At 38.2% G+C, this 144,179-nt stretch overlaps 4 long non-coding RNA genes across 4 annotated transcripts; 1 reads left to right on the forward strand and 3 right to left on the reverse strand.

Moving 5' to 3' along the window:
* Positions 1–18,296: 18,296 nt before the first annotated feature.
* LOC311608504 lies at positions 18,297–40,801 on the reverse strand. Its single transcript, XR_014782996.1, has 5 exons — positions 40,689–40,801; positions 39,822–39,929; positions 39,086–39,149; positions 37,418–37,547; positions 18,297–18,435 (listed from the first exon to the last, which is right to left on the reverse strand). It is a non-coding gene; the product is annotated as an uncharacterized lncRNA (long non-coding RNA).
* Positions 40,802–42,280: 1,479 nt separating this feature from the next.
* On the reverse strand, positions 42,281–68,724 carry LOC311608503. Its single transcript, XR_014782995.1, has 4 exons — positions 68,647–68,724; positions 47,346–47,462; positions 46,351–46,447; positions 42,281–42,314 (listed from the first exon to the last, which is right to left on the reverse strand). It is a non-coding gene; the product is annotated as an uncharacterized lncRNA (long non-coding RNA).
* Positions 68,725–68,778: 54 nt separating this feature from the next.
* Positions 68,779–111,195, reverse strand: LOC311608366. The gene is made up of 3 exons (XR_014782933.1): positions 111,062–111,195; positions 110,306–110,422; positions 68,779–68,824 (listed from the first exon to the last, which is right to left on the reverse strand). It is a non-coding gene; the product is annotated as an uncharacterized lncRNA (long non-coding RNA).
* LOC311608367 lies at positions 80,589–91,759 on the forward strand. Its single transcript, XR_014782934.1, has 4 exons — positions 80,589–80,728; positions 80,881–81,055; positions 91,271–91,342; positions 91,549–91,759. It is a non-coding gene; the product is annotated as an uncharacterized lncRNA (long non-coding RNA).
* Positions 111,196–144,179: the final 32,984 nt, after the last annotated feature.

Genomic DNA, 144,179 nt, shown 5'->3' on the forward strand with positions numbered 1-144,179 from the left:
AATATAAACACTTCTTTAGAAGGAGAGGGAAAACTGTCAGAGCCAGAGGGCTCAAGGACACAAGAAGAGCACGGCTCACAGGCTCAACTAAGCAAGACTTGTAGAGACTCACAGAGAATGAAGTGGCAACGAGAGAACCTGCATGCATGTGCACTGGGTCCTCTGCATATACGTTGTTAGCTTGGTGATTTTGTGGGACTCCTAAAAGTGGGAGTAGGGGTGTCTCTGGCTCTTTTGCCTACTCTTGGGACCCTTTCCCTCCTACTGGGTTGGCTCACCCAGCCCTTATATGAGGGCGTGTGCCTAGGCTTTTTGTATTTTGTTAAGCTATAGTCAGTTGATATCCCTGGGAAACTGGCTTTTTTTCTGGAGGAAAACGGAGAAGGAGTAGATCTGAGAGCGAAGAGAAGTTCAGGAGGGAGCAGGTGGAGAGAGGAGGGTAAACTGCAGTCAAGATGTATTGTATGAGAGAAGAATAAATATTTTTTTAAAAAATATTTCTTTGGGGTATATAATTAAAACCTTACCAGAGTTCAGGCAAAGTCAGAAAATGATGACGTATTTTAAAAACAACATAAAGGAGACCTGTAAAACCATGTAGGTTAAGTAAAACTGAATGTCCTATACTTGAAAGTAGATGTAAAGGAAAGGATCTCCTGGTCTCTCCACCTATCAAAATATAGTTGGCATTCTATTACTTTCTCGTGGGTGGACATCTCTCAGAGATGTCATAGGAAATCTCAGGAGCTATTTTGAGGTGTGCGGGGATTTGTTTCAGGAGAATGAGAAGTCCTTTGAAATTTCATATTACCACAGTCAGAATGGAAAGACCCAAAAAATCAAATGACAACCTTACGCTGGCAAGGACATAGTATAAGAGAAACATTCTTTCATGGTTGATGGGAGTGAAAACTTTTACAGGCACTGTAGAAATCAGCATGGCTGTTCCTCAGGCACATATCTCCCTCAAGACCCAGCAGTAACACTTTTGGACATATACCCAAAGTATTCTATATCCTACTACAGAAACCCTTGCTCAGGCATGTTCATTGCTCCTGTATTCATAGTAGCCAGAACTTGAAAACAGCCTAGATTCCCCATCCATGGATGAATGGATAAAGAAAATGTCATACTCTTACATCATAAAATACTACTTATCTTTAAAAAAAATAAAACTATGAAATCCATAGGTAAATGGACAGAGCGAGAAGAAAAGAAAAGCATTCTGAGAGAGGTTTTCCAGACCCAGAAAGGCAAGTATGATATATGTTCTCTTACATGGGGATGTTAGCAGGTAAGTCTTCGATAAACAGGCTACAATGCATATAACAACAAAGCAGAGGATAGCTATAGAGGAAAGGACTGACGGTGAAGGATTGCCCTAGTGAGGGGTAATAGAACCAATCGATATGGATGGACAGAATAGTGGACTGGAGTGAGAGAATTATTTCTGCTAAGTTTGTTTCTTATGTGGCAAGTAACTGTGTCTAAGTCAAAAGTTACTTAGCAATGATTTCTCATTATCCTAAGAGCTGGTCCATAGCCTCTTAAGATTTCTTTGCAGATAAATGAGAGCTTCTCCATCATCCAATCATTAGAAAAAGAATAGTTATTTTTCTATGTAATCAATTTTCTTAGCCATTATGATGGGCAGCATCTCAGCAATTCATTCAGCATTAATCAGATTCATTGGTATCACAAACCAAAATTCTGGGAAGTTTCTTTCCATCATGCATCAAACTTTGTTCATCTATGAGTGACATTCAATTCAAAATTATACCAAAGGAAAGAAAATAACCTGCTGCTCCATACCAAACATGCTACAATTTATTTTTTTGCTTCTTATTCTTTAAAAATAAAATAGTTTTAATAGATTATAATACAATAATCTACAAATAATCTTAAATAAGCTAACATGTGTGGTGCAACAGTTAAAAAGTCAACTATCAATAATGAATCATTAATAAACATATTACCTGTTTTGAAGTGTCTGGCTTTGGGACAGAAAATTAAACAAAATATACTCTTATACAAAGTGATTTTATCTCTTAGTTATTGCTTTCCTTTTTCAAAAGGTATATATGAAAAGAAATGAATTGAAATCCAATATGAATAATTCACTTTATAATTTGGGGTAAATAATGCTGACTGATCAATCATGACAACTCACAGAATAGAAAGATAAAGAAAAGAGGATTTTTTTCTAGTCTAAGGTGTAGTCAAAGGGAGAAAAAAAATCCCACATAGAATCTTACTGAAAGTTTGAGTCAATTTAATATAATCAGTGGAAGTACAAAAAGACTTCATGTTGTGCCATATATTAACGATAAAATGACAGATGGTAATGTTTAAGATGCTCATTTAGACAGACTGTGGCTGGTGCATTTCTTAAGGAGAAACTACTGTGACACCATTCAAATTGCAACTAATTTTCTTGCTCTTAAAATTTCATTTACTTTATAAATGTCAAATTTTTTCCTGGTTGTTTAACACTAGTTTTAGACTTCTACCTTAGTCTTACTCTTAAAACTTTTATGCTGTGGAACACCTGTGGGTTGAGTTTGTGCCTACATAGCACCTTCATCTCTATGTCCTAGTGCCTTGGGTACCAGAAGGTACTCTGCAGGCTTCCAAAAGGGAAATGTTTACACCAACAAACACGCAAAACTTTTCATGTAATGCTGTCCTTTCTGCAAGATATGCTAAGGAATTGCTGTCATAAGCATTGAGGGAGTAACCAACTGATTTAAGGCCAACTTATAAGATAGAACTCATACCTGGCACTGTGTGAGTGAGCAAGAACCAGAGACACAGCATATAGACATAGGCACAAAGACATAGGGTAATATTATGCTCTTCAAAAATAGTTATAAAATGATTCCCAATGATCTTATGCTATACTCCTATGAGTGCCTTGTCTAGACATCATCAGAGAAGCTTCCTTCTGCATCATATAGGAACAAGTACAGAAACCCACAGCTAGACATTTTGCACACACACACCCACACACACACACACCCCACACACACACCAAAGAGATAGAGAGAGGGGGGAAGAGGAGAGGGCAATAAGACAGTAGGAGGGCAATAGATGGGAGCACTCAGCTCTAAATGGGATGTCTGCATCAATTCCCTCCCATAAGAGTTAAGTAAATCCCCAGGAAAAGGAGGCCAAAAGAATGTAAGAAAAGATGGAAGATACCAGAAGAACCAGGCCCTCTAAATGAACTGAGCAAAGCTTACATGAACTCACAGAGACTGAAGCAGCAAACATAGGGCCTGCCTAGGTGGGTCTGCACCAGGTCAGATGCACATATATTATAGCCTTCAGTTTAGTATTTTTATAGGACTTCTGAGTGTGTGAACAAGTAGTTCTCTGACTCTTGTGCCTTCTCTTGTCCTTGTTTTCTTCTGTTGGCTAACCTTGTCCAATTCAATGTCATTTATTTTACCTTATTATATTTTCTTGTGTTATGTTTTGATGCAAAAAACAACTTTCTAGTAAAATAAAATTTAAAACATTCAATCATAAGAAATACAACTATTATGCTAGTTGTCACTTCCCGTTCCATATTGAGATAGTCTTAATAGTTCCTACCCACAAAGTTTGGTTGGTTGGTTGGTTGGTTGGTTGGTTGGTTGGTTTTCAGAGACAGGGTTTCTCTGTGTAACAGCCCTGGCTGTCCTGGAACTCTCTCTGTAGTCCAGACTGGTCTCAAACTCATAGATATCTGCCTGCCTCCTCCTCTACAAAGTATTTCTTATATAACCATTATTGTTACTAAAGAGGCTATGCACTGATGAACTTTGTGATAGATTAGTCATTATATATCAAAATAAAAGCTTTAATAATAAAGGAAACAACAAAAATGCTTGGAGATAATAACATTTACCAAAAGCCATTATGTAATCAACTCCAACAAAACCTTTTTTTAATTTAAAAAATAGATACAATAAAAATCTTTTAATAAGCTTATCGAGAATCTCTACCCTAAAGGTAGGTGACAAGCTATGCAACAGGTGTTAAGGCTGTGATCATACAGCAAGGTTATGTCTGGATGGTCAGTAAGTATTGTTTTATCTTAGGCATGGATTTTCATTTCTCCATTATTTATGCCTCAATAACAATTTATTTGACCCTAAAGTAAATGCCTGGTAGAACTAGAGGTTTAACAAAGGTTTCCAGACTTTACAGGAATTCTGAAAGACAATCTAATGTCTACATGTCTTAACTTGTTCCATAAAATAAATAAAATACTACCAAATTCATTTAGCAAATCCCCTGTTTCTTGATACTGAAGCCAAATAAAGACATAATAAAAAAGAAAATTGTACAATAAACCTTAAATAAAAGTCATAAATTTTTTAGGGGAAAGGGGGCAGGAGAGTAGTAAACAGACAGGAGGACAGGTGTAAGTAATATATAGAAAATTCTCACAAAATAATTTAAATTATTAAAAGAATAAATTTTAGTAATTTGCTTTAAAAAGAAACTTAAATTGGTACAATAAAACCAAAAGAAAACTGCAGCCCAATATCCAGACAAGCATAGCCACAAAAATTCTTAACAAAATATTCAAAGCTAAACTCAGAAACAAATTAAAAAGTTCATACATCATATGCAAATCAATAAATGTAGTACATAATATAAAGGAGCTTAGAAAAAAACACATAACCATTTGGATAAATATAGAAAGAGTATTTGACAAAGAATAACTTGCTTCACAACCAAAGTCCTAGAGACTTTAGAAACAAATGAATCAAACCTTGAAATAATAAAGAATATTTACCTTGAAAACTTTTCTTCTGAAATTAGATGTGACATAAGGATACCCACTTTTTTCACTGTATTTATTCACTATAGTGTTTGTAGTCTTAGCCAAAACAGAAAGCAAGAGAAAGACAAAAAATGAATAAAATAGGAAAGAGAAAACTCAAACTTTCCCTATTTGCAAATGATATGATTCTATAATTAAAAGCCCCATAGAATATATTAGAAAGGTCTTATGCAAGAAACATTTTGAGTTACCTTTCAAGATAAAAAAAAATCAACAGCCTTCATATATAACAACAATGAATGCATGTAGAAAAACATAAGGAAAAACATCTTATTCCTATAACTCAAAGAAAATAATCTATCTAGAAACAAATGTTGCCAAGGAAGTTAAAGACCTCTACAAGAGAAATTTAATGATATTTTGAGAAATCAGAGAATATTAGACCTTAGAAAAACCATTCAATACTCCTGACATAACAAAACTAATATAGTGAAAGTAAATGAAATGTACAGATTCAGTACAATTCCCACCAAAATTTATATGTCATTATTCACAGAACTAAAAAAAAATCTAAGAACTAAAATGGAACCACAAAGACCACAAAATATGCAAAGCAATCCTTAGGAGAAAATCTAGAAATATTTGGTATCAAATGCTGTTACAGAGATAGTGACAAAGGCAACCTATTTCTGTTGTAAAAAACAGACAGGGAGACCAATTAAACACAGCGGAGGACCTGGAGATAAAACAGAAAATCAGTGACCAACTTTCAAGAAAACACAGTGATATCCATGTATTTCACCCAGTATAAAAAGTAATACAAAGTTGATCTATCAACTCAAAGTGGATCTAAGCCCTTAACCTGAAACGCTGAAACTGCTAGAAGAAAACATAGGCACTGCACATCACCACAGGGGCATAGGGAATTACTTCCTGCACAGAATTTCAACAGCCCAGGAACTATCACCAAGAGTCAAGAGATGGGACTTCATGAAATTAAGAAGTCTATGCACAGGGAGAGAAACTGTCAGAAGGTCAGGGCAAACAGTCAGCCCAAAAGATAGGAGAAAAGTCTATACTAGCTTTATTCTTTAGACAGGAAGATAATATACGTAATTTATTTTTTAACCTCAAAATTTTAAAATAACTGCCATTCAATAAATGGGCTAATGAACTACACAGACAATTCTGAAAAGAAGAAATACAAGTGGCCAATACCAAATTTCAAAAATGTTCATCATCTGCTACAGAAAGGCACATTGGTTATAAGTATATACTGTCCTTTCAAAGGATGCCAATTTGATTTCCAACTCCCATGTCAGGATTTTCACAATGCCATATAACTTCTGCTTCACAGAGATCCAATACCAAAGGCACACGTTTATGCATGTGCAGACGCGCACACACACACACAAAAGAAATATGACCCAATGATGGAAACAATAGGGAATCCTTAGTCACTGCTGCTGAGAGTGTGAAGTAGTATAGATATTTTGGAAGTCAGTAAAACGGTTTCTCAAAAAATTAAAAATAGAACTACCATCTAACCTAGATCCACGTCCCCTCACAGAGGTGCTTGTGTGTCTATGTTCTATTCACAGTAAGTAAGAAATAGAACCAGCCTAACTATCCATAAAGAAATGAATGGGTTATGATAATGTGGCTCATAAACAAAATAGAATTGCCTCTAGCTGTAAAGAAAAATGAAGTTTTTAGAAAAATAATTGGATATAGAAAGTATGGTATTTTAGTGGAGGAGGGGAGCAGCAACACACCTACAAAAACTTTGACCCAAAATTTACTCTGCCTATAAGATTGGTTGGAATAAAGATAGAACAGAGATTGAGGGAATGCTTAACAATGCCTGGCACAAGCTGAGACCCACCCGAAAGGAGAGAGCAAACCCCCGACACTACTAAAGATAGTTTGCTGTGCTTGCAGATTTGAACCTAGAATAGCTGTCCTCTGAAAGGCTCCACCCAGGAGTGGACGGAAACAGATATTGAGAGTCACAGTCAAACACTGCGCAGAGCACAGGGAGTCTTGTGGAAAAGTGGGGAAGAGGATGAAAGGACCTAAAGACAGAAGCATCATTCATGAACTCAGCTAGGCTCCTACACATACACAGACAATGGGTAGCTTGGCCATTATGTGGGTACGCTAGAAGGGGGAGAGGGAGATGTCTCTGACATATACTCTGTTGCCTGCTAGTCAATCACTTCCCCCTGGTGGGGCTGCCCCACCAGGCCACTGAGGAAGAAGATGCACTCAGTGCTGATGGTACTTGATGTGTTGGTTCCCTCATCTGTGGAGTAACAGAGGGGGAATAGCGGGAAGAGGGAGGGAGGTTGAAACCAAGAGGAGAGGAAGAAGGGATGTAAAGGGAATAAATAAATAATAAATAAGAAAAGAAAGTATAATATTATGCAAGGTGACCCAAAATCAGTAAGAGAGACCCACATGTTTTCCCATATACGCAGATCCTAGCCTAGGCATGCTACATATGTAAATGGGTGTAAATGCTAGTAAAGCCTACAGGAGATAGAAAAGAGACCAAGAGAAAGTAAACATAACTAAATAAGAAGGAATAGAATGGACAAAAGAAAACATGGAATATGAAAAAGAAAAGTCTGGAGGGAGGTTACAGAGGAGATAAAGGGTCTTAGGTTGCTTTGGGGATAAAAGAGAAGGAAAAATCTACATCATGGTATCTAATAAAACATGTGTGTGTGTGTGTGTGTGTGTGTGTGTGTGTGTGTGTGTGTATGCATGCTGTGGGATTCATGTTCTACATTTATCTATTTGTGCATGTGATAGGGAGTACACTTACACAATGGCACATGTGTGGGATTTAGCAGAGAAGTTGCAGGAGTGGGTTCTTCTCTTCCACTACATGGTTCTATTTATTAAGCTCATACTGTCAATATTGGTGGGGAGTACCGTTACATGCTTAGCCCTTTTCCCTGATTAATTTTTTTCTTTTCTTTTCTTCCTGTTGATTAAATTTTTCATTGCCAATTTCAGAGAAATCAAAAGAAAAGAAATTGATTGCACAATCATCAGTAGGTATGCATGATTATATAAACTACTGAATGTAATTTATAGTTAATTTTACACTAATTGATATTAATTATAAGTATCAAATTTTTGTTACTGAAATGTCCTAATAGTCAGCATAACTTTTAATATATTTTCAATCACTCTGTTGGATCCCTTTTTTCCCCCACAGTTCTTTTATATATTTTTATTAATTTATTCATATTACATCTAAATTGTTATCCCATCCCTTGTATCCTCCCATTCCTCCCTCCCTGCTACTTTCCCCCTACTCCCCTCCCCTATGACTGTGACTGAGGGGGACTTCCTCACCCTGTATATGCTCATAGGGTATCAAGTCTCTTCTTGGTAGCCTGCTATCCTTCCTCTGAGTGCCACCAGGCCTCCCCATCCAGGGGACATGGTCAAATATGGGGCACCAGAGTTTGTATGAAAGTCAGTCCCCCCATCCACTCAGCTGTGGAGAATTCCCTGTCCGTTAGCTATATCTGAGTAAGGGTTTGAGTTTACTGTCTGTATTGTCCTTGGCTGGTGCCATAGTTTGAGCAGGATCCCTTGGCCCAGATCTGCCCATCATAATATTCTTCTTGTAGGTTTCTAGGACCCTCTGGATCCTTCTATTTCCCCATTCTCCCATGCATTCCTTTTTATTATGCCTTGAGTTGATAAGCCTATGCACTTGACAATGTCAATTCCTTTAATAAAAGGGGCTGTATCCATGTAAGTGGTAATGCTGCCCAAACCCTGGTTCTCACTATAATTTCAAATGACAAACTATAAGTGGTTCTTCTAATGTTGGTCACTAAAAGCAATGTGACAGAAATCACTTTCACATCAAAAGCAATACTTCTAACTAATCAGCAGTCTTCAAAATTGCTTTTCAATCAGACTTACATTTTTACAAAATTGTATTTAACACTTTGAGAATATTTTAAAGACTAAATACTTTAAAGCCAGCTATCAGCCGACCATTCAGCTATATAGTACTGCAGCCTGGTTCAACTGATTCAAAATTACATTTCTTTATTAAGCCAAAGAAAGTTCTTATCAAATTCAGATCAGCAAAGTATAAACAACTATTAAGGCAAAAATAATCTTGTTTTTTAAAGAGAATGGTGGAATATTTGGCATGCAATGCTAAAGGCAAAACTTAATTTGGGCATTAAATAGTACATAACATATTAGCACATACGTTTATTATCAGATGAACTAGAAATGTAGATCCCAAAGGTTAAGCCTCTACCCATCTCAAAAGACACAGACTATCTCTTCCTACAGACATGATGAATACTGTATTGACCAGACTGATAGTTTCTCCCTGTGAGACAAAACATTCACAAGAGGACTGTCCTACACTACACTAAGTCACTGCAGCATGGAGTGACTCTGGTGCTAGGGAGATGGTTCCATGGGTAAAGAACTTGACTCACAAGCACAAAGAACTGAGTTTCTGTCCCTAGAATCCACATCGATCATGTATCTGTAAGCCTACCTACCCTACTGTGAGTTGGGACATGGATACAAGAAGCTCTCCAAAAGCTCATGAGCCTTCTAGATGAATGCATGCACGCACAGTTGGACAATAAATAGACCTAATCTTAGGCAAAATGGAAAGCTAACACAGACACTCCAGGTTTTCCTCTTACCTCAACATATTCAACATGGCACATGTGCAATCTGCATTCACACACAAGAACATGCACACATATATCAATATACATTCCTTTCTCTCATATGCACACCTACAGCTTCCCACAAGAAACAAATTACACGTAAATAAATAATTAAATATAAATTAGATGAAGAGTTGTTCCTATACTGCAATTTATGAATTCAATACAAAATTATGTATGTGATTAAGAGATATAAAATTGTTTGAGTCTTTTTAAGATTGAGTAATTTCCAGCCTGAAAACATCAGTTTACAGGAAAATAAACCTTGAATATTTATGAAATAAGATTGGAAATGAACTGCATAATTTTCCAGCTTTTTAATAGTACAAGTAAAATGTATAACCTAATATCTCACAGAAAATATAAGTGAATAGCATGAGTTATAATTTGAGAGCCCGAAAAAAGAAATTGTAAGTTTCCAAATAAATTTATCTCTGGCCCAATCTTAGAAACAGCAATTACTATGAAAACCCTTCATAAATTCTCTATCAAAATTTGCTCTAACTCTGTAGACGAGGTGGGCATTGAAACTTAATGAATATTTGTCTTCTAGATTTGCTGATGAAGCAGCTAATTTGGATTGGTTGCTTATGCTAAGCAGCAATGCATTATCACCACCCCTGGGCTTCCAGCTCTTCTGATGTGCCATCACAGCACTCTTGCGAAAAGTTTTTTAATGCAATTTTTAATACCCTCAAACAATTAGGAAGAACTTCTTTTGAATTTTTCCTGCCAAGAAAACCAAAAAAATGCCAGGGTATCTCTAATCTATCAAATTTGTCTTGAATCTTACATATCCTAAGTGCCTCTGGATGATAAGTGGCCAGGTGCCAAAACATGTTTGTTCTTCTAAGTGTCTTAAAAGTCTTCACAGGTCTACCGGGCTTCAATAACATCTTGATCACAGCCTCCAGGACTTCAATGCTTTTGTTAGAATTCATCACTTATTGAATAGCATTGTGTTCATTATCTTATTATGAAACAACTTATACTACTGGCATAAAATATCAAGTATCAAAATACATGTATTTCTATACTCTTATATGGATTTAACTGAATTTCGTGCATTATAATTGAGAAAAACCGGCTATCTGTCTAGCCATTTATTTATTAAACTCCCTCTTTTGCCTTACAATATTTTAAGATTTGTTGTGGAATAAGCAGAATATTTAGATTAAGAGAATCAAAGAGTAATGATATGATCCATATTCACAGGAGACTTACAGTGCTTGCTATTGTCTATCATGATGAGGACTATTGATTCTAGCTTGAATTAAAAATTGGGTACGATTTACTGCATAAAGAAAGAGACTGTGCATTGGTGAATGCATGATTCTTTTGTGATCATAAAGCAAACATTGATGAGATACCCATTATGTCATTCAGATACACATACACACAGACACAGACACACACAGACACACACAGACACACACACACACACACACAGCCTGAACATCACAAAATCCACAACTTACTAGCTGAAAATTCAAAAATATTAACAGTGTAGTTTCAGGCCAAGTACAAGTGACTGGGAAACAGAAGAAATGTAGGTTGGGGTCTTACTGTGACAGCCGGCAACTGCAAAATCCAGGAAGAGTAGGTGTGTCTGTTCATATACAAAGACTTTGCAAAATCCTATTTAGAAAAAAAATGTCATGATCATAATGAGTGAGTTAACCCAGAAGCAGAAAGAGTCAAATGGTATATACTCACTTATATCTGCACACTAGCCCAAGGGGCATGTCCCATGGAAGTCTTCACTTACCAGGAACCTGGGACAGAGGGAAAAACATCCTATTGGGACTCTAGATGAGAGACGCATGGGAGAATGGCAAAGTTGAAGGATCCAGAGGGTCTTAGAAACTTTCACGAAGAATATTATGATGGGCAGATATGGGCCCAGGGGTCCCGCTCAAACTATGGCACCAGCCGAGGACAATACAGGCAGTAAACTTCAAACCCTTACCCAGATCTAGCCAATGGACAGGACATTCTCTACAGTTGAATGGAGAGTGGGGACTGACTTTCACACAAACTCTGGTGTCCCATATTTGACCATGTCCCCTGGAGGGGGAGACCTGGTGGCACTCAGAGGAAGGACAGCAGGCTACCAAGAAGAGACTTGATACCCTATGAGCATATACAGGGGGAGGAAGTCCCCCTCAGTCACAGTCATAGGAGAGGGGAATAGGGGGAAAATGGGAGGGAGGGAGGAATGGGAGGATACAAGAAATGGGATAACCATTGAGATGTAATATGAATAAATTAATTAAAAAAAGAAAAAATGTTTTGGTAATGGCATTAAAGGGCAAGTTTCTGCTCAGCCATTAGCCATGACTTGTAACTATAAAACAAATAAGACAATCATAACTAATGTTTAACCTTTAATTATTTTACCCAAAATTATCTAATGTAGTTTGTGTTGACAATTGCATCAGGCACTGAACACAAAGTGATAAGTAATATAGTTGGACGTAAATTGGAAACTTGTAAGTTTGAAGACTTTATTAGAAAAAAGGAGGGATTTTTAAAAACACAACACTAAAATAAATTATTATTGAGCTTAGAGAGTGAGTTCGTTGGAAAGCATGCCGGCTGTACATGCATGAGGGCTTGAGTTTGTATCTACAGCACCCTTTAAAAACCCAAAAGGTCTAACCTGGGTGCATTTTTTCACACATATTTTTTTACTCCAAAAACACATGATTGATATCCTCCTAAATCAATTTTCCCCAGAAAGAAAAAAAGTGCATGAGCAGGGATAGCCACTGTAAATTAACTAATGTCATGCTATTCATCTTCAATATATCTTCACTAATAAATTAAAAGAAGCCAGAAAAGTTTGGCAGTCAGCTTGCTGAATCTTAATGAGAAGTCCGTTCTCCTACTGACAAGCCCTTCCATCCTTTCCTCTCCTCTTCCCTGGATTCCCCTTTATAAGCCCAGAGACTTAAGAATTCTGTTCTTCTGTATTTTTTTTTTCATTTTCTCCTCAAGGGTCTAGGAATCATAAGAACAACTGAGGAATGTAAAAAGAAAATTAAAATCATTTCTGCTGTTTTTCTTTTAGACATTTTGGGATCCATGGTAATTTTTAATATTTTTAACTACATTTGAGTCAAACAAAACATTTGGAATGCTTATCAATAGGTAATATTCTTTTCTCCTTTTTTATGTAGGGTTAATAAGAATTTCCTATATTTCTATATTGAAGAAATATGGCTCTCTCTATGAAGGCTCCATTTTTCTTTGGCTATTTTTCTAAATTGTGGACATAAATTTTCCTATTAAAATATATTTTGCCTGTGAAATCAATATGCCCACCTGGATGTTCAGTGATGCTCTGAGCAGAGGACCTGCCACCTCTCACACTCAAAAGCTCAACCATGTCCACCTGATAACTCTTTTCCCCACTGACTTCCACTGTTTATAGTTTTGCTGTCTGCTAATTTTTCATTTTTATTTACTTCCACTCTTCCATCCTCCTGTTACTCAATTGTTTCCTTCTCCTTATCTTGCATTATCCCTCATTTCAGGGATAATTTCAATCATAAGCAATGTACTTTTGTGTAACATATTGTCCCAAGAATCCATATTCCACTTTTAAAAAATGTTTTTATTTATTATTTGAAACCATTATTTCTTTTAATCACTGTGACCTACAAAATATTGCACTATCATTCTTTTTATTATTTCAAATATCTGATTTAAGAGTACTAGTAAAAACAAATAAAACAGAATTACCTTTATAGTTGTGTCTTCATTAGACCCACAGAGTGCTGCTATCCATCCTTAATCTGTGTCTGTCAGGGCTTTATACCTTCAGTAATATCTACACCTGCATTCACGCTCATCTTGCTAAACAATGCCAATGCTTCCAAGATGTTAATCCAGTAACATGGCTGCTCTGGCAAGATTCACATCCAAAGACCTAGATCTGTTTAATCTGGATGGAAAACAATAAACACCTTAGTATACACCTTTAATCCCTCTGGCTGAAATATAGTAGACACATTTAATCCCGGACCATGGTATCTAACTGAGAGGCAGAAAAAGTGATAAATCAGAGAAAGATTTGAGGGAGTGAGTCAGAAATTAGATACACCCAACTGTTAAATCTTAACTTAAGAGCAGTACAGAAGGAATAGGAGGATACAAGGGATGGGATAACAATTGAAATGTAATATGAATAAATTAATAAACTATATTTTTAAAAAAGAGCAGTGCAGAGAGAAAGTTGGATAGACAATACAGAACAGGGGAGTATAGTACAGGAATACAGTGGAATTGAGTTCAGTTTGTGCTAGAGTTGGGGAGTACAATGCAGTTTAGTGCAGTTCAGTTGAGCACAGTTGAGTTCACACAGTTCAGTTCTCGGAGTTCAGAGACGGTTTTTCCATGCAGAGCTATTCAGTAAGAAGCAGAGGGAGACCAGTTTGAATCAGTCAGCCTTTAGAGGAATTCTAAGCCAAAAGAGCTGAGTTAAACCAGACAGACAGAGTTCAGAAAAAGAAAAAAAAACAGAAAGGGTGAGCTTATTCAGCAGTAAGTCTTAAGGCTGAAAACATTCTAGGCCTCGGTTAGCAGACAAAGGCTGAAAGCTGAAGCCTTCAAGGTTTGAGCTTGCAAAAAAATTAGATTGTAGAGAAGCCAGAAACTTCCAGACCTAAGCCTGGGAATAGTTGGAAATATTCTGGGCTCAGCACAAGCCATGTACTATAAAGTATTAAAGTATGGTTCTGATCTTATCCCTACTTTTGAGGAAACAAAAATATTTCCAGAAAGTCTTTAATATAACCTTGCTATTTTCATTTTACTTGTCTTTGGGGACCCGATTTTAAAGTCCGAATAAAGAATTTGAGAGTGCTGCTCCATCTAGGAAATATTTCCACTGATTTATGTGACATAACATCTCCATCCAAAGTCAACATTGGGTTAATTACATGTAAAGCAAAATTGCAAAATAATTCTTCCTTTCATTAAGACTCAGTTTTTGTGATTCTGGGTTTTCTCTGAATTTTGTCAAAGAGTAGTGACTCTCTTATTGCGGCAAGTCACACTAGGTCTCCAGTTTGTTTATTCACTGTGTACACCCTGGGTTTTCAAATATTTAAGCAATTGAAATCCTTCTGAAACTTGATTTTTTTCCCCTTTGTGTCATCATATTAGCATCTGCCCTCTGTGTTTGTTCCTCTAATTTCCTCTTCAAACTCCATCCGTAGCTACAATTCCCCAAACCAAAGTAATGGAGGAACATGGTGAGATAGTAATAGAATACTCTCCTCTGCATCTCTGACAAATAGAAAGACAACGAAATTAGGAAATGAGAGGTAGAGTTAATGTGTGGGTGAAGATGGTGTCATCAAGAATGACTCCTAGGGTTCTGACTCAGAGCACAGATGGAAAAGTCCTTTTGTACATAGAAAAGCCTGGCTTTTGAAAGTTTGGGATGAACAGGAAAATACAAAATTATAAATTTGAATCTGGAGTATTCAGAAGAAGCTTCAAAAACAGAAATGAAAATTTTGAGATCAGAATGAAGGCTGTTTGGCTCATTTGAGGTGACCAGGTATACCAGTGTTACTCATGATGCCATGACCAAATAAACCAGACGAAATGGTTTAAACAACAGAAATGTATTTTTCACTGGTCTGAGGGTGAGATGTCAATCATCAACGTGCCCCTAAAAATGAGTGTCTGATAAGGGCTGTAGTTTTACCTTCTCAGTGTGTGTTCAGGGAGAATTTGCTCAGTTTCCACACAGAGATCAAGCTTTCTAGGTCTTTCCTTGAGAGGACACTAATGTCATCTAATCAGACCCTCCCAACTTTATCTAACTTTATTTTTTAGACACCCATTTGAAAATACAGATACTTTAGAATTAAGAATTAAGGGTAATTCTCAGGAAATTGGTAATAACTCTACCTCAGGACCCAGCCTAACCACTCCTGGGAATATACTCAAATGATGCTCCACCACACAATGAGGACATTTGCTCAACAATGTTCATAGCAGCTTTATTTGTAATAGCCAGAATCTGGAAACAACCTAGATGTCCCTCAACCAAAGAATAGATAAAGAAACTGTGGTACATCTACACAACGGAATACTATTCAGCTATTAAAAACAAGGAGATCTTGAAATTTGCAGGCAAATGGATGGAACTGGAAAAGATCATCTTGAGTGAGGTAACCCAGACCCAGAAAGACATGCATAGTATATACTCTCTCATAATTGGACATTAGCCACATAATACAGGACAAGTACACTATAAAACAGAGTCAGAAACATCAACCAATGTCCATGTATGATGTGAACCTAGACCCACTGCTTGGATGTAGTAGTAGCACAGTCTCCTTGTGGATCCCATGTGTGGAGAGTAGGGCCTACTTCAGACATGCACTCTGGCCATAGAACTTAGATCACTTCCCCTGGCAAGATGGCCTTGCCAGGCTACAGAGGAAGAGGTTACAGCTAATACAAATGAGACTTGATAGGCTAAGGTCAGATATTAGGGGAAAAGGGCTCCCCTGTCTAAGTACTAAGGGAGGGAGTAAGAGGAGAGGGGGAGGGAGGGGGATCGGCAGGAAATGAGGGAGGGGGCTACAGTCAGGATATGAAAAATTTAAACTGCAGAGCAAGAAGGTAACTTATATTGCTAATCCCGCCATATGGGATGAGCTCTGAGACTGGCTGAAATGTGAATGTCTGGGCTTAGACAATGCTTCTTGTTGACTACAGAACCCCTATGAATTACCATTAGATGCCATTCTTCATATAGCATGAATGAAGATTTACAGATGTCTTCTTTTCCTGATCATACAAAGAGCATAAATCCAACCTTAATTATTCTGTGCATCATACACACCTTATACACTTATAATTGTAGGACTATATAATGCTTGTGAGAAATGATATGCTCTCAGAACAAAAGAATAAGACACTGACAGTGGATCAGACCTGACAGGATGCATTCCTCGCAGCATACTGGACAATGACTTTCTGTTTGGAGAAAGGGGTTGAAAAGAAAGAAGGGGGAATATAGAAATATATAGGGAAGATAGAACAAAAAGTAGATTAGTGGATCTACTCCTCAACTTCATGCTTCAATTGTCACTCACAAGGTATTTTTAATTCACTGGTATAGAATTTTGTATCTAGATGCAAAATAATTTTAATTCTAGATACAATGGTATAGAATTTAAATGTAAGATTATTCTTCACACACATTATATATACATATATGTATGTATGTTCTTACTCTAATATGAGGTATTGTACCCATATAACTCAATTATAATACAAGGTTTACTTCCAATGCTTTGAAAGTGCTACAGCAAGATGTTTAGGAAAAACAAGTTATACAAATTAAATGTTAATATATTAAATCATAGTCATGTCAACTGCTAGTCTACTCTTATCACAAGAATATTCATCTTAGGTACAGAAGATAGATATCACTCCATAGAAAGAGAAAGAAGGATAGGTAGACACGGTCTTCAAAAACCCCAGAGAAATGCAGAATATGGCATTTAAAATGTTTTTATTACTTTAAAGATACATTGACAATGAGACAGGTTAACTCCTGGCAACATCCAGCCTACCTCAAAGAGAATGATGAGCATCAAAGAACCTCCTTATGGAGATGGCCTTATGGAGTAGCAAACTAGCCACTAGGGGGAAGGTCCTCATTTCTGCCACAGACAGAATTCTGCCGAAAAAAGGGGGTAAGCTTTGGATGCAGGCAGAGTCGACGGCCAAACTCTGCCAAGACAGGGTAAACAAGTCCTCAATAGTTCCTACCTCACAAATATGTCTGTCAGATATATTGGGCCAGAAGGCTGAAGGAGATGCTCCAACATTACAGAGAGTTTTGAGTGACTATTCAGGTAGCAAATTGTCTCTGTCGTTTTTTCATTTGGAAAGCTACTGACCTGTACTCCTGGCATGCTCAGGCAATCAAGCTTGTTCCTTCTCAAGCCTCTGATGAAGTCGAAAACTAGGTAGCTTAGTCTTACAAGGAAGCTTAGTTGTTTTGGGGGTTAAGATGTTTTTAGGTCTAGATAGGTGTTCTAAGTTGATAGTGGCAATATGTGATGGAGACTGACTTACATTCAGAAATTTAGATACACCAAGATAGGAAAGATGTCTTCTTCAAGGTTGTAAAATACAAATAACCAAAACTAAGAATGTAACATTTATATAATTCCTGATTGTGCCATGGTACTTCTTGCTTTAGGTAATCTATTGTATATATGTGTAATAATATAAATTTATATATATAAGCATTTTTTAAAAAGATAAAAAAGAATTAAGGGTAAGACTGTGGGAGGAGAAGATATAATATATATGATTATATATTACATGATTAAATCCCAGAGACTCTGAGTCAGGGAAGTAATTGCCTGAATAATCCTCATATTACGGATTTATTAGAAGCACATAAAGCAGATGATAAAAGACAACCAGAAAATGCAGAGGCATTATTCATTTGTGAATGGTTATGAGAGGATTAGGATGAAAAAAGGTAAGAATTATGAATAATAAAAATCATAAGCTTGGAACAAGTAGAGGGCAGTATAGATTATAGATACACAAAATAAAGTTATAACCCCATTTAAAATTATTTTGTATTAATTTGAGATATTCTTAGCAATAGATATTTAAGAGAATGGCTAAGAATGGAGGACAGGAGAGATTGAGTTGAAAAGAAAGTAGAAAACCTGGATAAGCTTGCCTGCTGTGATGGTTAATCTTAGCTGTAAACATACCTGAGAAGGAGGAGCCTCGACGAAAGAACTGCCTCCATCAGATTGGCCTGTGGACTGGTCTATGGGCATTCTCTTGATTGCTAAGTGATATAGGAGGCCCCAGTACACTGTGCTCCAATGTGGGCCTCACACACCAAAGAAAGGATGAGCAAACCTAGGGGAGCAAGTCAGTAAATAGCATTCTTCCATCGTCTCAGCATCAGTCTCCATCCTGCTTAGTTTCTTGGTTTTGTTTCCTTAAATTATAAAAGTAGAAGCTGAATAAACCCTTTCCTCCCTGAGTTAATTTTGATTGTGGCATTTATCACAGCAGTTAGAAACAAACTAGAACAGAAATCAGTACCAGGAGTAAGGTACTGCTGCAAAACGCCTGGCCATTTTATTTAAAGGGCAGTGGAAGTGGTTGAAACAATGGGCTGGGTAAACCAGTCAGTGCCCAGAGTTTAATGAGCATCTGCTGAAGGAGTTTAGAAGCTCATGCTGAGAACAGGAAGATTTACAGAAGCCATATTTGTGACACTTCAGAAGGTAGTAAATATTCAAATGGGGTCATTTGTGTTTTAAGAATCTGTAGTTGTGGTCTTCTGGAGATGAGGAACTACTTTGACTTCACCAGTGTCACAGAAGTGAAGCTTGTTTTATTGGGACAATTGGGACAATTGATCCTTGTTGTCTGGGGCTGAAACCCCACCTGTTATTAACAAAAAGCCTGCGTCATTGAGTTGATACCTTCTGGTATTACCTCAGTGTCAACCTACTTAAGCTGGGGTTCAAAGGATACCAAGGCTGCATCTCATGTAAGACAGCTTTGAGTTTCTTATAGTCAGTAACCAAACAGAACTTGAGTTTTAAATTTATTGTAATTTACAATGAAGTCACTGTGAAATATGTATCTCTATGCGCCACAAATTCAACAATGTCAGATCAGGTAAGTAACTTAATAAGTACCAAAATAAAAGATGTTCTGGCTGCCCTGGCATCAGCAAGTCTGAGCAACAGAATGTCTTCTGAGGTCAGTGGGGAGCTGCTTCCCCAGCATTTCAATAAATAGTGCCATGTGTCTGTGAGGGTAGAGTCGATGATGTAAAGATTATGTGGTTCTTTGGCAAAAGAAAAAATATTCACACTTCTTTGCCAAGTTTTACTTTACATGATTACATCTTTCTCCTCCTATGGGTCTAGTTGCCCATGGTAGTCTTCACTCCCTGCCCTCATCTTTTGGACAGAATTGTTCTAATGCAGTTGCCAAATATAACCTCATCAGAGTGGGCCACTTCTGATCTAAGTTAGGATTAATCTGTAATATCCAGAAACATCAAGGGTTTTGTTGAACCACACAGGGATGAATGTCCCTTGGCAAACTTTATTTTATCCTTAAGAACAATTTAAGTGCTGAAAATAGTCCTCTCCTATGGGAAAACATCTTCAGTTAAAGCTGATAATGGCATCATAGCTAAATTCCTCTTCCTCTTACTTGAAAGTCAGGATTGTGACCCTGTCCCAAAAGAAAATGATTTTTAACATTACAAGACACTTAGAAGTAATAGAAAGGCATTTCTTAGTATGAATACACAAGGTTCTTTTTTAAACTCCAGTAATTTGGGGTTAAACACTGTGATTTACTTTCCGCAGACACAGCAAACATTTTATCAAGCTATCATTCTGCCTAAGCATTAAATATTTAAGAACCTGTTAACACAGACTACTAAATTACTAAATCACCAGAGCCAGAGGAGCCAAACACTCCTGAAATCCCTGCCAGATTTACAATTTGCAAAGTCACACTAAGAGCATCTTCCTTGTCTCTTTCATGGAGGTTCTATACTGCTCTTCCATCACACATCAGAACTGAGCCTGACGTCCATCAACTTGAACTGACATTGTCCCTCCAGCAGATCCTTGATCAATGCATCTTCAGAGCTGATAGAACACAAATGGGGAACCATTTCAGTCACCCTAGAATCTACGCCTCCTATCAATGCCTTCCATATACTACGTCACAAAAAGAAAGGGGCTCTCATTTAGTCAAAACAATTTAAAGGTGCATTACTTAACCTTACAGATGTTAAGTCATGTTTTGGGTCACTGGTGATCATTAGAAAATGGGTATATTTCACAACTTCAAAAGGCATTTTCTTTTGGTTTTCATAATAACTTCTGTCTTGAAAATCTCTACAGTTGTTCTAGAATAACCTAGCGGGCACCCCAAAATCAATACAGCAAACTTAACTTGTACCTTAACACTCCTACATCTGCTCCCTGTGCAAATTATCACCCCACTTATTTTTTCCTTCACCACAAATTTTGCTGATATAAACTGTACAAACTGTTTAGACTCGGGAGTCGTCCCTGATTCTGACTCTGCAATCCAACTTGTCTTCCTGTCATGTGTTCTCCACCCTTAAAACATTGCAGCACTGCATTTCCTACCTCTGTGGTGCTGGTAGTTTGGACTATAATCACTGCCATAAACTACTGCAACATTTTTAAATGGATTCCCTCAGACTGCGTGTCTTCTCATCTCATCTGCAGCATAGGAGCCAGTGTCAACTTTTAAAACCAGTAACCAAATTTTTGCTTAAACACACTCACAGGCTTCCCCTTGAAATTCAAACTTCCTCCCGCAGCCTACAAAGACATATCTGATCACCTCCAGTGGGTATAATTTCCCCTTTTCTTATCTGTTTGACTTCATCCTCCTTTACCTTTTGGTTGTTCACTTCTTACACTTAACAGAAAATCTTCTATGGCTTACTTCCCAAGGATGCTATTAAGGTTATATGAGGTAACTTCCTCCTCCACTCACACTGCTCTGATTCATCCCTTCATTAGCAACTGGCAATATTTGGAATCACATAGTTGTTTGCTCACTTACCGCTAAATTGGTTTTCTCCATTCAGCTATTAAAATCCAAGAAAGCAAAAATCCCACCTCCACTATGTCATTTGAACCCTGACCAGTGAAACCTGTACTAGAGATACAAATATAGGTAGATATCTACACTGAAGTTAAAGACTGACTTGTGTTCCCTCTAAAACTCAGATTGAAGGCCTCGCTGCTTATATTAGGAAATGTAACTATATATCAAGATCAAAGGATTGAGTAATCAAAAAACAAAACAAAACAAAAAAATTCTTAAGCCGGGCGTGGTGGCGCATGCCTTTAATCCCAGCACTCGGGAGGCAGAGGCAGGCGGATCGCTGTGAGTTCGAGGCCAGCCTGGTCTAAAAAGTGAGTCCAGGATGGCCAAGGCTACACAGAGAAACCCTGTCTCGAAAAACCAAAAAAAAAAAAAAAAAAAAAAAAAAAAAAAAAAGGATTGAGTAATTTATTTTATGTTTATTATTATTGCTCTCTTGTGTCTGTCTGTCTGTCTGTCTGTCTGTCTGTCTCTCATGTGTGTGTGTGTGTGTGTGTTTGTGTGTGTGTGTGTGTGTATAAGCTATCACCACATCCCTCAGGTATATAGATGTCAAAAGACATCCCTTGATAGTTTGTCTCTTCATTCCACCTTTACACAATTTTGGCGATGTGCCCCAGGTCACCAAGCTTATGCAGCAAGTTATTACCCACTGAGCCATTTCACTAGATTGAGAAATTATCAATTTAAAATAGGATTGGTCCTTAGTGTCTTTTTTTTTTTTTTTTTTTTTTTTTGGTTTTTCAATCCAGAGTTTCTCTGTGTAGCCCCAGCTGTCCTGGACTAGCTTTATAGACCAAGCTGGCCTCAAACTCACAGTGATCCACCTGCCTCTGCCTCCAAAGTGCTGGGATTAAAGGGGTGTGCCACCATACCTGGCCTGACTAGTGCCTTCCTAGAAAGGGGAAACATAGGCATACAAAGATATATCAAGGATATTTACAAGTATACCGAAATGAACATGAGAAGATGGAACAAGAAAGCAGACATAAAGAGAGGATTCAGAAAAAGCCAGTTCAACACACACCTTGATCTTGGATTTCAAGTCATCAGAATTGCAAAAATATAAGTTTCCATAGTTTAAGCCACACAATTGACAAATCTAATAAACTCATCTTGTAAACACAATTAGACTTGTGCATAATTAGAAATGTGCACTGAATAAGATGTCTTTTTTCCCAAGTCATATCATTGTATATTTGAGCCAAATGTGGTCTTGAATTCACAGTTCCAGATTAGTAAAACTCGTCTGTCTATTGCACAATTTATTTGGTTGATAGAGAGAAATTGTAAAGAATTTCACATAGATTTGTCACTTTCCCAAGATGTACTCATTCTGATTCACTGGATGACAATATTGAACTACAGCATGCCTCAGCAAGATGTTGTAAAACCCTCATCCGTGCACTAATGATGAGGCTGCTCAAATGTATCTCTGGCAGCTATTAGCAATGCTAGAACTTGCAGACAATGCTCGGTCTATGTTACACAGGAAGCATAAAAATGACGTACATCACCAACTCCTCTAAGGCAGAATGTAGACATTTTATATGGTTTTATAATAATCACACTTGTCTCAACTTCCAAACTTAAAACTATTTAGAAGCTGAAGTATTCTTTATTGTCATCTAAAAATCATTATTAAACCAAAATTCTATCTTTCTCAAAAACATAAAGTTCTGAAACCTGAACAACTGTTAACCAGTAGTCTAAAGTTAGACTGAGGTATATTTCTCATCTTTGACCTTTACCATCGCAGGACACATATACAACAGAAATTTGTATGTTGTGCTGTTGCAGTACCCATATATATTCAGTTATTTTCATTTGACTTAAAATTTTTTTTAGTTTTACAGTGATGTGTAAGGGATATGCCTTCAGGAGAAATTATATACTATTAGTCTGAATTTTGATTTTAAGAGATGAGTAGATTTGCAACATGGTCCTCTCATGATTTTTGGCACTGCAGTAAGTCACAACACTCAGTTGCCCATGCAATCCCAGGGGCAAAAGCTGACAATCTACAGCATGCTGTATTGTCATGTTATGATGCATTAGGTGGCCTCGTGAATTTTCAGTTTACAGTGATGGTTTAAAGTTAGGGTGTGTTTAATAGGGCACAGCCCCATCAAAATTAGAGAATCATATCTCTTTCCTATGAATCCAGCATGGACCTAGGAAAATATTCTTAGCCTTCCATCATCAATGCACTTGTAAAATTCCAATACTCATAATTATTCACCAATTTAAAACATTATTCAGCCACTTGGCATGATACTTGTCTTGAAGTTCAAATGTAGCAAATAGATATTGTCATATATTTTAAATGCATATGCAGATGTATTGCCAATTATGTTTTGCCAGTAAGTGCTAATGGGTATCAAACTTCTCAGTTTTTAAATAAGTGTAATGGATTCCTAAATTCATGGGTATTTAGACACAGCAACAGCAATAATTTACAAGCTTAGGGAAAAGACAATTGGCTATCCAGTGCCAAATGGTTAGCCTTGGAAAACAAATATAAAGTAACATTTAAAAGACTGGACAGATTAACTTTAGGAATATATATATACATATACATATACGCATGCAAAAACAAGTTGTCAAAAAAGAAGACATGCCCCTGAAGAAGGGCAGAGAAGGTTATATGTCAGGGATCGAGGGGAGGAAGGGAAATATGTTATAATTATTAAAAATTCAACACTAATTTTTAAAAAGAACATGAAATGTTGCTAGTGGTCAGAGTTTGAACAACATGTTTGCAGTTGCTTGCGTCTTATTCAAAAATGAAATAAAAGCTACTGCAGATTGCAAAGTGTAGAGTAACTGTCTTCAAAGCAAAAGGAGAAGACTGATCAGAGTGCATCACTAAGATGGAAAACTGATGACACTCAAGCACTGGGATTGCTTTCTATGGGGTCTAATACAAGGAGGGCTTGGGAAATAGTCTGGCAGTTATCTATTTTTATCAACTCAGTAGGTCATTTTTTATTTTCTCTACTGCATGTGTCCCTTTCCATCATATATCTAATTTTAATTATATGTATGCTCACTTATGCATGGACATCGAGATAAAACATAGGGTCTTCTCTATAAAAGTGCACTTGAAATAAAGATTAAGGTTCTAAAAATAAGAGACTAAACACCGAGAACTAAAAGGAACATCAGTATTGGCTCCTCGCACATACGCACGCACTGCCAGAGTGCGGGGTTCACCACAGAAAAGGATGTTTACAGAATTTAAATGTCAGGAATGGGGAGGATTGCTGCAAAATATCGTCTTCTGGATATGACCTGGCTATCACAATCATGAATGTACAGCATCTGCTGTTACCACAGAAGAATCCCACATGATCAAACAGGCCAAAATTTCAGCATTGATGGGGTGGATGATCTCGTAGCCCCACCCATTACTGAGGAGCTATTAGCAGAGGATAGTTGCTGGTCTGGGGGAATGTCCATCCTCCCTTCCTCCCTCTTCCCCTCTGTCCCTCCCTCATCTCACTCTGTCTCTGTCTCTCTCTCTCTGTCTCTCTGTCTCTCTGTGTCTCCGTCTCTGTCTCTGTGTCTCTATCTCTGTCGCTGTGTCTCTGTCTCTCTGTCTCTCTGTCTCTCTGTCTCTCTGTCTCTCTCTCTCTGTCTCTGTCTGTCTGTCTGTCTGTCTGTCTGTCTCTCTCTCTCTCTCTCTCTCTCTCTCTCTCTCTCTCTCTCTCTCTCTCTCTCTCCTCTCTCCTCTCTCTTTTCTTTCCACTGGTAAGTTTCTGATGCTCCAGTAGAAATTGCCATATACATGCAGATAGGGAAAACACTTGCTAGACTTAGTGGATTAAAAGAATAGAAACAATACATGAAGTTCAGATGGGTGTTGTATTTAGGAGTAGCCCTGAAATACGGGAGGGGAAGGTGGAAGGAGAAAGTGTAGGGCATATATGATCATATTTCAGTACATACATGCATAAAAGTCTCAAAATTAAAGAAAAATTAACATTCACCTGATGTTTCGCCTTACTGTACATGCATTACCCATAGACTGTGCTGCGGGATGTGCTTGAGTAGAAGCAGTGTTATCAAATCATCACTAAGGCAGCAGGTAATTTATCACCATTTTCTTAAAGCACATGTGCAACTCAGTACAGATAGGAATAAGTGTGGTATAACCTTCCCAATGTTAATCAGAAGGAATATATATATTGTTTCGACCAGAAATAATTCTAGGAAGCTAAAGAAATTTAATATAAAGTAGATAAGGGTAGGAGCCATAGAAAGTTGAACATGTTTTGATAGTTCACAAGATAGTTCCATTTTTAAAAATAAAAATGTAGACAGGGGGACTATGTTCAGAACTATGGCCTCTGAGCCCAGTATCCTTCATTCTACATTAACTAATTTCTTATACAATTATCATTGCCAGGCCTCCTATATTTCACCAGTCTCTATGGTGTCAAAGTACTGCCATTAGTTTAATTAGACAATATTCAATTATCTATCTTAGGGGAAAAGATATACTTTCTCTTTCTGCCAGAGTCATTATTGATTTAATATGGAAGGGTTAGAAAGAGCATCTTTAAGTCCAGATTTTCAGGCTTTTTGTGCCAGAACTAGTGTTTAGACAAAAAGTTGACTCTTATATTTCTTCCAGTTTGTGGACTGAGCACTCAAGACAATCTCAACTCCTCTCCTTTCCCTCTCCCTCTTTGTCTCGCCTCCCTCTTCTACCTCATAGAATTGTTTCCTTTAAATAGAATCAGTACTAACTTGTCATTTGCATTACCCCCAGGTATACACTTAAGTTCTATGGATTTATGTAACAATATCAAATAAAAGAACATGAAAATAAGCATGGATCTTGGAACCTGGCTCTCAGAGAACATTAGTCTTCTTTAATCCTGAAGACGAGAATGAATTGCTGTGATAGCAGCTCAGTTTATGAACACCGAACTTATAAAAGAAAATCAAGTCATCATTAAATGTCAAAGGTCACAGTCATTTTTAGAGCACTATATTCATGCAATTAACCATGCCTTTAGAACACATTGTCTCAACTAATTCTATTTGTGGTATTTGCACTCAGATTTCTTCTTTATTATTTCAATTTCTGAGAATTTTATATGAGTACTGTATGTACACCCTTTCCATTCTTTCTTCTCCCCTTCAATTCTTCCTTGTGTCCCCTCTCCTACTGTTTCTCAAATTCATGACCTTTTCCTTTAAATATTATTGTTACATATTCCCTCTCCCCGCCGCCCCCCCACACAAAAACCTTCAGAGTCTACTAGTGTCATCTGTACATGTGCATAACGTGTTTAGGGCTAACCATTGAGGATTTAATAACCTACTAGGGGACACATTCTTGAAGAAGTCTGATTCTCTGTCTCTGGGCAGGCAAAAATTGCTTGTACATTCAGATTTGTAATCTTATTTGTTTAATGACAAAACTCCTGATTCTCACTCTCAGCAGTGGTTATCTTCCCTCTCATATCTGTTGTTATTTTAATAAATGATGTTGTCATTGACATTTGCTCTAAACTTCAAAACTCATCAAGTCTTCTCATAGCCAATATTTTATCAAGTCCTAACAATTCAACCTCAAAACATCCCTCAATATGTTCTCCCTCCCTCTGCCTCTGAGACCAGCAGCCTGTCTGTGGAATCTCATCCCATCACTAGTCACCCACTCTAGTTTCAGGCTTACTATCTTCCAGGTCATGCAGTCTCTGCATGGCAGCTCAATGCAGCCTGAATGATAGACTCAAACCTGGCCAGGGCTTGCATCTGCTATCTCCCTAATCCCCTTTCTGTCTGCTTCACGTGGTCACATTCAACAAACTGAATGGCTTTAAAGGAAAAATTTGATTGTGATGTACTGTGAGAGGAAAAATTTCAAAATTAGCATGTTAGCAGGACCCTGCTTCCTCTTAACGTGCTGGAGAGCATGCTTTTCTTCCTCTTCCTGGATTATGGTGGCTCCAGATGTCCTTTAGCTTGTAACAATTTAACTCCAGTCTGTGCCCGTAACCTCACATGTCCATCTCTTATATATTTGTCATAAAAACATCTTCTAGTAGGCTAAATGCTTACCTCACTAACAAATAACAACCTCAACCTTAGAACAGTAGTTACAGCTGCAAATGTTGTTCATTCCAGGAGCAGGGGGAAAGATTGTAAAGGTATTGGGGGTTGTTTTGTTTTGCTTTGCTTTACTTTTTTGGAAATCTCCTTTCAACTCACTAAATCACTCTGTGCTGTCTTAAGGCTTCTGTTGTTCTTTTTTGTAAGACATTTTGAATTGAAGCAGATCCCATCATTTCCCCCATCCCCTCTTCTTTCCACGCCTGCCTAGCAACCTTCCCTTGAGCCCCATTTCATGTCCTTTCCACTTGCCCTCAAAATTGATAGCCTCTTTAAATGTATTATAGTTACATACATGTGTAGCATGTGTTACATGTGCGTTACATCTGTCTGTGCACAGCTATATATAAATACAACCTAATAAGTTTGATTTTCTCGGCTGTATGGTTGTGTGTTGATAATATAGCAATTTTCATGGCTGACCATTCCTCACTGTCCGAACAATGAAATGAAAGATGGAGTACCCAGCATCCCTTTTCAAAAAAAGCCTCTCTTTGCATCAAAAGGAGGCCATCACCAAAAACTACAACTGCATACAGTGCCGAGATCAACTGATCATGAAAGAAGAGCCCCCAACAGATGCATTTACATCACGGTTCCTTCATTTATGGCTCAGCAACCATCTGGGAAGATGTGTTGGAAAGAATGTAAGAGCCAGAATACTAGGAACTCTGTGAAATAGTCCCTGCTAGAAATGGCTGCATAAACAAGACCAGAACAATGCCAATATTGATGGACATTTTTAGTTGGAGGAGAATATCACAGCATCCATCCCCTCCCTAGGCAAAGAGCTACAGGCAACTAAGGACTGCTTGGAGAAGAATTAGCCTCTCATAACAATGAGCCCCATTTTGTTTTGTTTTGTTTTGTTTTGTTTTTCATTTTAATTTGAAGATCTTTTATTTGCTATCTGCATGTGCTTTTGTAAACATGTAAATGCAAGTGCTGGTGGAGGCCAGAAGAGGGTATCTTTAGATCCCTGGCCACCCACTGTGAGACATCTCTCCAGTCCCTGCTTTTTTTCTATGCTTTATCCAACAGAAAATCTTTCCTTGAAAAAAACATAGGTGATTTTTAAAAATTCTTTACATTAAAAATAATGCCAGATTTTATACCCAAAGTCTTGTGACATGACCATAGTTATTCTTTTTTATTGCTTTTCTTTTTTATATATACATTTACATTCTCTCTCTCTCTCTCTCTCTCTCTCTCTCTCTCTCTCTCTCTCTCTCTCTCTCTCACACACACACACACACACACACATATATATATATATATATATATATATATATATATATATATATGACTACATACAGCAAGAAGAGCCACAAAACAGTCAGGAATTATATAAATGTTACATTCTTAGTGTTTTGGTTATTTGTATTTGGCAACCTTGAAGAAAACACTTTTCCTATCTTGTTAAGTCTAAAATTCTGAATATAAATCAGTATCTATCATATCCCATCTCTATGCACTTAAAACATCTATCTAGGCCTAAAAACATCTTAACCTGTAAACAACTAAGCTTAATAGTAAAACTAAACCCTCATTATTCTGTCATATTTAAGGAAACTAGTGTTTAAAATGGCAAAAACAACTAAGCCAAGCCCATAGACATGGAGACAGAGTTGAGATTCTGTCACAATTCCTCCATCTCCACTGACCATCCTTTTAATAGAATCTAGGCAGTGGTTCTCAACCTGTAAGCCATGACCCCGTTTGGGGGTCAAACTGCTCTTGCATAGGTCTCATACCAGATATCCTGCATATCAGGTATTTACCAAACAATTCATAACAGTAGCAAAATTACAGTTATGAAGTAGCAACAAAAGTAAGTTTATGGTTGAGGTCAACACAAGATGAGTCGCAGTGTTAGGGAGGTTAGGAAGTGCTGGTTAGTCTGTAGTGGCAGTCGCAGCACAACCACTGAGCAAGATGACTTTCCAGTCACAGGTTAGAAAACAATGTTAAAATTGAGATACTCAGCCTGTTGGAAAATGTTATATGATTTCCAGAGCCTTTGGAAATTTGTGTTTCCTTTTTTAAAGCAGTGAATCCCAAGTGAAGAAGACTGAGGCGATCAAATCATACAAGATGGGGTTATAATGCTTCACTTTCTTATTTCCTCCTTCAAGTGTATCTAAAACTTGTAGGCAGGCACAGAAGCCAACTTATCATCAACAATACCAAGAACAAAGAAAAACGGGGGAGTAAATGGAAATAATTTACTAAATGTCCTCCAATTAAAGCATCCTAAGCACCCTTTCCCACGGGTAACTAGACAAAAGAACACTGCATTTGAAATAAAAGGTTCTTTGGCTACCATTCAAGATACATTAAAATAAAATGGCCTTAATTTATAAAATGGTATGAAATTTCATTGCCTATAACAGTCTTTTATGGAAAAAATAATAATACTGCCATAGCCTAGGAGCAAGTGTGTGAAACATACCTGTAAAATGTTAAGAAGGCCTTTGTTGTAAAATTCTAAAATGCCGATGCAGCCCCTGTATCAGCAAGTATACCATTTTACTGCAGACACTCAAAGCTCACAGTATTGCAACAGAAAATTAATTAGTATCCGCTCACCATAAATCTCAACAGTATTAGCTAAATGCCAATTTTGTAATCACTTTTCATTAAAGCCAAAAATACTAATTAAAATTGATTTTTTCTCCTGTGCTTTGGTAAACGGCTGCCAGTTAATGGCTTTCAGTTGTAATGCAGACCTTTACTTAAATTAATTTGTATGTTGTCTCCTTCTGTTTGTAAAGATAATAAAGTGTGAAAGGATGTGAGATTAGTACAGGAGAGCACAGTTCCCCTGCAAGAAGAATCAGGAGTATCAAGTATTTTGGGTCTTTTGCTGAAGCTAGCACAACCATATTTTTCTTTAAGCATTTGTTTTGTCAAATATTTTCCTTCATGAGAAAAATAAGCCAAGCTTCTTAACAAAAAAATTATTTAGTATTTTAAGTGGTCAGAATGATTAAATAGCCTATTTATTTCTTTTAAAAAATGTTGACTGAGCTCCTATTCCTATTTATGTGATATGACATGTCTGAAATAATACTAATCCATGAACTTAGTTCATGTTTGGAGGCTCGTTGAGAACCAATAAAGAGCATTTAAAATCTCAGCATATGTTAAATGGAAGCCGATAGGCATATAAATGTCAAATTCCTTTCATGGGAAGAAGAATAACAAACCATAAATCTCTTAAAGAGTAGCCAATAATGTCTTTAATTGTTCTGTCAATTTTTTAATTATTTTTTTAATGAGTTGGGACCAGAATTGAGTTTCTTGCAGATGGGGTAAATGAGGATTAGAGTTTGAGTTTTTGCTGTATGTAATAGGATGGTGAATTATTTATTAGAACTAGAAACCACACTGGCTGAACAAAGTTAACAGGCGTAGAGGCCCATGGGTAGAGAATAAAAAGTTGGCTACTATTTCTAGATTCAAATTCGGCATGATAATTTAATTTCATTTAACTTAAGCATAAGAATAAAGGAGACACTCTATGTTATAGAGTGTATGATAAACTCAGGATTAATATTCTTAGTCCCAATATAGAAAGTTTGGAATGGGCTGACAGGAGAGTTTATATGTAGTGTTTGGATTCACCACTTCCTGGAATGCCATCATTTTTATAACAATTTGTAACACTAATTTTAGGTAGTGTCTTTTATATTCCAGATAGTATCTTTAGCCCTAACTACTAAAAATATCAAAATAGCTTTCTCTTGAAAAAAAAAAAACAAAATAAATCTCTTTTTAAAACAGTAGGATAGCAATCTTATTAAATAGCCAAGAGCTAATAAATAATGGCTGTAAATCTCTCAGAATTACCTGTAGCCTATTCACACAAGTATTTATTTATTATGACCTTAACACTGAGGTAGCATGAATCCTAGCCATCAGGAAACTGTGCCCTCCCCCATCAGAAGTATCACTATGCTAAGTACTCTCCATCCCAAAATGAGATAAAATGTAACTGAAAATCCCAGTTTGGACCTTGGTTTTATAAAGCAAAAGTATCTATGGCTCTAGGACCTTACAGTCTAGGTGAATTGATCTAGGTAGTACCTTATGATGTTTTTTATTTGCTTACATATTTCAAAGAATATTTCATTCCAAACTTCTAAGTGCCATTGAGAAAGGTTTCAAACATTTTACACGAAGGTAATATTAAGACATTGTTTTTCATTGTATTGGTTCTTAGATCATGTTTAGGCTCTCCAAATATATTGGCTTGAGTCATTTTTTTATTTTTTATTTTTCAGATTATAATATAGTTATATTTCCCCATTTATTTTCCTTTCAATCCTACTCATATACTTCTCCTTGCTATATTGCAAAATATGGCCTACACTCATTATAGATATATATTTACATATATATGCTATTATATATTTTGTAATATATATATCCCTAAGTATAACATATACTTTTTCCTGAGGAAAGTTCACTTTGGCATGTCTATTGATCCCATCATTGTTTTATTCATGTTCGGGAAGTCAGGTTGGTGAGACTTTGTAGGCGTACCTTCTGATAGTCCCAGGAGACTCAATCTAACAGAAGACTGCCTGACCATCAGACTTTTACAATCTTTTTACTTCCTGTTCTGAAATGTTCCCTGAGTCATAGGTGAGGGACTGTTTTGTAGATGTATCCATTTAATTTGGTTTTACAACTCTGTATTATTATTGATTGTGGTTTTTTGACATGGTCTCCATCTGTCATACAGAGAAGTTATTTTGATGAGTGTTGAAAACTACCCTTAGCTGTGGGTAGAAGGGAAATGTTTATATACTGTCATTAGGGGATATGCTGGCTTAATAAAGTGGTGTTCGTAGGTTATTCTCCAATATCCATGGCTTCACTATAATTGAATAATTAATTGGCTAGACTTGCTGTGCTAGCTATGTTTTCTCTCTTATTGAGTAGATTTTGAGTCCAATTAGAAAGCTCTTGGTCACTACACTTAACTTCTCAACAAAGACTCTAAAATCCAGAAGGGCCTGGGCATATACCCTTCTTCTGTCACAAAGCAGGCCTCAACAGATACAAGAAAATTGAAATAACCCCTTGTATCTTATCAGATCACCACCATAGATTAACGCTTGACTTCAACAACAGAAACAACAGAAAGCCTACAAACTCATGGAAACTGAAAAACTATCTACTCAATGACCTCTGGATCATGGAAGAAATAAAGAAATTAAAGACTACCAATAATTAAGTGAAAATGAAGGAACAACACACCCAAATTTATTGGACATGATGAAAGCAGCGCTAAGAAGAAAGTTCAAGCACTCTAAGTGCCTTCATAAAGAAATTAGAGAGATGTCATACCAGCAATTTAACAATACATCTGAAATCTCTAGAACAAAAAGAAACAAACACACTCAAGAAGAGTAAACTGCAGGAAATAACCAAACTCAGGGATGATTTCAATAAATTAGAAACAAAGAGAACAATATAAAGAATCAACAAAACTAAAAGCTGCTTCTTTGAAAATGCCTCATATTTGACCACGTCCCCTGAATGGGGAGACCTGGTGGCACTCAGATGAAGGATAGCAGGCTACCAAGAAGAGACTTGATACCCTATGAGCATATACAGGGGGAGGAGGTCCCCCTCAGGAACAGTCATAGGGGAGGGGAATAAGGGGAAAACGGGGGGGAGGGAGGAATGGGAGGATACAAGGGAAGGGATAATCATTGAGATGTAATATGAATAAATTAATAAAATAAAATTTAAAAAAAAATCAACAAGATAGTCAAACTCTTAGCCAAACTAAATAAAACACAGAATTTTAAAAAATCAGAAATGAGAATGAGGACATAACAACAGACACTAAAGAAATAACTAGGTCTTACTTTAAACACCTATACTCCAAGAAATTTGAAAATATAAATGAAGTGGATGATGTTCTTCATAGATTCCACTTACCAAAGCTAAATTAAGATAAGGTAAACAATTTAAATAGTCTTATAACATCTAAAAAAAAAAAAAACCAGAAGCAGTCATTAAAAATCTCCCAACAACAACAAAGGCTTTCAGCAAAGAAATCTACCAGACATTCAAACTCTACCAGACATTCTATTCCACAAAATAGAAACAGAAGGATCATTGTCAAACTCATTCTATGAGGCTACAGTCACCCTGATACCTAAACTACACAAAAATTCAACCAAGGAAGAGAATTTCAGACCAATACACTTTATAAACATTGATGCAAAACTACTCACAAACCTAATCCAAGAATACATCAAAGATATCCTCCACCATGATGAAGATGATTATAGATTCCCACCAGAAAGACTGGAAAGCTCAAAAATACACAAAGTAAAAGTATTTGCAAAAGTACCACTTTTATAATAAGGAAAAAATGGTCATCTACTCCAGGCATCTCTGACCCCATCCAACAAAGCCTAAAAGCACGCCCTAAAACACCAGTTGTCAAGCAATGAGGCTATCTCAGAAGAAAGTTCAAAAATACTTACTGTAATATGAAAATAATCAATAGGATAAAATATATGAAGCCTGTCTACTAGTCAGTAATAATTTCCAGAGAAGTAAAAAGAGAAAATATGAATTATGAAAAGTGTATCAATGAATAAATAGAAATATATCAGAAATACCAGAGACCATGCCTCAGACAAGCAGAAACAGCATGAAAGCTGCATCTTAGAAGACCAGAATCAAATTACATAAAAACAAGTTATAAAGCAGAAACTGCAAAATCATATTTAAAATCCATATTATGCTCCACGAACTAAAGATAAGACCAAGAGTAGATGTCTCATCAAGATAAAACAAGAAGAACATCCTCAAAATATTGAAAGGAATAAATGGTTTATACACAGCTAAAAATATTTTTGCTAAGAATGTCTTTCTGGCAAAAGGTGAAGGGACAGTCAGTGGGAAAATGGATCTACACAAGAAAGGAAGGAAGGAAGGAACAGAAGACACACAGGGTATGTGGAAGCAGATGATGTGTGGTAAGATATCTCTCCTCGAAATATAAAAAGATACAAATGAAAACTAAAGGCTTCCTCTGTACATGTTACTAGGAGTGGAGGATTCAGTTGTCTATCTAACATTGTGTGTGCAGCTTTCTGTCAGCTGAGGAGATCAACAGTGGCACAGCTGTTAGTTCTTTCCTTTGGGAGACAACAGAGGCTCTTTTTGTTATTGTTGTTGTTGTTGTTGTTGTTTGTTTGTTTGTTTGTTTTTGAGACAAGGTTTCACTCTGTGGCCTTGGCTGTCTTGGACTTGGTTTGTAGACCAGGCTAACCTTGAATTCACAGTGATATGCCTGCCTCAGCCTCCCTAGTACTGGCATTACAGACATGCACCACCATGCCCAGCTGCAACAGAGGCTCTTGCTTTCTTTGTCAGACCAAGGACTCCTTCTCCCTGGATCTGAATCTCCTACAGATCCTCTAAAATACCTGCTTTCTGATAAACTTGCCACTTTGTTCCAGATGCAAATAGCTATTTTCTAAATCCAGACTGCCCTGGGACTATTGAATGCTCAGACAGCATTGTTCTCATGTTTCCCCACAAAGGACAAAGTGTCAGGAGAATAAAGACACAAATATAAATCTATTTTGCTTCTATTTGTTCTATCAAGCCAAGACATCATCCCCATGGGATGATAAGAATGCAGACACCACATGTGTGGTACCTCCTTTTTTGGCCCTTGGTTTACAAACCTACAGGCTTCCTCCAGGGAACCACATTCCTTGGTTGGTGCTCTATGGTATTATGGGAGCTTTGCTGAGCCTGACTTTTTGACAGTAGTAGTGACTACAAAGGACTCATTTGGCCCTACATGTCCTGTGTCATTTACACTCAAGGGCATTGACAGTGATGACATCAGTCAACATTCATTGTCAGTTGCTTAATGCAAGGAGAAAAGAAAGTCCCACATTGTTTTACAAAGACAGTTTTAAACACCAAGGATATAAAAGTCTGTACAACATAATGCAAGACATAAAATTTAAAAGGCATTGTAGACTTTTGTAATGCTTTCCTAACATTTCCCATCATCAAAACTTCCAGGAACCAGAAGAAGAGGATGTACTTAGTCTGACTGTACTTTGCTTTCCTGGTGACAGTTTAAGACTATGTGCATTCCCAGAAGGAAGCCTGTCCTCACTGTAATGACAGCACACCCAGGACAGGCCGCCCAAGTCACTGGATGGGTCAGCGACAATTCTCAATTCCATTTCACAGATGGACATTAAAGTCAGTGGACAATCAAGAATGATGAAATTAGGCTCAAGTTCAAAGTTACTTTAAGGTAGTAGTAGTTTTCTTCTTTGTATCTGTGAAAATACTCAAGCTACTAAATCACTAGACCCTAAGCAATGGATACTTAGATGACATGTCCCTTGCATCTGTACATTCTAACATCCCCCTTCTCCTAACATTCCTCCCCCCTTCCCTCTATTCTATCTCAAGGGTCTCACTACGTACCCTAGGCTGAACTTGCACTTACAATATTCCTAGCTCCACCTCCTAATGAATAAGTCACAGGCAGGTGTCACTACACTTGGCCTATCAAGGTCCATTATAAGATATATCCTAAATGGCTCTCTTTCATCTATTCCTCAGGAAAAAAAATGTTTTAAAATTCAAAGTGTGCACCTTGCACTACATTTGAAAGAATTTAGCCACTGGAAATATAAATAATTTTTTTTCCTCGCACAGCCCACTGCTTCCATTTTGAACCACACTGTGTTCTAGTCACTCCTCCAAGTTACAACACGGGGATATCTTTCCACACACACTGAAAAGTAAACCAATACACTGATATAAATGAGAAATAGATGTTATTAGATGCTACTTGAAGAAAACAAGAAAGTCCCTCATGGCCAAGAGGCAGTGGATAGGTTAGATAAGGGGTGTCTTCAAAAAGGGTTTTTTTTTTGTTTTTCTTTTTTTTTACATATGCATATATATACATGTATGTGTATATATATATATATATATATATATATATATATATATATATATAAACTACATGCAGCAAGAAGAACCACAAAACAATCAGAAAGTATATAAATGTTACATTCATAATGTTTTGGCTGTTTGCACTTGGCAACCTTGAAGAGAACATCTTTCCTATATCCATGCGTCTAAAATTCTGAATGTAAATCAGTATCTATCATCTCTATCAACATAAAATATCCATCTAGACCTAAAAACATCTTAACCCCTAAAAAACTAAGCTTGAATGTAAAACTAAACTATCTGGTCTTTAACCCTATCAGAGATTGAAAAGGAATAAAACTTAATTACCTGAGTACATAGGGAGGGCAGGATAGCAGCTTCCAAAATGAGAAAATGACAGATACAGTTTGCTGCCTGAACAGTCACCCAAAATTGTTTTAAATCATAAACACTGATCACCCTGTAGATTGTGATGTAAGCATAGTTGGTATTGATCAGCATTTTTAAAAAAAAAATAAGCAATCCAGAAAGAATAACAGGGGGAAAAATCAAAGGAAAAGCAGGGGAGAGGAAGGAAAGAAGGGAAGGGATCCATTTGCAGGACACATAGTAAAAGCAAGCAAGGCTGTATTGGGGGCAGGGTGCACTGCTTCAGCCTAATAGTTATATATTGCAATGAACTTCGGGGAAAAGTTAACTTTCCAAACTGTGGCTCCAAGGCCAGTTTTTTGTTCTTTTGCAAAAAAGTGTATCTCATATACATAATATATAAAATATGTTCTATTAAAAATGTATGTATCTTGTACAGTGAAACATTTGCAAAACTGAGCTATTAATATACACTTTTCAAATCCCTGTGAATATATTTCATGGAACTCCTTAAAAAGTAAAGAGTTAAATTCTCATCTCTCAATGGCTGCAGACTGTTTCTCCATGTGGGTTGTTATCGTGTGTTTCTCATGTGCTTTCTCTTCTGGTTTTATGAACAATGTAGTTGAAGACGTTGTGAAATACACACACTCTTACTGCGATTTTATTTTAGAGGTCTACTTTCCCATAAGCAGAATGCTTTAACAAGACTTACCGAAATAAAAAAAAAAAAAAAAAAAAGACTTACCGACTGGTATCTGAACTCATTCCAAAGCACCCTTACTCTAGGAGAGATTAGTTCTGGCATTCAGTTTATAAATCCTTGGTAATATGATTTATTGCCTTTTCTTCAGAGTATGGGAAAGCCGGTGCAGGATCTTATTTGGAAACAAAACAAATCAGCTTGTTAATAAGACAACAAGATCCAACGGAGAAGAATGTCAGTCACTGACATGATTAAGAGAAAGCTGGAACATGAGATTCAGAAGAAGTGAAATGTGGACCATAAATGGCCTCATTAGGAAAGTGGATGCCACACAACTGTCAGAGTCAGACAGTGGGGGACACTTGAAGACTTTGGGGGTCTGAGTTCTGTCAGTTCGTCATTCTCTAAATGATGACTGTTACTTTTCAAAGCTCTGGGGTTTTTGATGGGGGGTTAGGGACAGAGGGGATCTGGAAGGACATGCAAGAGGGAAAGAATATATGATCAAAATATGTTTAAATTAAAATTTGTCTTAAGTAATTCAAACATAATTAAAAACCCAGTTCTTAACTTAAATGTCCAACTCTACATATTAAGGCCAATGCTTTCTTCTGAGAGTCAGACACTTGTCACTGAATGCCTCTTCATCATCTTGTTCTCTCTTCAGTTCCTTCCCTCCTCCTCTCCTCCTTCCTTCTGGCTTCTACATCATTTCATCCAGTATGTCTGCTTGTATTCAGAGTGGAGGGCAGGGACAGGGGAAAGCTGCTCTTTCTCATGAGCATCAACAGCAATGAGTCTCCTCTTGTTTCAGCTACGGCTGGAATGCCTCTGCGCATCCATGAAGAGGCCTCTGTTTGGACAACTCCACATTTTTTACTCTAAAAACCCACCTCCTTTTATAATTCCCCTGCCCAAAGAGTGGCACCCATCTTCTTCTGCATCTAATCTAAAGTCAGAGCATTTATTTTCCTCTCCATCTTATACAATAAATCCTTATCATCAATTTTTCTGGCTTTACTTTAAAAAAGATATGCAGAGTGACTGGTGCTTACTACCACCTGTTACCACCAACCTGCTCCATCACATCCTCATCCCTCATCTTAGTCACTGCAATTTCAGGCTCCCAACACCACCTGCTTATTTACATGGTGTATTCATAATCTGCCACCAGTGGTGATCCTTTTAAAACATAAATCAGGGCCAGCCACACTCCTGCACAAAATCATGCACCTGCTTCCCGACTCTCTGTGAGAGTGAAGCCCTGTACTACCTGATGACGATGACGATGATGATGATGATGATGCCTTTATACCACCACCCTTCACTCACTGCTAAATGTTGGTCAATACTTCATAGTTTGTACTTTCTATTTCCTGTATGTGAGACTTTCTTCCCCCAGATTCTATCACTTTGTTCTCCTTCTCTTTTATAATCCCTAACATGAGATAAGAGTGCATCTCTTTTTGGACCCCCTTCCTCTTAAACTCATTTAGTTTTCTGCATAGCAATCATCAGAGTTTGACATGCGATGTATTGACAGGCTTATTTGTCTCACTTCTACAATGTTAGTTCATTGGGAATTTAGTATGCTTTGCTAACTGCTATGTTTTCAACATGGGAATGGTTACTGACACAAAATAGGTACTCAATAGCTATTGTCAAACGAACAAGCAAATAAATAGCATGCAATTTTAGGACATGCATTACCTTTAAGATAATTAATTGTTTTCCAGATCTCCTCAGTATAACATGATCAATATAGTGAAATTACCTGTTGATGGATACATCCTTTAAATTTTGGTGCATTTGGGGCTATTGAACCTTCTGTTCTCTTCTGATCCACAGAATTTTAATTTTAAAATACACTTTCCATATAAATAATTGCACACCACATGTCAAGAAGCAGCAGTTGTCATTGAAGTAACCACCTGCCGCTTTCTAAAACTCATCCATCTTAAACAGTAGCAACATTGAAGATCAAAAGAGGATGTGGAAGGTACCAGTTCCTTTGCATCTTTAAAAACTTGCTTATGGCTCTAGCCTGCTGTCTGCCAGTTACTTAGTTTACAATTCTATTCCTCAGCTGACATATCACAACCCCCCACTTTGACAGCAATCTGCAGGAGCACTGTTATTCCTAGGAAGGTGTGCCCACCCACATGCAGCTACAAGAAATAATGAAATTGTTGTGTTGTAATAACAAGTAAAACCACAATAATTTGAATAATTCTAGAATATTTAAGGATTTATAGGGCCCACTTTTCCTTTAAGGGCCTCCGAAATCTTATCACTTGTAGACTATCAGATTAAGTCATTTGATTATCGGGGGAAAGACTACAGAATCTGTAATGATGTAATGATGGGTTTTAGTTTCAATTAGTATGAATCCTGGGCTGAAGAGATAAATCAACAGTTAAGAGCATTTACTGTGTTTGCAGAGTACCTGGGTTCAACTCCTAGAATTGACAAGGCAGTTTACAACTTTCTCAGATTCCAGTCCCAGTGAATTCCAGTGCCTTCTTCTGGCTTCTGTGTGTACCAGGCACACATGCTGTAAACATACATACATTCAGGCAAGTACACACACACACACACACACACACACACGGACACACAAAATAAAAATAAGCAAATATCTTTTAAAAGTGGAATCCAGTAGACCAACCAGCTCCTTTACTACCAATACGTACCTAAAATGAGCTGCACATAGGCCTCCTAGGTACTGGGCTAACTCTGTTGCCCCCTTTGTTAATAACAATGAAGGAAGTGTCCCTGGCCTTACTCTAGGATCAGTTGTCATTATAAATGACCCAGTTTTACTTATTTTGTCATATGCCCAAATGGACTAAAGTAACTGAACACAATGTGTGAGACACTGGTTGATCACTGACATGAAAGTTGACAATCCTCAGGGCTTCTTTTTTTTAAAGTTCATAAAGCAATACATTTTTAATACATCCCTAGAGTATTCACCATGAATAAGAAATTAATAAGTAACAACAACAGAGAATAGCGGTGGGCAATGCAAAGTAAAACTTAGGAATGCCAAGAAGGACAAGAAGATGAAGTTAGGCAAAATGCCAGCAAAGTGGGAAAGTCAGGAGACTTTTACCACAATCGTAGTAGAAAGATAATGGTGGGTGGACCTTGGACCTAGAACCACCCTATAGCTGGCACGATCATGACTGATGTCATATTTCTTTTTTTACATATACAGTTATATTATTACACATATATACAATAGATTATTTATAACAAGAAAAACCATGACACAATTAGACTGGTTAACTCCTGGCAACATCCAGCTTACTTCAAAGAGGATGATGAACATCAAAGAACCTCCATATGGAGATGGCTTCAAATGTGGCTAACTAGCCACTGAAGGAAAGGTCTTCATTTCTACCACAGACAGAATTCTACCTAAAAAAAAAAAAAAAAAGGAGGGGGGCAAGCTTGGATGCAGGCAGAGTCCACAACCACACTCTGCCAAGACAGGGTAAGCAAGTCCTCAATAGTTCCTGCTTCATAAATATGTCTATCAGATATATTGGGCCAGATGGCTGAAGAAGATGTTATAGAGAGTTTTGGGTGACTATTCAGGTAGAAAAGATAACTACCTGTTATCTTTTCATTTGGAAAGTTACTAATCTGCACTCCCAGTATACTCAGATAATCAAGTTTATCCCTTCTCAAGTCTCTGAGGAAGTTGAAGACCAGATAGCTTAGTTTTATAGTGAGACTTAATTGTTTAGGGGTTAAGATGTTTTTAGGTCTAGATAGGTGTTCTAACTTGATAATGACAATATGTGATGGAGACTGATTTACATTCAGAAATTTAGACGCGCCAACATAGAAAAGACGTCTTCTTCAAGTCTGTCAAAAACAAACAGCCAAACCACTAAGAATATAGCATTTATATATAAAATTCCTGATTGTGTCATGGTTCCTCAGGGCTTCTTTGCATTTGAAGTTACAGGACTTTGTGATGAATAGTGGCAGGAGCTGACACAGATGGTCATACTGCATCTGCCTTCAGGAAGCAGAGAACAGTGGGGCCTGGGCTGTACTTGATACCTCCTTTTTATTTAGTGCAGGACCACAGCAAATGGGTAGTGTCACCTGCGCTCATCGGGCACTCACTTCAGCCAAACCTCACTGAAAACATCATCACATTAATACCCAAACGTTTTTCTCCTCAGTAAGCCAAAAATCTCATCAATTTTACAATATTAACCACCCCAACTTTCTGTTTCCACTTTATACTTTTATTAGTTTGCCTGTTTGGATAAAGTCATGGGTTACATGACACTTTCATTCAAATATATCATGTATTTTGACTATTCTGCTATCCATACACCATGTCCCTACTCATGCATTCCATTAGTTCTCTTACTCTTCCCAAACTATCTGCTGAAGTTAGTATTTGCAAAGTTCATAAAACATTCGTCTTTGATGTGAGATTAATTATTCACAATTCGCCATTCTTCCATTATCCGTCTTCTGTTAGAAGAAATCAATCCCCCATAAATTCTAAATACCTCCATTATTTTCCAAACACATTAGAAGGGATTTCCCAAAGCTTTATTTTTAATGGTGTGTGTATGTGTGTTTGTGTGAGATTTATGTTTATGTATATGACTGTGTATGTGTTTCTGAACTTGACTGTATGTGTGCAGATGTGTGTGGTGGCCAGAGCCTGACATTGTCTTCCTCAATTGTTCCTTACCCTGTATTTTATTTTTGTTTGTTTATTTATTTATTTATTCACTTCACATCCTGGTCATAGACTCCATCATGCCTCTCCTCCAAGTCCCACCCTCCCTCCCACTCCCCTCACCCCTCATCCCCTATTCCTCTGAAGGGTGAGCCCCCCACCCACTCACCCATCCCAGCTCATCAAGTCACATCAACTGAGTTTATCCTCTTCTCTAGTCGCCTGGCAAAGCAGACGCACCAAGAGGAAGTGATCAAAAATCTGGCAAGAAAGTCCATGTCAGAGACAGTCCCCACTCCCCTTACTAGAGAACCACAGGACACCTGAACTGCCCATGGACTACATCTGTGTAAGGAGCCTAGGTCCAGTCCATATATGGTCTTTGGTTAGTGCTTCATTCTCAGCTAGGCCTTCTGGGTCCTGATGCATTGGTTCTGTTGGTCTTCTGATGGAGCTCCTGTCACCTCCAGGTCCTTTTCTCTCACACACACACAACTTTTCCACAAGATTCCCTATATATATCACCCAATGTTTGGCTGTGAGTCTCAGCATCTGTTTCAAACTGCTTCTAGGTGGCACCTCTCAGAAGACAAATCTGCTAGGCTCCTGTCTGCAAGCATAGGAGTGTATGGTTAATAGTATCAGGGGTTTGCTCTCTCCCATGGGGTGGGTCTTGGAGCTGGGATAGGCACTGGTTGGACCTTCTCTCAATATCTATTCTATCTGTTGTCCATTTATCCCTGCATGTTTTGTAGGCAGGGTAAGTTTTGAATCAAAGTTTTTGTAGGTGTGTTGGTGTTCCTCTCCCTCTACTAGGAGTCTTGTCTAGTTAGAGGGTGTTCTTTCTCTTCAGTCTCCATGGCCCTGACTAATAGGAGTCTCTGCTAGAGTCTCCCTCATATCCTCCCAGAAGCCCACCCTGACTTAGGTCTCCAGCTTGTCAGAGAGCTGCCCCACCTGCAGTTTCTCTTTTCTCTACAAGCCTTCTGTCATCCCACCCGCACTCTCCCCAGGTCTGATCATCCTCATATCTCTCTGTGCTCCCTTCCTACTTTGTTCCTTCTCTTCAACCCTATCTCTGTCTATTCTATTTCCTCTTCTGAGTGTAATTTAAACATCCTCCCTTGGATCCTCCTTGTTACTTATCCTCTTTAAGTCGGTGCATTGTAGCATGTTTATCCTGTACTACATCGCTAAAATCCACTTATAAGTGAGTACATACCATGTGTGTCTTTCCATGTCTGGGTTATCTCACTCAGGATGATCTTTTGGTTGTATACATTTACCTGCAAATTTCATGATTTCCTTGCTTTTTTGTTTTTTTTTTTTATTTATTTTAGGTTTTTAATTCATTTGCTTTATATCCCAATTGTAGCCCCCTCCTTTGTTGTCTTCTTATCCCACCATTCCTCCCTCATACCCTCTCTCTCCCTCCCCTAACATCTGACCTCAGCCTATCAAGGGACTACTTCTGGTATGGACTCTGGGCCCCATAGGTCAATCACATCCCCTTGGCAAAGTGCCCTTGCCTTACTCTTAATAGGTGAGTAGTGTCCCATTGTGTAGGTGTAGCACAGTTTCTTTATCCATTCTTTTGTTGAGGGACATCTAGATTGTTTCCTGATTCTGGCTATTATGAATAAGGCTTTAATGAAGACAGCTCAGCAAGTGTCATTGTTGCATGGTGGAGCATCTTTTGGGTATATGCCCAGGAGTGGTATAGCTGAGTCTTGAGTAGAGCTATTCCCAATTTCCTGAAAAATCAAAAGTTTTATTTCCAAAGTGGTTGTACAAATTTGCACTCCCGTCAGCAATGGAAGAGTATTCACCTTTCTCCACATTCTCTCCAACATGTGCTCTTACTTGAAATTTTGATCTTAGCCATTCTAATGGTGTCTCAGAGTTATTTGGATTTGCCTTTCTCTGATGACTAAAGATGTTGAGAATTTCCTTAAGTGATTCTCAGTAATTTGTGATTCATCTGTTGAAAATTCTGTTTAGCTCTGAGCCCCATTTTTATAATTGGGTTATTTTGTTGGTTGGTATTTCATGTTTTGAGTTCTTTATATATGTTGGATATTAGCCCTTTGTAAGATGTAAAATTGGTGAAGATCTTTTCCCAATCTATAGGCTGCCATCCCATTCTATTGACAGTGTCCTTTGCCTTACAGAAGATTTTCAGCTTTATGAGGTCTCATTTATTAATTGTTGGTCTTAGAGCCTGAGATGTTAGAGTTCTGTTCAGGAAGTTGTCTCCTACGACCACTTTCTCTTCTAATAGACTTCGTGTATCTGGTTTTATGTTAAGATCTTTGATCCAGTTGGACTTGAGTTTTGTGCAGGGTGATAGATATGGATCTATTGGCATTTTTCTACATGTAGACATCCAGTTCGACCAGCACTATCTGTTGAAGATACTTTTTTTTTCATTGTAAGGTTTTGAGTTCTTTGTCAAAAATCAACTGTATGGGGGGTGTGTGGTTTTGTTTCTGGGTTTTCAATATGAATCCACTGATCAACCAGTCTATTTATGTCAACACAATGCAGTTTTTATTACTACTGCTCTGTAGTATAGCTTGAAGTCAGACATGAATATACTATCAGAAGTTCTTTTATTGTATATGATTGTCTTAGCTATTCTGGGATTTTTGTTATTCCATATGAAGTTTACAATTTGTCCTTTCAGATTCTGTAACGAATTGTGTTTGTAGTTTGAAGGGGATTGCACTGAATCTATAGATTACTTTTGGTAAGGTGGCCACTTTTACTATATTAATGCTATTAATCCATGAGCACAGGAGATCTTTCCATATTCTAAGATCTTCTTCAATTATTTCTTCAGAGACTTGAAGCTCATGCCACACAGGTCTTTGACTAGCTAAGTCTGATTTACAAGATACTTAATATTACTTGTGGCTATTGTTTAGGGTAGTTTCCCTAATTCCAGTCTCAGCACACTTATTATCTGTATACAGGAAGGCTACTGGTTTTTTAAAAAGCCACTTTGCTGAAGCTGTTTATTTGCTGTAGTTCTCTGGTGGAATTCTGGAGGTCACTTATGTATAGCATCATATCATCTGTAAATAGTAAGGCATTGACTTCTTCCTTTCCAATTTGTATTCCCCTTGATCTCCTTTAGTTGTCTTATTGCTCTAGCTGGAACTTCAAATGCTATATTGAACAGATATGGAGAGGATGGGCAGCCTTGTCCTGTCCCTGATTTCAGTAGAATTGTTTTGAGTTTCTCTCTATGTAATTTGATGTTGGCTATCAGCTTGATGAATATAGCCTTTATTTGTGTAGATATGACCCTGATCTCTCCAAGACTTTCATCATGAAGGAGTGTTGAATTCTGTCAAAGGTTTTTTTTTAATAATGAGATAATGATGAGATACTTTTTCTTTCAGTTTGTTTACATGGAGAATTTCACTGATATATTTTCATATGATGCACTATTCCTACATCACCACATTGTTGAGATGAAGCCTACTTTATCATGGTTGGTGATATATTTGATGTGCTCTTGGATTTGGTTTGTGAGTATTTTATTGAGTATTTTAGCATCAATTTTCATGAGTGAAATTGGTCTGAAATTCTTTCTTTGTTGAATCTTTGTATGGTTTAGGTATTATGGTGATTGTAGCTTCCTAATCCTACCATATCTAATGCTTTTCATTTCTACTTGAAAAATGTCTATGTTGCAGATTACAAACAACAGAAAGCTATTATATTTTACTAAACTAAAAAGGCTTTCTGAATGAACTTTGAATTGGCCCCATAATTCTGTGTAATCAACTATGCAAAACTTATTATTAAAACAGAAATGTGTTCTCTTTTATCACAGCCTTTGAGTCAGGAGCCTAGAATGACTTAACTTGGGGGTTTGTCTGAAGGTCTTATCATAAAATTATAGTCAAGGTTTGGACTAGATCAGGAGTCATTTCAGGGCTCAGCTAGAAGGGGGATCTCACTTCTATCTCAGTAACATGAATGTTTGCAAACCTCAGGGTTTCATTGCTAAGGCCAATTTAGCTCCTTATCACATGGGCATCTTTATAAAATTACAAAACATCAGCTGATTTTCCTCCAAGGGTTCAGAAAGAACACACCAAAGAGTTCATGAAGCCACACTCTCTCTTTTCACCCTAATATCAAAATCAATGCTTGATCACTTCGTCATTTTCTGTTTGTTAGAACTAAGGGAGTGAGTCCAGCATAGGTACTAGGAGAAGGGAACACGCACGGAGACAGGACTCACCAAGGCAGGACGCATTGGGGGCATCTTAGCAGCTGCCTATTACAGATGCCCAGTATCTCACATCATTCACAAGAAGGCCGGAGAGCACTGTCAGAAGCTGTAGGATTTAAAAAGGAGACAACAATTAATATTTTTACATCCCAGAACCAACGTGACTGTAATGAGCATCCTCATTTGCACTGCTGCATCTTGTGACTTCACTACCTGTTTACCACTAACTTAAAGTCTTTAGTTAATTACAACAGTCAAAGGCCTGGGCTTGGGTGCTGAGCACCTAATTCAGCCAGGGAACCAGGAGCGTGTCTTCCCCTTTGCCACAGTACAAAGGGAGCCCACTTGACATTCCTGCTAAAATAGGAGAGACTTCATGTTCCAGACAGGCAGAAATAAACAGGCAGGCACACGGAGTTTTAGGTAGATTTATAGATAGATAAAATAGCCTTAAAACTTGTCTAATGTATACAACATATTCTGAATTGTTTCCTTTGCATAAGAAAATGAACAGGAATTATTTCGATTAAAATTCCAAAATGTTTGTTTTGATTCACATACTTCTACTCTCCATGGAAGTCATTTTGTTCTTGTGTTTCTAAAAGAACTTTAAGTAGATACAGAAGAGCTTAATTTGGATTATAAGAGACTCAATCAAGGTCGGACATGTTACCAAATGTCTGACTACAAGTAGAGTGATTCTATGCTGTAATTTACAGTAGAAATTCCTACCAGTCCCTCCCTGCTAACTCAGTTGAACACATGCCTAGACTATGACTTAGTTATGAATTATGACCATACATTATATTTAGAGCTGATGTCTCTATAAATATACTTGGGTCTTTAGGGAAAGGCACTATTGAGTCTTACATGCACATGAGAAACTGACTTCTTGCCTTTTTTGTAAATTTTAGAGAAGAAATTATAAAGAACAAAACCTTAGTAAGTAAGAAAATGGCACAGAAAGTATTAATGGGAAACATAACATGCTCATCCATACTCACAGATTTCTCTGTGTGGTTCTAAGCCAAACAAGTCTAAGGAATAAAGCCGGATACTGAATTTATAGAAGCTACTTGTTTGTCATAATATGTCAAGATGAGACATGTCAGTTATCAATCCTAAATGATAAAAAAAAATACATCTGTACTACAAACTTAGTTACACATATCTGTGGTAAACAAATACCTTTGAAACATTTTGTGCAGCAGTATACAATAAATAATTATTGGAAATATTATTCAATAGTCATATCTATGTAATACAGGTAAAATAATAAACAACAAAAGTTTCTGATCAAACTAGAAAGGAAAACATCAAAGTATCACTATTTCCAGATGATATGATAGTATACATAAATAACCTCGAACATTCTACCAAAAACTCCTACAGCTGATAACACCTTCAGGAAAGTGGCTGGATACAAAATCAACTCAAAAAATATCAGTACCCCTCATTAATACAAAAGAAAAACAAGCTGAGAGAGAGATTAGGGAAACAGCACCCATTACAACAGCCACAAAATTCATAAAGTACCTTGGTGTAACTCTAACCAAGGAAGTGAAAGATTTATATGAAAAAAAAAAAAAAACCACCTCCAAGTCTCTGAAGGAAGAAATTGAGGAAGATATCAGCAGATGAAGAGATTCCCCCATGCTCATGTATACATAGGAAAATGGCCATATTACCAAAAGCAATCTATAGATTCAATGCAATTCCCATCAAAATGCCAACACAATTCTTTACAGGCTTTGAAAGAACAATTCTCAACGTCATATGGAAAAACAAGAAGCCCAGAATAGCTAAGACAATCCTATACAATAAAATATCTTCTGAAGGTATCTCCATCCCCAATCTCAAGCTGTACTACAAAAAGAAAACAGTAATAAAAATGGCATGGTACTGGCATAGAAACAGACAGGTGGATCAATGGAATTGAATTGAAGACCCAAAAACAAGCGCACACCTATAAACAGTTGATTTTTGACAAAGTCAAAACCATACAATAGAAAAAAGATAGCATCTTCAATAAATGGTGCTGGTCTAACTGGATATCTACATGTAGAAAATGCAAATAGACACTTATTTGTCACCCTGTACATAACTCAAGTCCAAGTAGATTAAAGACCTCAACATAAAACCAGGCACAATAAATCTGCTAGAAGAAAAAGTGGGGAAGAGTATTGGATTTACTGGCACAGGAGACAACTTCCGGAACAGAACACCAACAGCTCAGGCTTTAAGATCAAAAATTAATAAATGAGACCTCGTGAAACTGAAAAGGCTTCTTTAAGGCAAAGGACACTGGCAACAGAACAAAATGACAGCCTACAGATTGGGAAAAGATCTTCAGCAACGCTGCATCTGACTAAGGGCCAATATCTAAACTATATAAAGAACTCAAGAAATTAAACACCACCGAACCAAATAACCTAATTAAAAATGGGGTACAGAACTAAACAGAGAATCTTCAATAGAGGAATATCGAGTGGCTGAGAAACACGTAAAGAAATGCCCTAGTCATCAGGGAAATGCAAATCAAAATGTCTCTGACATTCCATTTTACACATGTCAGAATGGCTAAGATCAAAAACTCAAGTGACAGCACATGCTGTGCAAAAGGGGAACACTCTTCCATTGCTTGTGAGAGTGCAAACTTGTACAACTACTTTGGAAAGCAATGTGGCAATTTCTTAGAAAATTAGGAACAGTCCTGCCTCAAGATGCAGCTAAACCACTCCAGGACATATACCCAAAATATGCTCTATCATACAACAAGGACATTTACTCAACAATGTTCATCGCAGCTTTCTTCATAATAGCCAGAATCTGGAAACAACCTATATTTCCCTCAACTGAAGAATGGATAAAGAAACTGTGGTACATTTACACAGTGGAATACTGCTCAGCTATTAAAAACAAGAAAATCTGGAAAATTTCAGACAAATGGTTGGAACTAGAAATAATCATCCTGAGTGAGGTAACACACACCCAGAAAGACATGCATGATATATATTCACTATAAGTGGATATTAGCCAAATAATACAGAAAAACCATACTACAATACACAGACCTAAAGAAGCCAAATAACAAGGAAGACCCTAGGGAGAATGCTTAATTCTCATTCAGAAGGGCAAATAGAATCTGACACAGGAAGCAGTTGAAGTGAAGGAACAGGAAGGGAGCTACCATAGAGGTCAGAGAAAGGCTCCACCCAGCAGGGGATCCAAGCAGATACTGAGATTCACAGTCAAACTTTGGGGTGGAGCACAGGGAGTCTTATAGAAGACTTGGGGGTTAGAAAGACCTGGAGGGATCATGAGCCCCACAAGGAGACCAATAGAACCAACAAATCTGGGCTAAGAGGGGAGGTGGTGCTGCAGAAACTGATGCATCAACCAAGGACCATCCACGGTGAGGACCTAGACCCTCTGCTCAGGTGTAGTCAATAGGCAGCACAGTCTCCTTGTGGGTACCATAATATGGGGAGTAAGGACTACTTCTGACAGGGACTCTGGGGCGCACTAGTTGATTAATTTCCCATGGCAGGTGGCCAGGCCACAGAGAAAGAACAGTCTAAATGAGACCTGACAAGCTGAGGTCAGATGATAGAGGAGGGAGGGGGAAGGGGGGATGAGGGAGGAAGGGCGGAACTACAAGGCAACAAGGGAGGTGGCTACTATCAGGATGTAAAGTGAATAGATTTTTAAAAATACAAAGTTCAAAACAGTAAAAAAAAAAAGTGTATAAAAGTTTTGGGATCTTAGAAAATAAACAATAGATAAGAAACAAGTTACTCAGATGATGGGAAGATGGACTGATTGGCTGATGGTTGACGTGCTAAAGGAAATAAGATTCTATAGAAGAAAGTAACAGAGAAGCATTTATGAAGTGCCTAAATGTTCTCCAGAAAGAAATATCACTTAAGTTCATAGTAAAATAACTTTTCTTTCATTTGTTGTATCTTTACTGCTATGGATTGCAGTGACTCTGTTTTAGTTGGAGCAGCTTTAATACTATGAGCTGGGTGGCTTAGAACAAAGAACTGTATTTTCCAATTTGGAAGAATAAAGGCCTGCAGTTCAGGTGTTGGCCCTTCTGCTATTTGGCAGTGCATTCACCCTGGCTTGCAGCTGGTTACTCTTGTCCTTCCTGTGGGGGAGGGCAGAGGATGTAAACAGGTTTCATACATCTTCCTGCAGGGGTATTAATCTACTTTATATGGGCCTCTCCTTATGTGCAGTTACCACCCAAATCTACAATTACAAGACCATTTCTGTGATGTATGCTCATCTAGTTTCATAATTTTATAAGAAAAATAATGAAAATGGTATGTTTCTTGAAGAAAATTGTCTTATTCTCTCTGTGTCTTTGTCTCTCTATTTCTATCTCTCTTTTGTCTCATCTCTATGCCTCTGTCTCTGTCTCTGTGGTGTATGTCTGTCTCTCTGTCTCTGCTTCTCTCTCTCCCCTCTTCTCTCCCTCTCTCTCTCTCTCTCTCTCTCTCTCTCTCCCTCTCCCTCTCTCTCTCTCTTCCTCTCTCTCTCTCCTAGTTTTTCTCTACCTTTTGGGGGAAGTTCTGTGTGTGTGTACATATTTGGACATGTAAGGCATGGGGGAGGGTGTAGTTGAATATGAACCCAGGGCCTTGCACAGACTAAGCAAATTGTCTGTGCATTGAAAATGGATTCTGAAATGCATTATTTGCTCACTCTCTTTGCTGTTAATTTGTCTTTGTAAAAATGAGGGGATGGGGCAAATTTTGTGAGACGTAACATTAAGCTTCTTGTACTACAAAAACTTTTACTTTTAAAAGCAGACTGTAGTTAACCTTCTGTCTCTTGTACACTCTTTGATGTTGGAAACATGTACCCTTCGCATTATTGTGCACATGGTGTTCGGTGAGTGCTTAAGCATTCACATGCATTCCATCTACATTAAATACTTTCTTTTAATCAGTCTAACTGAAATAGAAAGAAAGGGAGGAACAATTTCCATGTGTAAAGAAAGCAGACAAATGTGCTTCTGAATGTCAGTGCACAGATAGAAGGGAAATCGTGTTTGTCACAATTGTGCCATAAAGTGGAGCTCTGGCCACACCATGCCTCGCCTCCATCTGCCGCCCATCAGTTGGACAAAAGAAGGAGTGATTAACAGGGAGGGATAACTTCACTTCAGCTTTAATTACAAATTTCTGTCCTTAAGGCTTCGTTGCTGTAAAGAACTACTACTCTTCAGTGTGTCTGCCCCGCAGCTGATGCGTATGTCATACTTTGCTTTGATATCATAAATGCATTTTATTTAGTACTTATTCCTAATTACAGACTTTATCCACAAATGTTACTGACTTGCCCATATGCCAAAATAGGCATAGCCAGGACTGTTCAAATCTTACTAATTCAAGTATAAATGATCTTTACTCGCAAATGAAGCATCTGCCACACAGAGAGAATTCTGGGATTTATAAATTTGTCACTTGACTTATTTGTTTAATTCTTTGACTCATTCATTTTCTCATCAGCAAGTATTCACTTGGTGCCTCTGATTTTCCAGGCAATGATACAGGATCTTAGGGTACGAGAGGAAACAAATGAATCAAAAATATCTAACATCACACATCCTAAGATGTGTTTTATTATTTTAAAGATTCATTGACAATAAGACAGGTTAACTCCTGGCAATACCCAGCCTACCTCAAAGAGGATTATGAGCATTAAGAACTTCCTTATGGAGATGGCTTCAAATGTTGCAAACAAACCACTGAGCAAAATGTCCTTTTTTCTACCACAGACAGAATTCTGCCTAAAAATGGACAAGCTTGGATGCAGGCAGTCAACTGCCAAACTCTGCCAAAACAGAGTAAGCAACTCCTCAAGAGACTGCCTCACAAGTATGTCTGTCGGATATATTGGGCCAGAAGGCTGAAGATGATGCTCCAACCTTATAGAGAGTTTTGGGTAACTCTTCAGGTATTAAACTATCTCTGTCATCTTTTATTTGGGAAGTTGCTAACCTGCACTCCCTGTATACTCAGATAATTAATTTTATTCCGTTTTTTATGCCTTCTCAAGTCTCTGATGGAGTTGAAGACCAGATAGTTTAGTTTTACAATTAGTCTTAGTTGTTTGGGTTAAGAAGTTTTTAGGTGTAGATAGATGTTTTAAGTTGATAGAGATGAGATATAATAGATGTTGATTTACATTCAGAATTGTAGAATCACCAAGACATCATAAGTATTAGGTTTTTAATTTAGAAGATAGAATTCAGTTGGGGATGAAGACAGAACTGGAGCTAAGAAGAGAGAGAATTGTAGATGGGTAGAAATGCAGCAGCAAAAACTATCATACCAAAATCTCTGATCAAAGTACTGGAATAATGAGCAAATGCATAATAGAAAGTGTGATGGGGGGACAAGTTATTCTTATGAAGAATGGGCTTTCTCTTGCCTTCTCATTTTGCCAAAACTAATTAGTGGCTTTTCATGCTTTGAAAATTTGATATTCTATGCCATTCAACTGCTTCCCAGGGTTGTTTATACTACACAGCAATTCTTTCCAAGGAAGTCATTTCTATACTGTTTTACTGATGCTTGAATCTCTCTGTGAGAAAGGGGATGAAATGTGAAAACATTTACATTATATGAACCAAGAATACTGAGATCATATGAAACGTAAATGGTAACTATGTTCTAAAGTCTAATCCCATGGCTCTCATAATAATAAAGTTAGTTTAGAAGACTGTGGATTGTGGAATTTCTGCTGTGACAGAGGAATGAGAAACAAGGTAAAAAAAGGTGGCAGTTTCTATACCTTCCATGGCCAGCTGCTTATCTATGAACAACAGTAGACCCATGTCCACAGCCACGAACTCCTCACACTTTGACATTTGGCTGCTCTCCATTCATAATTGAGTTCATGACATCCTTTCCTGCTACTCAAGCTGGCCCCTGCATTGTACTACCCACTCAATCTGGTCCCCACCTGTTTCACCTCTGCAGGGTGGGCTCCATCCTATATGACTACCAGCTGGAACTGGTTCCCAGAAACACAAATCCTGAGTTTGGCACATACTACAGGCAACTGGCCACCCAGTTGTTTACCACCACCACCACCCCCAACATACTATGTTCTCTTGGGAGCATCTCTGATTGAGGAATCTTTTTGTAGTGAGTCCCTCAGCCTCTTATCCTTAGCTGGTCCCAGACATTTGAAGCCACTTGTGACCTCACATACAAGGCCAGACTCAAGAATATGATTGCTTTTGTGAGGGTTACTAGCCTTTCCAAGGCATATCTCTGCTCTCAAGAGCTATGAGGTCAGTCATATTAAGTCATCAACTAGCTATTTTAGCCACAGCCACCAATGGCTTAACATGTGCCTTCCTTCTGTCTTGCCAAATGATACCTTTCCAGGATTATCTTGTAAGAGAATAGACAAAAGTATTGAATTTCTAACTAAAATATGGACTCCAAGGGAATCTGATCACTTAACCTCTAATGGCCTCTGTTTGCTGTGAAGATTAAACAAGATAATGCTTATTAAAGAACTTAAACAAAATGCAATACCTACGTGTTTCCCGGTATGAGTTAACTGAAGTTTGGATTGAATTTTTAAAATCATTGAACATCAGAAGAATAGAGCAATAAGAGCAAACTGATGGGGAGTCAGAATATCTTAAATGAGTCTGAACACCTCTAGCTATTCATAAATAATTAGAAAACTGTGGCTTGAAAAACTACATTCTAAACATTTATCTTTCTCCTTAAAACATTTTATTTGGTGAATTTCAATATAACCAGTACCCAGTGTCCATCAAGAGAGAGTGAATATAATGGGCCACTAATAATGCACCCTTCAAATCTCCACAGCCACTAGAAACTAGAAGATGCCATGAATGGAATATGTGCAAGAACCTTTATCTGAGGCGCAGCTCTGGAAACATAAGAATGTCATATGATGGCCTCATGAAGGTGAGAGAATACAGTTCTGGTGTTTGAGCTCCACCAAGTTTATAGTGTTTTTCTATAACAACCCCAAGAATACTATGTTATGACTCTGAAATAATTTCATATATTCCTCTACTCAGGCTGTGTAAGGGTTAGTTTTTTTTTCAACTTGACTCAGCCTTAGAATCTGGGAGAAAAATATCTCAATACAGGGCTATCTACATTGGTTTGGCCTGTGAGTATGTCTGTGGGGGATAAGTTAATTGATGCGAGAATATGCAGCCTTTGAGTTTGCTTTATTTTCTTACCTATATAATGAGAAACAAACAGGTATGCTATGTCTAGTCTTCCAATGATTTTTATAGCTTTATATTATGAAATCGTTACTATTATATATAAATCATTAAATATTAAAACATTCATGATTCATGTACAAAAAAAAGTAGAGTAATCAACCTGAACACATGCAAGCAAGCAAGTAACCATGAATGCTTCAATTTCTTTCTGCTCTTGACTATGGGTGTGATGTGATAAGCAATTTGAAGTTTCTGCCTTGATTTACTCACAATGACAGGCTATAACCTGGACTTGTAAACTCAATCAAATTCTATACTCCCTTAAGCTGCTTTTTGTCAAGGTATTTTATCATATCAATATAAATAAACATAGAACAAGTTAGTACCACAAAATGCCACAGGCCAGATGTCCCAAATAACATACATTGATTTCTAAGAGTTCTAGATATAAGAAGTCCAAGATTACGATGCCAGCAGACCCAGTGTCTGCTGAAGGCCCGTATCCTGGCCATTTTTGGTACCCTCATTTAACTGAGAGATAAAATAGCCAAACTCTGAAACCACTCTTCTTATAATGACATTAATCCTATCCCAGGTGCTGTCCCCTCATCAACTCCCAAGGACTACCAAGCCCTGCTCCATTAGAGGTCCAGGATGCACACATTTGGTCTATGGCATTAATTCAATGAGGAGGCCACAAGAATTATCCAACTACAGGTTAGGGATTGAGACATTCACTCTGCAACACTGTTTTAATGCTGCTTTAGTAGCACAGAGTTCACTCTTAGTTCTTTCCTTTGTGTCACACTCCTATAACTATTTCCACTAATGAAGAGACACCTTGATATTCTTCACCATAGGATTGCAATAAAAGCCCACAAATTCAGCTTATAAATTCAGACCATTTCTAATTACTTTTGCCATTAATTTTGACATGCTCAAATTTGCAAATTCACTTGCTTACCCTAAATATTTCCATACATATATGGAAATATATAATTGCATACATATTAGATATTGTGTATATGATATACATATACACACATATATATATATATATATGGAAAAAGAGAGAGAGGAGGAGGGAGTGTTTTACTTACTATCATTATGATCAAAATGGAAGAATATACAACTGCTTTATCCACACATAGTCCAGAACTGGGAATCTGTGACTGACTGGATAGGCATCTACACATTGATCACCAGCCTCTGGAGTTACCAGGCTTAAGCAATTTGTTCATCGGGATTAACTTGAAATGCCCATTAGCTAACCAATTTGTAAAGGATGGAATGTGATATGCTCAATGGAAAATGGGCATACCCATAAAGAAATAGATATGAGAGATGAAAGCATATTCTGGGAGCCTATCAAACTCATTCCCACATGTGAGCCAAAGGCTTCCGAACACCAAACTCCCACTCTTCTATGTTTATTTTTACTCACATAGATAAAGTATATAGGTAGCAAAATTTATACCCATATGCAGCCATTTACCATATTTTTTAAAGCACAAATAACATGATGATATCAAATGTTACAAGCAGTGTATCCTTAACACGCTTTGTATTCTTATTAGAAAACCTGCTTGTTCATTAACCACCAATAAAATTATGAACTTCTGACTCAGTGTTACCAGCTGCCATAACAAATCCATCACACTTGCCCACAGGTAGGATTCTGTGAGGATTAAGAACACCTCCCTTACCTAAAATAGCAAGCTGCACCATTGTCCCCACCAGCTAGGGTATATGCTTTGGGGAAACACTTTCACATCCATCCTAGAAAGCCAACTAAGTGAGGATCCAGTGCTAGAAGATTGTTCCATCAGTCTTACCAAATGAAGGGTAAATTCACCAATACTTTTGAATCGTTGAACAGAAGAGAGGAAGCAGATGAATATGATTTTAATCTTTTTCTACAACTTGGTGCTTTAGAAATGATATCAATGGGATCACCACTAGTTTTAGCAGTGATCCAAAGTGGAAGTACAGAGGAGTTCTAAGGCTATCAGGACACTGGCAGAAGCAATGGACAAATGGGCTCCCCCAAAAAGATGGCATGCCACAAAATAGATTTTGAATCTACATAATTGTTTTGTTTGGGCCAGAGAAGATGCTAAAATACAAATATGAATAACTTTCCTTAGGAGATGATTTCAAGAAAATAACCATATGGATGTAATATGAATAAATTATAATAAATTAAAATAAAATGTTTGAAAAAAATAAATCAATAAAAATCCTAAAAATATTACTAATATCCAAAAGCTATATTGCTAAAATATTTTTCAGGAAGTCAGAATAGTTTGTAAGAATATTAGAAAGTTGGGTTGTGCTGACACTTTGACTAACACCAACAAATAAGAGTCTTTTTCCTGAAAGCTAAAACTAGGTGATTGTTATTATTTCATTTTCTAGCTGAAGCAGAGCTGTCAAAATTGATAGCTCTTTCACTATTCCAATACTAAAGACTGAAGTATTCAAAGTTTTAAATACTGGGGGCTTCCTTAAAAGTATCAAGTGTATTCTTAATTTTTTTTTTTTTTTTTTTTTTTTTTTTTTTTTTTGCTTTTGTGTCTCTCAATAGCTAGGATTTGAATACCACTCTCTTTTCCAGTTAGAACCTATGAATGAGTCACATAATTAGGAACTTTTACCTGTAGGAGAAAAAGACAGCACAAGCAAACCAGGCTTGTGCGGAAAATGGGTCCTGATTAACTGAAAGCGCTTTTAAAAAGAAGACTGCAGGAACTTGGGGTTGTAAAGGGATTGTTACACTCACGGAGATAAAGAAGCAAAGAAATTGCACAAAAACGGTCAAGCTTTCCAGCAGTACATATTCACCAGTTGACACTTGCTGGGTTATTTTCCACTTATACATCATGTGGGTTGTGTGTGTGTGTGTGTGTGTGTGTGTGTGTGTGAATGTTCATGTTCAACATTGCCCATATCCAAATTCAAACAAAGCAGAGATATTGTGGCTCACATCTGTATTTCTGGCAAGACTTACCATGAAGAATGGCCATCTCCTTAGCTCTGTTTGTGACTTGCTCATGTTCTGTTGAAAGGCAAGCCAGCCAGCAATCTCAATGTCCTGTTTCATCTAGGTCACGTGGAACTGATAGTAACCCTGTAGTCCTTAGGCTATGGATTATTTTTTAACACTGCCATCACTTGGTTTTATTGCACAGCTTAATTACATGAAGCACTTTAAAATAAAGTGAGGTTCATATAATTATCATCCATGCAGTGTGTTTTATATTCCAGCTGTGTTCATGAGGCATGCACAAAACATTTCTCAGCTCCTAGAATTTGTACATTCAGATTCAAAAGTACATTTACTTCTTTTATTTCAGTTTTATGGTTTTGAAGATGAAATATAGGTTGACAAAGGGGAAATAAAGATTATTAGAGGGGAAATGATTATATAAGTAAAGTCTCTATATTTTCAGCTACAGGAGCTAAATCTCACGACCAAATAAACTACCACTGAAACTAAACTGCATTGTGCTCATTACTGATGCTTGGGCTGGAGAAAGAGTCAGATAAGAAGGCAAACCTTCAGGATGAAAAAAAAAAAGTAATGAATTTAATAGCCTACTGTGTTTCCTATGGAAACTCTATGCAATGGGTACATCTGGAACCCAGCACTGTTTTAAGTAGGTTATATACAAAATAAGCAGACAAACAAACAAACAAACAAACCACCAAAACCAGAGTCCTTTATCTCTGGAACATTTCATCTCTTATAATGAGCTTCTTCAGTGAGTAACCAGCTATGCTAATTTTAAGCCATGGATCTAGAGCAGGTATGCTACAGAGTAATGTAAAATGTCATTTAACAATGATTATCATCATAAAATTGAAACAATTCACACAGGGAAAATTATAAGGCTTGAATGTGGTTTTGTAAGTCAAGTTTAAATTAAAAAGGAAATCCAGTCATTTACAACAATGTGGATACACCCAGACTGAAGTATGATAAAGTAAGTAAATCACTAAGGTATTTATTAAAACTTACATACAAGTTACATTATACTGACTGAGAAAGATATATTTAGGAATATATATAAATCTATATACATATATACATATGTATAATCAACAATGAAAGAAAAAGAGGCCATGAATTTAAAAAGAACAAGGAGGTTACATGAGAAGGTTTGGAGGGAGGAAACAGAAAAGAAAAATAATTTAAGTACAAACACAAAAATATTTTTAAAAAAATCAAAGTCATAGAAAAAGGAGACTAAAATCAAGGTTACAAGGAGACAATGTGGAGGGAACTTGGGAACTTTTCTGCAATGATCCGACTTCCAGGAAGTTGCTTTGCCAGTCTTACTTCAGCTATATGGCTCATTTATTTTCTGCCCCGTGGTATGAAGAGAATCAGTGGCAGTTCCCAGATGCTTTCGGGAAATGCTGAAGGCCTTTCTCTAAGTTGGTCATGACACAATCAACAGCTGCAGAGGAGCTGCTGTCACTCTGCATGTACCTCAACAAACCTCCTGTATTCTGGCTGTGGATTTAAACTCGTGTTATGCAAGCTAGCACATGTAGCAAGCTGCTACCTTTGTGTTGAAAGTATTATTTTCCAGTTGCCTCGTCCTTTGCCTTGCCCATTCCCAAGTGTGCAGTGACTTATAAAACAGTTCATTGAAAGTGCACAACCACAACATATATTCATGTATTAGTTGTCACCTTTTAGAAATTATTTATTGAAAATTGGTTGATTAATCAACCAGTTGGCTCTGAATCCAACTCAACATTTGCATATTCCTGTTATATCTGATGCATGATCTTGTACATTTCACTTGGCCTTTTAGAAAACTTTATCATACTTTTTACATGTACACTAGATTCTATTTTAAACTTTCAATTCAACAAGTGTTCTTTGGAAAGTTGACACATATGCCTTGACTATAGAGGTCTCTTGACTATTTTGGATTTTTCCTTCCCATTTCATCAACATAATATATCTACTTACTTCAGTAACCACTGTCTAGAAAATAAATCCTTGCTACATCTTAAAAAGTTCATAATGGTACTTGGGACATAAGCCTGTGCAAGAACTGTCAGCTGATAACACTTTTTTTTATAACACTTCTAAAGTGTCAGGATAAAGGTAGTGCATTACCTAAGGGCTCTCTGAGACTTCCAAATTACAAGAAGGCTATGAAGTGAACCTGGGATCTGAAGCAATATTGCGACTCTTCACTCAGTTTCCCAGTAGCCAATTTCAAGTACTAACAATAGTTACCAGGAATGTGCATGAAATCACTTTAAAAGATACTTTGCAATAGAAATATAACCTTTGATGAGACAGTTCAGGGGCAATTTTAGCACTGCAAACTAAAAGATCATTCATTCTGATTCTGACATCAGAATACAAAGTATCCTTTGCACAAAAATAATAATTTTCCTACTTTCAGCCTTACTGAGTCAGAATTCTCTAGAGAAAAAGAACTGATAGAATGAAATGTTGTATTTATGTAAATTTATATACATTAAAATATATTACATTATATTTTATATAACATATAAATATAATAAAATATATTATATTAATATTATATAGCGAGGTAAGATTTATTGGAATGGTTTATATGCCATGGTCCAGCTAGTCCAAAAATGATTGTCTACAACTTCAAGTCCAAGAATTCACAGGACAGGATGTGGAATCCCATTGGAATTGGATCGCACTGGAATCCCAAAGAAGTAGGGCTCTAACGTCTGTGACTGGATAATCTTGCCAGGGAGGGCAAGGAAAAGCAGGTAAAGAAGGCAAGCTTCCTTCCTCATGCCATTTACATAGGCTGCCAAGAGAAGGTGTGGCCCTGATTAAGATGGATCTTCACAATTCAAAAGATCTCTTCCCTCTTCAAGTGATTTAATTAAGAAAAATCCATCACAGAGGTACCCACTGACTTTGGTTTTAGTTAATTCCAGATGCAGTCAAGTTGATAACCAAGAATAGGCATCACAAGTCACCTCTTTATCAACTTAACACACAATCACGTCTCCTTATGCCTTGCTGAATTTCCAAATAAAAACAATAAAACTATCTCACAAACAAACTCAAGTGCTTTATGAGTTTTGGAACAGATGGCAATGTCCCTTGAGAAACATTATTTAGTATCTGAAAACATAAATATGATAAATATGAAATTCTCATAATTGATATTACATGACAAAGAAATTGAGGACAACACAAATATCTGTACAAAAACATTCTTTAAAAAATATGACAGAAAAAATACAAGAAGATAGAAATAATGCCTTGTATCCTATCAGATCACCATGGTCTAAGGCTAGACTTCAACAACAACAGAAATAACAAAAAGCCTACACACACATGAAAACTGAACAACTCTCTACTTAATGACACCTGGGTCAGGGAAGAAATAAAGAAAGAAATTAAGGACTTCCTGAAATTCAATGAAAATGAAGGAACAACATATCCAAATTTGAGAACACATTGAAGGAAGTGCTAAGAGGAAAATTCATAGCACTAAGTGCCTTTATAAAGAAATTGGAAACATCCCACCTAAGCAACTAATGACACATCTGGAAGCCCTAGGAAAAAAAGAGGCAGAACACCCAAAGGAGTAGACATCTGGAAATAATCAAACTCAGGGCTGAAATCAATAAATTAGAAACAAAGAGAACAATTCAAAGAATCAACAAAACCAGGAGCTGGTTCTTTGAGAAAATCAATAAGATAGACAAACCGTTAGTCAAACTAACTAAAAGGCAGAGAGACACTAACCAAATCAACAAAATCAGAAATGAAAAGGGAGATATTACAACAGACACTGAAGAAATACAAAGAATCATAAGATCCTACTTTAAAGGCATATATGCCACAAAATTTGAAAATCTAAGGGAAATGTACAATTTTGTTGATCAATTTCACTTGCCAAAATTGAATCAAGACCACATAAACAAATTGAATAGTCCTATTAATCCTATAGAAATAGAAGCAATCATTGATAGTCTCCCAACCAAAAAAAAAAAAGCCCAAGGCCACATGGTGTCAGTGCAGAATTCTACCAGACCTTCAAAGAAGAGCTAATACTGATGCTCTTCAAGCTACTCTAAAAGATAGAAATAGATGGAACATTAACAAATTCATTCTATGAAGCCACAGTCATGTTAATATCTAAACCCCAAAAGGACTCAACAAAAAAAGGGAATTTCAGACCAATTTCTCTTATGAACATTGATGCAAGAATACTCAATACTTACAAAACAAATACAAGAACATATCAAAGACGTCATTCACCATGACCAGATAGGCTTCCTTCCAGGCATGCAGGGATAGTTTAATATACGGAAATGCATCAATGTAACCCACCATATAAACAAACTGAAAGAAAAAAATCCACATGATCATCTCCTTAGATGCAGAAAAAGTATTTGACAAAATCGAACACCCATTCAGGTTTAAAGTTTTGGAGAGAACAGGAATACAAGGGACCTACCTAAATGTAATAAAGGCTATATACAGCAAGCCAATGGCCAACATCAAATTAAATGGAAATTCCTTTAAAATCAGGAACCAGACAAGGCTGCCCACTTTCTCCATATCTCTTCAATATAGTTCTTGAAGTTCTAGACAGAGCAATAAGACATCAAAAGGAGATGAAGCAGATCCAAATGGGAAAGGAGGAAGTCAAATTATCCCTATTTGCAGATGATATGATAGTGTACATAAGTGACCCTCAAAATTCCACTAGACAACTCATACAGCTGATAAACACCTTCAGCAAATTGGCTAGATACAAAATTAACTCAAAAAAGTCAATAGCCTCCCTATATACAAATGACAAACATGCAGAGGAAGAAATTAGAAAAATGATAACCACAAGCAATATAAGATATCTAGGAATAACTCTAAGCAAGCAAGTGAAGGACTTGTTGGAAAAAAAACTTTAAATCTCTGAAGAAAGAGATTGAAGATGACATCAGAAGATGGAGGGCTCTCCCTTGTTCGTGGATCGCAGTGTTTTCTTATTGGGAGGGGTGACATTGAGTAGAACTATTCCCTTCTGCACCCTTGACTCCTGAACCTATGCATCCTGGATATAGGAGAGACTGTACCATATATTGGATGTATACACCACCTCCTGGAGAACCCTGTGCCCACGCTCCAGACCGATGACACCTAACTGGCATTGTGACTATTTCTTTGAAAGGTCATTCTATCTTTCTACCAGGCCAGCTGCTTGAAGATGGTGGGGAACACGGTTGACCAGTATATCCCATGACCATGGGCCCACTGATCTGATACTGGTCATATGCCTAGGAATAGCACTGCCCACAATATGCTGGTCCAGGCTACATCAATTAGTAATTTTTTTAAATGTGCCACAAAGATGCTCACAGGTCAACTTGGTAGAATTTCCTCTATTGAGAGTCCCTCTTTCTTAAATTACTCCTTTGTGTCAAACTGACAAAAACTCCCTACTACACTATTATCTGTAAGGGCATGACTGAAGGTGGAGAATATCATGCTGTTTGAAATAAGCTGTGGATAAAAAGACAAATACCATGTTATCTTACTTATAGTGCAATCAAAAATAGCTTGTCTCACATGGATTATAATACAGAATGGTGGTTTGCCAGAATTGTAGGTGACTGGGAAGAAGGCAAGATGAAGACTGGCTGAAGAATACATATTTATAACTTAGATGGTGAGAACATTTTTCATGTGTGTTCAGAATAGCCAAATATAAACAGAAAGCTGTAAGTGACCCCTTGGGGTAAAGAAGAGTAGACAAAGATGGACAATAGATAATATCAGTAACTCCAGTTATGGAATATGTATGTGCCTAAAACTGGTTCTGGTGGAGGCTTGCACAGTTTGTGTACATACTGAGGGCTGCTGGATTTTGAACTAATTTGTGCGTTGCATGATGCATAAATGACATCTTAATAAGGTTCTAATAATGATAACATAGTGATGAGGTGTCATGGGGTTTCCCCCATTCACGTCAGCAGCCCTGTTGTCACTGTCCCTGTTCAACTTGTGTTTGGTGAGATTTTATGTAGCTTCTGACATTATTAGGAGGCACAGTCTCACATCACACCCCTGACTCCCTGATATTTGCAATCTTTGTGCCCCTTTTCTGCAATGTTCCCTGAGACTTAGATATGGGAGTTGCTGTATAAATATATCCCTTGGGACGAGGCTTAGCAAGTCATTGCTTTTATTGTTTGTGATTTTCTGCAGTGGTCTCTGCTGCAGAGATGTTTATTGATGAGGAAGGAGGACTACACTTATCTGTGGGAATAATGAAAAATATTTAGAATGTAGTTAGAGATTATGCTGGTTAAGTCATAGCTGTAGTAGATTCTTTCCAAGATCCATGACTTTATTAACCCTGTAAAGTTGGCTAGGTTTCTAGCACCAGTCACAATTTCCTTCTTATCAAGTGAGCCTGAAGTCCAATTAGAGAGCTGATGGTCACCTCCAAGGTATGTATGCCCATACTGGACCCTTAGAGTTGATGTGCCATTCTGATTGATGTTGTGGTTTATAAATATCATAGCGGGGTAAGGCTGGTGGTTGCTTCCCTCCTTTGTTCCTCCTGTGGACGCTTTCTTTAGTCTATGAAATCTAATCATCAGATAGGAAACTGAAATGTTTTTTTAAGTGTGTGTGTGTGTGTGTGTGTGTGTGTGTGTGTGTGTGTGTGTGTGTGAGTATGTGTGTTTTAATTCTTAAGGAAGATTTACTGCAGAGTACAGAATGCTAATACATATTGATCACTCAGAGAGTAAAGGCTAAAGCCTACTTCCTTTTTAAAACCAATTTACACATCATTCTTAATTCCATGAGCAGGTTATTTATTATAATACCCATTAAGTACAATACTTAATTCAAAAAATAAGTGATCAACTATGTTTATTCTAGTTTTCAAGAATATATGAAATTAACAAATGAATCTAACATGTCTTTTCATAGGCCCGTGATGCTCTGCTCCAATCAGACTATTTTAAAATCTATTTTATTAATTTTTTTAAAAATGCAACAAATATCCAGTCTTTCTTTCTTTCTCAAATAGTTATTTTTTCCTTGAGCCTCACTAATGTACTTCACTGGGCCCTATGATCCTTATTTTCATTCCCTACTCTAAAACTGATCACACCTACCTATTGCTTGGAATCCATTCTTATTTCCTTTCTGGTCCTCAGTACTAGATCATAAAACTAAATCCCACCTTCTCTGAGAAACAGCCCCTCCCTCCATTGAAATCTAGTAATTACCTCTTCTCTGAAATTCCAAATTCTTGTTCAGATTACCAATTTCTTGCATATTTGCTACCTTATTGGGAAATTGGTAATTATACATAAAACATAAATGATGATGTTAAACATCAGATCAGGCTGCTTTTAGACTCTACTAATTTGGGCTGAATTGTTTTACCTTTGTCAAGTTATTTTATTTATCTTCTATAAAATGATGACAGACAGGAACAACTTTAATGTCTTAGATTGTCACCTTAATTGTGGTGAGTGATGAATAAAAAAAAAGTATTTCCTTGTAAAAAATAAAATAAAATAAATTAAAATGCAACAAATAAAATGTTCCCCTTGGCTTCTAAATTATATAGTCTTTCCTGTAGCAGAATTAAAGAAATTTTGTCTATGTGTTTTGAATAATATACATAGAATAACTGGCATCTACTCAATGTAATATTAAATGGGGTAAATTGTTAAATAAAACAATATCTGTTAAATGTCTGCCTGCCTATCATTTAGATAGTAATCAATAGTGGCTTTCATTTTTAATATTATGCTTTAGATTTTAATTTTTTATCTGGAATCTTATGAGCTGTCAGCATCAAAGTTCTTGATTTAAGTAAAAAATAATTTTTATTAAAAAGTTATTCATTGAATTCTATACAGCAGTTTGGGAAAGCTTCCCAGCATGGGAAAGCAGCAATCTTCCTATCATCAAACTAAAAATATATGTAAGGAGCTATATGAGGCTAGTAATGTGTTTGAACACCAGAGCTTTGAGTTTTAACAGCAACATGGACTAAAGTTGAAGGGTTTATCAGTCTTAGAGATATTGACAGACATCATTGGTCTCCAGAAGATCTCTTGACCCATCAGACCACAATGCATGGTTCCAGTAAACTTCCCGGAGTGGAAAAGAAATATCACCATCCCACAAGACTAAGGTCTCTTTTCTCTGATGCGGTGAGTACCCATGACAATGTTCACAAACAACTATTCTGAGCCACATGGGTCTCCCACTTCATGGTTAGAAATTTATATGCATACTTCATACTCTCATAACCACCACGTCACTACAAACTACTCAAACCCAGTGTGTGATTTAAACCTTACAACTAGCAATGAATGGCATAATGTTGTGATGGCTGAGTGGTTAACTGAGGCTTTAGGATTCAAAAAGTAAATATCTATTAATTGTTTTAAAGTGAAAATGAAATATAAAAAAATTATAACAGAGGTAAAACAAAGATAAACAGAAAACACCAGTTTCTGATGGAGCCCTTCAGGTTCTGTTAAGGAGTCATTTCTATGGGGCTTTGGTGGTTCTTTTGAACCTTTAAAAAAAGAATAAATTACTATGGTAAATATATCAAATTTAACATTTAACTCACCTAATTTGACATGTCTAGAAAGCAAGTGAACAGAATCATCAGTTGAAGTGCAAATAGTCTAAATTGAAAATTGTGTACATCCAGATATTCTAAAATATAAAGTTCCTCTCTCTCTCTCTCTCTCTCTCTCTCTCTCTCTCTCTCTCTCTCTCTCTCTCTCTCTTTCTCTCTCCATCTATCTGTGTCTGTGTGTCTATGTGTCTGCGTGTGTGTGTGTGTGTGTCAGGGTCTCAGTGTGGTGTGTCAGTGTGTCTGTGTGCCTATGTGTCTCTGTCTGCGTGTATCACTAAGTGTCTTCCCCCTATCACTCTCCACCTCATAATTTTTTGAGGCAGTGCCTCTCACTGAACCTGGAGCTATTCTGGAAAGCCAGCACTACCAGGGACTTTACCTGCCACAACCCCTAAGCCTTAGGTCTAATAACATCCAAGCCCAAGTTCTTGTTCTTTTTTAATGAACATTAGCCTTATAAGTTCATTAACCTTATACATTTTTCATTCATGTATACAATGCATTTTGATCATAGTCAGGCCTTTTTCCTCCCCTGACTCCTTCCAGATTTTCCCTCCCCATGCCCTCACAGTCAAGCCTTCATCCTTGAGCATCAAGCATTTTACTGACTGAGTCATCTCTCCAGGCCCCAGAACCAGCCCACTTTTTAACGATAAGTGTTGTCTTGGCTTTGTTTATTCCAAAAGAAATAACCACAATGATAGGATTGCAATAAACAGATAAAGGGAAGATGAAAAAAAAATACATGATGTGAATTCTTCTTCCATCTCCCAGCCTTATTTAGCTCACACAGAAACACATCTCAGTGAAGTGCGGTATAACAAGAGGCCTAGATGCATTCGTTGGCAGCAGAAGCATGTGTCTGCTCAACAGTCCCTAAGTAACCCTTCTGTGATGGATCTGAATAAGCCATTACGGCTTTAACTGGTAAATGAGGCATGTCATTACACTGTATTTATAATAAAAAGAAAGGCATCCATAAGGTCTATTTGCCTAAAGCCTCTTGGGCTCCTTTAACATGCCCACAGGATAGATCTCCATTTGAGCAGGAACAATAAAACTGAAGCCTGGCATCTTATCAAGCTTGTTATCAAAATTCCCTGAGGTGGTGACCCTTGTCCTCATAAGCTCTGCCTGCAGTTTCCATTAAGTCTGGTGTTCAGTTTAGCTGCTGTCTAAAAGGTTTGGGAAATTCTTTGCCCCCTATCCACTTACCTGGGTGCGTTCCTGAATAAATTCCTGTTCTTCCACACTTACCTCTCTGTTGGTGGGAGGACCTGTCCCCAGCACATGGGGAGCCTTTCTTTTCCTCTTAGTGGGAACAAAACCCTTAATTCATCACAAGCTTGGTGATGATGATGATTGACTCTTACCCATTTTTTAAATTTTTGTAAATAAGACCAAAGGCGCGGTATACTAACTTCATCTTAAGATCAAGTTGTGGTCTGTAATTTGGGGCAGTTCAATGTTGAAAGTTAAAATTCTGGAAGAGTAAGGAGTTGTTATAGAAACACAATTGGAATTTAACCTTCCTCCTTTGAATATATGTAACATATACATATATACTAATATATGTCTTTTATCGTGGGCTGCCAGTTAAGCCCAGTTTCCTTCTATGCTCCATGAGACAGACCCGTTTTACTAGTATATTATCTCTATGGGGAATCTAAGAATGCTCCTCATATGCATAACGAGGAGAAATCCTTCCATAGAACACCAGGGGAGCTTCTCTTATCTATCCCCCAAGGAAGTTCTTCAAGTTAACAAGAGAGGTAGGTGTTGTATTTTCTCCCTGTATTTTCATGCTTGCATGAAAGGTGAGTTGAGAGAACTGGGTAAATATCTGCCTTAGTACACAGACTTATGGAAGCTCACACTGAATTTCGAACATCAGAAGCGGTGAGCTGAGGAGCACTCACAAACCCCATCAAGCCACAACAAGACTATGCTGCAATGTTTTCTTACTCTCACATTTCCTTCAAGCCAAGAAGCAGGCTCACGATGCCGCATGCCTGGTGGACTGCACCGTTATGTCTGCTTTAGGTTATCCAGGGAGAGCTCTGAACAAACTAACCTCTTGAAACTGAGAGAGTAAACTTAAAAGATCAGTTATTCCCACACTGTGAAAGGATTTGCTGCACCAAAGAAATGTGGTGCTATTTGGGAAGATGGTGGCAAAACCAATTCTGAAACTCTTATTTTAGCAACCACTTTAGACATTTAGTAAAAAGGAAGACACTGGGTACTTGAAAGAGAAATCCTGGTGGGGAAAATTACTGTTTCCTCTCTCCCCGCTCCCCCCTCCCTTCTCATACACAGGACAAGAATTTCTCTTCTCATCTTGTTCAAAAGATCCACACAGACACAGTGGTGTACGACTCCCAATATGACCAAGAAGGAAATGTGACCAACCATGCAAAGAAAGTGCAGGAAATCTGTGTCTAGCTTACGAAGGTCCAACAAAGCAGCTGCAGCCCAGTGCAACAAAAGAGCCATTTGCCAACAGGTGCTGCCCCTGAGGATGCTGATGGCCACTCAAGTGGTGCTGGAGTGTTCGCTGGGGTTAGCAAGTCCTCTCTCACCCCTTCTGCTGCGTGATCTTGGTGAAGCCAGAAACACAGACAATAAGAGACAAAGAGAAGGTAGAAATAAATGTCAGGAGAGCATAAGACACAGCATACCTTCCTGCTTTCTGCACTTAAAAAGAAAAGAAATATTAAGGATGAAATAATAATCATAACCTGGATCTAGACACATGAATTACTGACATAGGGTTATTTAGATGATGAATGTGACCAAGATTTTGTTCAGGAAACACAGAATAACTCCTATAGTAGGACCTAAAGGGACAGTGGGAAGCCAAAGATTAATGATAATAGTTTCATGCCCTGACTGTTCTGAATACAAAAGTTGTTTTTCATAGCTTTCTTTCAGAATAAAACATATGTTTTTCCTGTTAACAACAGTTGATAGGGAAACAACTTCTGCTTTCAAAACAGTCAGACTCTGGTGATTTTCTTTGTACCTTTTCCCAACCATCACAGCTATCACTTGGGAAAATGTATTTAATATGGACAGAGACAGAGATGGAGAGAAAAAGAGATGGACAGACTTTGAGATGATGAGTAGACAAATCCTGACAGGAGAGAGAATTAAAGAAAAGAGAGAGAAAGAGAGAAAGAGAGAGGGATAGAGAGAGAGAGAGAGAGAGAGAGAGAGGGATAGAGAGAGAGAGAGAGAGAGAGAGAGAGAGATTTGCTTTCATCTTTTATTTTATATTAAATAAAATATTCTACAATATTTATTGTATTTATATTGAACATTTTATAATTTGGTATACATATGTACAGTTTTTAATTTGGTTATAATTAAAATTAAAATCAATCATAGATGACTGTGAGTCAAGTTAGACTTGAAGACCTGTGATACTGTACTTCTCAAAATGTTAAATCCTCAGAGGAAGGATAGCAGGCTACCAAGAAGAGACTTGATACCCTATGAGCATATACAGGGGGAGGAGGTCCCCCTCAGTCACAGTCATAGGGGAGAGGAGTAAGGGGAAAACGGGAGGGAGGATACAAGGGATGGGATAACAATTGAGATGTAATATGAATAAAATAATAAAATATATTTTAAAATTAAATTAAATTAAATTAAAAAATGCTATATCCTAGGTGAAATCCTTCTCATCTAAGATCACGTGACAGCCTCAGAGCTCTGCAGGAGACAAACTTCTTATTCAACGTAAATCCTCATCCTCTCATGTTATTTTTAACATCAACAACAACAAAAAAAATCTCTGACCCTTATGTTGACCAAGAAAAAAAAAAATCAAGAAGGTCCCAGAAATGTTTAACTGTTTGCCACAAGTTCCTATTAGTATCTGAGAGATGTAATTTCACACCAATCATTTATAAACTATTGGCAGCTTAGTCAGCATTACCCCTTTGTTTTAGAAGAACAGAAGGCATTTACTTGGGTTGTACACAGTGCCAGGAGCCTTGCCTTCACCGGCACATTAAAGGCTCCATCACCACCTGAAACCATCTCACTGTGGCTGGAGTTTAGCATTTTTGTTGCAAACTGGTATGAAATAAGATTCAGTCAGAGAAAGACAGTCTAAATACATGCTGTATTAGTTACTTTTCTGGTTTCTGCAAGAAATAAAGAAGAAAGCCTTCATTTTGGCTCACAGTTGGAGGACCCAGTTGGTCATAAAGGGACAAGTCATGGTGGCATGAGCATGAGATAGTTGGTCTCACTGCATCCTTTACTGCGGAAGCAGAAAGTGATGAATCCTGGTATTTGGCTGGGTTTCTCCTATTTATTGAGTCCAGCACTCCAGCCCATGGATTAGTGCTGCTCACATTTACAGTGGGGATTCCCACCCTAATTAAACTAATCTGGAAACTCCTCGACAGACCCAAGTTTTTCAATGGTGATTCTAAATCAAGTTAACAACCAGGCTTGGTCATCACAACAGCATTATTCGGTGTTCGTTGTGCTTATTATTTTGTGGACACCTACTCAATGATGTTTGAACCCTTAATGAGACCTTCTTAAATATGAAATATCTGGTTCTTGTGTATTCTATGTTCGGGGGTATTTTAAATGAATGTAGTCTTTATTAATGTAAGTGAGGATGGGAAAAATACCTAAGGTGTTCATCACATATCTAAATGTGATTTAAAAACTGCCACGTTTAGAAATGTATCGAGCTAGATTTGCAAGGCTCAACACAGCCAAGCAAAAAGATGAGAAGCCAGGCACGGCAGTGCACGCCTGGAATCCCAGCACTTGGGAGGCAGAGGCAGGTGGAGCTCTTTGAGTTTGAGGCTAGCCTAAGCTACAAAGTGAGTCTAGGACAGCCAAATCTACACAGAAAAACTCTAACTAGTAAAAAGGGGGGTGGATGTTTGAGAGTCTCATCCATATTGTTATTTTCCAGTTATTCTTCTCCACAATTCTGATTTGATAAACATTTCCCCCAATATATGGCCATATTTAGCTTTGAACCTTTTCAAGGCATGGGTTAAAATATCCCATGAGAGCTATCTAACAAACCAGTTAACTGTGTTCAGGTAGCTGGAGTTAGGCCCAGATAAACTTGTATAGTCATTGAGCTATGTCAACAGGACAAGCAAGATCCATGACTTCCTGAATGTTTCATTACTAAACACACCAAATGTTCCATTTTTCTCATGAGTTCACAGACCATGAGGATTTCAGGTACAACAAACTTAAAGCTTTTTGCAGCTGCTGGATTTTTTTCCCATTCTATCCATGCCAATAATACTGTTTTATAATTACATTTTACATAATGCTTTGTCTCAGAGATGTTTTTTGACAGATAAATGACTTCCTTTGAGGTCAAACGTCTTGTACTCACATCAAAAGACTGACTCCAGTGCACCCACCATCAAGCTGTGTGTTTCTAAGAGCTATGAGGGCAGGGCATGGGTGATAAGTGTAAAGTCAGGCGGCTTACTATTTGTTTTACTAACCAGTGGAAGAATGTTTGTTATGCACATTAAGTAAATAATAGACATAGCAGGTGGTCCCATTTTCATCCCTGATGGATCATAAGGGACTGAAGTTTAATGATGTTGTAGTCTATGGTATGTTTCCCCTCAAGCTCTCTAGCTAGAATCAAAGAAATTTTCATGTTGCTGTGATTTAAAATCATGCATGGAAAGCTCTTTTCTTTTCTATCAAGTCAGTGTTTGAAGAAAACAGATTATGAATACATATTGCTTTTTAAATGTACGTCTTTGACAAGGGTCTGGATGGATGCTCTGGTTACCTAGGAGATGAGGACAAAAATGAAAATTGATTGACTTATCAAGTTGATTGTGAGCTGTGCTTCAAGTGGCAGCTGTGTGTGCTACACATAAAATGTAGCTGCCTGAAGTAAGCTTTTTAAAAAAATGTATCATATCAGTAATAATACCACTACTACATAGATGTCTAGATAAAATGAAATGGCTATATTTTCTCAAAAAACGAAATGTTGAATGATAACCTAATGATTACAGTTGCAGGGGCAAACATATTTTTAAAAGCAGTTCTGGCCCGGACTCCCGTTTGCACGTATCACTAAAGTGAGTGCATGAGTGATGAAGAGGTCCGTGGCCGGACTCTCTAGCTCCTCACGCTTTAGTACTGATAGCCCTGCCTTCTGGTGGCTGAGATCAGGCTGGTGGGAAGACGCCTTAATGGCTCTTACTGTAAAGGGAGCCAAAACCTCTACCCTCACAGTGCCTTACCTAATTTTTCTATGCTGCTAAGCAAGACAAACTACAAACAAAATAAATAGTTGTTTTCTGAGCTATCCTAGCTTCCTGTTATTAGCCTTACATTCCCCCAAAATTGCCCCATCTTTTTTTGCCACTGTGTCACTTTGCAATGTCCATACCCAACCCACACTCCTCTAAGAGTCTATGCCACAGCTGCCTTCACTCTTTCTGCTCGCAACCCTCCTTCCGAAGAGACGTTTTTATGTGATTCTAAGGATATAGAATCGGTGTACAAGTAAAACATTCACTGGTAGTGAATCTTTGGCATATGTCTAATTTTATCACGTGATAAGGAAATTTGAGTACTAATGAGATGGATGCATTTGTTTATTATGATGCAGTTTCTGCATAAAAATTAATACCTGAGAGAACACTAAATATTGTAGGACATACAGTATCTTCACAGTTTTCCATGGTGTGTGTGTGTGTGTGTGTGTGTGTGTGTAAGACGCAATAATAACAAATTAGGCAAGATGTGCCCTCTAGTAGTGAGTGGCATAACTGTTATAAGTGTAACCAACTGCTTTCCAATTGAATTTAAGGCCCAGCCTACAGGACAGGAGTGAACTCATCTCTGGTTCTGTGAAATGGGAGACAAACCAATGGATTGGAAGTCATAGAATCTAGAGACAATCCTCCCACCATTGTTTTGTTAAGCAGTAATGCTGTCAAATTGACTTTTAAATAGCCATATTTATCATACCCATAGATAGTGCAGAACCTAACTTTCATCTTGTTTCAGTGGGCAATACAAAAAAAAAAAAAAAAACACACAAATGGCCAGAGAGCCAAATCCAAGTAATGATAACATGCTCAGCTCAAAATAAGCCAGTTATTACCAAAAGATCAAGGAACATCAACAAAGAGGTAGTTAAAAGAATATCAGAACAAGAAGATGGAGAGATGTGCAGAAACAAGGCTGTTGTCTGGACCTGTCATAGTCACTACACTATGAGTTCACTGCAACAGTGTTTATCTGCATAATTTTGGATCTACTAACATTTCATCCTGGATGAGGAAAGGATCTATGAGGCCCAACACCTCAAAGAGGGACTACTAATTGACAGTTTGACTTTTACAATCTTCAGTGCTCTAAGTGCCATTTGTTATAAAGACATGGTACACGATGGCTGAAGTAAGTGTGGGCCACATAAGAATTAGAAATTCTGTCTTATGCCAAGCCAAAATCCATTTAACAATATTTTACAAACTCAAATCATCCACACAAATATGTCTTTAAATCAAACATCTAAATAAAGTACAATCTAAAAATATACTAATCTGATGACTGCCGAGAAATGATAGTAAAATATTAAGTCTGTTTTTCATAATTAAAGCATATGTTTCTATAGAAGCAATAAACTATCTATAACAAAAACACTGAAGTTTGTAACACACAACAGTATCAGATCTGAGCCAAGTGCCTGGTCAGAAGTAAAGCTGGAGTGAAGTCACATGATAACACACTGGCAAGCACTGCCAGAAACAAACCAGTTTTGTTGATTTGATCATTCAACAATCTTTCAGTAATGCTAACTCCTACATTTAGCTGCATAGCCCAAAACATATGATCAGAGCTCACATTTATAACACTGCATTCTATATTTGTAGATACCTACCTATGGATATCACCACACCACTCAGACTTATGTACCCAGTATTTTGTCCTTCCCAGGCCCTTGTTCTTCTACAGTAATACAGATGGAGGTGTTATAGTTAATTAAGGTGTGTGTGGGTGGTGATACTGATATGAGTTAAAAAGATTTGTGCCTCCTCCAATTCACACACATATTCAATTCATATGTTGAAAACTTAACCCCTGTGCAGTAGGATTGGGGATGAAGTCTGTAAGGGATGATTAGACCATGAAAATGGGCAGTGTGGATGGTGTTGGTGCCTTTGTAGGAGTCAAGGAAAGTCGTTCTACCATATGAGGACTCAAGGAGAAGACACATGCTACAAGAAGACGCTGGATCTGTGGGCACCTTGATCTTTAACTTTTTCATTTCTATGAGAAATAGATATTTGCTCGTTTTAAGACTCTGTCTGTATTAATGTGTTATAACAGCCCAAACTGACAAAGACAGTGGTTTGAGCATTTTTCTACAAAGAAATTTACACACACACACACACACACACACACACACACACACACACACACACACACAGTCACTTTTTCTTTTACAAGCCTTAACCAAATTAAAATGGCCTTATTCTAGGAAGTGGAAAGTATATGGTAAGGGACAGGAGCTTTCTTTTGTGTTCTTTGACTCATACCCTGAAGTAACTATAAAACTGTGTGACGTGTGAGCTAGGACAGTTTACATCAGGAATTAAATAAAAGCAAGACAAAAGACAAGGGAGAAAAGAAAAGAAAAACACTAAAATTTTCCCTGCTTCTCCCTCTCCCCATAGAAACCATTATCCCATGAACTTGTGACACCATGGGACCTTCCCCAGTAGTGTAGACATGGCAGAATTTGCTACTAATTGGAGAAACAAAACAAGGAAACAGTGGAGTGCAGAGTGAAGGACTGGGAGTTGGGACTGGTAGCACATCACAGAACGCTCTCAATCCACAGAAGAAAGGCAGCAGTAAAATAAAATGTCGGATTTTTAGGATGAGACAAAAAAATAAAAAGCACAACAACATTACCCATGATTCTGAACAGGAGGTGACTCCTACAAGTCAGTTTTCACCAAGCTATAAATTTAATGTAGCCCCAGTCAAAATGTGATTTATACTAAATGACTCAATTTCTTCTAGAAATTTCTGTAGAAGAATACTAATCAAGAAGAAATTTCCTCATTAAGAAGTGTTATAAAGGTATAATAAGTAGTGCAACAGTTCTGCAAAAGTAAACGACTTATCAATAAAAAGGAATAGATTCTGAAAGTGTGAAAACTGTGGTACACATGTCATCACACTTGGAAGGATGAAGTTGAATTGCACATTGGAGGTCAAAATAAACCACAAATCAACTAAAGTATCATTTTTATTTAAAGGAAAGTCTTTGATTAAATTTATGGTTAAAAAAGTTCCGAAAAAGATGCAAAAGGCAAAACATTATTAAAAAAATAATGAGTATGACCATATAACGATTTTAATTATAAAATTATTTTTATATACATAACAAACTAAAAATATTTTAACAAAATGTCTGATAAAGGATTAATATCTACCACTTAAAAATCTAATAATATAGAAACTACGGAAAGTATGGAAGTTTCTCAAAAAGTCAAAAATAAAATGTCAGGCAGCCCATCTTCCTCACTGTTAGGTACATATGGAGAGGAGTGAAAATAAGCACCTCATAGCTGCACCTTAACATTCAGTGAAGTGGTGTTTTTAATGGTCAAGAGGTAGAAATGACCCCAGTGCCCACTATGCTTGGACAATAAAATGAAGTGTATAAATACAATGGCACTGTTTAGCCTAAAAAGAAGAAAATCCTGACATGCACAGTTGAACCTGGCAGACGTTAAGCTAAAAATAAGGTAAGCCAGTCACAGAAAGATAAGCACTGCATCATTTCATGTATACGAGGTCCCTAGAATAATCAAATATACATGGAAACAGAGAACACCACAGTGGTAGCCAAGGACTACAGAGAGGGGTAAATGGAAATTGTTCTTTAATAAGTATAAAGTCTCTGTTGCAGTAGATAAATATATTCCAGAGATCCACTGTAGAGCACAGTGCTCACAGTTAACCACACAGCACTGTGCACTTCAAACTAAATAAGACAGTAAACCTAATGCTAACGTTGTACATTCTTATAAAATATAGACAAAGCACTTATAGACACACTAAATTGACACAAAGGAAATCTAAGAGTTTTATGTTTGTCAATTATTTATAGACTATACCATCTTTAGGAAAGAATCCCAAGGAAATGCCTAGACAAACCCACACAAGGTATCTATATGGTGATATTTATTAAAACATTCACGTATAATGACAAATATGATGTACAACACCATCAAAATAGAACTTTGTTGAGTAAGGTCTTGTGAATCTGCACTACTGAATATAGCAAGCCACTACTAAAGTTAGCACTTATTGTATGGTTATGCACATGAAATGATATTTATATGTATTTAAGATTTAAAATACATTAGAGGATACAGGCATGCTGGCACATGCCTCTAATCCCAACATTCTGGAAGGCAGAGGCAGGCGGATCTTTGTGAGTTCAAGGCCAGTCTGATCTACAAGTGGGTCCAAGACAGCCAAAGCTACACAGAAAAACCCTGTCTCATAAAAACAGATAAAATAAAATATACCAGGGTATGAAGACTGTGTATTGTAGTAAAATTTATGTTAGTAATTGATGTGACTGGCCTGGCAATGTGGCTTGGTGGCAAAGTGCTTGCTTATTGTGCATGATGCCCTAGGTTCTATCTCTGCACCACAAAAATATACAACTCAGCAAAAACAGTTTTACCATGGCTCTAGGGATTATTAAAATTATATACATGTGTGTGTATTAGAATTAGATCCAGATTCATACTAAGTTAATTCATGTGAGACATAGTAAACTTGTGCCCTTTATGGTTCTGTTCTCTTTCTGCCCGTTTTATTACTTTCACACATATTGCTTCTATAAATTTCATAAACTCAATAACGTGTTATACAGACATACCTCGGCAATATTATGGATTTGATTCCAGACCACAGCAATAAAATAAATATTGTAATAAAGCAAGCCCCACAATTCCTCTTGGCTTTCCAAGTGCTTATCAAAGTTACAGCTCTACTGTACGATTCTATTAAATATTCAACTGTGTTATGCCTAAAACACACACACACACACACACACACACACACACACACCTCTTTTGAAAGTTACATCATCATTTAAAAATATATATAGCAATAATCTGAGGCTTCCATGAGTAGTAATCTTTCTTGTTCATGTAGGATCTTGGCTCTATGTTAATGGCTGCTAGCTGATAACAGCTGGAAGGTAATTATGGCAATGATAATTTCATTCCTTGTTTATTATAATTTATTAATACTTAAAAATATTCGTTATGTATATTCATTGCACATTGTACAGGGTTACCCTTGGATATTTCCATGGTGGTGAGACTAAACATTTTTTCATATGTTCATTAACCACTTGCATTTTATATTTTGAGAACTGATCGTTTCACTAATCCACTCATTAATTGGGCTCTTTGATTTCTTGTTTGGCATTTTGAGTGGTTATATGTTCTAAGTATTAATCTTCTCTCAGATGTACAGCTACCAAAGACTTATCTCCAAGCATTTAATGTATGTTAAACATATCCTTCACAACCCACACCTCTCCTCTTTCTGATTCCTCCCACCTCCTGTTAATTCTTTGGCTTCTTTAGTTTCACTTCCACTTTAATGCCATATATATGTATATACATATATACATATATACGATTTTATATAACCATATGAAGTTGGTAATTATAAAATGTAGTAAAAATGTGATATCTGTTTCTGAGACTTTTTAAGTTCCTTTAAAACAACGAACTATACTTGTATCTATTTGCTTAACAGTAGCATTACTTCTTCATAAATGCAAAATATTTCCTTTCTTTATATATACTACATTTTCCTTATAAACTTCTCTATTTTAGGTACCTATGTTGTATTGAGAGTGATGTTGCAATATACATTGACAGTCAAGTATCTGTATGATATATAGACTTGGAAGCCTTTGGGTATATAATGTTGCTGGGTCAGGGGTTAGCTCTATCTTGAGGGTTTTGTTGTTATTGTTTGTGGTTTTCTTTCTTTCTTTCTTTTGTTTTTTTTGTTTTGGTTTGGTTTGGTTTGGTTTGGTTTGGTTTTGGTTTTGGTTTTCAAGACAGGGTTTCTTTGTGTACCCTTGGCTGTCCTAGACTCATATTGTAGACCAAGCTGGCCTCAATTGTACAGAGATCCACCTGTCTATGCCTCCCGAGTGCTGGGATTAAAGGTGTGCACCACCACACCCAGCTTCTATCTTGAGTTTTATGAGTAACCTCTATGCTGACTTCCCCAGTGGGTGGGTCACTTTATATTCCCACCAGAGGTGTGTTAAGGGTGCTCTTCTGCAGCATTTTAGCAGAGTCATTTGTTTTCTTGATGACACCATCCCAACTCGGGTGTGGTGGAACTCCAGTGTAGTTTTGATTTTCAGTTCTGTGATATAGAGAGAGATTGAACATATTCTATTTGTTTATTGCCTTTTATAGTTCATTTAAGAACTGCCTGGTTAGTTCATTAGGCAAGTTACTGATTGAGTCATTTGATTTCTTGTTGTTTAGTTTTTGTTGTTGTTGGCTTTTTTGTTATAATTGCTATAGCACGGTATTCAAGCATACCCCAGTAATTTTTTTATTCCTTTGTATGTTGACCATATATAAGATTTACAGTTTGAAAATATTCTTTCTTCTTTATGTAGGCTGTCTCTTTATTCATTTGACTGTTTTCTTTGCTATACAGAGAATTTTAACTTCATAAAGTCCATTTGTCATTGTAGACATTATTTCCTGAAGAATTGGAGCTCTATTGTTTCCTTGTGCTTGTATATTAAAGTAGTTACATCACATTTTTTCTAATAGTTTCAGCATTTTGAGGCTTACACTAGGGTGTGTGATTCACCTGGAGTTGGTGGTCACACAAGGTAAGTCAGGGGCTCCAGTTCGATTCTTCTGGATGAAGGTATCCTATTTTACCAGCAACATTAGAAATTATCATTTCTTCAATATACATATTTGAGAACTTTGTCCTAAATAAAAGGACTATAGCTGGACAGGTATGTATCTGACTACTTTATTTCATTAATCTATATGGCTGCTTACAATCCAGAATCATGTTGTTTGTGACAATGCCTGTTCAGTAGAGCCTGAAATCAATTAAGTGCCATGCCTCAACATATTTTTGCTGAGGAGTTCTTTGACTATGTTACCATGTAAATTCACTGTGTGTGTGTGTGTGTGTGTGTGTGTGTGTGTGTAAAATGTCATCTCTATTTTGATGGGGATCACATTGGATCTATATGTCACATTTAGTAACATAATCATTTTCATAATATTGATTCTTCCGATCCATCAGCACGGGAAGTCATCACATCTTCCTCAATTTCTTTCTTTTGTCTTTGTTGTTGTTTTGTTTTGTTTTGTTTTGTTTTTCATGTTACAGTTATTTCAGAACCTTAGTTAGGCTTAGTAGGAAGAATTTTGGGAGGAAATAATTGTGAATGGATCTATTTTCCTTATTTCTTTCTTATTATATTTTCTACTGGAATATATAGAGAACATATATAGAATATATAGAGAAGGATACTAATTGTTGTATGTTAAGTTAACATCCTGTCACTTTGTTGGTAGTACCTGCTCTCAGAATTAGTTTTTTCACGTAACAAATAAATAAAGACACTTCCTTCTTTACTGTTTATATCCTTTGGTTTCCCTCTAGGCATGTTTTCAAGGATATGGTGGGTGGTTTGAGTGGCTCATGCTTGAATACTTGGAACCCAGTTGGTGAAACTGTTTGGGAAGGACTAGGAGCTCTGGATCTGTGGGAGGAAGTACGCTACTGTGGAGAACTTTGAGGTTTCAAAAGCCCATACTACTCCCAGTGTGTCTTTTCCTGCTTTTTAGATATGTCTCAAGATGTGAGCTCGAGGCTACTTTTCCAACACCATGCTGAGCCTACATGCCTGATGCTACACAGCACTGTGTATATATAAATTTGTAATTGCTTGGGGCAGGGGTCTTTTGTTTACCCTGGAGAATAGCTAGGTGCCTTAAGACAACTGACATTTGTAAGACTTAACCTGAACCCCTCCAGTTATAAGAGCTTAGAGACCTCCACTGTCACTTTTGTTTCCATGGAAACCTGAATCAGATTGTCAAAAATGAGTTTAGTTGCTTCAAAATCATATTTTTAAAAGACTCACTGCCCACCACTAACATTATTTGAAATAGAGCTTTTATAAAGCCATTTTCTTCAGGTTTTTTAATGATTAAATACCTGTTTCCATGGTAACAGATTAATAAACAACCAAGACAGAGCTGGGCTCAGAAGGTCCTCTGGCAGCATCTACATGCTCAGAATCTACAGTGCTAATAACTAGCACTGCAAGCCACTAGTCTGAGGCGGGAAATGTGCTTCAATAATGACCATAATGACTGATTCTACTTGTATGTCCCCTGCAAATGAGTAACAGGTAAGTTAAATCCAGCAACATGAGAGATTTTACAAGATAACAATAATAACCATCATTTGTTAGCTCTCTACAGTGGAACAGAGACTGAGAAGGGCACTTTATGTCAACTATTTCCAGTTCTCATTATGATGCAGGTGTTTTTGTTCACACAGGAACCGACCAAAAATGGAACCATAAGGCAAGCTGGGAGCCTGATTACTCCAGGATGAAGGCTCTTCTCTCACCCTTTTGAAAGCAAAGACAGGACAGGGTGAGAGCAGGCCACATGCGCCCTCGTTCTCACACTGGGAAGACACACCGTTTCATCTTTACACACAAGGCATACAGGTGTGAACTAGATAAGAGGCTCAGACTTCTAAAAAGTATTTCAGGACTTATTTTTTCTGACCATATCATAAAATGATTGCGCAAGTCCCCTCTTAAATCCAAAATTGGTACCTGGCCTCCCAAGACAGCAGTTCTCAGTGGAACTCAAAGCAATATAAACGTCCTCTTTCCACTTCACCATCACACCACAAACCACCACCTTATACATATACATAAACTACAATATCTTAGTGTACAGGATTTTAAAATTACATAAGTTTTTAATATAAATGAACAAATAACCCCTGTAATCTCATACCGAAAATGCCAGTCAGATCAACTGAGCAAAGTAGTCATTAAATAAATACACTACTTTACCCTGCAATGGTATTTTCTGGTTAGCTTGAGAACACACATTTCTACTGCTTAATTAAGACATCAGTTACCATACGTTCTTCAAAAAATTAGGCAGAAAAAAAAATGACAATGGTTTCTAATGTCTTATTTTAAACAAATTCTGCCAGAATTAAAAATAAACTTTAAAAAGCCCTGAGGACAGCCTTAATAGAAATTGGATCAATTTAAACATTAAAACAGCTGTCTTCCTCATATTTCCTAAGCAAAATGTAGATAGAAAACTGATAGAACAGATTTTTCCTCCAGGCAAAATAAAATGAAGGATTTTAATATCAGTACAGGAAGAAAAGGAGGGAACAACTCCCCAAAGAGTGACTTCATGCTCAATTTTAATTTATGTCGGTATTTTTCTATTGAAGTAGGAATAAAAACCATGGGATAGAAAATTTATGAAGGAGAGAGGCAGAGGCAATTGTGACATCACAATGAAACACTGCTTAACCTCAAACCAGTTGGATTCTTTGGAGCAGAGTAGTTATTTCTATTTTAAGGAGCTTAGAGACTAGTACTTGATGATGTGATCTCTCTGTTTAGTAAAATCACAAACCCTCTCCAAATATCAAACACTTTGACAAAAAAATGCTCAGCATAATTCCTTGAAGTATAGAATAATGTTCCAAATGAAAAACAAATGTAGAAGTCATTACTGTCAACCTTATATCTTTCAAATTTTGGATCTTTAGAACTGTAAAAGAATTTCCAACCTCTGTGTTTAGCCATGATTAGAGTCACCACCACAGTCCAAAGAAGTCTACATATAATAAAACTAAATCAGCAGTGATGGGAAAATGTTTCACAATGGACCAGCAAAAAAAAAAATCTTTAAACATTATAATTATATCGAAATGTTAGAGCCAAAACATCGAACTAAAACCACCCAATACAAGAAGTGGAACATAAAAAGGCTTTTAACTACAGAGCTGTATGTTTTCTTACAAATTTTTGGCTAGCTCAAAAAAATAATCATTAAATGCTTCAATTTTCTAGTAAATACTATTTAACAGAAAGTATTAAAACATGCTTCTAGGGACAGGGGGATGATTCAGTGGATGAAGCCCTTTCTTACAAGCATAGGGGCTGGGATTCAGGTTCCCAGAACCCCTCTAATGATCTGGGAAGAAACAGCAGACCACAGGAAGTCTCAAAGTTTGGGTGACAGAGGCAGGGAATTCCCAGAGCAAATTGGCTAGATTGACTAGCTGAACTCCAGAGACCTTCCATCAATTAACAAAGCAGAGAGCTATTTTAGACAATACCCAATATTAACCTGGGTCTCTGTATTCACACTCATAAACACAATAGGGCATTTATGGCTATACACGTCCATCCACACACATGCGAACACATATAGTCACAGGGGACATAACACTCACATAAAAATAAAGAAAACCAAATTTCCCCCAATACATGTCTATATTGAATTTTTTCCCTCCTCTTATTGTCTTCTCTGTCTGTAGTGGATAGACTGGTACACATATGGTGTCCATGTTCTAATACTACCTATAATTTATAAACATTTTATATTATGTGACAAAAGATATTTTTTCAGATATAATTAGGTTCATATGTTTTTAATAAAGGAGACTGTCCTGACTGTCTAAACAGGTCCAAGCTGATATCACAGGTCTTACAAAGAAGAGAAGAGTCTGCAGTTAGTAGAGAAAGAAAAACAAAGGAGCACATAGAATGTGAGGCTAGACCTGCTCACTACAGATCTGCAAGGCCACAAGTGGTGTTTTATGCTGCGCACACTAAATAGTTACAGATCCAATAGAAAAGAAGTACTTATCCAAAGAAAGTCTTATCATCTCTCTAGCTTTTTACGAAATTTTAAAACTTTAACAATGGCTTGATGTTTAAGGCTGACGAAGGTTACCTCTGCATTAAACTGGAAACTGAGTGAGAAGGTTCAATAGTGTGAAGATGTAGTTCACATTGCAGGAACGTAACTTCTCTGGCATAGTTGTCCTGAGAACTGAAAATGTTGAATCTGTATTATTATTCCCTTTTTCCCCGGTCACCTTTAACGCTTTCTACATGTTGCAGTTTCAAATCCTGAAATGCTGTTTGCATCACAGATAGGAAATTTATACGAAGTAACCAATAGCAATCATTAAATGTACCCAGAATGTATTTCCCAGAACCCATCTCTAAAAGTAGTGATGTCACACTGTCATGGCTTCTTATGACTCTACTGGAAGATGAGGACATTCTTACATTCAGATGTTTTCTGAACATAAAATGATCTTGTACTCATGAAGTTGTCTACAGCCACAGCTACCTGTCCATGTTACCTCAGTGCTTCAGAAGGAATGAGGGAGTGGTCTATAATGCCCCACCCTCCCTCCAGAAGGACCATAGCAATTAAGAATTTTGGAGGGTATTGCTTTCTTCAGCGGTGTAGCCACAGATAAATTGCCATTGCTCCACTAAATAGGACCCCACCCACATGTGGACAAATAACTATAATGAAATTCAAAGTGCCACACACAGAGAGAAGCCATGAGCCAGAGAGAGCAGTGTGAAATAACTAAAATTCATTAACATAAATAGGTGAAACCATCAGACAATTAAAAATGTAAAATAAAGTTCATATTTACATTGAATGACTTTCCTACAGGTTGAATGAGAAAAGTAGCTTTGAGATTATGTCTAATGCATTTGAAAAGAAGAGGGACACACACACACACACACACACACACACACACACACAAAAAAAAAAAAAAAACTCGGGCAAAAAAAAAAAAAAAAACAGCTGAAAAATAAAACAAACCAACCAACCCAACTCACAAAGGAAAGTAATTAGGGATAAGGATACAGTAGAGAAGTTGGTCAAATGTAGATAATGTACACATCTCTAATGTAGAATGTAATAGCATAGAACGCACAGTGGGAAAATTCATACCCATAAGGGTGCAATGTCTATCTAGATGTTGCTTCTTCAGTGAGGTTTTCTCTGACCATGTTTGATTGTCACCTCCTCCTTGCTGTGGCATCCAAAGCCCTAGGATTCTTATTTTATGATATCAATAAATATAACTTGCATAATGTCTCTCAAATTTACAGCCCTTATTTGAAACCTAACCAAGAAAACCAATTGATGTTTTGATTGTTTATAAAAGCCTAATGTGCATTCTAAAAGTAATTTTGAACAATAAAATTTAATGTATATTAAAAATATTGAATAGACATGTTTAGTATATGCCATATTTTCAACAATACTATGCCATTTTTTCAACTTAAAGTGCCTATAAAAGGTGGATTTGTTAACTGAACAAAATTAAATTGAAATATCAAAAGAAATGAAATAATTAGTTTTCTGATTGTTTTGAATTTCTCTATTTTTAATTAGATGTCTGGAAAGGTGAAACAAAGATAATTGATTCATTTTATCTTAATCATAAAAATGTATTATTTCAGGAATCTCCAAATTAGATTTAAGGCTAGAAATAATGCTACATCCATCACTCATTCAAAAGATAACTTTCATGGGCCAAAGAGAAGGGTGGCCAGGGGCAAATCCCCCATAATCGAACTCATAAACTAAATCCAACAAGTGAAAAATGCCGGTAATCATTCTCACAGCTCTCTAGTTATAAGAGAGTCTTTCTGCTGCAGCAGACAGTAGCAGGTAGAGAACTCACAGTCAGACATAAGGCAGACACAGTCTAAATTGAAGGTCTCCATGAGGTCCCTCCCCCTGGAGATCTGGGAACCCCATAGAAGACGTGGAGGAAAGATTATAGGAGTCAGAGGGAATGGAGAACACCAGGAGAAATGCCCCAGCAAATCAACTAAGCAGAGTTCACCTGGGCTCAGAGAGATTGAACTGGCAAACACGGAGCCTGCATGGGGCTGCAGAAGGTCCTGTATGTATATGTTGTAGCGGTTAGCTCGGTGTTTTGTGGAGCATGTGTATCTATTACTCTTTTGCCTGCTCTTGGGACCCTTTTGTGCCTATTGGGTTGCCTTGTCCAGCCTCAGTATAAGGGCTTTTCCATTGTCTTATTGCATCCTGTTTTGTCCTGTTTGGACGTTGTCTCTTGGAGGTCTTCTCCTTTATAAAAGGAAAAAGAGAAGGAACGGATCTGGGGGAGAGGGGTGGAGGATGGAGCTGGGAAGAGAGGAAGGAGGGGAAACTATGGTTAGGATATATTGTATGAGAAAAGGATCCATTTTTTTCTTTTATTATTTTTTCTTTTTAATTTATTCACTTTACATCCTGATTGTACCCTCTCCCTCTTCTCCTCCCTCCCTTAACCCCCCTCCCCTCCTCCCCTAGTCCTCAGAACGGAGGAGCCCTCCTCCCTTATCATCTGACCCCAGCCTCTCAAGTCTCATTTGGACTGCCTGCATCCTCTTCCTTTACTGCCGGGCAAGGCTGCCCCACAAGGGGGAGTGATCGACAAGTGGGAACCAGAGTCCATGTCAGAGGCATCCACTACTCCTCATATTTAATTTTTTATTTAAATCAATTAAATTCTTGCCTAGATAAGACAAGAAATGGGTTCGACCCACATATTTCTCTAATTCTACTTTAGTTCATGCTGTTATTTTAATGATTGTATTCTTCTTTGGGGATATGTATATTAAAAAGATGTCACTAAGCCCTGCTATGGTGGCTCACAACTATAACCCCTGTGCTAGGGTGTCTGAAGAAGTAGAATGAATTACTGATTTTAATGTCAGCGTGGTCTACAGGGTAAGTTGTGTGTCAGCCTGGGCTACAGTATGAGACCTTATCTCTAAATAACCAACAGCTTGAATGACAAAAGACATCATTAGTCCTTCCAGGTTTAAATTCATATGAATGCTATGAACAGTGTGTAGGACAACAAAGCTTCCCAATATACACATTAAAAGGATAGTTGACTACCTCAGCACTAATAAATCTTCCCTATTTTGGAGAATTCTTCTTCTGACGTAATTAATTTTTCTCATTTATTGCATCATTAATGATCTCTTCATTGGTGATTAAAGACTTTTTGGGGAAAAAAAATCCCCTTCTGAAAATCTTTTACCAAGATAACTTCAAAATGTCTCCCAATAATGTTCTAATTCAAATTTCAGGACTTTAAAAACCAATTTTCATAAGGGAAATTTTATCAGAAAACATTTTTCATCTATTTCATTTTCCAGTGAATAATCTAAATCAAAAGGCATTCATGTATCTGCACTTGGATAAAGATCAGACTTGGCTAGAGCTCACAGTGCCAAACAGGTTCACTTTGAAATCACAGAAACCCTGCTGCCTACTCCTCCCAAACGCTGGGATTTCAGGCACTAACTTATGTTTAAACAGAACATTACAGAAATCAGAGGAAACTTCAATATCCATATCCGATACCACACTGACTCCCATTTATTTATTACAACTATTATCTTGCTTCATCATATCTATATTCTTGTAGTTTGTCAAAGCATTATTTGTTGTGTTGGCGTTTGTTTGTATATTTGTTTGTTTTTCTTTGTTTCAAAGTAATACAGATTGAACTTAGGATCTTGCACATGCTAAGAAACCACTCTGTCACTGCAGTATATCCTCATCCTAATATTAATTAATTTTCATAGACATTAGGAAGATTTGAAATGGAGATTATGTGTGTGTGTGTGTGTGTGTGTGTGCGTGTGTGTGTGCGTGTGTGTGCGCGTGTGTCCAGAATGAGAAATGAACATGGGAACAAAGGGCTTTGCTCTCAGCACAAAAGAACAGATAAGTCATTATAAATTTGCATTGCATTTACCATTATTAGATCTTCTCACATTAATTAGCCCAACTTAAAAATTCCCGCACGGGCTTGACCTGAGGTTTGCTTAAACTGTGATCCTACATCTCATCGAGCTGACAATCAAAACTAAAACCATCACAATGATGCGTGAGATTCAGAGACTATGCAGAAGAGAATGGTGAGGCACCACCGTCAAGGCAGAAAGTAGAACAAATGCACTGTAAGCCTGTGAACAAGGATTACTAAAACCAAAGGAAGGACCAGGCTACTGTGATGGAGTGCGAGTGGCAGAGGTGTCATTTGAAGATACAATACAACATCAAAAGTAAATATAAAATGTTGATGGGGGAAGAGGAGAAGAGAGTAAACGTGCTGAGAGAAGGAGGGCAGGGAAAGGGAGCAGGTGAGGATGGAGGTAAAGAGAAAACACAAACAGTGAAATCAAACGCCACGGGTGGACGGACCGCATGCTGCCTGAAGAGATCAGGTGAAATCAGGGGAACCAAGCTGGGCTCGGCACTTTTCCATCACACTACCAGACCTTGGGGGGTTATGAAGTGCAAAGAAATAGAGTCCCTATTCCAAGATTTTAGAATAAACATTTTATGACTGAAGACCAGATACGTACATTTTGAGGAGGGGGAGGTAAAGTTCGATCAGTGATAAATAAAGAGAGTGAGGATGGAAATGGTAAGTTAATGTTTTTTTGGAGATGCCAAATAGATGGATTTTCTAAATGAAATCAAAATGTAAATTTAATTTTCCTGTGAATAGCTTAATTCTGAAGTATGTCAAGTCTAAATGAAGCAGAAACTTCCAAACTGTTGTTTTCTGATTGTTTCCAGATGTTCTCAGCTTCTATTTTATTTATCTAAATAAGACGATAGAAAGTGTTTTAAAAAAAAAAAAAAGGATGAGGGAGAGGCCAGAAGTTTCTTTCCTCACTCATCTGTAGCATCATGGTAAATATTTAATATAATAATTGCCAGATATTTGGTAACTGGATTAAAATAGATCAAAGAGCCCAGATATAGATCAAGTAAGCCATAAAAACATCTGAGTTATTAACTAAGAATCAGCACTAATTCTGTCAGGTTACAAGGACAGTGAGAATATGACAATGTCTGCGGACAGCCCTGATAATTAAACCGAAACTTATCTGGAAAATAAAACCTTAAGCCACTAGACACAAATTAAAAACAAACCCCTCATAAAACAAACAGTGAAGTGCACTGGAGCCAGTTTCTACATAAAAGACAACACTATCCATCACAAGTCCATGGACCCACTCGGAAAAATAAATGGCATTCCCGTTATAGCCTACCCACAGTTGAATTCTGCTTATGAACTGAAATAAATTAACTCTTGATTTGAGGATCTTTATGTATGGTGTGTGTGTGTGTGTGTGTGTGTGTGTGTGTGTGTGTGTGTGTGTGTGTGTGTGTGCGTGTGTGCACACGCGTGTGCATGCACGGGTGAAAGAGAGACTGTGTGTATGTGTGTGAGAGAGAGAGATTGTGTGTGTATATGTGCGTGTGAGTGTGTGTATGTGTGTGTGCGTGTGCATGCATGGGTGAAAGAGAGACTGTGTGTATGTGTGTGTGTGTGTGTGTGAGAGAGAGAGAGAGAGAGAGAGAGAGAGAGTGTGTGTGTGTGTGTGTGTGTGTGAAAGAGAGAGAGAGTGTGTGTGTGTATGTGTATGTGTCCTCAAGTGTGCATGCATGTGTATGTGCATGCATGTTTGTTTCCCATGCATGCATACAGGCACATTCCACAGATATTTTGTCTGTACTTTTAATTTCCTCTTATTCTGATGAAACTGTGGGTTTATGGGGCTGATTCACATGTAAAATGTGAAGCACGTACCAATGATTCCCTCCATGACTGCAGGATTTTATTTCACTTTGCTTCAAAGGTGGCTTTGCTCTTTCTTCTAAAAGCATTGCTAAGCATGAATATTGTGTTAATTTATATAACCTCTTATTTAACAAGTCTCTTGATTAAATACTTTCATATTCCAGGAGAAATACAGTATAATTATGTACTCTGAATACATCTTCTCATAACAGCACACGTTTTTGATTTGAGGCAAAGTTGTTCATATTGATGGGAAAATAAAAGCCGTTAAGAGATTAAGCATAAGGTGACTTCACTTTAGCTGAATCCCTTTATTTTTCTCATGCTTGTCTCTAATCATCAATGCGAAAGGTCACAAATGGGTGAGCTAAGAGCAGGACATAATAGAGGTAAAGCAGAGTAGAATGTGTCTTCAATTGGAAGCCGAAACCAAAGGCACAGGGGATAAAATGGGTCTGTCTGCAGCCAGAAAAGTATGGTGATGCTAACATCATCTGAGACTGCCTTCCCAATCTGATATTAATTTACACAAATGGCAACCTGCTAGTCTCCTTTCTGGTAGCTGTGACAAAAAACCCAGACCAAAACAACTTAGAGAGGAAAGAGGTTAGCTCAAAGTCCAGGTCACAGTTAATCATAAAAGGCAATGCACAGGTGGCAGGGACTTGAGGAAGTATGTTACACCTACAGTCCAGGGCAGAGAGGGAGTGAATGCATGCATGCTGGCACTTAGCCCAGCCCATCATCTTTTTATACAGTCAGGGACCCAGCTCCAGGGAATGGAACCATCTACTTCCAGCCTTGCTCTGGCCACTTCAGTTCCTTACCCACTTGCCACAGGCAAACCTCCCAGGCAATCCCCCACTGAAACACTCTTCCTACTTGTGGCAAGATGACAAAAATAACCACCCCAAACACCAAACTGTACTTGACAAAAGATTAACAGATTCAAAGGTCTACTATCCAAAATAAATAAAGAACTCAAAAAATTAAACACCACCAAACCAAATAACCCAATTGAGAAATGGAGCTCAGAACTAAACAGAGAAATCTCAACAGAGGAATATCAAATGGATGAGAAACGCTTAAGGAAATGCCCAACCTCCTTAGTCATCAGAGAAATGCAAATCAAAACGACACTGAGATTCCATCCATCATAATGGCTAAGATAAAAAATTCAACTGACACCACATGCTGGTGAGGATGTGGAGAGAGAGGAACACTCCTTCATTGCTGGTGGGAATGCAAACTTATACAACCACTTTGGAAATCTATCTGGCGCTTTCTCAGAAAACTGGGAATAGGGCTTCCTCAAGACCCAGCTATTCCACTCCTTGGCATATACCCAGAAGATGCTCTACCACACAACAAGGACATATGCTCAACCATGTTCATAGCTGCCTTATTCATAATAGCCAGAACATGGAAACAACCTAAGTGTCCCTCAGTTGAAGAGTAGATAAAGAAACTGTAGTACAGTTACACTATGGAATACTACTCAGCTATTAAAAACAAGCAATTTCTGAAATTTGTGGACAAATGGATTGAACCAGAAATGATCATAATGAGTGAATTAACCCAGAAGCAGAAAGAGTCAAATGGTATATACTCACTTATATTGAGACACTAGCCCAAGCGGCATGTCCCATGAAAGTCTTCACTTACCAGGAAAGTGGGTCAGAGGGGAGGACATTCTATTGGTGAAAGAAGCATGGAAGAATGGGGAATTAGAAGGAAGGTCCAGAGGGTCCTAGAAACCTACAAGAAGAACATTATGACATGTGGATCTGGGTCCAGGCATCCTGCTCAAACTATGGCACCAGCCAAGGAAAATACAGGCAATAAACTTGGAACCCTTACCCAGATCTAGCCAATGGGCAGGACATTCTCCACCGTTGAGTGGAGAGTGGAGTCTGACTTTCACCCGAACTCTGGTGCCCCATGTTGACCATGTCCCCTTGATGGAGAGGCCTGGTGGCACCCAGAGGAAGGATAGCAGGCTACCAAAAAGAGACTTGATACCCTATGAGCATATACAGAGGGAGGAGGTCCCCCTCAGTCACAGACATAGGGGAGGGGAGTAGGGGGAAAGCGGAAGGGAGGGAGGATTAGGAGAATACAAGGGATGGGCTAACAATTTAGATGTAATATGAATAAATTAATAAAATATTTTTTAAAAAGAAAGGAAAAAAAGATTAACAGACCTGATAGGATATTTACGTTCTTCAAATAGGGGAAGTGATCTATGAATGGATGAGCCATGGTGGCTAGAAAAAGTTTCTGACCCACCAGATTTAAATAGAAGGTAAGTGAAGGAAATGTTTTTTTCATTATCCACACTGTAGGAGAGAATTTACTAAGTACCTGTCCATGTAGGAAATGTTTCCTTTAACAAGCCTCACTAGATTTTTTTTTTATATTTGTGATAAAGTAATTGATTTTCCCTAAGTTTTCTTTCCATTTCATCAGCTAGCTGGCTTCTCACCAGTTTTTCTGAACATTTCTTTTTAGTGTTCACATCTGGCTATGAAACAGCTCCCCCTTCCCAGGTATGGATATTACATATAATTACTCACAGATGGCCAGTGAGCCACCCAGCTCCAGACAGCAGACAAATCCTCAGGTCAGCTCCCACATCTGCCTCAGGATTCTGGAAGATACCTCAAAAGGATCTGTCTGAGAATCAATACCCAAATCCCCTTCAGTCTGTGATAAATCTTCCACCCAGACCAAAAATGTGAATGCATTAAAGCCTGACCTTCTATCCAGCAAAAAGCAAATTGATTGCATCCTCAATTCTTCACAATGGAGAACAGAAATTCAATTTATTATAAAAAGTAGAGTGTTTAGCTATTTATGTGCTCAAGGTTAAAAATAAAGGGAGGCATAATAATAAGCTTTGTTATACTATTTTTACAATATTTTGGTTTCATGTTTGGGTGAATATAAACATTATACATATATATATTCAATAAATTATAATTTGGGTGCAGGAGCACATGCTTGTAACCCCAGCACTCAGGGAGGCAAAGGCAGGTGGAGCTCTGTGGGTTCAAAGGGAGCATGGTCTACAAAGCAAGTCCAGGACAGTTAAAAGTACACAGAGAAATTCTGTCTTGAAAGACCCAAAAAACAACAACAACAACAAAAAACAATCCTCATCATCTTCTTTGAGATAGGCTGGGTGCCAGGAGTTAACCTGTCTCATTTTTAATGAATCTTTAAAATAATAGAAACATTTTAAATGCCATATTTTGTATGTCTCTGAGGTCTTTGAAGACCTTATATAGCTTCAAATGTAGCAAACAATCCACTGGGGAAAATGTCCTCATTTCTACCACAGACAGAATTCTGCCTAAAAATGAGCAAGTTTGGATTACAGGCAGAGTTGACAGCCAAACTCTGCCAAGACAGGGTAAGCAAGTCCTCAATAGTTCCTGCCTCATAAATATGTCTATCAGATATATTTGACCAGAAGGCTGTAGGTGATGCTCCAATGTTATAGAGAGTTTTGGGTGACTGCTCAGGTAACAAACTGTCTTTGCCATCTTCTCATTTGGAAAGCTACTAACCTGTACCCCCTGTATACTCAAGTAATCAATTTTATTCCTTCTTAAGTCTCTGATGGGTTGAAGACCAGATAGTTTAGTTTTATAATTAAGCTTAGTCATTAGGGGTTAAGATATTTTTAGATCTAGATAAATGTTTTAAGTGGATAATGATGAGATATGATAGATATTGGTTCACATTCAGAATTTTAGACGCACCAAGACGGGAAAGATGTTTTCTCCAAGGCTGTCAAATACAAATAGCCAAAGCACTAAGAATGTAACATTTATATAATTCCTGATTGTTTCATGGTTCTTCTTGCTGCAGGTAGTTTATTGTATGTGTGTGTAATAATATAAATGTATATGTAAAAGATAAAAAATATTTAATAAAAAAAACAAAAAAATTTAAATGAATGTTTGTGTTTTCCTATGCCCTTGAAAGCAGGTCTTTGAATATTTTACCAATTTTCCTTTAGGGAAATAAGTCCCCAAATTGGAGAGATTGATATTATTAGTGTGCCTTGACCTTCCTAGTTCCAGGGAAATTCCTAGAAACTTCTGTTTATAGAGATGAACATATCTAACATCCAATGTTTGCAAGGCATGCAAGTTCCTTTGATGTGGTCACATGAAAGACTCAAGAAGACTCCATGAGAACCTAGCAAAAGACATAATGGAGCCTTTGTTCCCTTCACTGTCCCTCATTGTTTTCCTAAGTTCTCACACACTGGCCATTTATCATACCAAACTTATTTATGTTTGAGACCTACTTTTCTAGCACCCACTACTCTTTCTTTAATGAAAATCATATGAGCCACATGGTACTATCTCTATGATATCTTTTAAAGGCTGAGAGGTTACTGCTAGCCTGCTTATTGAGGAGGCCTCTCAGAAGTTTATAATTAGAGCTTAAGAACGAATATTATCCAGTGATCTATCTTGCTCCAATGTTAACAGGAGGAGCAGCATGGAGCAGGTGATGTAAATAATGCCCTTCCCCTAGCCACTAGTTTACTCACTGATCTGGTTTGAGTGCTTGCCCACATTTTTTCCCAGGACACCTCTCAAAGGATTTTAAATAAGGATGCTTTTTTGTGCACCATCTGGCAGCTTCCTGGAAAGCAGCAGTGCAAGATGTCGCTACTCACAAAGATTGATTCGATTCCCAGAGGAACTTTTTCAAAGCTGGTCATTTACAGCAAGAGGCTCAGTGTGGGCCAAACTTGCTTTTAGGCTGCCCATCCTGAACATATACTGACCACCAACAATTCAAAGATCGTGAACCTGATTCTCAAGTGTCACGTGATAAAAGATTAACTATGATAGTTATACTTCGGATGCTATAATAAAAATGCTCCTAGCAAAGAAATTTAGAGGCCACCAAAACTGGCAGGACAGCAGGTTACCAAGAAGAGACTTGATACCCTATGAACATATACAGGGGGAGGTAATCCCCCTCAGGAACAGTCATAGGGGAGGGGAATAAGGGGAAAATGGGAGGGAGGGAAGAATGGGAGGATACAAGGGATGGGATAACCATTGAGATGTAACAAGAATAAATTAATAAAGGAGAAAAAAATATTAAAAAAAAGAAGAAATTTAGAGGCAAAAGGGATTTATTTGGATTATGCTTCCAGGTCAAGACTGTTGAGGGATGCCAGGGCAGGTACTTAATCATTAACATAAATGCTGCTTTCTTTATCATGCTTGGTTAGCTTTCAAGTACCACCAGAATAGGGAATGGAATTTCCCACAGTAGAGTGAGCTCCTGCATCACATATCAAAATGTTCCCCACAGGCCAAAAACCTAGGAAATCACTCAATTGAGACTTCCTTCTCAGATGACTCTAGACTATACCCAGTTGACAATTAAAGCCAACTAAGAAAAATAGTAATAAGTTTTGTTTTAAACCTCAAGTGTGTGTGTGTGTGTGTGTGTGTATAATTATATAATATATATATACTTTAAATAATGGAAACTTTTCTTTGGTTTGCAAGTGTTTCTTTCATGCAACATAGATGCTGTAAATCTATTTTGCATTCTTTTAAACTTTTAAGCAATAAAAACTAAAGGGGGCAAAGGCCAAATACCCTGTAACTTGCAATTACCCTGATATAAATAGTGTACATCAAAAATAACTGAAAGGGCTGGATATGTAAATCAGCTGTAGTGGAATGCTTACCAAAAAAAAAAACCCACAAGACCAAGAGTTTGGTCTCCAGAGCCATAGCATTAAGCAATAATTAAGTAATTAAATAAATGAATAAATAAGAAAATAAATAAATAAACAGTTGGTAATAAGTGCTAACATTAAGCAATAGTATAACAAAGCTTAGGAAGTAGACTAAGGGATAATCAAGACGGCATGCTATGTAAAGGGGGCCTTCGAAGTAAGGCTTACTAATGTTGGAAAACCCTCATTAATGGAATACTTTGTACATTCAATTGGCACTTTTTGCTAATCTCCATGCACTTATTTATCTCTAGGTCAACAAGGTGAAACATTCAAGCCACTTGGTAAAACTAAACGCCAAGAAGAGACCAGAATCCTATGCATCTCTAGTGTTTCATGTTGAAGCTCTGGAAAAGCAATTAGCCTTTTCCCTGGTCTCGGTGGCTCTATATATAAGACTATTTGGTTTCTAATGTCTTCACCAGTCCCAGAGTCAGACCTTCCAGTCCTAAACTTCTAAGATATCCTTGGATTAAAAACAAGGCTAGCATTACCACAGAGCAACTTGTGTTCTTGAGACTTTTTCTTTTTAAGATGAAGAATTACCTCCTGGGTTCCAGCAACAGTATCTTGAAGAGCAAATATAATCATTACACACCTCTTGCTGTGGGACCAGAGCCCATCTCTTCACAGAATAATCATGTGCTTGCCTTTCCCTTCCTCACTATTCACCAATGATGATCAGTACACACACACTGTTATTTAAAAGGAAATAATTACACTTAAATTAGTGAATGTATAACCTAAATATGATAAAAAGGAATTTATTTGGTTGTTGTAACACTGAATTACCTTTCTGGCTTAATCTGCAATTTCAAAATAACATTGATATTGCCCTACAAGAAAATACTTTTCTTTCTGTCTTTTGTAATAACACCAAATAATAAATACAAATGCTGATTGGCTACTCTTCTAACTTTTAGAAAGTAGAAGAGAAAAACGATTTTTTTCTATGAATAAATTAGTCTTATTCATATAACATATTTTTCTCTTACTAGTAATGTATTATAGTGTACACTTCTTTTTAATTCATATTCTGTTCATTTTTATTTGCTAAATGAAAATTTTATGTCAATACTTATAATCAAAACCCATCATTCTAAGCAAAAGTGAGTGTATACAATTTTCAGACATTTTTCTGGAAATATTTCATCAAGTTATAAAAAACTTCTTTTAGTATGTCCTCACATTACCAAATATCTACAGAGACTGAGAAATGTTAAAGAAATATGACAAAACAAAACAGTGTACCAAATAAAATCCATCATGAAATCTCAGAAGCATACACATTTCCTATGTAAAGCAAGTGCTCCTACTGTGTTATTTTTTTGTTTTGTAAGTTTTTTATCATTTTTTTTTCAGGAGAGGAAGTTTGGGCCTTTTCTATTGAACCGAACTGAAAGGAATATTTGGATGTTATTTGCTAATAACAATAATAATAGTTAATGATATCATCTTGACTGTTTCTAAAGATACAGTCAGAAGTATGCAAGGGGGCTGGAATACCCAGTGCACAGAAATAGAGCCAATCATCTTGGCCACAGTTTTACCAACTATCACCTTTTCCTTGCTCTAAAAGAAAAAACAAAAACTCCATGCCCCTATTTCCCTTAGTGATAGGGGTAAGGGATTGAACTCTAGGCATAGAAGAAGCTTGTGTTTTGTGTTTAAGAGAGAAAAGTGACAAGATGAATAAACTTAAAAATAAAATACTGGGGCCTGGAAAGATAGGTCAGTGGTTAAGAGCACTGCCTGCTCTTGCAGAGGTCTTGAGTTCAATTCCCAGCAATCATGAGGTAGCTCACAATCATCTATACTGTGATCTGATGTCCTCTTCTGGTGGACAGGTGGACATGCAGATAGAGCACTCTTCTACCTAATATAAATAAATGAAATCTTAAAAAAAAATAAAAATAAAAAACCCACAAACACAAAACTGTTATCCAAAGAAGACAAGCAAATATCACCACTACCCCAAAACTGAAATCAACAAAAAGTACATCAAGCCATGCTGGACCAAGTAAAGGCCCTCAGATGCAGGATAAAAAGATTTGTGGGAATATTCCACAGATGCAGAGAGAAGAGTAAATGTTCCTGTTCACTCTCAAAGGCTTTAGGACAAATCTCCATTTGTCATGTTTTTCTTCCTGTCCTCAGTGCCAGCAAGTTAAGCAAGAACAGCACCTTAGACTCTTAGTGTCTTCCTAACTTTCATGAGAACATGTTAATTTGGTTTTAAAATCTTTCTTATGTCTATCCCTCTGGCTCGAAACTCTAGTTCCCTGTTCTTACCAAGTGTCTGTTGGGAACTGATGATCATTCAAACTTTTTTGATACTTTTGCAAGCTGGCTCTTCACATGAATGCTGAACAAATGGCTTTGAAGTTAATGTTATTGAAGATGGCTAGGGAACAGGACATTGGGTGTATTAACAGCAGAGTAACCTGAAGGAACAAATAGTAAACCTTACGTCTAACACTGGCCTGTATTTGTCTTTGTGGGTTAAAAGAATTAAAAGATTTGGGAGGAGATGTGAAAGCAAGAAAAATAGTTACACATAATGCAAAATACGGAAAAGCATTATTTAGACAAAAGATGAACCAATGCGGTACTGGGATCATATAGACAGGAGAAAAAAGAATTATGAAGAAATTTAATTTTAAAAAAGTGATACAGGGAGCAAAAAGTCAAACTAAATATTCCTGATGCTGAGCAAGGAAACAATGAGAAACTATATACTAAAATTAGAATAGCGAGAAGAGAGCTTGGTTGGACATAAGGAATAAGTTCCTGGCCTTGATGTTGAAATTTTGGAGTACACTGCCAAAACAAAGTTGCAAGATTTCCTGGAAGAATCAATAACAATCTGCACTAATTGATGAAGGCATTCCTTTGTCACAAGAAAAAGAGCTTCAATCGGATAACTTTGTAAGCCGCGGTTCTAAAGGAAAGCTGTAATAATTTACCACCTATGGGAGAGGCATGACAAGACATTGCTAAGCCCAGTGCATTTGATTTATAAATAATAGTTTGGTCTCTGGCACTATGAGGTTTTATGTGGTTAAATTTAAAATCTCAAAAGTGTGCACAAAATACTTTTTGTCATTATGATTTTTGTGACATGACTGCGAATCTGTTTCCTTCTCTATTAGATTTCAAAACATTCTTATTTAACAAAGGGTTCTTCATGGCCTCAAGTGGTTGTGAACAGAGCTTAATTTAAAGACATTGCAGACTTTGAACACTTGAGGAAGGCAGTTTCTTGTGCCCTCTCCCCATTCTAATAGGTTTTCCTATAAGCCTGTGAAAGAAAGAAGAAACACATTCACCCTGTGCCTAATGTGGGCACTATGACTCCATAGAGCATTGGTTTATGGAAACTACAGCCTCTCTATTAGCCTTTTTGGCAAGAACAGTTTTAGCTGCACATGTTGTCAGCTGTCAATTGTCATGAGGCTAATGTCTGAAGAGGGTTTTTTGGTCTATTTCTACTTCACTGGAGGTTAGAACTATGGCCTACGATATGATTGGTCAAGGTTCTACCCCTTAATATCAGCAACTGTTCTCAGTCTAGAGGCCTCTGCTGATTTTAGAATTGTGTATTCTCTATGTCTGTCACATATATGAGATTCAGAAATCACGTCCATAACTAGCCTGGGTGATGCAGTATGAATTCCAACGCCTGAATGTTTCTATTGTCTAAGACACCCTTAAAATCTTAATTATTGAGATTTATCTCAAGACACAACCTATGCCATAACAAGTTGTTCTGAGTGTCTTCAGCATACCTTGTTCAGTGTCAATCAGAACAAAGACGTCCCTATGGAACCACCAATGTTTATCCCGTACGGTGGTAATTGGCAGGAATGAAATATAATAAGGTGAAGTAGACAGGGATTTGTTCCTGTCCATCCACACCATCATATCTTTCCAGAAACCACATGTTGCTCTGCTGGGATGACCTTCCTCCATATTGTATGAAAGTGTGTCCATGTATTCTTAATTGTTAATTGCGGCAGAGCTAAGTGCTGGCAGAATATTTGGTGTTGTCCTCTCTATGGCTGGTCATCAGCTCCCTATATGTAAATGCTTGTCTTCCTTCACCTGCCCAAAAGATGATTCTCTTAGATTATCAGGTTGAAAGGTCACACAGCCTTCAATCCCAATAGGCAACCCAAAGATATGGATTGGGGTATTGGTTCAGACTGGAATGTGGGTTTTGCAGAATAAAGAGATGGTGGCTTGACTGGGGCAGGAGATAATGGCAAAAGGAAGAAGCGATGCAGTGAGAGGCGCATGGAGAGGCACAGTGGCAGCTTACATTAGAAGCAAGCGGAGAGACCGTCCCAGCAAAAGGCCAACATCTTTTAACTACATAGATATCTTCATGTCTTAATTAAACCTCAAGCGAGATCCCCTCCACCTAGGCAACATTATGAGAAATATCATAGCTCACACACAGGTCCAGATCATCAGAGGTTGTGTTGAAGACTATGGCAAATGTCGTACAGTGACTGGTTATAGAAGAACAGTTAACCCAGGCATAGTTTCCAGACACTGCTATTCCTTTTAGGTAGCCTTGGATTTCTGAGCAAGTAAGCTAAGCACAGCAATGAATGGATGTTGAAGATAATCTTGTCTTCTTGTCTCTCTTCCAAGGTTTTGTCTGTGGTTAATCGGCGGACTGATTTTCTGCACTGTGGTTACCTGTTCAGCCTCTTTTTTTTTTGTCTGTGAGAAGACTTTATCGGGGCCAGCTTACAGCATCCTACCATATTCTTCTCACTGTCTTTTGTCATCAGGCAAAGAAAGAATAACCTTCTCTTAGAGACTTGTCCAGCATACTCATTTCAAAATCTTCCTCCAAGTTTTAATATTCAATAGAGTAACAATTTGGTCTGACAAAACTAGAAATGTGGTCAGACTTAGCTTTGACATTCTGAATCTCACTTTCTCTAAACTATCCATTGGGGGAAGGGCATAATTGATATCAAATCCAGAAATACCTAAATGTGGCGCCTGCACCACTGAGGTACCGAGTCAAGGGCGAGGGACTGCAGATTTAACACACACACACACACACACACACACACACACACACACACACACACACACACTAAAACAGTGGGTCCTTCGTGCTAAGAGAGCAGCAGCAGTGGCAGCAGCGGCTGCTTTTATTCAGTATCCAAAGAGCCTTTATATAGGCGGCAAAACAGGAATGCCACTTGCAGGTGAAATCCCTCAAGAGGTGATTGCACACAGGAGGGAAAGTCCCGAGGAGGGGAGGGGTGCATTCTCAGAGCAGTAAACATGACTAGCTAACCAACATAAACACAGACACAGAAGCTGCTAAAAACAGGACATGAAACAGTAAGACAGGCAGGCAGCCCAGTCGGATCTGGTTCCTACACCTAAAGATATACTATTTTATGTTCATACAAAAGTTAGCCATACTCTCAATGCCCTTTTTATGATTCTTTCCCAAGAACTGTACTCATCATTTAAGAGTAACAAGAACCTCAAAAGCTCCCAGCTCCACCTTGAAAATTAAGTAACTGTTTCCTATAGATAGTTTCCTTTTGGTAACTTGGGCATTTTTAGACCATGGGGTTATAGAAGAGAATTTGACATGTATGAAGCAATCAAGTTCACACTCAAATGAAAATTATGTTGGTAAATTCTGCTGTTAAGTTCCCTGTCCACTATTACCTGAAAACTCAGAGCTCAGTACAAATGAAAGACTCCCTTTGTCAGGAAGGCTTCCTCTTCCCTGCCTGGGGGGATCACAGGTACACACACACACACACACACACACACACACACACACACACAAACTCACACACAAGCACACACATACACACACACACAATGAAAGTATGGACAAGGAAAGGGAGCAAAGTGAGACTTCACTATAGCTTAAACATGTTAGCAGAGGTTACTATGGCACATGTTCATTGATTCCAGAGACTGAAATGAACAGTTGATGAGGTGCATGACTAACTTGGTGGGTAGTGAGATTGTTGAATGAAAGAGAGAGGCTGTGACTTACCCTCTATTCTAATTTCCATGGTAAGAATATCTGTGACCCCACAAATACATAACTTGAAATCCAGTCTCCAATGTGATGACAGTGCAGGATGAGTAATCAGGGAATAAAGGTAGAAACTACTAGAAGAATTAATCTCTCACTAAAGCATCTTTGCCCTTTCTGTCATCAGTCGTCGCAGCCAGAAGGTGGGCATCCATGAAATGGGAGGCATTTGCCACTGAACATTTGAATCTTGATCTTAACACGCTCCACACTGTCACGCTTATGAGCCACCCATACATATGTGGTGTTGTCACACAAGCCAAAATGGACTAAGGAGTTGATACCAAACACAGATCAGAAAAACGGAGTTTCACCCATGTTGATGCAGATGAACCAGCTCCTCAGATTCTTTCCTTTCTGGATAAAAGATTAATCACATAGTTTGCTCACCTTTAACATATTTCTATAGTTCTTTTATGAACTATTTTTGTAAAATTCTTTAAAACAGCTACACAAAGTATAGCTGAATAGCCCACAACTGAATAGCATAGAATAAATAAGCAGACATCCAAATTTCCCAACTCGCCTCTTAAGTAGTCAGGTTTCTATAATATCCTATATCCCAAAACCCTAACATTTTCCATTAACACTCATCATTTCTGAGGGCATTCAAATCTCCAACTATTCAGAATCTTGTATGTAATATCAAACTCGTTCCTTAAATCATTTTCCAGTTTATTTAGCAGCTCTGAGATAAACCATTCTGGTGGCTTCTCCATTAGCTGACCCCTGGTGACCACCTGAGGAGTAACCATGCAGAGTTTTAATTGAATCTGCCCTAACACCCTCTTGGAGATTAAAGGGAAGTGCTTTCAAGACTAAAGAAAAGTAACAAGGAAGCTTAGAAGCAAAGCTCTATGAAAGGAGAGAAGCAGAGATGCCATGCAATGTTCACATCTGTAATGGCAGCATAACCCTAGAAAAGCAGTAATTCAGTTTATTCTCAAAGTTTCTCAGAGATCAACATGAGGTCAAGAGTGCCTTTCTAATCACTCCCCGATTGCCACGCAATCATTAGTGAATCCACAGATAATACTTTTTAATCTGTGACTTTAGGCAAATAGATTTGCTAAGGGAAAAAAAAGAAATTATTATATTAAGCTGGCCAAAGTCTTGAGCCCACTGGTCAAGACATTGTAATAAAAACTTCTTAGAGAACACTTGGACTTTTAATGGTGTTTTTATTTATTCTTTAAACGTTTCCTACAGACATGCAGTGTTTCTCCTCCTCTCTTCCTCTAGTCACCCCTCAGGGCCCCTGGATACATTTTCTTTCAAACCCATGTTCTCTTTTTGTTGTTTTTGTTTTTAGTAATATTTTTAACTAAGTCCAGTTATTATTGGCTGTCTGTTCACATGAATATGAAGGCCATTAACAGGCATCACACATACTTACATATGGAAGACAATTTCAAGTAGCCATAGAGAGAATTGGAAGCACTTAAATGAAGGAAATGTTCAATGTTTCAGAAAAATAAATAACAAAATCTCTCATTTTCCTTTGTCAGACAAGGAGAACTAGATTTTCCTGTACTTTTGAAAATTTTTCTATTTAGTCTCTTTTTAAATATTCATTAGTAGTACTTATATATTTCTCATCATCTGCAAAATTTTAGTCATGTATATTTTCATTTTATTTGCCTCTAAATATGGCACTAATCTCTACAACAGACAATAAAATAGACCAATGTCAGCTGCACAGTTTGATTTTATCATTTGTATTCGGTCATGCTTGACTGTCATCCAATTGAAGACAGAGAAATTCTCTCTTGCCGTGCCTCCCTTTTACTATGTTAGTATACTACAGAATGAAACAATGATGCTTTCGGTTCTTTCCTAGAGTGGGGAGAGTTTACTATCTCAAGTGTTTCTGAGGCTTGTCTTTGATTTTTACCTAAAACTCCTTTAACCCCAAGAACTTTTTCCAGTTTCGTTTCTTTAAAATCTGCTTGTCTCCTCTTCCTTCCTTATCCCACCTTTCCCTCCATTATTTCATGTCTCTCTTTTTCCTTCCCTCTCTCAATCATTGCCCTTGTCTTAGTTAGAGTTTCTATCACTATGACAAAATACCACTTCCAAAAGCAACTTGAGGAGGCCAAGATTTAGTTCAGCTTATAGTTTCACATCATAGCCCATCTCTGGGGGAAGTCAGGACAAGAACTCAAACAGGGCAGGACCCTGGAGACAGGAACTGAAGCAAAGGCTATGAGGAAGCTGCTTGCTGGCATGCTCCCTATGGCTTATTCAGCCAGGTGTCTTATAGCACTCAGGGCCAGCACCCAGGAATGGCACCGTCCACAAAGATCTGGCCCCTCCCACATCAATCATTCATCAAGTGGGAGAATTTTCACCATTGAGCATCCCTCTTCCCAAATGACTCTAGCTTTCTAGCTTACATCAAGTTGATATAAAACTGGCCACCATGGCCCCTTCTCACTTATATTTTAATATGTACAACTAAAAGAAGCCAATTTTTTTTTCTGGTAGACCTATGTGATGGCTATTCTTGGTGGTCAATTTGACTACATCTGGAATTAACACTCAAAAATGAAGGATTTTTTGCTTAATTTGAAGGAAAAAGATCCACTTCTCATCATGATCTTTGAGCTACAAAGACATGCCTTTAATCCAGACTCTTCAAACAGAAAAACAAAAAAAGACATGCCTTTAATCTGGACCTTGAGGCAGAAAGATACACCTTTAATCTATGCCACACCTTCTTACAGAAGCCTAAATAAGGACACAGAAGAAGGAGGAAAGAGGCTTTGGCTCTTTGCCTGTTTGTCCTTGCCTTCACAGACATTAGTGCCTACTTCTTCTGGAGTCCAGCATGAACTGAAGACCAACTAAGACATCCAGCCTTGTGGTCTGAGCCACTATTATATTCTTGGACTTTGCAATCATAGCCAGCCATCGTTGGATTAGCTGGACTCCAGCCTGTAAATCATTCTAATACATCCCTTTCTATATAGAGATTCATTCTTTAAGTTCTATTTCCCTAGAGAACTCTCTGACTACTACAACTTATGTTAGGGTTTGAAATCACCACACAGGTTTATGTTTTTGAACCTTGCTCCCCAGTTGGTGGTGTTATTTTTGGGAGAGTGTGGAACCTTTGGGACTATGGCCTAAGGAGCAGAAGTCACTCGCTGTGGCCAGGTATCAAAGAGGGGTAATCAATTTCAGCTTTCTCACCTTCTAAGATGTGAACAAGCTGCAGCACAAGCTTTACCCCCTTAAATAAAGCTATCATATACTTCCACAACACAATAGACAGGCCTTCAAAACCATAAGACTAAACATCTCCTTTCCTAAGTTACTTTTGTTAGATATCTTATCACTATGATAAAAAGAAGTTACTAAATTAAGTCTACAGAACCATAAATTTATTTGGCTCATTTCTCATTTTCTCATTTTATCTCAATACAGCATTGTGGTGCTCTTTTGACTAATGAGTAAAACAATTCACGTTACACTCACTACTTCACATATTTGGCCTCCAATTGCTGAACACAACCAAAACTAATGTTACATCTCTGTTATAGTCACCTTCCAGCTATCAATTTCCATGTCCCATACCAAATGCTATATATTCAACAATTCTACTGTCCAGTTCTCAAAACAAAAATCATTTGATTTGCACATGACACTTGAAACCAACTCTTTCAGCTGAAATTAAATCAATGGTTCTTCCACTTCCATGGCTGGAATACAGACACTTGCTCCCAAAGAGAACCCTCTTCACATAAACCCCATGGTTGTTGGCTGGTGTTGGCTATTCATTGTGTGACCACATCATCACTATTTTCAACGACTCCAGTTTAAACATCTTAATGGGAGGTTTAAGCAAGTGCTATATTTCAAAGACCACATTAGCATAGGGATAGGACACATCATTGCAGCCAAATACTTCAAACAATCTACTCCGTCCCTAGATCCCATATTTTCCCTATTGTCAAGTTCAAAGTATTTTCTAATTTGCAGTTTTGTACATTTGACTGTGTTATATTTAGAAGAGTGTGGCCTAATTTTCCAATATTTCAGGATTTTCTAAAGGTTATGAGTTCCCATTAAATTTTCTGTGATCAGGAAACATATGTGCAATAACTGCAACCCTTTGAGTTTTATACAGACATGACTTACAGCCTTGCATGTGGCCTATTTTATTGAGTGCTCCAAAAGAGCACAAAAGAATGCATATTTGGCATTTATTAGATTTACTATTCTATAAAGAGCACGTAATTCCCTTTAGTTAACAATGACATTCAAATATTTTCTAAATATGCTAATATATTTCCTATTATTTATGACAGTTATTCATAAAATAAATATATCTATCAGACTTATCCAAAGAAGCAGAATCAATAGAACGCACACACACACACACACACACACACACATACACACACACACACACACACACACACACACACACACACACACAGCCTCTTTAGAATAGCATGAACTGCAGTCCAAGTCCAGAGGCCTGAGAACTGGATGGTTGCTAGTGTTCACTCCGGTCCATTTCCAAAAGCCTATGAACCAGGGGCAGGAATGGTACAAGCCCAGTTGGAGGTACTGATAGTCTGGTTCAGTCAGCCAGGCAAGGAGAACAGATTCTTCCATTCTCTATATTTGTTAAGCCAGAGGGACAGATCGGTTGTCCAGCCACATTTGGAAGGACACACTTTTCTTTACTTAGCCCCCTGTTATAAATGCTGATCCCTTCTAGAAACCCTTACAGATACAGCCTACAATAATATTTAATATATGCCCAGCACATCTGATCCATAAAATTAACCATCACAACAACATTAAGAGTTCTATCTTTGTTTCCGATTTAATCTCTTCTTCCATTTATTTCATGTGGTTTTGTGTATTTTGAAGCATTCTTATCAGGTTGATAGTAGTTACATCCTAAGTGCAAGACCACTTATGTAATACGCACAAGGCCTTGAGTTTGCTCAGTAGCATCAAAGTAGGGAAGAGAGGGAGACAAAGAGGAGGTAGGAAAAGAAGGGAAGAAGGGAAAGGGGAATAGTCATGTCTCCCTATTGAGTTATCCTTTGTCATTGTGAAAATATCCCTCATTACTTATTGTAATAAAACTTGCCTTAAAGTTTACTTTTCCCAAAAGATGCTCCATCACATAACAAGGATATTTGCTCAACTATGTTCATAGCAGTTTTATTCAGACTAGCCAGAATCTAGAAATAACCTAGATGTCCTTCAACCAAAGAATGGATAAAGAAACTGTGGTACATTGACACAATGGAATAATACTCAGCTATTAGAGACAAGGAAATCTGGAAATTTGCCTAGGAAAAATCATCCTGAGTGAGGTAACCCAAGCGCAGAAAGACGTGCATGGTATATAGTCACTTATAAGCAGTGAGTGAGGTAACCCAGGCGCAGAAAGACGTGCATGGTATATAGTCACTTATAAGCAGTTATTAGCCAAATAATACAAGATAACCACACTACCATACACAGAACTAAAGAAACTAAATAACAAGGTGGACCCTAGGAAGAATGTTTAATTCTCATTCAGAAGGGCAAATAGAATAAACACCAGAAGCAGGTGAACAGGAAGGGACCCTACCATAGAGGTCTCTGAAAGACTGCAGCAAGCAGGAGATCCAAGCAGGTGCTGAGACACACAAACTCCAGGGTGTAACACAGGGAGTCTTATGGAAGAGTTCAGGAATACAAGGATCTGGAGAGCTCAGGAGCTCAACAAGGAAACCAATGAAACCAACAAATAAGGACAGAGGAGGGAAGTGATACAGAAACTGATGCACCAACCAAGGACCTTGCATGATGAGGACCTAGACTCTCTGCTCAGATGCAGTAGATAGGCAGCACAGTCTCCTTGTGGGTCCATAATATGGGGGAGTAGAGACTACTTCTGGCATGGACTCTGAATCCTACATATTGATCACTTCCCCCTGGCAGGACAGCCTTGCCAGGCCACAGATGAAGAGGATACAAGCAGTCCAGATGAGATTTGATAGGCTAAGGTCAGATGTTAGGGAGGAGAGATCTCCCTTTCTGGAGGGAGAGAGAGGATATAAGGGAGGGAAGGTGGGATCAGGAGGTAATGAGGGAGGGAGCTACAATTGGAATGTAAAATGAACAACTTAATTTTTTTCATTTTAAGTTTACTTAATCTAAATTGAGCACACAACATTTTTCTTTTCATTATTATTTATATATCTATTTTTATCTTTTTTAGTTTGATTTATATGACTTGGTATTTAATTAATATAGTGTGATCTTGTCTCTTAAAATTATATATCTCTGACATGGATGCTATTAGCCCATTTACTTCAATATAATCTGTGGTAGAAGTGGGGTTTAGCCCTTCATTTGATATTTGAACTTTCTGTTCAGCATATTACTTATTCTTGCATTACTTGCTTTTGTCTTGCTTTGCTTTGAATGTGAATTTCTCATAGTGTTTCATTTTCTTAACTGAAATTTCAGCTAAACCAATTTGCACATCTTAGTGATTGTTGTAGGAATTCTTTAGCTTATTGCAGTAAATACTCAGTCAGTATTTTATGCTCTATTTACTTCCATCTCATTTAAATTATTGCGTGTATATAGATTACCTTGAAATGTGTATTAGATTAATTTTCATGTACTGTTGTTTTAAATGATTAACTTTCTGAAAAAGAAAAAGACATGATCACTTTACTCCCCATATCCCACTCATTGCCATGTGCCTGGACTCTCTTCTCTAGGGCAACGCAGTTATTTGGCATCTTTTCTCCTCAACCTAAAGAAATTCCTTTAGCCATTTCTTGTAGGGTAAGCTAGTATCAATAAATTCCCTTGGGTTTCCTTTATTCTAAAAGTCTACATTTTGCTGCATATTTAAAAGAATAGGTATACCACTTTAAGTTTACCGTGCTTGTTCATTCAGCATTTTATGATTTTCCACTGTGCTCCAGTCTCTGTTGTTCTAGATGAAAAGACAGATATCATTAGTGCCATTGTTATTTATATGCAATATGACTTATTTTTCTGGACATCTTTCAGATTTTCTCTAAACCTTTTCAGCAGTGTATGAAGTGCTGATAGGCACTGCTCTTCCTGTTTTACGGTCTCACAGCTTTGGAGCAGTTGAAGTTGGGTAGTACTCTCTACTATGTCCTTGGAGGATAATCCTTGCACGATCTTGAAAGTGTATAAATCCACAGTTGAGCTGAGTCCAATCATAGCTTCTATGTGTCAATACCAATACAGATTTCAATAGATCAACTATATCACTTCTGTGACAGCACAGGAAATTGAAACCTAGCCAGAAAGAAACTGGACATCTTCTTAGACTGCTGGAGTTTTAATTCTAAAGTTCCACTAGATAGAGTTGAGATATAATTGTGTCTCCAAGTGCCATGACTGCTGATTTAACTCGATTCACTGTGGAGTCCTTCCTCATACAAGATTTTTTCATGTGAGGAGATGTATGTCTGTGCGTCTCTGAGGGGGACGGTGGGGGGAGCAGGAGGAGGAGTGGGGAGGGGACAGGGAGCAGGGAGAGGGGAACTAGAAAATGCAGTCTCTCAAAAACATAAAATCCTGTGAAATTGTACAACCAAAGAAAGAGAAAGACAGACAGAAAACAAAAATCTTTCAGACCTTTGACTGCAGTAATTTGTGACTGGGGAACCACAAGACCATGGGGATGCAAGACAATTATACTTTAAAAAATAGTGATGTTTCAAAATTACAAGTCTGGTTTTATTTGAGGCTTCTTCTAGTCTCTTCTTACTCTCAAGATTCCCATGGTAAAGACACTCTGGCCAGAGAATACCAGTTCTCTTCATAGTTCTTTGTGTTTCAAAGTCAAGGTGCTGTCTATCCCTGAAGTACATCGAGAGTGGACAGTTTCTCTCCCACCCACAGAAGTCTTATTTCAGCCTGCTCTGCCCCTATTATTGTAGCTACCTCAGAGATGGAGTAATTCTCCATCTCTGCCTTACAGATAACACAGGAATGGTTCTTCTGAAAGCTTTAGGTTGCATGGTTCTTTACGCCCATTGCTGTAGACATCTTTAAAGAAATGTGTGTGTGCTGAGATTTCCTGTCATGATAAAATGATAGGCTTTCAGTTGTTTTTCCATCCCAGTCAGCAGCGACACATTCTTCTTTGGTAAATTTCTAGTTTTCTCTTCCATTTATTTCTCAGTCACAACCACTTTGCCATGTTTCTGTTTGGCCATGTCTTCATTGAAATATTATATTCGTTCTTCAGTTTTTGTGTGTGTGTGTGTGTTTCTGAAGGAGTACGTGTATGAAGGACAGAGGTAAACCTCAGATGTCATTCCTTCAGAGCCATTCACTAGTATATCACTGGACTGGGGCTGACTGACACTGTATGGCCAAAGAGGCTAAGGAATCTATTTGCCTGACTTTCTCCCCTTTCCTAGAATTATAAGCATGTGAGTCCAACGTCATCATTTTTACATGGGTTCAGGCCTTCATGCTTGTACAGAAAGCACTAATGACTAAGCCTCCTCATCAACTTTCTTCTTTAACTTTCTATGAGATCACATTGCTTTTAACTTTTTCAAATATAGATAACTATTGTCTTAACTATTTTTTATTATTCTTCATATAATATACATCATTTAAACTTTCTAGGAATATATCATGCACTTGTTTATTTTTTACAACTTAGCTCCCAATACATTCAACATTTTTATTTAAGTACATTGTGGTGACACATCTTGATCCCAAGTTGATACTGACCAAGAAAATGGGGTGGGAGGAATCATCAGTGGCTGGCTCACATAGCCATGAGCCCTGTTAACTGCAATAATAACCAGTATGGCAAGATATGCCCATGGCTTCAAAAATTACATAAATGTTTCATGGTAATCAACTAGTTTGGGCTTGGATTTAAGGTCCACTCTATAGGAAGAACATATACCTGGTACTGCAAATCAGGCTGAGAACCCACGCTTGGAGTGCTCATGTGCCAAGATGGTCCTACTGCTGTCTTTTGTCAAGTAGACACAGTATCAGACTGCCCTATAAATCTGTATCTCTCTACCTACAGATTAGTGCAGCTGTCGGCCCCTATCAGAGAAGTTTCTTAGGCAGCAGTAACACTGGCTCACTGAAGAACTCACAACTGTCAAAGTGCAGAGAATAAAAGTCAGTGGGGCATTTGGGCACGAATGACACATTTATATTGCAGCTCTTCCTCAAGGCTCAAGGACCATCCCTGAAGAGAGGGTGAAAGACTGCAAGAGCCAGGCATTGCTGAGAACTAGAGTGAAACGGTGTCTTCTGAATATGAAAGGACCACTTCACTCATGAGCTCACAGCAGCTATGGCACCCAGTCTAGCATGTGGAGGGGAGGATGTCCTAATTGAGAAACTATGGGTAACTGGTGGCTTCTGGAGGATGAGGAGTCGGTTTTCTTCAAGGATGTGTTTCCTGGAAGGTCAGTCATGCCCCAGTGTCACCACACTCACAAATATATAGACAGCAAAAGCTGCAGTGGAAACAAATGTTAAGAGCATAATATTGGGGCATAGGGTGTGGTGGATCTTGAAGGGGTTAAGGAGAGGAATAGGAGGTGAATATAGTCAAAATACATTAGATGAAAATCTCAAAGAATAAATAATATGTAAAGGAGTGTTGTGGTGAGTGAGAAATAATTAGGCAAAGCAACCCGGAACTGTGATTAGGTATTACTTACTTCCTTGAGACATGATGTCACAATGCAGTGCAGACTGGCACTGAACTTGTTATGTAGCCCAGGCTGGCCGCAAACTCAAGATCTGCATCTTCTCAAATGCTGGGGATGTAGGTATAAGCAGCTATGCCAAGCTGGGTTATAATCACTCTTCTAAAGAGTCTTCTTTCTCTGTCTAAAGTTGTGACTGTACAGGTTTCTCTGCTTAAGGCGGCATTTCTCAATTTACATGCTCTAGACTACCTAGCAATAGCCTTGTTTTCTTTGTCCCTCCCTCTTGCTTTTTGTCTCTATTGGGAACTGTCAAACAAAAGAGATCACCACCACGTCCTCCCTTTGAGTGTACCTTCATCCTCTGGTGTTCTACCATGTCCTTGGCTCACCTCACTTTAATTAAATAAAAATTGGACATGCTTGCAATACTGAAATGTTTACCTTTACAATTTCCTGCTAAAGATCAGAGGAGATAGGTCAGCACCAAGCGTGGTCTTTCTTATTTCAGTCCGCATTCCTCACACTTGGCAGGCTTGTGACAAATTCAGGATATGGGATTGCAGCCATTTCCGCTTTCACTGAAAATACAGAAGAACTTTACTCCTTCCAGATTCATCACTCCCAACACAAACACTGTGGTTTTTCTGTTTAAAGGATTTGGTTCTTAGGCAATTTTTGAACGGACTAACTGGAGACAACATGTCTTTTCTCAAAAATCTTTCTGGTGTTGTCTCTCCAAATACAACTTTTATGAAGCTTACAACTAAAAAGTCAGGCAGTTGGGTTGTATGTCCATAGTGTATTTTTCTTATTCCTCTTATGCATATAACTTAAGCAGGAAAACTCTATGGAATCAATTAGAGAACATCATTCTGTAGCTAACTTACAAATAAGAACTAGGAAATCATTTTTTCCAGAAATGTTTTCCAAATGAAAATGAAGTCTGAAAATACACATATCCACCACACATTTGACTATCAAAGCACCACTAAGACTTTACTCAGAGATTCATGATACCAGTGAAATCAGTTCCCAGTCAGAGGGATCCAGCTCAAAATAATCAACTCATGACATAGGTAGGTGTTCTAAGTCCATTATTCAAATGTAGCATTCTACAGAATGACATGATTCCCATGAAGTAGTTCATGCCACAATGACCCAGTTTATCTAGGAAATATTTCCCACATTTCTGTTCAGCAATACATTACCAAGACTGAGAACTGCTTATAGCTCTTCCCACTTGAGTGTGTGTGTGTGTGTGTGTGTGTGTGTGTGTGTGTGTGTATCTAAGTAAATGTATATTGTATATAAGTATATATAAGTAAATGCTGCATACATATATATGCATATATGCATATATCCTATATATATATTAATTCCATATGTCCAATTTGTATGTTAGATTCCTATGTCCCATTCCTAGTATAGCCAACAATGAACTCTGAAGGTTTCCAGCCTGAGCCAAAACAACCACAACTAAATATTTTTAAGTATTAAAAGTCATTGTTTAATAGACAAATACAGAAATTACTAAAACAGTCCAAAGATAGTGTTTTACACTTAGACTTGATGAATTGTGGTGAACAAATTAACTCTTAAATACTTCAGTACAATAAAAATGGTAAATATATTAGTTATGGTTTCTCTTTACCATTGTTTATCAAATCTATTGTGCTACAGTGCAATTTGTGTTCATTATTTTGATTTTAAATACTTCGTGTTCATTTCTGGGGAAGATGCTAAGACATTGAACACAGATTCTAAATTAGACTATTTTTCAAACTAGTAGTAACTCCCTTTGTTTTAAATAATATAGATGGGAAAGATAACACAGAGGTAAAAAAACACTTTCTGGCCTTACAAAGGCCCCACGTTCTGTCTCCAGCACATATACATGACAGCTTACAACTGTTTGTAACTACTGTTCCAGGGAAGCGAACGCTCTTTTCTGTCCTCTGCAGCACATACATGATGCACACATACATGAAGGCAAAACACTCAAATACATAAAATAAAATAAATAAATCTTTTTAAAAGTTGAAAGCAACAGAACCATGGTATTAATAGAGTCTTTACAAGAATTGGGCATATTCTCTACAAGTGGACTTATTCGCTTTACAAGAATTGTGAGGCTAGTTAAGCAAATTCCAAATCTATAAGAAAAGCAGCTGTCAAGGCCTGTCCAAAAGGCAGAATGTTTTTTTCTTTTTCAGGGACACATCTACTTTGTTTTCAAGGATTTTTGACAGATTAAATCCAGCCTCTCCCATAATACCAGGGACAATCCCCTTTACTAAAGTCACTAGTTCTGAATTTTAATCACATTTTCAAAATGCTTTCACAGTGAAACTCAGATTGAAGTCTGGCTGAATAGCAAGGGACCATGATCTACCCAACAGACATGAAACTGTACATCACAATGCAAATGTTCCTCATCTTGTGACAGATCCACATACCGACAAACCCACTGAGAGCTGGACACGTCATAAGTCGAGAAAGCATTTCACTCACCTACACTACCAAACAGCTGCATTTACCAACGCAACACCCTATAAAGCATCAGCTGTCTGCCCCAATGGATCCCTAGCTGACTAGGAACTTAGACTGATGGCCATGTCTCGCCCCACAAGCAAGTATCACAGCTCATATCCTTATCCCAGGGAACAAGCAGAATCCAAACTAACTCACACTGCCTTTGCACAATCATGAGAAGAAAATATACTAGGAAGGCTTTGAATTGATATAACATCTGCAATTAAAATCAAGTTTTACATTCTGATATAGTCAAATTTCTGGGTATTTTTTTAAAGTGTCTTATGTATTTAAAAGTCATATCTTTGACCACATTCACATAAATTTTTATGTTTTGATATAAAAATTGAGGTTACTTATTTCTTTTACTTTTTATATAACTATTAGATAATTTATCACAATTTTCTTCTTGTAGACTGTGGTTACATCTGAATGTGTCATCCCACATGAAACAAAATTTACACTTACATTTTCATCCCTGATATAGCAGTATGAGGCGGTAGTATCTTTTACAAATAATGCTATCATGAGTGTCGAGGCCTCAAAAAATTAGGTTACTGATCTTTTTTCAAGGGTGTGTGTGTGTGTGTGTGTGTGTGTGTGTGTGTGTGTGTGTGTGTGTGTGTTCTTTTTAAATTCTTTGATAATTGCATTGATGAATATAATGTAATTTGAACTCCACTTGCATTCAATTCCCTTCAATTCCTTCTTTATCCCCCATTACACTTTCTCTCTCAACTTCATGTAACTTCTTTTTAAACCCACTGAGTCTGTTTAATTCTGCTAGTATGTGCATGGGCATAGGGCCATCTACTGTATCATGAGTGGGCTCGTAGGGGGAACATCCTTGAAAAAAGCAGTTTTCTCATACCAACCATCAGCTGCCAATAGCTCATCAGCAAGGAGTGGGCTTCCATGAGTCCCTCCCTGATTCATGCTCAGAATCGGGCTGCCTTGTTCTGATATGTAGCTTGTGCATGCATGCAAAGTTACTGTGCGTTCACATCTCCAATACCTCTTTTGTGTGTGGTAAGTACTGTTTCACTGCATTTATAGGCACAGGAAAAGACTTTCTGAATGGGACCCCAGTAGGACAAGCATGAAAGAGCAACAGTTGACAAATGATAGCTACCTCATAAAACTAAAATGTTTCTATGCAGTAAAGAACATCATCACTCGAGGGAAGAGGCAGCCTACAGACTTGGAAGTTTTCTATACAGCTCTCCCCCTGCAGAGAGTTAGTGTCAACAATATACAAAGAAATCTAGGCTATAGAAAGTTGTAAACACCAAGAGAATAAGTCAACTAAAACTGAGATACAGAAATACACAGGGAGTTCTCAAAAGACAAATTAGAAATGGTTGAGAAATGGTTTTTAAAATGTTCAACATCAAATTAAAACTACTTTGTCTTTTAGTTTACCCCAGTCACAATGGTTATGATCAAGAAAACAGATTACAACTCTTGCCATAGATGAGGAGAAAGGGGAATACATGTCCACTGGTGTGGAAGCGCAAAGTGGCTCAGCCACTATGGAAAGCAGTGTAAGATTTTCTTAAAAATCTAGAAAGATGTGACCCACCTATTGCACTCCTTGGTAAATACTCAAAGGGCTCTATATCCCACTCCAGAAATACTTTTTCATTCATGATAGATGTTGCTCTATTTACCGCAGCCAAAAAATGGAAACATCCTACATGTCCATTAATTGATGGATGGATGAATAAAAACTGCTTCTTATACACAACAGGATTCTTGTCAGCAGGAAAGAAAAGTCAAATTGTGAAATATGAAGGTAATTGGATGGAGTTTCAAATAACCATCCTGAGTAAAGTAGGCAGGCACAGAAAGACAGACGTCATGCTCTCACAAATGGACAACAGCTTAGAACCTTTGGATCTGTGTATTTAAGTTGGAGTGCACAAAGAAGGCAGGAAACTAGTAAGGGGTGTGGAAGGTGGGATTTCAAGGGAAGGGTGATAGAACACATGTGATGTAAAGACAGAAAAGGGAAATGGAACAAATAGGGCTAAACGTGATGGGGGATGGGAAAGCAGTAGAAAGGAGGATGGTGTCTTAGGGGTAGGGATAACTAACACTAAAGACCTTTGAAAAAGATGTAGGGATTTGTGGTATTTTTGAAGGTGTCACTTGGTCCTTTGACCATGAACAGACCCAGCTGGACTCAGCAGTTTACAAGCCAGAAGTTCATCAATTTTGTCTGCACCTCAGTTTTGAGATTCCCCAGCATCCAGAATGATGGGAAATACATTTCCATTGCTCAAAAGTCACCAAGCCTATTGTCTTCTGTTTTGGATCCTGGATGAACTAACAAAGGCGTCTACTAGAGAAATCTAACTTTCCTCCAAAACAGATAGTCAAATGTCACAGAACCATTTTTGTAATGTAAACTTTTAACTATTTATTTAAAATGTCAAGCATCTTATAAATGAAGATTTTGTGAGATCATTGTCCTTCTAACTTTGTTTGTTTACTTTTATCTTCCAATGACTATTTAGAGTTTCTTTGCACTGTAAGCCTTGGGTGATTCATCGCTATTGGACTAGGATCAAACACGCAGACCATGAATTTGTACATGTATGTTCTCATTAAGCATTAGGAAAAGCTTTTAGAATGACACAGAATGAGCTCGTTATAAAGGTGTCACAGCTGTTTGACCTTCTTCCAGCCACTAACACTGGTTTAGCAATGGAAATTAGAAACAAGCTGAGCTTTTGAAATCCTCTGTTTAAAATTTGTAATTAAATCTGAGTCTGAATGCATCCATATCTGCATGCCTTTTCAACTCAAGAAGTATGTCTTTGAAGCCATATTTTACAAGAAGGTGAGTATTATAAAAATAAATATTAAGAATAATTAAACACAGCACTTAAAACTAAATAAATAAAAGATGGCAAGCTTCAGGCTGCCTTCTTGATTCCTTTTCAGAGTCCACTATGTGGTAGCCTTCTTCTGCTACCAAGATTGGTTCCCATGGGGGGGGGGGAAATAGATAGATAGATAGATAGATAGATAGATAGATAGATAGATATCTTACATCCTTATTTATTTATTTATTTTATAGTGTGTCCTGGACATGTTTCTATTGTTACAGATGCTCAATTATCCAAATAGCAAGTGATTAGTTTATCAGATGGATATAAAAGAGAGACAATGGGAAGAAACCGACAACCAGAAAAGCTTAGGATGGGGTGAACACTCTCAGAGGGAATAAGGGCGTCTATAAATCAGCAGTTATTTAGTCAGCACCTACTTAACAGATTCTCTCTTACTTCTTTTGGAAACAGCACCATACTGAATTTCTCTAATTTTTTATGTACCTACGTGTCCTAGTTTCCTTTCTGTTACAATGATGAACACCATCCCCCCAAGACAACCTGCAAAGGAAAGGGTTCATTTTGTGTTATTACGGTACACCATCAAGGAAGCCAAAGCTAGATCTCAAGGCAGAAACTTTGTGGTGCCCTCACCACCGCGGTACCGAGTTGAGGGCGAGGGACTGCAGATTTAACTCATGCACGCACACACACACGCGCACACACACACACACACACACAATAACACAGCGGGTCCTTCGTGCTAAGAGAGCAGCGGCCGCAGCAGCAGCCACGGCAGCGGTTGATTATTCTCGTTCCTCCCAGAGTTCAAAGAGCCTTCTTATAGGCAGCAAAACAGGAATCCTCCTCCCAGGTGAAATCCCTCAAGAGATGATTGCACACAGGAGGACAAGTCTCGAGGAAGGGAGGGGCGCGTTCTCAGAGCAGTAAACACGACTAGCTAACCAAGATAAACATAGACGTGGAAGCTGCTAGAAACAGGACATGAAACAGCAAGACAGGCAGGCAGCCCAGTCGGGCCTGGTTGCTACAGAACTTAAAGCAGATAACACAGAAAAATACAGCTTACTAACGGGCTCCCAGGCTTCCAGACTCCCAGGCAGCTTTCTTATAAAGGCCAGGCCCAAGTGCCTAAGCATGCTACTGCCCACAGTGGGTTGGTCAAGAAAAATGCCCCATAAATATACCTACATGCCAGTCTGATGAAGGCAGTTCCACAACCTGAATCCCCTCTTCTTAGGGATGTCACATTTAAAGTCAATATTTGTCATTTACAGTAAGATGAAGCAAAATAAGAACATAGTACATGTTTGTTGAGTCTGACAAGTTTACATACATTTAACGCCTACTTGGCTCAAGAATCAACACAAACCGAATCTTAGAAGCTTCCATCATGGCCACCCTCACTTTGTCACTGTGCCCGACTGTTGCTTTGTAAGGTAATTTTTTTCTTATCAGCATTATTTAGATGAGATATGAAACTATTGTTTCACTTTCTTTGCTAGTATTTTTTAAGTGAGATTCATTTGCTACAAATTGCAGCAGTGGATCATTAATTTTATTTGCTGCTTAGTATATATTAGGAGAGTTGTGCACTAGCACAGTTATACATTATATGCATAGCTTATACGTATAGCACATTTACAGGAACATGAGCATGAGTTTCACTTGAACGTTCAACCTAGGAATAAAAGCCTTGGAGAAGTAGGGTTTCTCTGTTTTTGTGAAAAATGCTACAGAGAGGAACTTCTTCTATAAGTTTCTGGGTCAATGAAATATGAAAACACAGGACTCTGTTCAATAATTACTAGAATTTTAAGACAGGACTAGCAGAGCAAGTTTGAAACCATTATAATCACAAGATTATCCATGACGGTGCAAAAATTTGTTTCCAAAATATAGTTTACATTTCCCAGAAGGCTTTGGTTCTATTTTGTTCTTTGTTTTATGGGCTTGAAATTTTAAGAGGCATGTAATAGCATTGAGCATTGTGTGACCTTAAGAGCCAGCTCTAGATAAATCTCTTAAAGTAAACAAAGGGAGATATTACAAAGGAAAAAAATCAAAGAAGTTAATTTAGTACTAGGTTTTGCTCCTCACATATTGCAAACAATGTGTTTACCCCTGAGTGGAATAGACAGACAGGAGACAACAGGGAGAGTAGGGGGATGGGAGAGGCTGAAATGAACTGGACTGTGAGAAATTCTCATTATTAGACTTAGTGACTAATATTTGTATTCAATTTTTACCTTCTGAAGATTTATAGTCATTTCTTACAGTAATTACAGTTGGTTATTAAATATTTAAATGTTAATTATTTTTAGCATTTATCAAGAGCTAAAAGATTTTTAAAAATAGTATATGCTTATAATAGAATGTTGTTCAGCTGTGAAAAGTAGGAAATTTAGCAATATGCACCAACAGAGATCAGTCTTAAGAATCAGGGAAATAAACCAGTCACCGAAAGACAGGTATTTCATGGTTCAACAGTGAAATCTAAAATAACATTTAAAACAATACAATCCATATCATTAAAGAGAGAAATGACGGTTAGCAAAGGCTAAGGGCGGAGGGGAAGTAAGCAGTTACATATTAATCAGTTAAAGCTCCAATTAGACAACATGAGTAAGACCTGGAGTTCTGAGCTACAGCACCACAAGTAGGCAACAATGATGCATTAGACACTTAAATATTTCCTAGGGCACAGATCTCATATTACATGTTCTTAGCATTAAAAATTATTAAAATTAAATAAAAACTGTAATTTTATTTTGTTTTTCTTATTATACTGTAATCATTTTTCACCAATTTCTTGGGATTTTATAAGGTAATTCTCTCAAAGAAATTAAATAAGACCAGTGTTTTATATCTTTTAAATGCCCCTGTAGGAACAAAATCAACCTGGTTACAAGAAAAATTTTCCAGATAGACAAACACTGAATCAGAGGTACCAACATGTTCAGATACCTCCGGACAATTTCAGAAATACTTATATTCATAAAATGTGTAATGTGGGTTTGTGATGATTTCATTGGAATCAGAATCCAGAACACTCTACACAAACATAATATTGCCTTTTATTTGTAGGATATACCGTCCAAGATATTCTATTGATTCTTAAAACCACAGACTATCAAATTCTGCCAGTACTGATTTTATCATCCTTATACCCCTATTATGGTTGAATTTACTAGTCATATTAGGAGATTAACAACAATTGCCACTAATAATAGAGGATGATTATAACAATATACCATTATAAAAGTTATCCACATATTTTTGTGCCCTTTTGCCTTTAATATGTCACACCCTAATTGATAAAGGTAAATAAACTGTGGAAAGCAAAACTTCAGATAAATGGGACAAGTATAAAAGTCATCTCCAGGTAAATTAACAGCCACTGTAACACTGCATTCATGGTCCCTTGTGGTTTTGTAATTCTTATTTTTAATTATGTGTATGGGAGGATATGGGTGTGAGTTCAGGGGCCTCCATATATCAGACACGTGTGATCCCACCGATGCTGGGGAGTAGCCCAATGTAGATACCAAGAACCAAATGTGGGTCCTCTGTTTATTAGAAGTTCATACTCTTAACTGCTGAGCCATCTTTCCAGATGGACAGCAACCATCTTCAACTCCAAAAGAAACCAGGACATGCCCTGGAAATGGCAGGGTTTCTGCATAGCTATGACAAAACCCACAAAAGATGATGTGTTCCTATTGGAATAAAGTGATGACAGCAATAAAGATTAGTGACAGGAGTGGGGACAAAGCCTTGTAGGGAAAACAGTTCATTACATTTAGCAATTATCCAAATTGCATTAAAAGCAATCCAGTAATAAGAGAGGAGAAAGATGGGCTCAAGGTTTATGCTGCAAGTACACAAAGGGCATCTGCCTTGCTAGCTTTATACCCTTGGCCCATGCACAACACCTCTCCTACAGCAGGCTCTTCACAGTGCTTGCAAACTAACTCAAATGCCATGACAACCTTTGTGGGGAGGGGGGGGACTGTATAGACAGGATCTTACTCTATAACCCAGGCTGCCCTGGAATTCACCATGTAGCCTGGTCTGGCCTGAAGTTCACGATCAGCCTGCCTCAGCCTCCTAAGTCATAGGATTTCAGGTGTGATTCACCATACCTGGCTTCTGCAGTAAGTATTTATAAAGAACTATACTTTTTTTTTTCACCAAAGAGAAGTTATTCGAGAGATTGTCAAGGTGAAACAGTGTGAAACGTATCCCAAAACTGAAATCCTGCTCATGAAGAGCTAAGTCCAAAGTAGGCTTGGGCGGTTAGGAAAGTGAGTGTCCAAGTCACTATGAAGCATATCAAAACCATGGGAGCTTGAAGGATGTCTAGTCTATAGCGAGACCTTTGATTTCACAGAGAAAAGACAATGCGATTGGACTGAAGACCAGTCTAAAAACGATCTTGGGGAAATCACTTGATCATCAGTGATTACAAAGCGGGGCCCACACTCAGTATGAGACTTCCTTGCCTGTTCCCAAGACAGTAAACTCCACTGAAAGAAGACAAAAACATGCACACCTGGCACGTTGCAAATTTACGCAATCCAGCTTCAGATACGCTCTCTCTGCTCATCAGTTCTGTAACCACAGCCACATGTGCAGGGAGGCTTCTTTGAGCTGCCCCTTTTCTCAGCACCCGTCTGTCCCTTCCAACCCTCTGTCCTGCTTCACAAATTGCTTCACCTACCTAAGAGGAAAACCAAGGAACAGAAACCATCAAGAGCTTATCCTTTTCCAATACCTAGCCTCCCTCAAGCTTTAATGGGAGGTGTTTGTCTCCTCTTCTCTGAAACTGGTCCCCTGTATAAGTCCTTAGTCACAGCCCTTCTTAATTTCTGTAGACCTTGAATCACATGCTTCTCACTCACCATTCCAAGATGCCTTCTACACTGCTGCTTCCTTCATTTGTTTTGATTCCAAATATGCAAATGTATAGCCTAACTTTAAAATAAACTATAATGAGACAAAATTTTTCAATTGAATCTGTTCCACCATCTAAGTACTACAGAATTGTTCTGAATTATGCATTTTTCATGTGAAAGCTGCCTGGTGCCTCTTTACTGTATTCTATAATGCTTTTAACCCTTGAGGAGGAGCACGATTTCTCTCCCATCTATCCTCATGTTCACTTTCCACACTAGCTTGTTTTAGGTAAATGGTTTGGTCTCTCAAACCAAAACCATTAGCATCATTTCGGCCAGTTCCACTTAAATTTTTGCCTTATTACAAACCAATTGTCAACCATTTCCAACTCTCCCTTTTTATACCTTTTTATATCTTTTATACCTCTTTCCAAGTCTTCTTGCCTAAGTCTCTGGCCCTTTACACTCTGGACACTAAAATTATTCCTGATTGGCTGAGAGAAATCCTGAACAGGCACCAGCTTAGCATTAACAGCTCTTCCTCAGTGACCCCCAGACCTTGGTGTGAGTTTGCTTAGATTTGACAGGCAGGATCTCTCAGCTCTGAGTATCATAGGTCTAACATGGATGCTGTCTGCTCAGTCCTCAGCTGATCTAGGTGGCTTTCCAAAAATGAGGAATAGCAGTTTTCAGTAGCCATGTAGAATCATTCAGGGGCTAGCATCTGTATCTGCTCACCGTCTCACCTCTTCACAGGCATTCACTTCTCTAGTTCTGGTTCTCCACACTGCTTGGCCTTCCACAGCCTAACTCTTCTCAACTCTCCACATTCTTTTCCCGGTCCTTCCTCATCTTAGCTCTCTGCAGCGTCTAGTATCAGCAGTTCTCTGTTAACTCCTCAGCTTCCTTCTAGGTGCCAGGTGTGCTCAGAACTAGTGGCTCCTGCTAGTCTCTGTTCTATGTACATCTAGTTTAGCCCCATTTTACCAGAAGTGAAACACTGTTGCCCACAGTCAGGCTACGGGTTCGTTTTCTCTAAACACCTAGAAACTGTAGAGAGGCAAGACGATCTTCATGTGCTGTTTTCTGTCAGCTTTTGCTTCCCTGGGTGGTTGGCAGCAAGCAGTAGGCAGGTTGAGTAGCAAGTGATGCCTTCTAGTGTTACAGGCATTGTGAGGTCCTTAAGTTTGGGCAACTTTAGGCGTACAAGTGTTAATAGCTCTTGTATAGGCCTAAGAAGTGGGACTTCTCAACCCTTGGCTGCAGCTGGCATGGCCACACCTAGAAAAGCCTAGGTATTGGGATTTCATGGCATTTGATAACAGCCAGTGCTACAGCACCTTTATACCTGTGAACCCAAATTCCTTAGCCCTTAATACTGGTTATTACTATAACTGTTGGTTCTGAAACACTTGGCTGTAAACACTTGACAATTACCTGTTACTCTTCTGGAGACCATGACCCACAGTTTCTTTTTTTTTTTTTAATTTTATTAATGTATTCAGATTATCACTTGTATCCTTCCATTCCTCGCTCCCTCTCGCTTTCACCTTATTCCACTCCCTTAGGTCTATGACTAAGGGGGACCTCCTCTCCCACTATATGGTCATAGGCTATCAAGTCTTATCTTGTTATCCTGCTTATTCTTTCTTTGAGTGCCACCAGTCCTCCCCACCAAGGGGAGGTGGTCAAATATGGAGCACCAGAGTTCATGTCAAAGTCAGTCCCTACTCTCCACATAACTGTGGAGAATGTCCTGTCCATTGGGGAGATCAGAGTAGGGGTTCAATGAAACTGGGAATAGGGCTTCCTCGAGACCCAGCTATTCCACTCCTTGGAATATACCCAGAAAATGATCCACCACACAACAAGGACATATACTCAACCATGCTCATAGCAGCCTTATTCATAATAGCCAGACTTGGAAACAGCCTAAATGCCCCTCAGTTGAAGAATGGATAAAGAAACTGTGGTATATTTACACTATGGAATACTACTCAGCTATTAAAAACAAGGAAATCCCGAAATTGGTGGACAAATGGATGGGACTAGAGATGGTCATACTGAGTGAGTTAACCCAGAAGCAGAAACACTCATATAGTATATACTCATTTATAATTGGGAACTAGCCCAAAAGGCATGTCTCACAAAAGTCTTCACTTACCAGGAGATTGAGATATATGTGAGGACATCCTACTGAGACTCTAGGTAAGAGAAATATAGGAGATAGGGAAATAGAAGGACCCAGAGGGTCCTAGAAACCTACAAGAAGAACATCATGATGGATGGATCGGGGCCCAGGGTGCTCTGCTCAAACTATTGCACTAACCAAGGACCCACAGTTTCTTTTCTCTTGATCCTTACAGCTTTTTTACACATCTTCAGCCTCATGTCTATACTCTCATTTGTCCATCTTCCTACCTACACTGACGTTCCTCCCCATTCCCTGGCCACTCTTGAGCATCTGCTCTTCACCAGCAATCAAGCAGTAGGCTGCTTTGTACTATCCCAATTTCACCTGTCAACTGCTGAATTCTCACTGCCACTGCCCCTCCATTCCTCTGTCACCACCACCTTCTAATGTCTCTGCTACATCTGCCCTCACGGTACCAGTGCAGCCTATACTATTAAAAGTGGACAAGGGAAGACCCACATGAGATAAACCTTCTTTTTTAACCTAATGTTGCAACAGTGGGAGACACGACACAAGAGAGTGTCTCCTGGCAAACTCAATAAATAAGTCTGAGAAGCCTAATTATGTAGCCAGAGAAGGGATGTTCGGACCAATCACAGCTTTGTCTCTTTAGTCATACCATGAAGGTTTAAGTCTCTCTGGTAAAGTCACAGCAGCCAGAAAAACAAATAAGTGATGAGAGCTGCCCTTCGAAGACTTGGAGGAATAGGGTCAGCATATATTGTATGAATTTCTCAAAGAACTAATAAAATGAGAAAAGAACATATCATTAGCACAAATGGTTATTTTAAATGATTTTTCAACAAGGATTAATACTTGTCCAGTTCCCAGGGAAAGGAAGATCCCTGTTGTGGTTCGAATATATGTAAAATGTCCCCCGTAGGCTTATATACTTGAATACTTGCTTGTCACTTGGCCAAATAAACTTTAGGAAGTAAAGCCCTAACAGAAAAAATGGGTCACTAAGGGTACACAGTGAGATTTTATAACTGGGCCCACTTCCTTTCCATGTTGGACTTTCCAATTACATCCAACATGACCAGCTGTTTCCATTACTTTAACCATGCCCGTCCCTGCATGGTGGACAATAGGCTCTCAAACCATAAGGCAAAATAAATTCTTCCTTCCTTAAGATGCATCTGACACATATTTTATCATGGCTACAAGACAAGTAACTAATACATCCCCCTGGACTCTCTAGACTACAAAATAGGCAATAAAGTTACCTGGATGCGCTTGGGGCGGGGGGGTCTATGCTGCAGTACAGTTGGATAGTCTCAGGAAGGAGGTGGCTGAAACTAACCAGAAGAGGATGAGAGGAGAGGGGTTCACATAAAGAGTCACACACTCTCACCATCTTCTCTGCCAATCACAAGCTCTTTTGTTTGGACTCCCAGCCTCTGTAGGACTGGACCTGACTATTCTACATGGCATCCTTCCCAGCACAACTGAAAACACCGACAAAATGGAAAAGATGACATCCAGAATGAATATGGATACAGTCATATGAGGCCACCTAAAGCTCTACTGCCTGAAAGGAAGCCCAGAGGCAGTTGGAAGGTGTTTGGAATTGCCTTGGCTGAACCCAAGTTTTCCCAAATGGAAGAAGCATCCATCTAACAGCAGCCATGGCAGCCATGGTGAGTCCTCCCTCAAAAGAAGTCTCAGCAGGATGTCAACGGCCAGCATGAAGTTCCTCTGAGCATCAGTATCGGGATATACTCCAGAGAAATGTCCCCTGTGCATCCATGGTTGAAGCAAAGCCTCCCTGCCTGGTTATGAGGCATTTAAGGTAGCTGTATCACCAAAGAAGTAGCTAGTTGGTTGACAGTCTCGGTAGAGTAGTGAGGGTGATGTTATAGGTGCTGATTTGCCTGTTCATCCTTAGGAGGCAGATGGACGTCACATACACCCTTGGTAGGCACCAGTGCATAAACAGCAGTAGGGACTCCCAGTGTGGCCTCTGGTCCCTCTCAGTCACCAAATCCATTCACAGACAGCTACCACTGCATCCCTTAAAGGAAGATGGCCAGACAGCCTTCAATCATGCACCCAAACTGCTCCCTCCTCACAACTTCTAGTTCATAGAAAATAAACATTAAAGAGTACTTGCAATAAAGATCCAAGGCAAATTTTCTATTCTTCTGCAATCAGCTTCAATTTGTAACCCTTAATCTCCAATCTAATGCCCTAAGGAGTGTTGCCTGCTCCTCATCTATCTCAAAGTTATCTAGCTACAAGTATAAGGTACCTGATACTGCATCAGCAAGTGAGTAAAAAAATCACAATGGCTGACAATAGCAATGTTTAGTGCTAGTTTAATATACAGGCTGCTTCATGCTTCTTATACTGATTAGAACTGATGGAATAGTCACCATCTAAATCATTTCCAGGCTCACAGCAAGAGAGCAGACATTCTTGTAAATCACACTTGAAATCTTAAAGCTTGACTGGGAAGTGGCACTCGGAACATTTTATTGCTTCCAAATGGAACGCTGACCCTGACTGTTATGCTCTTCTCCCCACCGCCCATTCTAACCAGAACCACACATTTCCAAAATCCACACACTCTTTGTATTAATAGTTACTTTTGTAACTAATGTGATAAAGCATTATGCCCAAGGCAACTTATAGAAAAATTTTTTTGGGTTCCAGGGATTAGGGTCCGTAATGGGGGAATAAAAGCATCAGGTGACTGGCATGTGGCTGGAACGGAAGATGAAAGCTGAGATCTTATATCTAAAATCTCAAGCAGGAAAGAGAGAACACTAGTTCAAAATGATCTGAGTCTATTGAAACTTCAAATCTTGCTCATGGTAGCATACTTCTCCAGCAACATTAGGCCTCATAGTCTACTCCAAAGGACCACCAACTGGGGAACAATATTAAAATAATTGAGACTTATGAAGACATCTTATTCAAACTACCACACTCTTCAACATTCTCGGATGGTCTTTCTTAAATACACCAAAGTGTGTATGAGTCAACCTCTTGAGTCATCTATTTGCTCTGGGACTTGTTGCTAAAGGGCCTGAGAAGTCCAAAACTTTAACAGAAAGAGAAACACCTGTACAGATCCTAGAACCATGTTTGCTTCCCTACTCCCAGTGCTCTTGGGGGATACTCCCTTCGCTAACTAGAACATTAGCTGTCCTAAGGTCTAAGCCCTGGAAAATCTCCAGACAATAAGAAAAGCCACAAAGCCTACAAATGTTAAAGTTAACTGCAGACATACTGATAGACATTGGATACAAGCTCAGCTACAGAAAAAGTCACAAGAAAAACAAACAAACAAAAGTCACTTGATGGCCTCATCCATACATCTACCTGGCAGGATCCAGTATTAGGAGAACCAGAGAGAAACCACTCCATCACTGTACCTTTTCTCCCATTTTGTTTCTGCTTTTTAAAAACAATTTGTTTTATTTTATTTATATTTATGTTTTAACTATATGTATAGATATGTGCCATATGAGTACCTGTTACATGGGAAGGCCAGAAAATAGCACTGAATTCCCTAGAAATAGAGTTAGAGATGATTGGAATAAGCCTATCCAATAAAGTGACAGACCTCTACAATGAACATTTTAAACCACTGACAATATTAAAGAAGACACTGAGTCATGTAAATACCTCTTATGCTCATAGGTTAGCAGAATTAATATTACGAAAATGGCTATACAACCAAAAGCAATGTCAATTCAATACAATCCCCATCAAAATTTCAATGCCTCATGAGAAAGGTGTTCAACTTTCATAGCTTCAGAGTGCCCCATGCACTCTTCCAAAGGAGGGAAACAACCAAGTCCAACCCATCTAGGATATATCTATTAACCACAACAGTGACCAGCATAGCACAATAACCCTATGAGTGCACGAGTTGCATGATTGCCTTTCACATACCAACAGCTCTCTAATTGGCCTTAAGGACCACTCAACAAAAGAGAAATCATGCTTAGCACCTGAAAGGGATCCATGAACCCAGGACTAGTGAAGTCGTGAGTTTTGGAGGAAAATTTACAACTACCAGTTTACTAACCCAGTATAATTTCTAACTACATTCTGAGTATTTGTCCTTATACCCACACACAAGTGTAGTTCTCGCCTATTATCAAAGAAATTTCTCTTTGTAGCAGATAGAAAGCATTACAGAAAACCACAACCAGTCAAAACAGAGTTGTGGAGCTCTAGTGGATACATATACAATACAACTGCTGCACCTAAGGCTTGGCGACCATTGCCAAAGAAGAAGTGGAAGTATCTATCATTAACAGCCAGAGGAATAGAAAGTTAAATGCGAGATTGTGTCTCCTAAAAATGTCAGAAGTTACACCCAGATACATGCCAATATCACTGGCATGATCTGAACAAAGATGGCACCGGCAGACATGCTAATGTGAAAGGGGAAAGACCATGAGGACTCAACCCTAGACACAGTCAACTAAGGAATTCTGAGAGCAGGAGAAATAGTCTTCTCTTAAAACATATATATACAAGTAACATTATATGAAATGAACAGATTGTATATATACATTTAGGAAATAAGTTCACACATATATGTGCTTATACATAAGCACTTATGCATATATCTATATCTATAGCTATAATTACATGTATATTACTTAAAAAGAGAGCAAGGTGGATATATAAGATGGTTAGGGTTTGGAACAAAGAAATTGAGAGGTGGAAATAATGTAATTATATTGTAATCTCAAAAAAGTATTTGTTGGGGCTTGTTGGTCTGGTGCTGTGTATTCTAATGCTAATTGCTGGCTCCAGGATCTGGTTGCCACCCAGATGAATGGTCTTTGTTGTGTAAACCTTCCTCTACTTAATTGAAACTTGATTGGTTATTAAAGTTGCTGAAGCCTGAAACTGGGCAGAAGTAGGCAGGGCTCAGGTTCCTGGGCTTGAGGCTCAGAGGGATCACTAGGCCAGAAGGAGGAGAGAGAGAAAGGAGAAGACATAGCCGGAAGAGAGGAAGCTGGAGAGAAGGAAATCACTGGAAGGGGAGAGGGGACAGTAAGGACCATGAGCACCTGGCCAAGAGACGTCTGCCTGAGGACAGACTGATGGGACAGAAGCAAACCAGGCAGGAACTATTCTGGCAAGTAAATTGGGGATATATAGCTGGAAAAAATAGCAAAATAGTAGAGGGTTGATAACTGCCCAGTCACTGTACCTTAAAACTTTTATAAATCTCGATTATTTGGGAACTACTGGAGTAGAGGAAACCCTTCGAGAGTTTAATATTTTTCCGCAACAAGTATTTTTAAAATTTCCAATACCAATTTTAACAGTAGGTACCTTGAAATGCATACGGAGCACAAACTATTCCCCCAGATAAGCAAAGTAATCACGAGCAAATTGCACAGTGCTGAGGGACCACCATGCCTGATTCCAGGTGGTCGTACAGAGCCATGGTAGTGCAAGCGGAAAGGCACTGGTGCACAAACAGACTGGAGTCCATAGACCCAGATCTAAACCCCCAGGACTCTCCATCTTATCCCAGTCAAAATGCCTCTCACCAAGAAAACAACAGACAACAAACACTAATAAGGGCTACCCTTGTTCATTGGAATCCACATGGAAATTACAGGAAAAAATGAAAAACAAAAACAAAAAAACATATAACATATTTAAAAGAAGACAAGCCGGCAGATCATAGGGGTGCCTGTGCATCCACAATTATGCCTACACTGTTCACAACAGCCTAGATATGGAACCAGACTAGTTGGCTACCAACAGATGACTGAATGAAGAAAATGTGGAGTGTGGGTACAGTGAAACTTTCCTAGGCTGTAAAGAAAATGAAAATAAATCATTTACAGAAAAATGGATGGACCTCATGATCACCATGTTATATGTAATAAGCCAAACCAAGAAAGACAAATATTGAGTATTTTCTTTCATATGAAAAAAAACTGTTTAAATATAAATGGTATATAGATAGAAATATTAGAGAGATGATAAATAGTAGCCATGGGTGAGAAAAAAAAATCTCCTACTAAACGTTTGTGGGAGAGGGGTTGAAAAGATGGTATTAACCAGTTCCTAATTGCCATCTGCCCATTTTAAAAAGTTACTTTTCCCACAATCAGCACTTGGTGATATGTTTGCTTTCATGCATTCTATTTACTTTTACTCTCTATTCATTCCTTATGAGAACTCTTTCAAATATGCCATTTTAGAGATATTATTCACATCATGAAAATCCAATAGCAGCCTGACAGAGACATTAGTTTGATGGGTAAAAATATCCTGAGTCTGTTTCTGCAATATATATTCATTTCAGAAAAGCTGGGGGGGGGGGGAAGAACACTTTTGTGGTGGGTTTCTATTTGGAAGAAGTAAAACGGTCCTGACTGAATGCGTTGGCGTCCTGTTAAAGGTAGTATTTCAGCCCTTAGGATACAAACACTAATGTTAAAAGCAGTTCCATAGTGAAAAATAACTTGTACCAAAATTGTGCCTCGTCTTTTATTTTAAGTGGATTACTAATGCCTATGACACATGATTGAAGTCTAGGTTCGGATTTATCATTAATGGCATTATGCAATGGATATTTAAACATGTTTGTTATTTCTTAGCCTACTTTCTTAAAACAGTATACAGTTTTGAAAACATAATTCATTTCAATAACTGTAATGATGTACACAGTTCACAAGTACAAAGGGACCACTGTCAAATTTCCCTTCCTCTTACTCTACCAACTCATGTAGGTTTGCACAGCAAAGAAATGAAGAGAAGTCAGTTTTCCAGAAATGCAATGGTCTACGCTGGTTACTTTTGCTGTGATAACACACCAAGGTAAAAGACAGTTTCAAAATGAAATGGCTTATTTCACCTTACAGGTAAGAAACAATTATCTAGAGAAACCAAGACAGAAACTCAAGGAAAGAACCTAGAGGCAGAAGCAGAGACTATGGAGGGATGCTGCTTACTGACTTGCTCCCAGGCTTATGTTCATGGAGCTTCACTATCTATCCAGGCTCCCTTGCCCAGGGGTGGCACTGCCCACAGTGGACTGAGCCCTCCTGTATCAATTACCAGTGAAGAAAATGCCTGGAGCACATGCCAATCCAATAGAAGCAATTCATCAACTGAGGTTCCCTCTTCTCAGCTAACTCATTTATGTCCACAAAACTAAGTAGCACACCTAGCTATCCTTTCATCATCATCTTCCCCCCCCCTAAAAAAAATGTTGTATAGTCCATCCTTTTCTATAGCTTCGATTCCAAAAACCTTGTTAATTCTCCAACCTTAACTCCTAGTGCCACCAAGTTTGTGGCGCTGCTTTTATGTTTTCTAAAACATTCTACAGCCTGTTCTAGCATGGCTTCTCTCTCTTTGTGTTCAAGATCTACCTGCACTTTTAGGAATCAGCTTCCATCTGGCTGTAGCTTTCCAAGAGGCTTTAATCACTGGCCCTCACTTCTTCAGAACCCTGTCAATCCCGGTACCTACCACTCACTCCCCTGCATTTGTGACTTGTCCTTTGGCGGTTACTAATGTTTTCCTTCCTTGTGTGCTATCCCTGGGACTCCAGTGACATTGTAGATTCAGTGAAAACACCGAGATGTTGCTTATACTTCTCCTTATACTATTAAGTCAATCTCCATACAGGACTAGCACAGGAGATTATAAGGAACTGGAGCTGCTGACAAATATGAATGTTAATTGTTTACAAAACTTTTAAAGAGTTCAAAAATGAGAGCAGTTTCTCAGATTCACTGTGATGGAAAACGTCTGCTGTTCACTCACCATTGTCTGAATATGGGAGTGGAACCTGGCCAGCCACAATGTGGGTTACCAGAAGGCAATGTGATCACTGCTGAATGGAAATGTCATCTGCAATCACCAAAACAAACAGAAAAACACCCTCCCTAAAGAGCAATGTGCAGGAGTGAGGCTCAACTGTCAGCTCCCTTTGGTGGCGGGGCGGGGGGCAGGAGTGGGTTGGTTTGCTTTGCCTTGCTTTGTTTTTTTCAGCTTTGGGACATACGTATTTTGAAAATCTGTTTTACATTCATAGATGAACCAACTGTTTCCAGAATGGCTGCAATAAATCCAAGCACAACCACTTTATGATTATAAAAGCTGTAACCCCTAAGGAGGAAAAGGCCTCTATTTGTTCTCTGTAGCTGCTCACTTACACAAGCATCCTTGTTCAAACAGTGCTTCTTAAGACACAAAGTACATGTATTTTCTGTGCCTAAGAAAAAGAAAATATATTTCTTTTTCATTTCACAGAGCGGACCTTCTGTAAAATGTCAATATTGTGTATCCACAAACGCTCTGCTTAACTTGTCCTGATATGAGTGGTCAGGTCAAAAGCCGGCTGTCAGCTGGCTAGTAGGCATCTCAGCCCTGAGTGGTGCGGTTTTGCTGCCCTCTGGAGGAGAGCGATGAGTGTTGCGATCCAGCAATAAGCACTCCTTTCCCTGTCCTCCTTGCTAGGTTTCCTAGAACTGATCAAATTACTGGCTATAGTAACCCCGTCACAAAATGCTAAAAATTATGGTAAAAAATGGTCTTCCTAAAATTACAAGAAACTCATAGCCACCCCATTATCAAACTGCGCACTAGCCAATAGAAGGAATCTAGTCTGTCCTTTTCCTTTTACACAATGTGGAATAATTGTTTACTCAAAGGAATTCAGAAAGCATGTGACTCACTTTATAGTCCATGAGTGTCTGAGCAAAATGTAGTTTAGTAACCCCCAAAGAACAATGACCAAATCTGTTATAAACAAAAGTATCCCTTTATTTAAAGTTATTTTTAATTCTGTGAACAAATTTTTTTTTCATTTCTATTATTTAAATTTTTCTCCAATGCATAGCAATAGGAAGCAAACCACACAGGCAGTGAGTAGCCATTTATTCATTGGTGAGCATTTATTTATTACAAGGCTTCTGTTCATTCTTTCTAAATGTCACCAAAGATCAGAGGAAAAACTGATGGATTCGGTTCTGTCTGCCCCTGATACTTAAAGTGTGTGACCAAGTTGCTCTGGGCATGAGAGCTGCTATCAGGAAACTGACACAGGTGCATTCATACTTACCCATCCGCCACCTGAGCAGTCAGTCAATGTCCATTAAGAGATCTCTGTGAGCACAGGTCAAAAGTTCAAGACTTTTAAACTGGGGAAATTGGAAATCCTAGTCCAGATCATACACCAGTCAGAGCTTTGGAATATATACTGAATCACTGTACTGCAGTGGCCACTAGAGGGTGCATCAGGTGGCGGTCACAGAGAGACCCCGCTGGCCTTTGCCTTTCTCCCGACAGAATAGGTACTTTCCTCCTTGGATTATTTGCCCTGATTGCATGCTAATGAACTCCCTGAAGCATACTCTCACTACCTTGGGTTCCAGACAATTCTTTTTATATTTCATATTCCTAGAATATCTTAATCCTGAATCCCAATTGTATTAACTACTTCAGACTCCAGGACTAATGAGTGATAACTGGGTGGTGTCTTTGTCATCTCATGAAAGGTGTGTGTGTGTGTGTGTGTGTGTGTGTGTGTGTGTGTGTGTGTGTGTGTGAATATGTATATGTTTATAAATACATACATGTGTGTTAATGTGTATATATGTGTATACTTGTATGCACATGTGTGTGAATGTGTGTATGACTTATGTAGGTGTGTGGATTATGTATAAGTGTGAATTGTGTCTATATGTGTGAATATGTGTGTGGAAATCACACACCTAAACAACTTTAGGTGCTGGTCCTTTCCTTCCATCTTCTTTGAGTCAAGGCCTCTTGTTGAGTGCAGCCCAGACAAGCTAACTTGACCAAGAGCTTGGGCTTCTCCTGGTTTCACATCTCATTTGGTGCAGAGGTTACAAACACATACATTCTTCTATGCCCAGCTTTAAGTGGGTTCTCTTTACCAGCCCTGTTTTTAATATGCTTCTAATTTAATTTACTCCCTTGTATCTTCCCATTTCCACCCTCTCTCCCTCTTCTGCCTTATTCCCCTCCCCTAGACTTGTGACAGAAGGCGAACCCCTCCCCCACCACATGACCACAGCCTATCAGGTCTCAAGATCTCATCTGGATAGCCAGCTTCTACTTCCTCTGTGTGCCTACCAGGCCTCCCCACCAAGGGAAGGGATCAAATCGGGGTCACTAGAGGTCATGTCAGAGGAAGTCCCCACTCTCCCCACAACTGTGGAGAATGAGCTGTCCATTGGCTAGATCTGAACAGGGGGTCTAGTTTAATGCACAAATTGTCCTTGGTTGGGGCAAAAGTTTGTGCAGGCCCCCATAGGTCCACATTTGCCTGCCTTGATGGTCTCCTTGTGGGGCTTCTGAAGGCTGTGGGTCCTTCCATCCCACCCATTCTCCCATACCACTCTCAGCACTCCATTTAGAGTCCATCAGCAAGTCCCAGCATCTGTCCCAATCTTCTGCTGGGTGGAGTCTCTCAAAGCACATCTACGTTGAGCTTTTAATCCACTTATAAGTTAGTATATACTATGCGTGTCTTTCTGGGTCTGGTTTACCTCACTCAGGATTTACACTTCTATACGTTCGTTGGCAATTTTCAAGATTTCCTTGTTTTTATTATCTGAGTAGTATTCCATTGTGAAAATTAACCACAGTTTCTTTATCCATTCTTCTGTAGATATCTGTTGGTACGTTTGATTCATGGCATTTGTTAGTGTCATTATTTCTAGGTTTAGTTTCTGTTTCATTGGCCTATCCTTTGGTGAGAGGGGGGTCTTGAAGTCTCCCAATATCAGTGTGTGGGGATCAATGTGTAGTTTAAGATTTATTAATGTTTCTTTTACAAATGTGAGTGCCCTTGTATTTAGGGCATAGATGTTCAGAATTGTGATGCCATCTTTGTTGAATTTTCTTTGATAAGTATGAAGTGTCCTTCCTCGTCTCTTTTGATTAATTCTGGTTGAAAGTCTATTCATCCGATATTAAAATGGATACTCCAGCTTGCTTCTTGTGTCTATTTGCTGGGAAGATCTTCTTCCAGCCCTTTACTCTCAGGAACTATCTATCTTTGTGGCTGAGGTATGTTTCTTGTATGCAGCAGAATGTTGTTTATCTGTTTATCTATCCATTCTGTTAGTCTGTGTTTCTTTATTGGAGACTTGAAACCATTGATCTTGAGAGATATTAATGACCAGTGACTGATAGGTTCTATTATTTTGATATTGGTTCTGATAGTGTGTTTGTGTATTTGTCTAATTTTTGTTTTGCTAAAGTAAAATTATCTATTTCCTGTGTTTTTCTGGGTATTGTTAGCCTCCTTTGGCTGGAGTTTTCCTTCTAATATCTTCTGTATGGCTGCATTTGTGGATAAGTACTGTTTAAATTTGTTCTTGTCATGGAATATCTTGTTTTCTCCATCTATGGTTATCGAAAGTTTTGCTGGGTATAGTAGTCTGGACTGGCATCTGTGTTCCCTCTGGGTTTGCAAGACATCTGTCCAGCCCCTTCTGGCTTTTATGGTACCTGCTGAAACGTCACATGTGATTCTAATAGATTTGCCATTTTAGGTTACTTGGTCTTTTTCCCTTGCCACTTTTAATATTTTTTGTTGTTTTTCTGTACATTTAATGTTTCCAGTTTTATGTGGTGGGAGGCTTTTCTTTTCCGGTCTACTATATTTGGTGTTCTGTAGGCCTCTTGTATGTTCATAGGCATCTCTTTAAATTGTGGAAATTTTTTCTATAATTTTGTTGAAAATATTTTCTAGGACTTTGGGCTGGCCATCGTCTCTTTTCCCAAGTCTTATTATCCTTAGGCTTCATCTTTTTATGGTGTCCTTGATTTCTTGGATGTTTTGTGTCAGGAACTTTTCAGACTTAACATTTTCTTTCATGGTCACATCAATGTCTTTCATTGTATCTTCTATTCCTCTAACTCTTGTATTCTGTTGGAGATGCTTACCTCTGCAGTTCCTGTTTTTTCTCTAAGTTCACTCTTTCCAACCTTTTCCCAGTTTGTGCATTTATTATTGTTTCCATTTTCGTCTTCAGGTCTTGAATTGTTTTCTTGACTTCCATCATGTGACTGTATTTTCCTGAGTTTCTTCCAATGATTTCCTCTGTCACAGCCTCTCTAAGGACATCAATCTGTTTGGCTATATTTCCCTGTATTTGTTTGTGGTTTTTATTCATTGCTTTTATCATCATCTTCATTGGGAAAGATGTGACATCATTTGTGTGTGTGGGGGGGGGGGGGTGTTTCAGTTGTGTTTGAGTTTCCAGAGCTGATTGCTTTGGGATAACTAGGTTCTGGAGATGCCAAAATATTTTGGCTTTTGATGTTTGTGTTGTTGTTCTGGCTTTTAAGCATCTTTCTGTCTCTGATATTGGGTGGTAGTCTCCGATGCCCTTCACTGGCTGTTGGGAGCAGCCTGTAGGTAGGTGACTATAGGTTGAAAGCCCTCATCTTCAGGGATCGGAGAACTCTTCAGGTGGATCAGGTGTGTGACCTGAAATCGGACCTTGGAACTTTCTGTGAACCAGCTGGGTGACCTAAGGTCAGATCTACCTATGTTCCATACCATGGTATCTCCTCTTGGAAGGGAGACTCAGACGTTGGTGTTTTGTAGCCCACGGTTCCTTCTGAGACACTGAGTACAGGTACTGTGTGCCCCACCAGATGTGCAGCTAGTTTTCTGAACCCACGGCTGTGCCTGTGTGGACCTGCAAACTTTGTGTGGATTGACCAGGTGATTTGGGACCAGATCCACTTGTGTTCCAAACCATGGGTTCTCCTCATGGCTAGAAGACCCAGATGGCCAGCCCCATTTTTAAATGCTGAAATAAGAGAAGTTCTCTGGATGTATAGTGGGGTGGCTACGAATGCTTGCAGTTGATTTTCAAGCGAGATATGATAGAATACACACAGAAAGGGAAAGAGGCATTTTATTAGTTTTCTGGATTTGTCAGCACAGTAGTCGAACAAGCTTTAAAGTAGTTTTTTCTTTGTGCTCAGCTAAAACTTCATCTAGCCTCTTTCAAATAAATGAATCAAAGTCAAGCGAAATCCAATCCAGATGCATCACATGAATACAGTCTTTATTTAAACTTAGAGGTTCTCCCTCCCCATGTGTTTAATTTCCTTCAAGTTTGTAATTCTTCCGTGGGCATGTAAAAAGAGGTTTCCTTCCTAGCTCTTCCTTGTTACACTCTAACTTCTTCTCCATCAAGCCTAGAGAAGAGTAGTTGGCAGGAAAATGCGTAACTCTTAAGTGATGGCTCATCTTTGATCTTGTATTACTATCCTCTGTTGGGACAGGCCAATTGTTCTATAAAGGAGACTCTTCCAGAGAAATGTACCAACTGCCCTTCCCATTGGGATGCACTGACTGCCCTTCATGCAACAGACCACTTATTCCTCTTCTCTCCCCACTTCCCAATTTCCTTCAGCACTTGACTTTCTATAGAATAGTATTTAGATCTGCCTTTTCTGTTCAGAAAGTCTGAATAAGAAGCACTGCGACTCTTCTACCCATCACACAAGCACTTTGCCTCCTACCATAGACACTCTGATCCTAAGGGAAGAGCTACCTCCAGCCACCTCCCCTCACCTTTAGCTTCCTCAGTCACAGGATAACTGTGATTTGTGTAATTCTCAAACTTCTGAAGACCCAAACACCTACACGTCAAACCAGTAAGTGACATTTCTCATGGTGATCAAGAAACCTACTTTGATTTTTGAAGGTTTTTGTTTTTTGTTTGTTGTTGTTGTTGTTGTTGTTTTCATTTGGTATGGTTTGGTTTTGGTGTTTCATTTTTTGTTTGGTTGGTTGTTGGTTGGATGGTTGACTGGTTTGGTTTTTTGAGACAGGGTTTCTCTGTGTAGCCTTGGCTGTCCTAGAGGAGTATGTGAGACCTTAACATCCTGACACATAGACAGTAGGCACATAGGGGAGCAGGGAGAGATGGATGAATGGATGGATGGACGGATGGAGGGAGGGAGGGAAGGAGGGAGGGAGGGAACAGGCTGTTGCTTTGTAGACTAGGCTGGCCTCAAACTCACAGAGATTGCCTGCCTCTGCCTCCTGAAGGCTGGGATTACATGCCCAGCTCCTACTTTACTTTTTGAGAGTTTGTTTTATAAGTCCATAAAATGAGGCTCCTTTCTATCATCTACTTTTTGGGCTGTTGTAAAAATTAACCATCACAAAGAAATAATAGGCAGCCAAAGAACAAAATTAGGACCATATCGCCTCTTCATGGATGCCCTCAGGAGCTATGTTTGTAGTCAAAGAATAGATGTAAAATTCAGGAATGGGGAAAAAACACTTCCCTTTCCTGATCCCTAATACAGAGCTTATTAATACTGTGATTGTTTGAAAGAGACAGATAATATATTTGCCTCCTTTGTCCCCAGATAATGAACTATTTGAGAAGGATTAGGAGGTGTGTCCTTATTGTTGAAGAAGCTTAGTTGATAGAGGTGGTCTTTAAGGTTTCAAAAGGTCACACCAGACCCAATCTCTCTGCCTCACCAATCTCTCTGCCTCACTCTCTCTCTCTCTGTCTCTGTCTCTGTGTATGTCTCTCTCTGTGTGTCTCTCCCCCCCCCCTGTGTGTGTGTGTGTGTGTGTGTGTGTGTGTGTGTGTGTGTGTGTGCCTAATGTCTGTGTGTTAAGATGTTAAATTTTCACATACTCCTCCAGCTTCTCACCATAATGACAATGGACTAACCCTCAAAAATTTTAGGAAGCTTACAATGAAATGTTTCCTGCTATTAAAGTTACCTTGGTCATAGTGTCTCTTCATATCAATAGAACTGTAACTAAGACAGCCTTGCTGTTTGTTTCCTACATAAATAGCAGTAGTATTAACATGCCATACTAGCAATGTGAGATTAAAACAATGCCTACCATTAAAATACCTTGGATAATAATGCTAACAATCTTCTCACTAGAATTAGTGTGAATGAGTTTTAAACTGGACCATCTTGAGTGTCTCTTCTGACTCCACAGCCTTATGTAACTCATATGCTCTGGGCTGTTTACTTTAAAGTCACTGCAGCCACAGAAAGTAATTCCAGACTGTGAAGTTATCTAGTCTCCCTGCCACCACATCACAAGTCACAGAACACCATAGTAAATTCCCTGTGGAATGACCTTTCACAAATAGGTGATAAGAGACATGAGTAAGTTGACATGTAACATCCTCTCAACCCCTCTATCTGATGGGGTAATCTTATAGTATAAACTCTCTTTGGGGCCACATGGCAGTGACCTACACGTTGAGCAGGTTGAAGTTACTTCTCATCTTTCCCTGTCTCCTTTCCCTTTTCATCTATTCTAGCTGCCCTAGCATGCTTATCCTAATTAAGAATGATCATTTCAATCTTGCTGAAGACTCTTTGTTATGAAATGTGAATGAAAAAGAAAAAAAACCACATCATTATTCATAGTTCCTTTTATTCTAAAATGAATTCAGATAATTGATTTATTTTTTCTTTAAAATACGAACTTTGAGTTTTGATGAGATAATTTCATATAATACTAAAAGTCTGATTACTTTCCAAGGAAAATATTGCTTACACTCGAATTAAATGTGTGCAAAGGTCTTAGGACATAGAATTCTTATGCAAATTATTGTATACATAGTGATTTCCAAATAGCCATATAAATTTTAGACAACACGTAAGCTAAGCTAGTTTAAATTTAGTTGGGTTTATTTCACAAATGTCTACAAACTTGTAATTTCCCTCCAATCTTTTATTTTATTAAATTTATTTGTTTATTCATCTTATATCCCAATCTCACCTCCCTTTCTTTTCTCTTCCTAGTCCCATCTTCCCCCTGTCCCCCCTTTTCCTCTCCCCTTCTCCTCAGAAAAGGGAAGCCCCCAACCATAACAACCAACCCCAGTACATCAAGTTACATCACGACAAAGCACATCCTCCTCCACTGAGGCCAGATAAGGCAGCCCAGCTAGGGCTTAAAGTGATCCAAAAGCAGGCAACAGAGTCTATATCAGAGATTACCCCCATTCTACTTGCTAGGAGACCCACATGAAGACCAAATTGCTCATCAGTTACACATGTGTTGGGGGCCTATGTCTAGTCCATGCATGGTCCTTGGTTGGTATTTTGCTTGGAAAGCAATCAGAAAAAAAATGTATCTTTCTTCAATAGCTCATGTTTTATATGTTACCAAATAAGGAAGGCAATCGTGTATTTGATGCTCCATGTAGACAATGGCCAGTTGTAATGCAACTTGTGTACTGTCTGACATGATGCCATAGTATGTGTAAGTATTGTTGGATACTGAGCTAAGGGCTGTGTGCAACTAAATCTACACTGCGCCAAAACATACTGAAATGTGTAAATTCACTTATGTCATATAGATACGGATTAAGTGATGTTGCATCCACTTGAAAATGGATTTATACATTTTAGTTAATTAAACTAATGTTGATTCTTTTCTATGATTGTAAATGATTTATGTCATTCATAAAGTTTCAGTAACCAAAATATATGAAAGAGAATAAATCACTATGATTTTTTTTACGTTTTTATTTTTTATAATTTATTCACACTAACCAATATGATTTTAAAGCTTAAAAAGTACTGTCTTTCATGCACTATGATTAATTTAGATATCTACAGCATACTCAGAATACCATCCTAGGCCAAAATATGATCCTTGTCCAAGCTTGCACTACAAATTCCTAACTGGTCTTCCTGACTCCACCCACTGCCTGTCGGCACATTCTCTTCATTGCTGCCAGCGTGGCTGCATCAGCTAGGACACGCTAACTCCTGAGAACAGCCCCTCATTCCAAAGCTTCATACAATGTACACATTACTTAGACATGCTGCATACCTAGATCAGTGAAAGGCAGAGGCTAGTTGGTGGCTCTGCTCAGCTTCTTTCCATCTGGCAATATCTTTATTCTGTGGCATTTGTAGTCACACTCCAGTCCTTGACACCCCTCACCAGCAAGAACATGTCACAGGAGGGTTAGACATCGGGCCACAGAGAAACATGCATCACCTGCACTCGTCATTCCACATAACTGAAGACCTTAACAGAATAAAAAGACCAACTTTCTAAAGTAAGATGAAATTCCCCTTCAAACCACCTGCAGACATCATCTTTACCATTAGCTTTCTTATTCTCCCATGCTCCAGCTCATATGATAGATTTTTACACTCATAAGCTTTCACAATTATATTGGCAACACACACACACACACACACACACACACACACACATACACACACACACACACACACACACACACACACACACACACACACACCTGTCTGAGTAATATGCCCCACTGACCAGAAGTTAGGCATATGAGACATAGCTCCAGGGGAGCTTAGAAACATAAAGTTATTCAGGCCATGAACAGTGGCACCTAGTGCTTCCTAAAACAGAGCTGACTACAGTTTTTCTGTTTTAAGTCCAGCAGAGTGTTCTGTCTTATGAACTGTCTTCATGGGCCTCACTACTGATTTCAAGTCTCCCTGATGTACTAAGCATCTCCTTTCCCCCTCCGTTGTATAGATACGTGCCCATCTCTGTTGGCACTCACTCTTCTAGAGTTAAGAAAGATCTCTACTACTTCAGAAATATTCCTGAGAGTTGAGACTCACTCTACATCCACACTGCATTAATTCCTTCTCATTGCTGGAGGGAAAGCATATCTCACTAAGAGGTAAACTCCATCATGGTGAGGGAGACGTTATTGAGGAGGCATGGAAGCAGAAGCTGAGAGCAGATTGCCACAGTGCATCCAATTGGGAAGCAGAGAGTGATGGATACTTGGGCTCTATCGCTCTCTCTTTTATGCAGTCTGGGACTCTAGGCCCACTGAATGGTGTCATTCACATTTAGGGTGGGTCTTCCCCATCTCTGCCTAATCTAGATAACCCTTTATAGACATGCCCAGAGATCATGTCTAAGGTGACTCTAGATGCTAAATTGACAACCTATATTAAGCATCGCTATCCCACACCTATTCAGCTTGCCACCTCACAATTAATGCACAGCCTTCCTCCCTTCATCATCATGCATTCATAGCCAGCTCAGAACACAAAGGCACATTCCAGCAAAAGTCTCAACAGTATTTAACAGTTCCAATCCTGTTTAAAAACCCAAGTATCTGAAACTCAAGGCAATTGCATGACTTTAAGCTCTAATCAAATCAAAAATAAGTTGTATCCTATAGAGAATGGCACAAACTAGGCAGACCCATTCCAAAGGGGCATAGGAAGGAATTTTTTGAACCAAGCAAAACTGAAATCTAGCAGAGAAGCTACCAAATCCTTCAGATCGTGACCAGCATTTAGGATGAGCCTGGGTATTCAAATGCCTGAGACTATACCAGACATTTCTCATTCTGCCACATGATGAAATTGAGAAGTGACTCAAAGACAAGGAATGGGTCATGAGGAGCAGTGGTAAGGCCTATGCTGGAGCTGCCTCATACCTGCTCATGAGATGCACTTGGCCAATTTTCTAGAGTTTTTGTGAGCCATTTGTTAAGAATTACTTGAAACGAAATAAAGACTTTCAATAAAATAAGTCTTCAAAGCTAAGGTGGTAAACATCCAAATTTCACTACTTCTGAATAATTTGACATCCTGGTACATTTATTTACTAAAATTGCCCATTGAGATGATTCCTTTTTGCATCTGTGTAATGCAGATATCATATAATGGCATGTCCTTGTACATCTCTACCAGCTGTGCATTCTGAATCCAGTGGCTTGCGTTGTTCACAGTGGGAACGCTTTTGCAAAAGATACTGGGAAACAGTGCAAGCAGTGCTCTCTTCTGTTGCTGTGCAGTAAATACTTGCCACTATTTTGCCAGGTAAATGGGTCCATTTGGTAAGAAAGAGGGGGCGTTTTGTAAAATTCCACCACTGATGACAGACTGGTATTGGTATCCTTTAATCTTGTCTATCGACTTGATCAGCTTATTAATGACTAGGAAAGCACACTTCTGAGTATTTGTGAGGGTGACTCCAGAGACAGAGGACACTTGCCCTGATGTTTGGCAGCGCCAATTATAAGTTGTGGGCCAAGGCAGAATAAAAGGGAAACTGGGAGAAACCAAGGAGAAACTGGAGCACAGGCATTTCCCCCCTGCTTCCTAGAAGCTGTGGGGTGAGCTGCCCTTCCCTACCACAAAGGAATAAGGCTGCTGAAACCATGAGATAGGTCACTCTTCCTCCTTTTAAGTTATTTATGTAAAGCTTTCTGTCACATAAAAAAATGAACATAGTACTTAGCTTATGCCCTGTATTTTTTTTAAATCTCTTTCAAGACTTTGCTTTCTAAGACAAATTTTCTAGGTTCCTGACTATCTTGGAAGAGAGGCAATGACTGCCATTCACTATGGAATATCTTTCCAGGTATGCTTCTATAGCAAGTGATATTGAAAGAGAAAGAACATGCTTCTTTATGGAGCAAAGGTTGGGTGTCCTCCCTGTCCATTATCAAATCTCAGATTTGCTAAACTCAAGGTTCCACTTCTATATCACGATCCAGTGTGCATCCACATGTACTCTGCCCTTATTCTAACTGTGCACACAGAGCTTTAGGGGCTATGACCCAAAATTTGTTCTGCCTACAAGTAGTGCAGGAATAAAGATGGATCAAAAATTGAGGGAATAGGCAACCAATGACTGGCCCAACTTGAGGCCCACCACATGAAAGAGAGCCAACCCGTAACACTATTAATGACACTCTGCTATGCTTGCCGGTAGGTGCCTAGCTAACTGTCCTCTCAGATATTTCACCCAGTGTCTGATGGAAACAGATGCTGAGACCTACAACCAAACAATAGACCAAGCTTGGGGAGTTCTGTGGAAGAGTAGGAGGAAGGATAGAGGGAACCTGAGGGTCCAAGATCAAGACGTCCTACAAAGACAACTGACCTAGACCCATGAGAGCTCAGAGAGACTGAAACACCAATCAAAGAACATGTATGGGCTGGACCTGGACCCTCCACACATATGTTGCAGATGAGCTTTCATGTGAGTCCCCAACAATTAGAGAGGGGGTGTCTTTGACTCTTCTGCCTGCCTTTGGGTCTCTTTCAGAGAGCTGGGCTGCCTTGTCTGCCCTCAGTGGGAAAGGATGCAGCTAGTTCTGGTGCAACTTGACGTACCACAGTGTGTTGGTACATATGGGGGCCTCCTCTTTTCTGAGGATAAGGTGATGGGGGAAAGGGATGTGAGTATAGGCCTGGGAGGAGAGAGGGGGCAGGAGCTATGATCAGGCTGTAAAGTGAATAAATAATAGATAGATAGATAGATAGATAGATAGATAGATAGATAGATAGATAGATAAGAAACTCTAACACATGTTTGCTCTTTTGCTATGACAGCTTCATAAACAGTGTTCTATTAAAATGACAATCTAATAGTGGAAAAAATAACACCTCAAGATGTTCATAGAGTTTACATTTCATGCTCTAAAACTTAACATGACCTGGCTCCAAATCTTGGTAGTAAACTGGCTGCCACTGCACCCTAGGTTTCACATTGAAACCAAGTGGTCCCTTTCTCCCAGCTTACGAAGATACCCGTTCTCTTACTTTTGATTTGCAGGAGCTACACTATCTCTTATTGTTCTTATAAACATTGAAACTGATGAAGCACAGATTCTTTATGAAAAGAGTTTCCTTATGAAAAATAACTCCAGAAGAATGTCAACAGGTACTGTTAATCATAGAAGTGAATAAAAAAAAATCAGAAAGTGAAAGAAGACAACATGGCTCTTTGACACAAACTGGAAAATTTACATAAAAAATAACAGATCAAGTTGATGTTTATAAACTGACTGGGAACTTTTTCACTTGTAAGTCACAGAAACTCTTCTCAAGTGAGATATTGAGAGCTGGGTTGCATGTACTACAGGAGTGGGCTGGCTGCAACCTGGACCAGGAAACAGCAGAGATGCAGCCATATGAGGGCCAAAGAGCCATGGTCAAAATAGGACAGTGACATAAAGGTTGGGAGCAAGAGTATCCGTCTCCCACACCACGTCCTGCTGCATGGTTAGTGGCAGAATTGCATAAACATGATAATAGCTGGATTACACTCAGAATTG

Source organism: Acomys minous, assembly GCF_964271855.1.
Source record: "Acomys minous genome assembly, chromosome: 11".
Lineage (NCBI taxonomy): Eukaryota > Metazoa > Chordata > Mammalia > Rodentia > Muridae > Acomys > Acomys minous.